Source organism: Puntigrus tetrazona, chromosome 16 (genome assembly GCF_018831695.1).
Source record: "Puntigrus tetrazona isolate hp1 chromosome 16, ASM1883169v1, whole genome shotgun sequence".
Classification (NCBI taxonomy): domain Eukaryota; kingdom Metazoa; phylum Chordata; class Actinopteri; order Cypriniformes; family Cyprinidae; genus Puntigrus; species Puntigrus tetrazona.
In genome coordinates, this window is record NC_056714.1 from 22408404 (window position 1) to 22552582 (window position 144179).

General features: G+C 36.7%; 1 protein-coding gene across 2 annotated transcripts; it reads right to left on the minus strand.

Annotated features, from left to right (window-relative positions):
- Positions 1-11466: 11466 nt before the first annotated feature.
- tsnare1 (T-SNARE Domain Containing 1) lies at positions 11467-115347 on the minus strand. 2 transcript variants are annotated; one of them, XM_043262107.1, is made up of 12 exons: positions 115253-115347; positions 93649-93760; positions 84817-84894; positions 84640-84709; positions 71991-72081; positions 71706-71780; positions 71234-71290; positions 66821-66979; positions 51359-51431; positions 42306-42388; positions 31929-32038; positions 12396-12529 (listed from the first exon to the last, which is right to left on the minus strand). In XM_043262107.1, exons 2-11 carry the CDS (start codon positions 93731-93733, stop codon positions 31943-31945), a joined length of 867 nt encoding a protein of 288 aa, XP_043118042.1. In that variant the 5' UTR covers positions 93734-93760; positions 115253-115347; the 3' UTR covers positions 12396-12529; positions 31929-31942. The 2 variants fall into 2 exon arrangements, with proteins under 2 accessions (XP_043118041.1, XP_043118042.1); XM_043262106.1 differs by lacking the exon at positions 31929-32038 and having other exon boundaries at positions 11467-12529.
- Between the last annotated feature and the right edge of the window lie 28832 nt (positions 115348-144179).

Consider the following 144179-nt stretch of genomic DNA (forward strand, 5'->3'; position numbering starts at 1 on the left):
CTGGTGAATGTTATGACACGAGTTTAGAAAGCTCTGTTTACAAAAGAAGGTTAGAAAAAAAAAAAGGTTAGCAAATAAATGTTACATCATAACATTTATACACACACACTTTTATTGTGCATCGAATAGGATTCAATGATCTATGCTAAGCTATGCTAAAAGTACTATCACCAGACCCAGAGATCGGCTGAATGGATTCCAATACTGTAAAACACAACTTATTAACTGTGGGGGAGTTGGAGAATGAGTTCCTCTGTGGCCCCTTCCCACTATTTCTCCGCAAACAGTCATTATATCATGAACCTATACACCTCAATTTTACTAAGTCGTATTGAGTTTCTGCAGTACCGTACAGGAATATCCAAGCACCTATGATAATGAACAAATTTCAGTGATCTATAATATGACTCTGTGACTATATTGTAGGTTGTACATCATCACAGTAATTATGGAGTCTTATCATGTTATCTGCTATTTCAGCTTATCGTGTTATCAGTTTAAAAAAAGTATTATATAATATTAAAATATATAAAATGAATAGAACAAACATAATTCAGCACTATTGTTCGATCACTAATCTTTTTTTTTTCAAATGAAACAAGGATCATTATCACGTCAGTTCTGTAATTAAAGCAAATGGAAACACTAAGAAACTTTAAAAGAAACGCACAACAGCAGACTTTTGGACCCCAGTTTTTATGGAGTACCTTTAGATCAATATCTGTATATTTGTATCAGCTCTGACATTTTCATTTAATGTGCACTGCTTTCACAAACCTAAGGCAATGCAGAAGCGAAACTTAAGTTGGCCTTACTCGGTGAAAAGCTTATGCAGTCTTGCTCCAGCAAACTCCAAATTATACACCTGGCTAACACATTGTACTATTAATTCTATTTCATTTCTTTTGAACAGACCTGAAATATCAAGCGCATTCAATAGAAATCATATTCGTCCTCAGGGCATAGATTCATAAAAGGGATTTTTTAATAAATTAGAAATGATGTTTTTGTCCTCAAAAGGTCGAATGGCAACATTGATTATGTGCAGTGTATTGGGTTCCATCTACATTATAAAGCCAAGGATTTTGAATCAATAGTAATTAGAGTGTTAACTAATGTAGTGGAGCTTTTAGTGTTATCATATGCTCACTCTAAAGTATTAGGATTTGCCTGTTTGCTTCTTAGTTCATTATAAATCCATCAGTCCTTGGGTAATCATAATAATAAGTGAGTTTAGTTGTTTCATAATCTCCCTGTAATAAGCTTGTTTGGTTACTGTGTTCAAGAGATGATGAAACTCCAAATTTACGCAAAAATAACATTTAGAAAAGAATTCACTAAACACTTCACATTTTCTATTCATAATGGAAGCAGTTATTCATAAAATGATGATCCAATGATGGGGAAAAAACAGCCATAAATCTAGTCAAGGTGTAATCTGAAAAAGTCAGGTTTCTGTGTAAAGCAAGCAAATAAATAGCACTTTAAGGGAAAATACATTATTTAAAAAAAAAAAGCTAAAGCAAAATACAATATTATGACAATACGATCTCAGACTAGCTATAATGACATATTCACTTATATTAATATTCACTAAGCATTTTCACTGAACTACACAAGTGGGCCGAATGAATCCCGCTCTTTCTGGGTTCTGCACGATCTTCATTAGATCATTCTTTGTTGTCTGACTTTGTCTCGCCTCCATTTCAGCTGTGTTCATTATGCAAACAGAAGGGCTATTCCCGAAATGAACTAAGTGCCGTGTTTCAAAAAGGTTGATTAGAACATTAATTGTTCATATGGTGCTTTCACATTTTAAAAAACCCAATTTTTTTGCAGTTAATTATGTGCAGTTGTATAACAGACTGTTTTAATAAACCGGGCCTCTAGTTTGGAAATAAGGTCTGTGTTGCAGCGTAATTAGAGGGAGAGAGAAAAAAAAAAAGTCTGGCTGCTCATTCGTATGGAAATGATCACCCTTCGCCCTGCAGGAATGTATACGACAAATGATCTGATAGGGTTTAGCTTAATAAGAGGGTGGAATGTGATTAAAGTTTACACGTAATCTTCACATATCATGAATCCAATGAGGCTTCAAATTCGTACACGCAAGGACGTTCAGACTTTGTCTCTGCTCAGCGTTGATGTCCACAGTTTGGTCCAGAATTTTAAACACTTAACCTTTTGTCTCCATAATAGGATTATACGTTCAGAATTTTTGTCCTGCGCTCTAAAAATAATGCCTATTATGTTTTATTCTATTGATTTAAGCCTTATTTTCAAATAAGGTTTTCGAAACCCAGAGAAGTCAAGAGAACGTCGTTTGATTTTCATTCCCAAGGTTCAGTGAGCTAAGCGCTTAAAAGAAGTTTAGGGGAAACGCAAAAGTGCTCCGTCTTCACAGGGAGCACCTGCGCTTAATAGCACCATTCTTTGAGTCGATGGATTTTTTTTGAACAGTCGAGAGCAAAACTGTCAGTACAAAAAGTGCAGGCAGGTAAAATCTGAAGGGAGAAACTCCGAGCGAAAATGCCTGGCACACACGGTCACAAACACAATTTCAGAGTGGACAAACTGAGCAGAACTCTTGGTGTTTCTGAGCACATTCCTGGCATGTTGTGTCGTAATGAAATATGACAAGAGATTTATTCCCGGCACTAATTATTTGTTTGGAGGTAATTTGTTATGATGAGAATGCAGAGACACTGTCTTTGTTTTGTAATTGAATAACACACGAATAATGAATTGGTCAGATCCTCTGCAGCAGCTGTTTTGGTCTTTGTAATGTAACTCATCTAAATGAAACAACTTCACTCATTTAGAGTGACAAACACACTCACTCACTCTCACTCACACACACACACACACACGTACGCAGCAAGAGAGCAAGATTTATTTTAATACTGCTGTATTTTCAAGAGAACATTGTTGAAATGTTGAAAGGCGATTGTAGGTTATTCCTTTCTTTCTTGTAGTTCTACGTAATTGGTTACTATTGGTTAGAAATAATTATATACAATAACAAATCAGACGATGATACAGAAGTAAATAAATATAACTTTATGCACTTGCCCGATGCTTCTTTTGTTCCAAACACGTTTTAAACAACAACATTTAAAGCTCTACATTAATTAACTACATTGTTTAATTAAGTCAAGATTGAGTGTATGGGAATTCATTTCCCTTGTGTTTTAAAAAGATAAACTAATTTATTTTGCATTTAGTGCATGACGAAATATTTCAATTATCGTTAGTAATGTAAGCTTGTAATGACATACCTTTATTAGCTGTCAAGTGTTTTCTTTATTTTGCATTAATTATAGTGGGGCTCAGAAGTATTTTTAGGATTTGAGTTACATTTATTTAGATTCAGATAATTTTTTGATAGAAATTAATAATATTATTCAATATATCAAATACTGTGAAAAGTGTCAGTTAATATATAACATTCTATTTCAGATAAATGCTGTCCTTTTTTTTAAGAATCGTAAAAACGTAAATTGTAAAAGCAATTATTTTAAACTGTAACAATATTTTGATAAAATAAACAATAAAATAAATGCACGCGCGTGTGTTAGAACCTTTAATTGTCTAATTTCAGTCAGATTGGCAAAGCCTCTGCATCCTATTTCTGCAATGATGTTGTGGGTATTCAAAGAAATTATTGCATCTTATCTCTAGACACATTATGTGCATTATGGTAATGGTTTATGGTATTAGTTTTCAGCGAGCCTGGTTGCATGTGCTGGCTGAATTGATGTAAAGCTCTATTAAAATAGATGGCAATATTTTTCAGGGGTGCGAGGGTCACTCTGTCTCACAGGACAGGCTCAGTTATTCCCAGCGGCTGTTGACTTATGCTTGGCTGTCTGGTAATTAGGCCAGGTAATAGCCTGCTCTGATGAGGACTGTGTGCTGGAACCACAAGAGAAAGAGCTTATAATTGAGTGGTCAGGCTGGGACTACCATCAGCTAACAGTAATGAAGTGTGCTGATCAACAAAAAACGTGCTGTAGCATTAGTAAAAGTAAAGTAAAACTGATGTTGAAGAGATATTCTAGTTATAGTGTAGCACTCTAAGGTTGAACTAGAATAACTCTTTAATAACGCTTTTGAAGTATTTGATACACTCTTATTTTTCTAGTTATTTATATGTAATGTTTACCTTTAACAGTTACATTCGGTATATGCACTGAAACATATATATGAGTCCCTGGACCGTTATTCATGAATGTCAATTTGTTCAAAATTGGGATTAATACATCACCTGAAAGCTGAATAAATAAGCTTTCCATTGATGTATGGTTTGTTATGATAGGGCATTTGGCCCGAGATACAGCTATTTGAAAATCTGGAATCTGAGGGTGCAATAAAATGTTAAATACTGAGAAAATCAGCTTTAAAATTGTCCAAATGAAGTTCTAAGCAATGCATTATTACTAATATAAAAGTTTTAATACATTTTTGGAAATTCACAAAATATCTTCATGGAACATGATCTTTTTGGTTAAAAAGAAAATTTGATAATTTTAACCCATACAATCTATTTTTGGCTATTTCTACAAATATACCCCAGTGACTTAAGACTGGTTTTGTGGTCCGGATGCATGGCTTTTCCAACTTGGTAAGATTGCTCAGTAGCTCACCTGATACAGCATTAAATCCTTAGATATGAAACACAGTTTGACAAAAGAGCTCAAAGCTTTATAATGACCATGTAAAAAGGCAGCAAATGCAGATTTCTCTCTCTTTTTTTATTCCCAGTTGACTGGGTTTAGGGTGAGGTTAAAAGCCCTAAAGCATAACAGAGAACCTGAAAATGCCTTTTAGTGTCACAAACTAGACATTTCACTTCGGAAGTGTTGCAAAATGTGCAAGAACTTAATTGCTAAATTGTCAATAGAGGCACATATTTTTCATGAGCTTGGGTTACCATTTTCAAATTTCTAAAGTAGTTTGTATTTAAATTTCACAACTTAATTGCTGTTAATATGTTAATAAATACATTTCAGTGTCAATATATGCAATCATATAGGTGCTAAAATAACACTTTATGTACAAATGATTGAAAATGTGATCAAGTTGGTTTTTCATGTATGCAGTCTCGCCCAACAAAATTATGGATATTTGAAGAGACAACAACAAATGGAAGATGATCAAAAAACCAGCCCTTCTAGTTATCCAAAGAAAAAAAGCAACATCCCTGCCTTGCAGAGACTGATTGGGGCCAGATTGAAATTCCAGTCATATATAAACGGTGTACGAACTCTAATAAGTAGTATCTGTGACAGTGTCTGACTTTTAATTGCTTAATGAGGGCCAAGGATCACGATAACTGAACTCTCATTTCGTGTCGACTGGAAAGTGTTTGCTAATACTGGCACTGTCTTCATTAGTCTTGGCTCTGAAGCTAAAAGGGGCCAACTTCTGACCTCTTGAGAATTGGACGTTATCAGACACAAATTGATGTTTGGTTCAACATCTGTTTTCAGCCTCTAGCTCAGCTTTAGTTCTTTGATCATTTTTCAAAGCAACACACTGCAAAAAAAAAGCTTTATATCTCTGCCTTTTACAGAGAGGGATGTTTTCAGAGATGAGCCCTATTCATGTTGTCTTGTTAAGCACCCTAATGAATACACCACTAGTGAGTGTCTATATGTGAGGCCATCGGTTCAGTTATTGTAGCACAACCAGAGGAAAAAAGCAAAAAACGTTTTTTACTCTTCCTCATGTTGTTCCAATACCGTATGACTTTAAATGTCTTGTTGGGGTATTTGTCCTTACAGTCAAAGTCACTAAGACCAAAACCAGACTTCCAGTCTATGGACAAATAAAATAAGAAGGAAGGTCTTATAGATTTAGAACATCATGAGGGTAAATAAATAATTAAAAGGTTACTTCACCTCAAAATGAACATTTTGTCATTAATCACTTACCCCCATGCCGTTCCAAACCCGTAAAAGTGCTGTTTGTCATTGAATGAAAGCTGGGAGGCTTTTGACTCTCCAATTGACTGCCAAATAAATTACACTGTCAAGGTCCTAAAAAGTATTAAAGACATCGTCAGAACGTTATTTTTGTTCAAATCAAAGTAGAAATAGACAAAGAATCATATCACTGTGTCGTAGCTGACGCAGAACAGCAGACACTAATTGTGTGCAGCGACACACAGTGTTGAATTTGTTGAAGTTGTCATTTCATCGATTTAACATTGACATTAGACTTTTGAATTTACGTAGATATTTTTGTTCACCTGACGTCACTACCAAAATGTAACAAAATATCAAATACACGTGCCTGCTGGGATGTCTTTTCTGAACTCTGACAGCATTGATTACTTGGCAGTTTTTATCCAAAATACCTTAAATTGTGTTCTGATGACAAATAGGGTTTTTATGGGTTTTGAAAAATCAAGGGAGTAAATGATTAATGACAAAATTTTGATTTTGGGGTGTAGTAACCCTTAAAAACAGTGGCACTCAAACATGTCTCCCCAATCACCGTACATTTTGTTTGTCTCCTTTATAAGCCACACCCACTTCCAGTCTTGCAGACTGTACTAATGCTGAATCAGGTGCACTGGGAGAAACATACAAAATATGAAGTGGTGGAGGATCCCCAGAACAGGTTTGAGAACCACAAGACAGAATTAAAATTTTTGGGTGAATTTTCCCTGACCACATAAACTGTAGGTATTAAAACTAATAAACGTTCAAACCCCCCAAACATAGTTCTTGATTCTCTTTCATTTCTTTCAGTTGTTTTACAATGAAATTCGCAATGAAATTCACATTCTGCCAAAGAAATACCATTCTTTGAGAAGCGAGTGATGTTTCTCATTGTTTAAATATTCTTAGTAAATTATCTCTTCGAGTTTATGTCCATGGCAGTCTGGCAACGGCTCTGATTTGGATGGAAAAATGATAGGGAGCAACTGTCTCTTGTTTTGTTCCAGTTTATAACTAATAAACAGAAAAAAAATATATAGTGCTGCAGGCGGATGTCAAAACCTGGAAGACTAATTTGCCACGTTTTCTTTTGATTTTATATTTTTTTTATTCATCAGTAAGGTCTCTGGTAAATGTAAATTTAAGGATCCATAGCAACATCAATGCCCATATTCTGGAATTTAACTTCCTGTCGATATGATCTACAGCCAAGTTTTTATTTTTGAAAATGATTACACTTGAAACGCTCTTCGCGATCAAATGCACTTACACAATAACTAGACAGAATAGCTGAGACCTATGAAAAAAAGCGGCTGCAAGCCAACTAAGAGATTTAAAGTCCAGCAAAGGCAGGAAGCTTCAGAAGTATGCCTGGCTATTGTCAGAAAGTAATTCCATTTCATGAATAAGCGCTTGACTGCATACAGTGACAGCCTAGTCTTCAGCCTGTCTCTCTTGGCATCTCTGCCCGCGCCAAACACTGACAGAATGTCATTTTAATGTTTGCAAATTCCAGGGTGAGAGCGATGCATTCTTCTCAGCCTTTTTTCAACTTGCGCCACACCGAAGGATGTTCAAAATAAACGTAAACAGAAAAAAAAGGGAAACTGACTGACATCCTCCCTCTTATCTAATTGAATGTCTTCTACATAAAAGCACTGCAAGTTTGAGTAAGGGCCCCTATTTTGATGCAAAGAAAAAGAAAAGGGGCTGAACTGGTACAGACTACCCTGATGGAAGATCTCAAGCATGTTGGTCAAGGTGGTCTTAACTTAGTTCAGCCAATTAAGTGATTACAGTAATTTAATTAATTATTATTATTATTATTATTATTATTATTATAATAATTTTATGCAATGCATTTTTTCATTTAAAAGATTTTGTTATTTTGTGATATTTACAAATTTCTATACAATTTCTATACCTATATTATTACTTTCTATATTAATAACAATAATAATATAATAATATAATATAATATAATAATATAATATAATATAATATAATATATTTAAATTTTTCTTCCTCTTTCAAGCTGTGCACTTTAGTTCTCTACTTGTTGGAAACAACTCTGTAATTGAAAGCATATACAAGGATCTCTCTGAAGATCTGCCTTGAAATAGCATGGATTTTTTGGAGCAGACATGCCGTTATTGCCTCTAACACAGGACACTTTAACCACTTAAATAATACATGCGGTTACACTGCCGGCACTGTTGTGATTGTGCACAGATTATGCAAAAACAATTATTAGGACTAGTTTACTCAACATCTGTGATTTTTTTCTTCTCACATTTAATGCCAATTTCTACTGCAGTAGATTTAGCAAAACGTAAATAAATAAAAAGAGTAATTGTGGATTATTAAGCACTGTGTTCTTTAAGTGTGAAACAAGTCGCGGCTTGCAAATGAGACCAAAAGATCAAAACCGACGTGTTAATGCACAGGTCGGACAGAAGCATATGTCTAGTGGGACGTCGGTGCAATCTTCTTCCAGCCGGGTCTAACTGAGCCTGACAGTTTTCCTTTTCGAAACATGCACGAAGAGATGCATTATGCATGAGAGGCCTGTGTACCGTATGCCCACCTCTTTACCGACTGGCCCCTTTAAAAAGAGCTGCCTGGAACAGTCACACCTGTCAACAAAAACACACCTAACCATGTATTACCTCGACATTTGTCCGAGAGATCGTGTTTGCATTCATGTAAAGTTTAAATCAACCTCTTTAAAATCCCACACAACCTATAGGAGATGTGTAATGCGCAACATTAACAGACATTCGCAGTTCTATAAAGACCAATTTAACTCAACCCTTGCCGCCGTTCCAGCTATGATCCACTTCAGACTTCAGATCTTACACTTCTTCAACATCTAATCTTCGATATTGTCACTAAAATTATCGGAAGTGTGACATAAAATAAAAATGTGAGGATTTAAAATCCAGTTGAACAAGAATGTTTCCAGGTTCGCAAACAAATGATTCTTTTAATGAATAGTTCCCAAAACTCACACGGTGCTTTTAGACTGACATGGTGAACGAATCTTACAAAGCTTTTTTGCACATAAATATGTCATATGTCTCATAAATATGTCTCATTCGAAATGAATCAAGTTTGTTACTATGATGTTACATGATGCTACTATTTACAAAAATTATTTAAATATTTTACAAAATATTCACTTATTAACATTAAATACAACAAAACATTATTAATTTATTTTTTTATTTTACATTTAAATATTCTAAACCATGTGAATTATTTCATAAATACAATCAGGAAAGCATTCATGCTTTACTCCACCCAAAGGTAGGTTACCGTATTTCAGAAAAATAAATAAATAAGACAGAAATGACAGATTGCATTTAATTTTGACAGCGATATTTCAGAGTGATGCCAAAGATGTCATTCCATGTTAACATAATAATACACTATGAACTCTCGATTGCTAGTTGTCCAAATGCATAATGCTTGCTTTTCTGCTGACATCCTCAAGATGTGATTATGAAAACACCTCTTCCCTGAGAGGCCTATTTTCAGAGTTATCAAATAACATGTTTGCAGTTTCTTCAAATATCTATAAAAAGCTTCTCAAATATGCAGAGTTCTCAGGTGTGTCCCTTTCAGAAAGCCGTGTGCGATTGCGGATAATTGCCAGACTCCATTTGTCCTCCACATCTACATATCAATGGCGCCCAAACTATGTGGACATTTGATGTGGTGCAGTATTTTCAGTGCCTTTTAATGGTGACTCAATAAAAACAGGCATCTTTTTATGAGCGAGAACATCAAGTCTACATCCTGAAGCAATTACGACCGCCCCAAACCTCAAAATATGACTAGCTATATCGCCTCTAATTTAAGCTTGAACGTTATTATACATGCAAAAGTCAATCAACGTCGAATCTACAACATAAATTAGAAATACGCGCTCCAAAACAATCTGCACGCCATAACCTTATATAGATTGGGATTCCTGACATTTTGCTGCTCTTTAAAAAGCAGCGGAGAGCGAGCAGGCTGGTCGGCGAGAAGTTATGAAGTGGTGGAAGACATTTATCCATATGTCAGTGATAAGAGGCAACCTGTCAAAGGCTTGATGCCAAACTGCACCACCCGATGCGTAAACACTCTCACACGGACAGTTCTTTTGTGCGATCAATGCCAGCTAGAGGCATTTTAGAAATCATCGATAACAAACACACCTCCGTTCTCTTTCTTATTCCATCCTGTATCTGTCAAGAGCAAATTTGTCCATTGCCTAAGCAGTAGAAACAGCGTTGCATTATTGACCACGCTGTCTGCATTTATGTGTGTGTAAGTGACTGCCGTAATGATGGAAGCGTTGATGGAAACACAGGGCTGTGACAAATGTTCCCCATTGACATGTTTACTAAATGTCCTTTTATGCGGCTGTAGCTATTAAATGCACACTTTGGAAAGATAAATGAGTCAGTCGGAGATTGCGTAATCATGTTTATGTGTTCAGCGGGATTCTGCTCTGTCGTATTAGTCTGGGAGACCAACTAGATCGGCTTGAACCATCTAAGACTGCATTTTTTTTTCCAGCATGGTTCCTGATAAAGTTAGCAAATTGCCTATGGCAGATTGTTTTCTAATATTTGTGTTGTCTCCGATGACTTGTTTTGCAAAATTTGATCAAGCCTTGGTAGCTATTGTGATTGCAAACACGGCAATATGTTGCAGTAGCTCGGCCTATTAGAAAGACTTTAATTCTCACTATAGAGAGCTTGCTGATTCATGAGGCCTAGAGGAGCAATAACTCAGAGATTTATCCCCCGCTAACAGAGTTGCAAATGGGACAGCCAAGAGAAGCTAATGATGTACTGTTGCTGCCAGTTAGCCAACATTTTAGCACCCAAACAAAGATGGATTTAGGAAGAATAGTGAGCATGTTAGCATCCACATTTCTTCTAGCCTGTCAGAGGGGATTTTTGAGATTTAGTCTTCTTATAGAGAAGATAAATATGGGCATGTGCTACAAAAACTGAACAAACATTTAATATTACAAAATGTTTTCCATTTTTTTCAATTCGGATGCGCATACATACTGTTCAAAAGTCCGGGCACAGTAAGACCTTAAGAAATACTTTTATTAAAATACTTGTGTACTTTGGAACTATGCATTCCTTTAACCAGCTTCTACATCAATCTATAATAACAGCAGCTGAAACTGCTATGACAGAAAAAGCTTTAACTATTCCCCATTCAAATTCTACGTTGACTTTCTCAGCTCACTACAGAGATCATCTGACAGTTAAAATAATCACTCAGCGGGGAAAGCGTAGTGAGCTTGTTGCTGTCTCTGAATGAATAGGGTGCCATGAAGTTCCTGTCTCATATTGATTAGCAGGTGAATGACTGAGCCAGTACAAACCTATTATTTCTATTATTTGTATGTCAGTTCTCTTCCCATCACAATCTGCTGAAGTTTTACAAGCTCTGAAAGTGTGCGCGCGTGAGGCAGTAAAAGAAATGGAGAGACAAGTTTTTTTTTTTTTTTTTTTTTTTACGTTGTACTATTTAATAAAAGCCAGCAAATGAACCATTAGAAACCATCTTAAATAATGGATATTAAGAGCAGTGCAATACAAGACGATACTGAATCTTTGAAATATTACGTCATTAAAAAAAATTATAATTTTATGGTTATGCAAATGATAACAATAAGTCAGTTTTCTCTCTCAACAGGTGTTCTATAATGGTAGCCTGCCTGCTGCATTCAAATGTCTGTTTATAATAGTCAGTTTTTGGTAAACACAGACAGTAGGTTACAATATTTAAAGATAACTATACACAGGTTATGTTTCTTTGTAACAAATAAATTGCCTTACAAAGAATGTTCCTAAAAGAATGTCACTGTTACACTTGTCACAGATTATATATTTGCACCTTAAAAAAATAAATATGCACATTTTGAACACAGTGTAATAGCAAAAGATTGATATGAGCTGATATGAGAACTAGCATAAGACTGATTCTTGAGCCATGAGACAAAACACAGAAAATAAAATCAACATTTAGACTTGGAAATAAATTCGATGATCTTTACATAAATGTAAAATTTCATTTATTGTGCTTATATTTTTCTCATAATCTCAATATGTTAGAAATAATTAGTTTGAAACTATCTTTCTAATATCCAAATTGAATTACAGACAAGCAAAATCACAGCCAGTTTTGTCTCTGTACTCAAGAATCAGCTATAAATGACGGAGAAAGATATTTTAAAGTCTATAGCAACATTGAGTCTATTTGGATTTTGTTCTTTGATTTGAGTCCACTTTGAAGAGGTAAGGAGCAATTAATTGCACATTACAGTACAAAGCACTGATTAAAAATAGATTCTTTTAATGCACAGTCACACACACACACACACACACACACACACACACACACACACACACACATTTTCATACAAGCATACACAAAACACAATCTGACAGAAGTACAGACAGAGATAAGAAGAAAGGGAGTGAGCGCATGTGGACCTTTACGTACAGACTTTTATTTTGCTGGGAAGTTGAGGAGTGATCACAGCAGAGTCGAAACAGAGATCTCTGAAAGAATAAAAGACAAAGGTCAAAGGTCACAAAGATAAGAGATTTGTGCTGTATTTATACATATGTAGTTAATTAACATGTATTGGTGAATGTGCTGGTAAACTGCTTCTTCCTCGGCATCCTCTCTCAATCCAGACTGTACATCTCATTCTACAATTGTCCTGAGGTTTGGGTGATGTGAATTATGATTTGTGGTCAACCTTAAAGTTTTAATTAAGAGCAAGCCTAAGTTTGGAAGTGAAGTGGTTCATTAATCACCCAACTAGACAATCCATAAAAGGCCATAGCTCATCACTTTCATCTGAAATTATCCTTATTCAGAGCACAAACAAGAAACCTTTAAGTAAATGAGAGTTAGGGAGGCATTACTCCTTGTCACTAGATGTGGGGTAGTATTCAGTGCTTGTTATCCAATATCAAACTCACATTTTCATACCAGTGTAGTCTAAACTACACTAATGTGTGTATATATATATATATATATATATATATATATATATATATATATATATATATACACACAGTAAAGCATTAGTATTGAACACTGGCTAGTTTTAGTGTCATTTTTAACCAAAATAAGTTATGGACTGCAGCTTTAATTCATTTGGTAAGGACGCATTGGATTGGCCAAAAGTGTCAGTAAAAACATATAAAATGCTGCAAAATTTAAAAATAAATAAATAAAATAATCCTTAAAAATTTGTACGTTCATAGAAACATATTGCGCAACAAAAACCTTTCAGAAGTCAATAATAAAAAGAGTTAATAAGTTATTAACAACAAATATATTAATGTGAGATGAAAATTCAGCTTTGCCATCACAGGGATGAGTTACATTTTAAAATCAAATCAAATAAAAAAGAGTTATTTTAAAATGTAATAATATTGTTTTTACTGTATGTGTGATCAAATATGCCTTTATTTTACAAACAATAAACAAACAAACAGATAGGGGTACGTGTTTTTTAATCATTAGGCAGATTGTTCCATGCATAAGGTTAATGCTTCAGAAATGTCAAGGAGATAAACAAATTTCTTTTTATATTTATTTTATGTTCCAACAGATATTCAGTACAACAGCACTCTTGCTTGTGTGATATTCTTTAAATATGTGACTTGTCCCCATCAGCAGTTGCAGTCCATCTGTGCAATAAAATGTGAACAATTCTGTAAGCAACTGCCCAAAACGAATGAATCAGCTTTTACGTAACTTGGTAGGAAACCAGCCAGTCGCTCTATTTGAAAATGTCGCTAAGCACTTCCTACTGTCCGCACAATTACCTGGATTTACACCCCACATCTTTGAAAGCGGTCCATTTCACCCACCTTCCTCTCTGTCTTTCTTTTCCCTCAGACTCATTTCACCCACCGTGCCTAAGGCTTCCAGGTCACGTCACCAGGGTCTGAACAGTAAGTTTGATCTCAAATGACCTGTCTCTGCCCGTCTGGGTCTGCAGGGCTGATCTGAGGCCAGCGCTGACACACGGAGAACTCAGAACAGTCCAATAAAATAAGAGTGAAGGGCACTGCAGCCGTTTGATCTGCATCTTTACCTGCTTTAACCTCCCCACCCATGTGGAGTAGCTTCTCATCCACGAGCACACGTAGGAAAAACATAATAACAGAACAATAGAAAATCCATGAGGATTGGGACAAGAAGAGATTATGAATATTAAGCCAATAAAAGGTAAAACAAAAATAGATATACAGTAAGTGGGATGCAACAAAACTGTTATACAGAAACATTCTGCATACTTAAATGAAAATTAAATAAATAAATGAACAGTGTTTTAATGCATTAATTGAAAAATATTTTATGCTATCCAAGGCTGCAATTATTGTTAAAAAATACAGCAAAAAAGAGTAATACTGGGAAATGTTATTACAATTTAAAATATCTATTTTACATTTTAATTTATTTTTAAAATCAATTTATTCCATTTTTTCTAATTTATTGTTGGAAATATATAAATCTGTTATATATAAATCTGTTATACTATATATTTTTTGTACTAGTTAAGATAGTTAAGACATTTTAGGATCAATGATGAGCAATATATATATATTTTTATAATATATATATATATATATATATATATCATTGCTCAATAATAAATCAAATCAAATAAAATGGTATAATTTTAAAGTTATATTTTTGAGATACACAAACATTTTTACCATGGAAAACTTTTCTATTCAGTCCAATTTCCTTTACAATACAAGCTATTTAATGTCACATAAATGTTTGTATTGGCATAAAAGTAATTGTCATACTCTGTGATTTGCAATATTGTTTCAAAAACATCCAGATACGTGTGACATCTCATACGACTTCTCTTTAATATCAAGAACAACAACAAAGTAAATGTCAAATGATGATTCTCACAAAATGGAGAGGAGGAGGTTTTTAGTGTGTGTGTATGTGTGTGTGTGTTTGAATCTTGAAAAAATAACGAGTGGGAGAGGCAGAGAGAGAAATGACAGATGAGCATTATGTGAACGTCTGACAAAAAGGTCTCAGAAACGTCCATCAGTTGTGAAGTCATTGTCGCCACTGTGTGGGAATCTTGGCTGAGCCGATGAGAGAGAGCAGGCAGTAAGTGAGGGGAATGGTAAAGGGAGTAAAAGGATGAAAGGATGGGGAACTGAGAAAGAAGGAACACCTGCTTTGAAGTGACAGAGATCAGAGGGCAACCTCCACCCAGGCTGTCTCTCTGGCCAAGAAGCTCGCTCTGCTGGCTACGTCCACATCAAAGACTGCTTCACAGCCACCGCGGGGAGGATCTCCCCCAGCCACCGAGCTCACAAGTCTCGCTCTTCCTGCGTGCCAACTGTGCCACTATAGCCATTATACCAGAGTGGAAATGACATGAGAGGGGAGCTAGAGAGCCTCCAAAACAACTCGCAGGCTTATGAGACAGAGTTGAAGTGATGAGGAATCTCCTCAGCATAAGCACATAAACTGGCAAACCAGAGCTATCGCTCAAGACAAGGGTGCAAAGGGGCCAAAGCTCCTGAGGTAAAAGGGCCCGTCTGTCGCTATGCATTGCAAATCTGTCCTAATTCATTAGGTCATTGTGTGCAGTGAGCAAAAGACTGAATCTGAGGTAATTTGAGCTCAAATTTAATACATGAAACGTTGCATATGCACTCTGTGCACTTAAATATATATATTGCAAGAAATATGGAATAAATCTCTGCAGTGAATGGGTGATATCAAAGTGAGAGTATAAACAGATGATAAAAAAATCACAATAACCCACTGATCTGTGCATTCCGTATTCATCTTTTGATTGAGGTGAATGTACTTGAGAATGCAAAAATGTGGATAGACTTGGACTTGGAATCTTTATTATACTCTATGGATTACTAATGGATTATTGCAATGCTTTGATTAGCTTTTTAAACTAGAAGATCTGTTAGTGTAACATAAACAAGTGTAATATAGCAAATCTAATTCAATGGTAATTTTTTTCAAATCTGTTCCAATTCAGAAGAAGAACAAAATCTTGGATGGCCATGAAAAAAATTCCACAAATATTAATTTGTTTTAAAGTGATTTCTTTTATCATATTGTTCCAAACCTGCATACTATAACTACCTATAAAAAAGAATAATACAAAGTAAACTAACCACTGTTAGACTGACAAAGGAAAATGCAGAATGCCTTAAAGGTTCTTTACAGCGATGACACAGAAGAACCATTTTTGGTTCCACGAGTCAAAGTCAAAAGTTCTAAAAAAGAAACATCTCTGAAGATCCGAAGAAACCTTTTACCATAAAGTACCTTTTGTGAAGTTTCTTCAGATGTTAAAAATTCTTTATGGAACCCTTTAGACTAAAAAAAGGTTCTTCTATGGCATTGTAAAACACCTTTATTTCTAAGGGTGTAACTGGAAGATAATATATTCACTTGTAGTTGTATTTATTTATTTATTTTTTTTATTGGTACCCACTGACTCCAATAACAATTGAGATTAATTTGTGAAATATGCCTGCACTACAATTTTAGCTCCAAGATGCAGGCACTGCACTAAACCCAGAATACCACAGAAATTCTTACATAAATACTCAGTTATGAGGATATGAAATCTCAAAAGTGATTAAGAAGAGATAAAATTGGCTTAACATTTGCTGATGTGTTATTTCGAAAAAAGTGTGCACTTAAATGTGAAGAAATATCTCGCTTATTGAAGTATTTGCTTATGAAGACACGTTTATTCTTATCAATAACAAAACAGTTGTGTATCTATCTATCTATCTATCTATCTATCTATCTATCTATCTATCTATCTATCTATCTATCTATCTATCTATCTATCTATCTATCTATCTATCTTTCAGAGAAGATTCAAGTGGCTATTTCGGAAAAGTTACAATATACCAGAGCAGCATACTCATGGAATAAATGGAAGGATACCATGAAATGTTGCATGCCATTCACAATCGTTTTATCTCCGTAAGCATGACAGTTCAATGCACCAGAACATATGCGCAACTGTCCATGGCTCTAACGCGAAGTTAGGCAATCAACAGATGAAAAAAGCTGTTAGGAATGTCAAAAGCCTCATATGACAGATTTAACTCTAGACCAGGATAAAAAAGGTTTTCTGCTCTATTTTTCCCAATCCAAGACCTCTAAGATTTAGCAGTTAGGCGCTATTCGGGGCAAATCAATGTGGACAGATGGGCCCCTGCACTCCAAAAGCATCCGTCTCGCCCCATTTCCAGTCCACATCCAGATGCCTTTTCCCGATAGCTCATATCAATCAAAGCCAAGCACTCTTCACAGCCAAAGTATTGATTGTCAGAGAGGGAATTAAATGGTACCTCCACACCTCCACAGACGCAGAGCGAGTGCTCTGTATGAGTTGAAGGCAGAAAGCTGTTTGAAACTTCACATTCTAGTCCAGCTGCCCGCATACAAGGTAAAAACATTTTTGGACACACCAGAATGGAGTCTACTCACTAAGTGCATAAGCTTTTACACCTCCAACAGTGAATAGACAAGCTATCTAAGTGCCATACGAACATCTTCCTGTCAACCTGCCCACTTGCCCTGTTCAAAAACCTTTCATTGCTGAAAGCGCACACAGGGCTTGAGTCATTGTTGTAAATAGGTCAAGCAAAAGACTGTCAATTTAGATACAGAAAACAAAATGCTTATTCTTCTTTAAATAATAATTAATGAGATTATTCAATGATTCTCTGAAAAGGATAAAAAGTAATATAATACGATTCTTATTGGAATTGAAACAAACTAATAATATATTTAAAAATGTCATTTATTCTGATTAGTATTTTGCGGACATTATGATATCGTCGCCTTGGTATTTAATCAAAATGGAGTTCACATATTCTTATTCTTTGACTTATTTACATTATCATTTACATTACGTTTCTTTTGTAAGCAGCACATGTGGGTTCCACAAAGGTTGTTTATGGCATACGAGTGTATCTACAGTCTATGGAACTAAAAAACTTGGACGCTCAATATCTCAAAACTGCTCAGAGTGCAGATAGACATTCAAAGATTTGGATTAAATACGATAAGGTAAGCAGGTGATAAATGAATCAATAATTAAATCAATAAATGAAATAACTGTAATGCTCAATACTTGCTTTTATTCAGCAAAAAGACAATAAGTTGACCAAAAGTGATGGTAAAGATATTTATAATGTTATAGGTAATTTATATTTAAATTAAAGCTGTTCTTTTGAAATTAGTTTTCATGAAAGAATTTTGAAAAAAATGTTTCATGGCTTCCACAAAAAAATAAAGCATCAAAATAATTGTCATCACTGATACCAAAAAAAAAAACATTATTATTGCTTAAGCAGCAAAAATAAATAACTGATAATAATCAAGCACCATATCAATATTCTGTAGTAATTGCTCAGAAAATTAAATTTTGTACTATTATGCTGTTTTTAAATTATTATTATTTTTATCAATTAAATGCAGCCTTAGTAAGAATAAACTATTTTTTTTCTGAAAAATTCAAGAACCTAAATTATTCCAACATAATCGTACGTGTGCATGTACCGTATTCTGGTTTGTGCTTTTCCTCTAATATTATATCGCATGGTGCATGTTACATTCATATCTAAATATGCGACAACTTCAGCACGCATCATTCGAAAGGGAATGACAGCTGTATCAAATTCTTGTCTAATCTTTCCCTGCGGTCCCTGAGGATTCGTCGACTCTGCATTGATCTTTCAACTATTATGACACTTTTAAGTCCTCAGTCTTTTTAATGGTGGCGTCTGGCACATTAAGTTGACCAATCAGCTTTAAGTAATCTCAGCTCTTCCTGGAGACGCCAGCCGAAGCCGGGAGGGTGCCGTCTCATTGTGACGCTTCGAGAAGCATATCCAAAAAAAAAAAAAAGACAAGTGTGATTTCTGTCATCCTCCGTTTCAGAGAGATGTCCTCTCTATCTCTCTGTTTCCGCCTGTAAGCTACTAACATTTAGGTTTGGGACTCTGCAAACTTATAATACCTCCGCCGCACATCTGTTTCTCACAGCTCCTGTCTCTCACCCGGAGAGTTTGTTGGTAATCCCCACGAGTAAAGTTCAGAGCGAGCTGACAGGACTAAAAAATAGATAAATAAGGATTTTCATTTTTCACTCTGTAATGGAAAATTGCACATAACATTTCTCACTCAGCATTTATCCTTAATAGCAGCTGCAAATCCATATCCCCTAATTTCACAAAATCACTTCATTGCAGAGAAAAGAGCATTTTGTGCAGGTAGGAAACACAGTTTGTTAAAGCTTTTCTTACTCCTTTCTGTCTCCTTTCGCCGCTCATGACAGAGAAATCGATATAAAACATTTTAAATGCACTTTAAATAACAGCTTCTATCAAATTGCATTTTTTTTCCCAAGATAATCACTGTCATATTTCATTCAGCTCTGGCTGATTTTAAAGAAACACATAGAGGCAACAAAAGGTGGAAAGTACAGCAAAAATAAGCCAACGGAGCTTCAGTGAACCTCATCGCAAGTGAACTCAGAAACTTCTATCAGTCAGTAGAGAAAGTGAGTAATGTCTTGCATTAAGTTTGTTGTTTATACTTGGCCGGAAGCAGTGAAATAACCCTATTAAATCAAGTAGTCGCCCTGCCATTAATCTCAATGCAGCTGACTAGTTCCTCAAAGCTAATGGGGTTTAGAATTTGCATCAGGCAAGTTTACCCACAAAGCTTTGCCTAAGAGGATTTTAGTCCATACAGAAGGCTTATTGTCACACTTGTTCATGGACGTGGATTAAATATACTAGGACTAGCGCAGTGTGCTAACTCCAAACTGCCTCCCATTTCTGATGGATGCTACTGGCTAGTAGTAAGTAGAAAATGACCTTCACAAATGTGCTGGTAGTTGTGGGGCGGTTAAAGATCAGGGGACGGTCGCACCAAAGCCCTTAAGCTGAGAAAACCTTATTATCACTAAAGGTTTTCTTAACCTAAGGAGTTTGTTGCAACTGACTGCAAGCTAATCGTTTTCTATTGCCATTCTGCCCTTGAGAGAAGCATTTAACCCCAGGCTATTCGGATGAGAACTATTTCTCCGGTAAGTGTACTATAAATTGCTTTAGATTAAAAAAAAAAAATCAAATCAAAACAGCATTGACTACTCGAATAGTGGAAAAAAACACTATTAAAATACTATTAAAATACATAAAACTCTGTGCTGTCAATCGATTACAAATTTTAAAACGCATTAATCACAGTCATGGAATTTAAAGGAACACTCCACTTTTTTTTGCTCACTCTCCAACTGAGTTTTACTTTTTTTTTTAATCCATTCAGCCGATCTCTGGGTCTGACGATAGCATTTTTAGCATAATTTAGCATAGATCATTGAATACAATTTGACATCATGTTCAAAAATGACCAAATGACCAAAAACGACCAAATTGCGACTTTTAATTTCTCAACCATCTTAGTAAATAATATAACAAAAAAATGGTCAAGTTTTAAATAGGAAAATATTAAACTCTTAGCCATTTTTGAACGTGATGCTACTGGTCTAATTGGATTCAGTGATCTATGCTAAGCTATGCTAAATGCGCTATAGCCAATATTAAAAAAATATTAATGCGTTAAATGTTTTCAATTAATCGCACGCGTTAACGCGTTAACATTGACAGCCCTAATAAAAATACATAAAATAAATTTCAATTAATTCAATATGTTACTAGCCATTGCTTTATAATTATTTGAGAAATATACTTTATAATTATTTGAGAAATATACTTGAAAATTAAAATGTATTCATTTATTTTAAAAAGTTATTTATTTTTAAATACAAGTAACAACAATAGTAGTAGTAATAATAATAATAATAATAATAATAATTAAATTAAATAATGCCAATCAGCATTGTGATTTCAAATTAAATTTACATACAATAATAGCACAATTTACTGGCGTGAATTTATTAACACCTTTCATGTAATTAAACTAACATTAAATGAATTAATGATGACAGAACAACATGCATTAAATCAGATGTTCAGTGCTAGGTCTGATGTTTAGCACTCTTAAATATTCTCTCACTCTCTCTGTGCCTCTGTCGGATTTCTTTCTTTTCATCTTTGCAGTGTCTCATCATGGTGAATACCAGCTCAGTGTTGTCAACTTAGCTTTTTCATTTGAATAAGCCTCTTTCTGCAGGAACCTGTCTGCTCTGTTTCACTGAGGCTAAATCAGCTTTAGCAGCTAAATATAAAAATGTTTCCTGAGCATTAATTCTTTAATATTTATCAGCGAAAAAAGGTGCTTGAAATTCAACTTCAGCCCTGCTAGCAGTTTAGAGAGAGAACTACAAGCCGCACATAAGCTTCGATGCCTCAGTTGATCCTGAAAACTCAACCAGAGTTGGATGTGTGTACATGACTCGTGCTGGAAGACTTTACTAATAATATTTAAAAGAAAAATTCAGGCTCTCCTGAAGACATGACGAGTGAAAAGACGAATAAGAATAAAGAAAAAGGAAGCTGAGAGCAACGTGTTTAATGTTGAGATAAAAACACTGAACATTAGGTTTGAATTACCTAACACAGAGTGCTTGTGATTGGCTCTGCTAGGGATCCGCTAAAGTTTACTGAAAGTTAAACTAATACATGTATTTTTTTCCATAACTGAATTAAACTTTAAGTGAATTAATATAAAATATAAATTAAATATAAATTAATGAAAATTATATATATATATATATATATATATATTTTATTATTTTTGGCAAAAAAATAAAATAAGTTAAATTGCACTAAAATAAAAATATTAAGCCTAAATAATAATATAATAATACTAATAATAATGATATAATCATTCTTAAAATAATACAACTAAATTAAAGATGACAAAAGAAAATATGAAAATAACCTAATTCAAAACCATTTTTATTGTGATGTTTTTTACAGGTTTTTGGACTCTATTGGTCAGAAAGTGATGTTCTGATGAACAAAAAGTGATTTTTAAGTGCATTTTTACTTTGAGAGCAAAGTTTTAAAATAAATAAATAATTAAATGATAAATAAAAAAATTGTTGTCATGAATAGAGCTGAAATTAATTAATTATCAATAAATAAATTATAAATAAATATGTAATTATAAATAAATATTAATAATATATAAATAATGTAAATAAAATGATATAAAAAGAAAATGCAAAATTTTGTTTTGTCAACTGGGAAAGTTACTAAACCTAAAATGGAAACAAAAAGAACTTGCAGCTCAATATAAATATAAATAAAACTAAAATAAAAAAAGTCAAAAGCACGTTAAAATACTAAAACTAAAATTAAAACTGCCAATACAAATGAAAGCAAATGGAGAATACAGTATTAATAAATGCTATAATATAGGGCTTGTCGAGTCATTTAGCATAAAGCAATAAACAGTTCTTTCAAAAGTTCTGGTAACATCAAATAATAAACAATGAGCCAAGTGATTCGTAAACCACCTCCGAAAGCTTGACTGTCTCTTCCCATAATGCCTTCTTCCTCTGAACCAGTCAACATTTCCAAAGGCATCAAGCTAAGCCAGGAGCAGCAGTGATGGAAGAGAGACATTAAAGGCTTCTAAGGATAAGCAGAGGTAAATTATGCCCTCCTCCCCCTGCCCTTCCCAGCATGCCTGTGGTGGGTGGCTGGGTCTGTTATGTCCCTTCTTTCCGTGACGGTGCCTGGCTGCACGGTTTGACTGCAGCCCACACTGCTGCTTCAGTGGAGGGTATGGTGTCCACCCACACAGGTGCAGGCCGACCCACTAATCCGCCGCTCAGCGGTCATTCTCAGACATGATAAGGGTCAAACTGAGACTTGGCCCGGCCGTGCAGTTCTATGCTGAGGAGAACCCAGGGAAGTGTGCTGGCTCCGCGCCCTTCTGCCACATTCAAATAAAGGCAGCCCACGTGAGGTTGGACTCAGACTGTGGGTTTTATGTGGGCTGTGCATGTGAGTGAACATTCGAAAAATACACACCGATGCACAGATGAATGAAAGAGCCTTGGTAATAGAACTGGGAGTCCTTTTTATGCTATGAAAAATGGCGTATAATAAAAAACCCTTGGAAAAATATCAATTTTTATAACGTTTGAATTCTTGGTTTACACTGTGCATATATATAGCGCTTGTTTGTCAGGGTCTGCAGTTAATCTGCATCATAAACCAAACTGTTCTGTTTCTATGGCAGCAATGAAGTTCCAAGAAGTAATTTCCTCACAGATTTTAGAACATTTCTTAGAAATTCAAAACACGAGGGCTGTAAACAAGTCAGTGAGGGGCTATAGTGAGATGCCCTGTTGTTTGCAAACTGAGGCCTTTGAGGCCAAATATCCATTTCTTATTCAATTCCGGTTCTTTTTTGTGCAGTACTGAATGATTTTCAGGTGTGTCACAACAGATTTACGATCAAAATTCAATCCCCTCATTTTTGTCTGTGCACAAAATATGGCCATGTTTTGTGCCTTTTATAAAAAAGAACACTGTTTCTAAGATTAAAAAGACAAGTCACATTTGTATGGCAAAATATATTTACATTTTTTTTTAAGCTAAAACCGTATGCATAAAGATTTAATGTAATCAATAATAATCATGAAAAACCAAGCTTACAATACAGTGTATAGACTGATGTTTACATTATATACACACACACACACACACACACACACACACACACACACACACAAAGAAGCTAATTTGAGGCCACACAATGGGATTGATCTCTTGTTTTATTTCTAGTCTAGTTAGATTTTGTTCTGCCAAATGTGCCCATAAAGACAGAAAACCCTTTAAAAACCTGCATGGAAGAGCAAAACAGCTTCAAAAATTGACTTAATAGAGCTCTTCAGATTGTAGTCCTATAAAACCAGGAAGAAAGTAAGTAATTTCAGGCTATGCATTTTTTATATAGGTTGATCAGTCAAATAAGGTCTATGTCATTCCTTAAGCATAAATTCTACACTTCAAGCATGAATTCTCTAGTTTCAGCATTTTTTGGAAGTTGCAAAAATCGACACTGTCATTTGAAATTTAGGGTCGGCAAGATTGTTTATTTTGTATTTATTTTTTAAATGTTTTTGACGATGGATAGCCACTGACTACAGACTATGATATTTTGACATACTGTAAAATATCATTTATTAATGTTACGCAAAGCTGAATTTTCCTCATCCATTACTCCAGACTTCAGTGTCATATGATCCATCAGAAATCATCAGTGTTGGAAACAAAAAAATCGATTGTTTAGCAGACCATAATGGATTATATAATAACTAACAAACTGGTAAGATTTCGAAACCTTTTAGTTTATGGTCGCTAGATCATGTCGCTGCATTCTTCAGACCAACGCAGCAGACAGTGCTCCCTGTTTGTTTTCTTTATATTATAACACACAGAATTGTGTTGTTATTATATACATACAAATAAAAGTAGACCCTTTACAGATTCGATTGATGTATTGCTCTTATCTGTACGGTCAAACCTGAATGTGTAATTTCTTATCGGCCTCATCAGGAGAAGATGACTTAAAACGCATATATATGCGTTTGCCCAACCCAGGGGATTAAATCAATATCTTTTATCGCTTAAATTATTTTCTGTGGTAACATTTTGTGTAATACGTGCTTCGCGTCGGGCTGCTGATAAGCCTGTCGGGCTTTATTCTGCGATAACAACCTGCTGGATGTACATTATCCCTTACTTTATGTATATATACCGCAGTATAAGACAAAATACCGTAACTTCGGTTTTGATCAAAAATGAGTTATTGATATTTTTGGGATATTCCAAACATCCTTTATCACGTGCATACGTATCTTGAGTCAATCTGGTTGTTTTTCCGAGAAAATAACGGGTCGTCTTAACCGTAACTTCAAAAGCCCGAAGAAAACAAGGAAGAACACCATGTAACACCAGTTACAACTTTTTTTTTTTACTTTGTTGAAATGATCAAGATGAGTTATGGTGTTCTGCCTTTGTTTTACTATGAGTCAAAATGAAGTTATGGTGCCGACTTGGGGTTATTCGGTGTTCTGCCTTTGTTTCATACATGTATCTAAACATGTACTCTGTATAATAAATCATTGCAAAAAACTAGATACCTTGGCAGCAATACGTAATCGTGAATAACCTTTAAAGACTTTTTACATTGTTGTTATTTCATGCATGCGAGTGGACGCGGTGTCATGACAGCGTGCATGTGTAGCATGATCAGTCATAAAATCAATACTAACAGTTTTAGTTAGAGACTTACGTTCCAGAGACAATTTTTCCTGTTTTATACAACAAAAATAATACCACTTAAATTCCAATTTTATTTTTGCATCTCTGAGCAACATAAGAGTGTTTCTTTTCTGAATGAATCAACCGTTTAAATTATTTGGTTTAATCGCAATGACTCACTTATTTACATTGACTTACTACCACCTCCAATTTCACTTTCACAGTATCTTTTATGATTTAAATAATCTTTATTATCAGTAGGCCTATTCAAAAGATAATGAACAATTTTAGAAAAAATGGCTTTATAAAAGTAAAAACTGATAATGTAAAAAATCTGTTAAAGCTTATTGGAAAAGATACATTTCTGTCAGTGTGAACTGACCACTGCACAGAATTAGTATTGGTGTTAATGTAATGATTTTGTAAATGGTGATCAGCAACTGAATATTTATAGTATGGAAGTTACTGTCTTTTTCCTTGGTATGACTTTTTTCAAGTTTGTGCTACTAAAACATCTAATTACCAAATTTACACTGTCATACTTGTAATTTATTTGTCTATATATGTGTGTTTTTATTTGTGTGTGTATTTTTACTTTTTTGAGGATTCTCTGATGAATAAAAAGTTAGAAAGTACATTTAAAATAAATAAAAAAAAAGATTTAAAACTTTGTATTTCTATACATACTGCACAAGTAAAGTGACAGTTCACTAAACAAACAGAAAAATTTCAGCCATCAAAAATCATGTTGTATCTAGACATTCGCTAACATGAGATAAGAGGTACTTCAGGGATCCAGGTACCACTGGGGTCTGAAAATGTGTGAAGACTCTTCCGTTTCTTGTTAAACCTGCTAACAAACTGGAATTGAAATGCTTCTGCCATATTATAATGCATAATGGTCTCAACATTAAAACGCAGTACTGGTCTGTTTTCATGCGGTTGAGGGTTAATTTTAAGCAATTGGTGACTCAATGAGTTGGGGCCGCTCTCAAATTGCTCTCAATTTCACCAACTCAGAGCAGAAGGATAAGCTAGCTCACACTGCTGACATGCATATTGAAGAATCTCTTTCACCCAAATGAGTCTGTAAACAAGATGTGAGGGCAGCACTAGCAACACAACTCGCAGGAATAAGTGTCAAGCAGCAGTTATTGCGTTATTTAGAGCACCATAAAGCACAGGGCTATTGATTTGAGAGGAAAGCGACTCCCCGGTTAGTTCTGTCATTGCTGAATCGTTAAACTGATATATTATGCACTATGCTCTTCCCTCTGCCACCCTGTCTGTTTCAAACCACATCAGTCCAGCACATTTTCAATAATCCTTTGCTCCTTTTAATCCTTTGCACTTTTGCTTTTGTAAAGGATCTCACTAGTGGCCACCCAAGTTTGTCACATTTTTTACTTTTTCTATCAGGAAGTCCAGGAGCCAGTTACAAAGCAAAGTGTTAAGCCCCAGCTGAACCAGTTTGTAGATGAGCTGTTGTGGGATGATTGTGTTAGATGCTGAACTGAAGACTATGAACAGCATCAGACAGATGAACAGACAGAGTCTTTTTGTCCAATGTGTGAGTGCTGAGTGGCATTGGCATCAACAGTTGAGAGGTTGGACTGATATGCGAATTGAAAGGGTTCCAGAGTGGGGGGGAGGGCAGACTTGATATGATGCATGACTAGCCATTCAAAGCACTTCATGAGAATAGGGGTAAGTGCAACTGGACACTAATCACTGAAACAGGATGTAGATGACTTCTTCGGGACTGAAATGATGGTGACAGCTTTGAGGCATGTGGGGACAACCGCCTGACTAAGCGAGGTGTTGAAAACGTCTGTGAAGACATTGGTGAGTTCCGCTGCACAGTCTCTCAAAACACGCCCAGGAATGTTGTCAGGACCCCGGAGCTTTGTGTGCGTTGACCCTGCTGTAGGTTCTTCTCACGCTGTTTGGGGATAGCATCATAACCTGGCCGTCGAGAGGAGGTGGAGTCTTCTGTGCTGTGGTGCTTTAGACTGCCTCAAAGTGAGCAATGAAGGTGTTCAGCTCATTCAGCAGCGAGATGGAGCTGTCACAGGTCTGCGGTGGGGGCTTGTAGTCTGTTATGGTCTGGATCCCCAGTCACAGGCTTCAAGTATCTCTGCTGTCGCTGAAACAATGGGATAACCTTCTGGAGTACTGTCTCTTAGCCTCTCTGATGCCGCTGGACAGGTTGGCCCAAGCTGTCTTAAGGACCTCCTGATTTCTAGACCTAAAGGCAGCGTTCCAATCATTTAGGAGTCTGTAGACCTCTCCTGACAGCCATGGCATCTGTTTGGTCTGGACAGTGATGGACTTTGTGACTGTTACATCATCGATTCACTTGGTGATGTAGGATGTAACAGTCTCTATGTACTCCTGGAGGTCTGTGGGTGTTGTTTCCCCTTGTTGGAAAGTCTATGTTGGTCTATTTTAGGGAACACACTCTTTAAGTCTGCATTGTTGAAAGCCAAGATTAGTAAAAGCATCTGGGTGGGCTGTCTGCTGCTTACTGATGTTCTGGTACAGATCATTTAGTGCCTCACTTCTGTTGTTGTTGTTTCTAGGAGGAATATACACAGCAACAAGCAGTAAAGCTGTATATTTCTTCTAAAGGTAGAATGGCGGCTACATAAAAATCATGAACTCCACCATAGATGACCAGTGTTTGCAAACCACAACAGCATCGTGGAACCACGTGTTGTTAATGTAAACACAAAGCCCACCACCACAGGTCTTACCTCCCTTGCCGAAAACTCTGTCAGCTCAAAAGCATGTTAGTGAGTCGATCTGAAAGTCACAGTCCGGTATGCTGTGTTTGAGCCATGTTTGCGTGAACACAAAAATCCTCTGTATTGAGCATAGTAGTCTGATATAGTCTGGTTTATTGTCCAAAGAGCGAACATTCGCCAATACGATGGTGGGGATAGCTGGCTTGTGTTGGTTATCCGCTAGGGTTGTCTCGCAGCTCTTCAGCTAATGCAGAGTTTAACTCTAAAATTGTGGTTCTGCCAAAATTCAGTAAAATCTTGCAACTGTATGCATGTTTTAGAGCAGGTAGAAGCAAAGGAATATGAACAAAAACACTGCGACTTACAATATATAAAACACAAAGACACCATTTTGTTGGAAGCGAGAGAAGCCGCAGCACGTGTACGCACCACCATCTTGGAAGGTATCGGAGGTGCTTGTTGTCCCGAACACACACACATTATCATTTACACTAAATTTTATGTTTAAAGTTTTAATTTAGTGTCTAAAATGTTTGAGTGATCGGATGTCAAAATGTTTTGGACTAGCTTACACCTGTATTTAACTGTGTCTGCTTACCTGAACATCTACCTGAAATGGATTTTTCTGTCAGGTTTAAGCAGGGTCTAAGTTACGGTTTGTCACCCAACAATTTTTTAACCCTAATTTTTCATTAAAAGTTGCACTGTGAACAGCTTGGGGTTATAAGGAGACGCAGAAAGAAATAATCACAAACTGTACAGGGCATGAAATAAAAACAAGTCTCACCAGAACCGAATGGCCCGTGTTTACATAGATTCAGAGCTGTTAATTCTCTATAAATCTATGCAGCTTTTGGAGCCAGTCCCTAGCACACAATCTGGCAGGCTCTCCTGAGCTTATAGTCTGTAATGGCACTGAACCAAACAGCACAGCTTAGGGTGGACCCCCCTTCTCCCTACTTCTTTCTCTAAAAACCATAGGGTCTGCAAACATGATTTGGTACACATTGCTACACGGGTCTCTTAAAGCAGTTATCCAGTCAACCTGAAAAATAAAACACATGCTTAACCGGGAATTGAGCGTTGAGCAAAAAAAAAAAAAAAAAAAGAAAAGAAAAAAAAGAAATAACTAAACAGCTCCCCTAATAATGTAACTGACTGACTCTCAAGTCAGGATCACAAAAGAAGATATTTAGAATTTTTGTTACATTTCTGTTTTTTTTCTATACAGTGAAAGTCTGTAGAATCCAACATTGTTTGAGCCCTAGTATTATTTAATGTATTTTTTCTTTTTCTTCTTATTGCAAAAAAAAGCCTGTTTGCACAAAGAATAAAATAAATAAACAAACAAATAAATAAATAAAAATAAGTGTCTACACCAATGCATGACAACGCTCTGTTTATTAGTGTGAACTGCAGTTCTGTCATCTGCTGCTTCCAATGTTAAGGCTCTTGAAAGTCTGATAGATTCTGATTTTCAATGTTTATGTTTTCTAACAACTTCAAAATTCTCAGATAGTGATTTCCCTGATTCTGATTCCCTGATATATATATATATATATATATATATATATATATATATATATATATATATATATATATATATATATATATATAAACAAAACTTATCAAAACTAAAATTAATAAACAAATATATTAGTGTAGTCAAACGATTAATCACGATTAATCACATCTGAAAATAAGAGGTTGATTACAAAATAAAATATGTATGTATATATATTTTATTATATATTTATATATATATATATATATATACACACACACATATACATATAAATACATGTTACAGTTTCCAAATATATACTGTATGTGTGTGCATTTATATATACAGTACATAAATATACATAGTACACACACATATGTAAACATTTTATTCATTCTTAATTGCTTAACAGCACTTATATAGTTACATTATACAGTAGACACACACACACACACACATATATATGAAAATATCAAAATAACAAATGTATGAAAGAACTTTATACAAGTATGTAACAGCATGCCATTTTTTGGGTGAAAGAGGGACCAAGTGATGCAGAAATAAGAACAACCACCTAGAAACCACTTAGAACTTCATAGCAACCACATAACATGGCAGCAGCTTCTGCACAGAAAGCCATCCATTACAGTTTTTTTTTTCTGAAATTAAGCAAAAATCTAGCATTTAATTTAGAAAGGGCATAAATGAGATAGTTGTAGGTCAAAACAGAAGCGACGGAATATTGAAACCTCTACATCAATTAGTACTTAAGAGTTCTCCATTTGTGAACAGTGCATATGGCAATGCGTGTTTGAGTTGAGTGATTTTTTTTTTTGTGACAAAATCTCTCAACTGTTCTTATTTGCTCAAGCGCTTGGTAAAAGACGAGATCTTAGCACCAAAGTTCAAACAACTTATGCTCCCCGTTTCACTCTATTTCACAAATGCGAGTTAAGAGCTACTTAATTAAAGATGCTATCTGCTTTCAGTTTCACACACGCCGCTTAAAAGGAGGTGTGTGCGTGTTGCCAGAGGAAAAGCGGGAGAGCGGAGAGGGTACGGATCGATACGAGAGGGAGTCCAGGCTGTCACTCAGCCTCGTCTCCCCGAGGGAGGCCGCGAGAGATCGAACACATAGATAAACATCTCATGGAAATGGAGTCAGTCCTCACCCAGTTTCCAACACTCTTCCTCCTCACAGATAGATGAACGAGAAAAACCAATGAACTAATGAATGAGTCAATGAACGAATAAAAGTAGATTGAGAGGATAAATGAATAACAGGAGAGTGTAATTGTCAGTTGGCCTTTCAGAGATGAATGAGGAGGTAATCCATCTAACTGATAAAATCCCACTCCCCTCAGAGAGGCTGCCCATGGGTGAAATATTAGTCTGAAGAGCTTTCACGGGATCGGCGTCTTGTGGTGAAAAATATGCCGGCTCGGGTTACACAAATGTCAGGAACTAATTAGGTAAGCAAGATTGTTTTGACACCTTTTTTTTTTCCATGATGATTTTGTCGGAAAGTTTTAAACAAAGCTGGCGACTTGCTCTAGTCTAAATTCATTCTAAATGCACAAGATACTTTTTTTTAATATAATTGTGTTATTAGCACCTCAAATGAGGGGACACGTTTTGAATTGGTATTTTAGGCCAATGTAATGTTTTTCAGTCAATCAATCAATCAATCAATCAATCAATCAATAAAAATGAAGCAAATGTTATTAAAAAAACATCTATATTGAATTACAGTATATTTTTAAATGTTTTATATACAGTATCTACCGGTCAAATATAAATTGTAATAATTAAAGTTATATGTTTTTGCAATACGTCACTTATGCTCACCAAGGCTAAATTAATGTGCTCAAAAATACAGTAAAAACAGTAATAGTATTACAACTTAAAATAACTATTGTCTACAGTGATGTAAATGTAATTTATTCTTGTTATACTAAGCTGAATTTTCAGCATCATTACTCTAGTCTTCAGTTTCACATGATCCTTCAGAATAAATGGATCAAGTAAAAACAGAGAAGTGGACTTCATTAAAACATTAACATAAAACAACATAAAAATCATAATGTTTCCAAGCATTTGACAAGTACAAAATGATACAGTAATTTGGACAAAATTAAGCATATATTATAACATCACAAAATGTTTTATGTATTTTATTGTCTTGGAAAACCTAGTAAAAATGTTTAATTATAATATGAATAACTACAATTATTATTAAAATAAAAAAAAAAAATAAATAACTTTTACACACAGATTTTAACTTGTTCCTTTAACATTTGTTTAATGTTTGTTCTGTTGATTTGTGTTGTCCCTGCAGTATTTTTTCTCATTTTTATTTTTATGTTGTTATTTTTATTACAGCCAGGGCACACCGGACATAGCTCACCTGTGGTCTTGCTCTCATTTTCTGGCTGAGACTGCAATAATAATGATAAGCAAAGTAAGAAGCAGCACTCCAGCGATTAGCAGATAACACTTCCTCCTCCTCAGCTGCCTCTGGAAGACAGAATAAAGAAGAAAAAGTCTGAGATATTACTATGAGATTAGGGATAACGATAGTTCACCCATGTCATTTTCATGTCATTCTAAATTTGATAAACTATTACGAACAAATAAAGGGATGTTTGGCGGAACGTTCATGCTGCTCATATTCAATGCGAATGGTGACCAGCGGTTTTCACACTCAATAAATAAATAAAAACATTTATAAAAGTATTTCACATAACAAAAAGCCATGCATAGATTGCCTGTAAATCTTCCTTTCCACTGAAAATCTCGAATCTCATTTCTATATTTTAATCTGCATATATTCAAATTTGGCATGTTGTGAACTGCAGTGAATACAATTATCATAATCCATCATGTGACTTCAGAAGATTTTTGGAGCTTGACAACCCCCCATTCATTTTCATTGAAGAAACATCTCCAATGTTCTGCTATGTTGTGTTCCACTGAAGAAAGAAATGCATATGAAACAACATGTGGGTGAGTGATTTATACAAAAATAACAAAAAACAATGAGCTACTATCAAGATTCCAAAAATACTAGTTAAAAGCTGAGTAGAGGGTGATAATAACTGAAAATGCATTTAGACAGCATCCAACACCATAATCCTAATAGACTAATAACAAAAGCGAGACTCATGAGTCTAATAGATTTGTACACACAAAAAAAATCTATAAAATAAATTCTTTCTCGGTTGCCCACCAAATCAATAAATCAACAGTCATTATCCGGGTGCAAACGGCCCTTCTAGGTATAAAAGGACCCGCATGGAAAAAAAGAACAAAATTACACCATAATTTTCCAAACAGGTTCCCACAACCGACGCAATACCACAATACGAAATGAAGGTGCCGCCATCAATTGACCTCTATAGGCTCTCTGCTCAATACAGAGACATGCTTTGAAAATGATTTCTCAGACAGAATTGAATTGTGGCCTAGAGTCAAGAGCTGTTGGCCAAGCATGAGAGAGCCGCATTCTCGGGTGCCTTCGAGTTCTGTCTGAACGGCGTCCGCAAAACCCATCTGGCTCTCTGACGCTCTTCGCCTCTGATAAGGCTCCGCGGTGGGAGGAAGCCCTGCTCCGTTTTGAAAAGAATTTTGGAAAACTGCCGAAAGTGTCATTTGGACATTCAACGCCTAAGACCGAAACCCCCCCGCGGATCTTTTGCTTTGTTGTGTTGAGAAATTAAGATCCAGTTTAGAAGCAACGCCACCAACAAGTGTGGGAATAATAAACAACAGTGAATGGAATTTGCTTGCTGAGTGCGTTTCAATACACATTTTTGTGACTCGGCGGGTGGCTCCGACATTTGGAAGCGTAGATTCTACGTTGTTTTGAAATGCCCTTCCTCGCTCACCATCTATTTTTTTAATTTTTTTCTTCACAAAGCCAGAAAGAGCAGCAGTCGTAGACCACAGCTAGGCTGGAGTCTTTAAATCCTGACGTGCTTCAAAGCGCGAAGAGCAATTCATCTTCTTATCTGAGACTGGAAACAGGCTTTCTATGTGGAAGTGTGCGTGTGGGGGGAGGGAGAGAGAAGGAGGCAAAAAAAAAAAAAAAAAAAAAAAACTGCTGTCGAGTAATTTTCCGTTTAAACGTTCCACTCCACAACAATTTGCATAAGCAGCCCTGCGTCTGTGATAAGAAGATTGGTAATTTTCAAAGGCTCTGTAGGGATTGGGAATTAAAAGCCTCTCTCTGCTATCTCCTCTCTTGCAGCTGGTCACCACAGATTCCCTCGCTTCTTTCTTACATTTCTCCAAAACCGCGCCTTATAAACTTTCTCTCTCTCCCTCAGTTTGCTCTATCACTCAGCATACAGTCTCTCGGCGCCGATTTTCACTCTGTGTTATCCCGGGCCTGCTCTGTCATTCAGAGAAAACAGGAAAATAAATCAGGTAAAAAGGGAACAGAAAAAGCTTTAGGTGACAATACAACTGTTGCTCCATTTCGGAGCTCGAATTTTTTCCTGATGCTGCGGTGGGGAAGCGAGGTGGAGATGGAGAGTGCACACGTTCACGGAGCGAGGAAGAGAAAGGGAAAATGACTTAAGGATAAAAAGAAAGCTGATGGAGTGAAGTGCTGGAGAGAGGAGAGAAAAGGAAAAGGAAAATGAATTTTCTCTCTCTCTGTGTACCCAATTTAGTGGAGCTGCTGTAGAAGCACTAAAACTAAAGCACCTTGATATTGAAAAAAAGTTTCGGGGTAGACCTATAAATGATTAAAGTACTGCATGAATATGCACTGATAATTTCATTAGAAGCTTTGATTTAGTTCCTAAAGTTTTTGACTTTGGTTTCAATTGTAGAGAAATGCAAATTATACAATATTACATAATACTGTATTATATACTGCCGCTCAAAAGTTGGGTTGGTCATTTTTTATTGCATTGACTTTTTTTTTTTTGGAAGACTCTCGTGCTCAGGATCGCCAAAAACACATTAAAGTAGTAATGCCACAATTTAATAGTAATGCATTTACACAATTTAAAACTTTATTATTTCAAATCTGAATTTCCAACATCATTACTCCAGTCTTGTTTTTTTTTTTTTTTTACAAGTTTTTCAATTCATAGCCTTAACCCAGCACCTAACCTAACTCCTCGCATATTGCACTAAATTGTACAATTGAGCTACATCTTAAAATACATATACACTGTACATTTCTATTCATCTAACCTAGTGGCTGAATGGGAAAACTACCTCAAAATGAAATTAATTCTTTGTCTTTTTTTCTCAGTTAGTGTGATTCCACGTTAGATTTAACATTTGGAAAACTGTACATTAGTCTGCTTGTAAATGTAACATACTTTCTGTTTCTGCTGGAGACAAACTTGTCATGTGACCACAAATGGATTTCCTGCCATGAGGGAGGGTGGAACATATCTGCTAACCTCTGAACCCAAAACTCAACTAAACTAACCCTCGTATCAGACCCCGAAGAAAGCAGCAAATTTTACTTTGAAGCATTTGAGTCACATAGGTGGACATCAAATTTTCACGAGAAACAGAATGACACTGGTTTTAAAAGAGAGAGAGAGAAAGAGAGAGAGGGGGAGAGAGTCATTTACCTTGTGTGACATGAGAAACGTCTTTATAATGTCATAATAACGCAGCACGATGATTACCCACATAATATTATTCTGCCTTTATCTCATCTGCTCAGAAAATTGAAGGTCCATAAAATAAATAATGTTTGCGCTGCCACTGCCTGGCTTGTAATCGGCTTACGCGCAATTTACATAAAAATTCTGAATCCAAGTCTTCCTGATTATGATGTTTAAAAGACACAAATAAACAGGAACTTGAGGTCCCCACTATGCAGTTTACCCTTTGGCAAACACCAGTCATGCTCTGCCTCAGGCTGATGTACACAAGTGTGTGAAAGCTCTATGGAAGAAAACGTTATACAGATGAACAAGAAAGGTTTGAAAGTTGCACCTTGATCCTGCCACCCTACATAAATCTGAGAGGATCAGCAAATTATTTTATCTCTAGACTGACAAATGTTTGAATTGCAGTTTTTGCAAAGCAGAGATTTCAGCAGCTGCTTTAAAATAATTGTTCTGGGACAGATAATGAAAAGTTTGTTGTTGATCATTTGTTGTTGATCATTTTAACTCTCATTAATAAATCATTAAGAATAATTATATACTACAGATCAGTTAGTAATAAAAAAACAGTGTCAACGTGAATTTTCACCCTAATAAACCCTAATTATTTAAAGGAATAATTAATTTAAAGAATGAAAATGAAAATTTATATTATATTATATTATGTTTAATGCTGTCAAGTGATTAATCACATCCAATAGAAATGTTTTTTTTTACATAATACATGCGTGTGTACTGTTTATATTTATTATGTACATATTAATACACAAACATACATGTTAAAAATGAGTATATTAAATATATTTATATAGAGAGAGATTATATACATATACATAAGAATACCTGCAAATATTTTCAAAATATTATGTATATAACAAAGCAATTTCATTAATCATTTTTGACAGCACTAATTATATTATAACTAACGGCTATCAGTTTTATTTAATATTACATATAATAATACAAATAATTAAATTTGTCATATGTTCTAATACATTCCTATTATTATATTATATTATATTATATTATATTATATTATATTATATTATATTATATTATATTATATTATATTATATTGTATTATTATCAGGGGATTACAGACAGAGAGAGTCTGCTGTGGCCATCACATTTATATAATATATTTTATGTTACATGATATTTATCAGCTATCAGTATCAGTTAACATCCTTAAAAGTACCACAGTATCTCCATGATTTAATCACTGTATCGTTGTACTGTATATTAGCAGCAGCGACTTTGGCAAGTTGGCCAGTTGCCACATTCCAGCTCATGGAGAATAATGCTCCTGTGCTAAACTCTCCACAACATCCCCTCATTCACATACATATTCATTCCACTTCAGCTCCAATATTACAGACAGGCCTATGTGGCAGTCATCACATCAGCTAAACTCCATTCATCACCATTACCTAAATTACACTGCATGATTGATTTGCATTGCTGTGCTTGATCACAGCATGACACAGCACTGATCAGCTGCTTTCTGCATTCATTAAACAAACCTGACAAACTTTCATCGTGAAGAGAATTACTCTTGCAAAGAATAAGTAAACTACACAACACTTTTTTTTATTATTCTTGCACTTAAACAACAAGCAATAAATCAAAACACAAAATTGTACACATTCTGGACGAAAAATGCGAGTGATGCTTCATCATTAAAAAATGTTATCAGGGCATTTTGGTTTTTAGGGTGTTCCAAGTAGTTTTTAAAGGAAACTGATTTAGTATCAAATCACAAGTAAATCCTCTGCACTGAATGGGTGCCATCAGAATAAGAATAGCTGATAAAAATTTTACAATAATCCACAAAAGCTGTGTGTTTGTACCTAAAAATCCTACCAGGTCTAATGGCATAAACATAACTGGGTGCATTTTTCAGCGAGACACGAAATACATACCAACAAGTACATATCATTGCAGTTTCCCCCCTCCTTATCACTTCAGACGTTTGTTGTATTCGTAAGTGTCCTGCGAAATGCACATCACTGGATATTCCACTATACTTCCAGTTTGAAGTATATGTTCCATTCAAAATGCAGTTCAGGCACAGAGCTCACTTCTATGATCTGGTTATCTGAGTATTGCGATAGAGCATGAACGTTTAGTGACAGATCACGGATATTTGAATTCCGAACCAACAGCAATACATACCTATATCAACGTAATAAAAATGTGCCTGTGTTTTTTAAGCGAAAGCCAGCAGACATTTCTCTTTGAAACACGCAGTAAGGCACATAAAAATTGCGTGGCACAAAAAAGTGCACAGAAGTACGTGTCTTTATTCAAGTTGTAACAAAATCCCAAAATATGATGTTTTTCATTTCGGGACTCAAAGTTCAAAAGTCATTTCATCTGATTTAGGGGAGAAATATGCACAAATAAAGAAAAAAACAGTCATATTTTGTCCAGAAGCGACAATTTAGAATAATGCATTAATAATAGATGATTTTTTTGCATTACTTATGGATTATTGTGATGTTTTTAGCAGCTGATTTATACTCTCATTCCTGATGGCACCCATTCACTGCAGGGGATCTAGGTTGTTGCCAAGCCAATATAGGTTATATTAGTCTCCAAATATGACTCAGATCCTTCCTTCACTCAATGAAATATTTTGCTCATTTTATTGTCTACAGGGGAAAAAAAAGTAACAGCAGTAACTCTCCTCAATAAACTGCATGATTTGAGGTATCATCAAGTCCCCAACCCTAAGTATCCACAACAGTACCACTGATACTAATAAAATGAATTTAATTTGTCCCCCTTAGATCACACTTTGGCTCTCTTATGTTTTCATGTGCGTGTGCATGTGTGTGTGGGAAGGAGGGTTATGGAGGGTACGTTGAAGCAGTGAATCTGCTCTGGGCACACACATAAGCCGTCTGGTCTGCATGGATTCAGTGCAATCGGGACAGCATGCGGCTTATGCTGAAGCAGATAGCAAATAATAATCCAACACCCCGCTCACTGTCACACTCTACAGGCCACGAGATCATCCAACTGACATAAATACAACCTAACACAGCCCACACGCACACACACACACTTACACAAGTACATTTTCCACACACCAGATATGAGCAATGTGTAAGCAATAATCTGTGAAATATGCGAATACATTTGTTGCACAACAGTGGTTATGCTATGGGTTTTTAGTAGATTACTACTGTCCTTTCTAATACACATGTTTGCCTGTCTTTTTTCTTTCTTTCTTTCTTTCTTTTCATTATGTCTTATTTCGGCATGGGCAGTGAAGCACAATCTTTTCTTTAAAGTATGCTGTTTACTAATAATATGTTTTCTTGCACTTGTAAAAAAACATTTTTGATAAATTAATATTTTTATTATTATAAATTAATTTAATAAATGTGACTAAAGATATGTAAAATTAATTAATCAAAAACATGTATATTGTATAAAAAAAATGAAGCAGCACAACGGTTATTAAAATTGATAATAATAAATGTTTTTGAGCATATTACCCTCAGGGGTCTGAAGTGATTTTGGGGCCCTTGAGATGTTTTGACATGCCCTTGACATGACATTTGTGCTTATTTCAGCTACTTATAACACACTATTGGTCAACATTTTTTTTGTATTCAGCACAAACTGCTACAGTAATATGTGAAAAAGATGGATGTGTAGAGAAAAAAATATTATGCGTGGTTTGTAAGTTCTGGGGGAAAAACTGAAATAAAGCCATAAAATTCATACTGAATAGTTCTGCATAAGACGTTTCACTAATCAGTCTTACTCCTTCACAGAAAACAATATATTTATTTGAAAATGTTAAAGACATGTTTTTGTGATTGAAAGCCTGTATGGGGGAGTGACAATGGCCATTAATATTCAGTGATTGTCATTTGAGGGACAAAACGGCCCTCCCCTATAATGACAGGTAAGGTAAGAAAGAATGTAAGGAAATTGAAAACTGGCTTAAAAATGTTGCATTTTATTTACAACACAGTATAATTAAAACATACATACTTGAAGGTCAAAGACACATTACTGAGTATACTGATCTAACCACAGGGATTTGAGCTGATTTTAAGTGAAACATGAAACCATACCTGATATTTAAGTGTTTGCTGCTTCTTTCCATGGATTCAAGAAAAATAACCATCATCAGTATTCAGAGAGTTTGTTTTACCAGAGAAAATAAGTGGTTGAATACCTGATGTTGGTATAGCGCTCCTAGAGGTAAATACTCAACTATTATTTCTGAAGGATCAGGTAATACTGAAGACTGCAATAATAGTGCTAATAATAATGCTGTGAATTTATCTGTGCCGTTGTAGAAGTAAATTACATTTTAAAATATATTAAAATACACATTTTAAATGCTATTGATATTTCTACAGTTCTTGGATTAAATCACTGCAGCTTGAGAATAAATAATAATTGATTATTTAATTAATTAAACTTTTAACAGTAATTTGTAATAATATATTTTTTATGTGACATAGTATATATAATCATTATGAGTCGGTTATTAATTCATTTGGAATAATTCAGATTTGCTCATTCATTCGGTAACGGAACGTCCAACTATATTTGTGTCATTGAACCTTTTCTGTAAATGATTTGTACAGCAACAAACGATTAATTCAAGAATGAAACAGCACTGCTATGTGTTCCTCAGAGACACAAAGTTATCCCGTGTCTCAGAAATATTCGCACAACAAATATCGTGTCTAAATTTACGCTAATTATAAACTTTGCTCATTTATGGATGCAGCACTTGCAGAAAAAGGGATTTTGAAGACTAAACACGGACCTTAGACCCGAGCTGAATAAACTTAACTAAGATTCACTTAGTTAAGAGTGCCCAATAAAGCACTTTTCCACATCAAAATGGGCTTGTAATGGAGAGACTGAGAAAATGAGTAATGGTAAATGAAGTCTGGAGACTGTGTATTATGGCGTGAACTCTATTCAGTGTCTGTTCATTTGAGTTTAGAGTTTGGAGCAGCAGCATGGTAATGAACAATCATGTTCCATCGTGCTCCATTGAACTCTGATGGGGCTGATACAACATCATTCTTGTCACTTACAGACCTTCCATGGAAGGAGAGGAACTGCTTTTGGCTTGATGGATTATAGATTCAATTTATTTCCTGCGTTCGGTTAACTGACATTTTGGTCCATGGAAAGAAAATGACTTGCTATTTTTAATTGACTTGTGTGTGTAATGTTCAACAGTGTGGGTTTATGGGAGATGTTCGAGAGGAAACGCGGTAGCGCCCTAAGCCAGGCGTTTCCCTCCTCCCCTCAGGGTGGGCGGCAGCGGGACTGGCGAAGTGCTAAATTGCTCTGCGTGAGTTTGGTCACGGCTGAGCTCTCCTTGAGATAATGAAATGACAATTAATCCAAAAGCTGTTGCTACTCACTCATTTACTCCCTTGCGCTTTTGTAAGTGGAGGAAGGAAGAGGCGAGAAAACTACGGCCAAGAGGGGAATGCTAAAGCACCCGTTTGGGACGTTCATTTGCTTTGCCACACATGAACTCAGATAGACAGGAATCGGTAAACGGGTAGAATTGTGAATCCCAGAGAGGAACTATGTGAAAGATCGCATCTAAACACCAACTGCTCTAATCAGACAGGAATAAAAGAATATTTTTGATATGATGCATGGAAAGCAACACAACTAACACGTTTAAAGCCCAGAAAGGTAGTAAGGACATTGTTAAAATAGTCCATTTGAGATCAGTGGTTCAACCATAATGTTATGAAGCTATGAGAATTATATTTATACACAAAGAAAGTAAAAATAGAGCGCGAGCTACTGCATCAGCAGCACCATGAATGAGTTAAAGACCTGAAAAAGTATTCTTATAGTATAACATAACCACATGGACTATTTTAATTGTGTTTTTGCTATCTTTACTTTATTACTCCACATTTAATAACTTATCATCCTTATCAGATGATATCACACACCCTGTTACAGATGAGTTTGGCACTAGCAATGCCAAGAACATAGGTTTGAAATAAATACAAAGATGACACTCTAGAATGGTGCAAGCTGACTCAAATTGACACAATTACATCATCGTTCATATGGTGCAGCTGATTGGTTTAATTTCACATCATCAGCCAATGAGCTTTCACACTCAACATTTAAAAGTGCTGTATGTAGGATTTTGATCTTACTAAAGCATAAAAATGCCATAGTATGTTTGCTGATATTTAAGAAACATGTTAAGTCAGCATACTTGTTTTATCTTTAAAACAATGCTACAGTCTGTTATTCTGAAAATTTGCGTTCCGGCCCAGAATGTTGGGCTCTGTTTTGAAACCTGCCCAACGTCAGTTTACCCCAGGTTGCCAGTTGGTGGATAACAGAGCGTATTTAATTTCAGTCATGGAAGCTGGCAAATGAAAGGGGCCTGAGCGTGAACCTGTGTGTGGGTCAAGTCCGAGGGGCTGGGTAAAAAATGCTGTCTCCAATATTTTGAAATTGGACTGCAATACATACAGCACCTTTAAACACTTGGCTAGTGTTTGCTGTAGCAGTTGCAGAGCATTTCAGAGCATTTCAATCCTCCACATTCCCCAGCTCCACCTGTATAGATCTGCTACAGGGTAATATTATGCAAGTTATACATAGAGATGATTTCTTATGCAGGATGTCCTATGTGTAGCACCAAGACCAAACACATTAGCATCGCCATGCATATTACCACGCCAAACTCTCCAAGAGTCGTCACGACAGACATATTTTGAATGAAAGTCATTTTTAATTTGAAAAAGTCCACTAACTGTGTCAATTATGAAATGCATGGCATCAGAGTAAACAAATGTGTAATACAGCCATTTTGTTTTTACACACACAATATACTCAAACAGAGCTTGAGAACAATCAATGACAAATTAAAATTTTCAAATGGGTTTATGGTCCACCCGTCAGGTAAGGATGATTACTGAAGTGAGCGGCTAATGAATGACAACATGTTTAAAATCTCACTGTGTGATGTCAGCTGAAACTAATAAACAAACCTGCAACAATAATTGTGTTTATAGACTGCTACTGAAAGACTCTTTTTACCAAACAGTTTTTTGTGTACCTTAATGCTGCTATCAGAGCAAAAGCTTTCCAAGACGTCAATAACATACCTGATAATGACTGGCTTTTGCAAGCTCCTGATTGGCTGATTCCACGTGCGACGACGTGGTCTGAATGTAGTCTTCAATGCTGTCTGTGAAGAGGGAAAACAAGCTGTTGTTGTTATTGTGTTATGATGTACATCATGTTACAATGTGTTTATGAATGTGTTTTTTTAAGATGATTTTCAGCCCATGTACATGAAACCCCAAACTTCATGAAAGAATGTGTGACTCCTTTATCCACACTCATATAAAAGACTGTCCAAGCACACAGTGTACCAGAGCACCTTTATAAACATACCCACTCTCTCATTCATGTTCCCTCTCCCAGGGAGAAAGAGATTAGAGAGCAACGTGCCCAATGTTGATGCTGCCAAGAACTGAAGCTACACTGCATTTTGTGGTTCCCTATACACAATCACCACAAAAGACCATGTTGAAAGAAAGAGTTCGGCCAAAAACAAAATTTCTGTTATTATTTACTCACCCTCATTATGTTACAAGCCTACGTGCTATTATTTTTTTTTCTGTAGCAATGCCATACAACAACATAATTCATAGTGATCAGGGACTGTTAATGGTACAAAAAAAAAAAATCAAATTAAATTAATATTATTATTATTATTAAATAAATACTTTACTAAAATCATTTTAATAATAATAAAAAAAGAGTTGATAACTCTCTTTGGGAATCAGCCCAAATTCAAATTATTATTCACTGAAACCTTGGTTCCCGTTCATGATAATAATAATAATAATGGCATTATTTACTCACTTTCATAATTGTTCCAAACTGGCATGTTATTTATTTATTTAATTTCAGCAGAGATGCCACACAACAACATTCATGAGCTCAAAAAGCTCAAATTAACTATTAATATAGAAATTACAGAATTTATTAAATGATTATCCAATAAAGATTGATTCTGTTACATGATTTTACAAAATTTTAACCGAGTATTAATTATGAAATTAATTATGTGTGTTCATTACCAGTCAAGTGCTGTGCATTTATGTTGAAATATAAAAAAAGGTCTGTCTTTTTGGGGTGCATTGTGATTTTTCAGGGAGCGAATGTCCCAGTGCACTGGAAGGATTTCGCGATTGAGACAGACCTTGAAATGGCCGACTCCCTGATAAGTGCCCTTACTACTGAACAAGGGAACTGATTGAATGTTTTGGTGTCACATGAAGATGAGTAAATAATGGCACACTATTAATTTATATATGAATTATAATCATAAGCTTTTCATTTCAATAATTAACCCTTCACAGGCAGGATGCGCTTGTGCCAAATGAATTATTAAAACTCAATTCTAAACTGTTTTGTGAAGCATTTACTGCATTATTGGTCTGTGAAGTATTTAAATATATATTTTAATGGTTACAGTATGACCATTTGTGTATTAGGAAATATCTAGTACAAAAGCGTAAACAAATAGTTGTGACATCTCTCACGGTCCCAGCAGATTAGCTAATATTCTGTTCAGAAATTCAACACAAAAAGACATTTTCCGCAAAGAATTGTGCTTAGAAACACACATACTGTATGATAATCAGCTAGAAACTCACAAAGACTCTGTTATGTCCTTGCTTCCTTAATTCGCAGGAAAGTCAGCCAATTATTAACTTTGAATAATCCAAATGAGTTGTCTTGTTCCAATGCACATGTACTTATACTAGCAAGTGAGAGCATTGATTCAAATGCAAAGTCAATTCCCTTCCCAATTAAAAACAAATGTGCGGTTCACCACACAGGAGAGCAGAACGAAAGCAGAAGCGGGAGAGTTACAGCGGGGTTAAAGCAGGGCAGGCTCAGCTGAGGGGAACACTGTAGACCTCACCTCCGCCTAGCTGGAGGAACTAATGAGGTTTTGTTTATCTTTCTCTGATTTGATTTGGTCCTGGTCTCCACCGTCACCGTGAGATGTGGAAGGGGAGGGTTTGCAATGGAAAGAACCTGGCAACCTGTGTGGGAACGCGTATTTTTTCATCCATCATTCTGTTAGACGGACTTTTAAAGGATGCTACAACATGCTATCAACTAATTTTTCATCCTACCTTCCTGACTCGGATTCATCTCAACCCCATGTTTCTTTCTGTTTCTGGTAACAGCTAAATGTACCCCATCATACAGCATAAAAAATTAAAAATAAATTCTGGGTTAAATATGGACAGAACCCAGAACTAAGTTGTTTTGACCCAGCAGCTGGTTAAATGTTCAACCCAACCTTCTGGGTTGTAATTCAAAAACTGGCTTTAAAAATCTAAACCAGAACCAATCGCTGATTCTGTTCATATTTTACCCAGCATTTTTTATATTGTAGTTTCCCATTTAGTTCTTGTTATCACAAGCCGTTCTCAGGATGATGGCGCCTGATCAACGAGATTCATTGAGTCACAAAAGTGAAAAATAGCAGGAATATGGTCTCGAACGATGCAGACGACAACAAACAAACCAAAGTTTACACAAAGCAATATCCGAAAGCGTGTGTAGGCCGCATTATATTCAGGAAGCGCTCAGTATCTACTCCAGTGACCAATATAACCCTCCCGGCGTGAACATTTCTTCTATCTCTATGTGAGATTACTGACCTGTCATCTACTACCAATATAGGCACAGAGAATCATGGTGGAAATGAGAAATGGCGCATTTAGAAAGACTGAAGGGAGAAGACACATCATACAGAGACTTATCAATCAATATTTCAATGGCAAAACTGAAAAGAAGGCCCTGTGCTTGATGAATCATCAGCCATGTCTGCTAAACACACCCCGCAGGGCAACCAACCTCTTATTAGTGTCACTTGTGTCAAAAACACATTCTAAATGGATTTTTATCAAAGCTATAGAGCGACGATGTTCTAAAAGTCACCTCACCGTTTACTGTCTACAAAAGCAGCTTTTTTCTGCAGCAGCATCCCAAATGTAATGGAACTTCATAAGAGAATGATTCGAAACGCTTTTCATAGCAACTCTGTAAACTGTCACTCATGTACATGGCACAAATGACTTCTCACACGAAGTGCACAAGAGATTCGGTCGATTTCAATAGAGCTCCATGGTGGCCACCAATTTTTTTCAACAGCACTGGAATTCATTTCCTGCCTTAGAAATTTCTACATATTTAATTTAAAAGGACGTTAGGCCAGGGTAACAGCCAACCAACCTACTCTGAGAGGATAAACATAATATTACAAACTAATATCAGAGAACAGAGACATCAGAAAAAAATTCGAGACTGGATTGCTACTCAACCTAAATGATTGTATATTAAACACTTTACGTATATGTCATTGAGTATAAATTATATAGCCTAATCATAATACATTGTGTGCAAGATATTTTTTTTAAATTACACATTACTGAGAGTTCAGCTTTTTTCTGTGTGTGTGTGTTTTGTTTGAATAATAACAGAAAAATCTCTGGCATTCCTCACTTATCAAAAAAAAAAAAGTAAGTTGCGTTTTTTTATTAAAAGAACCTGATACTTACTATTCAAACGCGAGTTTTGAGCAGTGAAGGGTGGTGCTTAATGTTTGTAATTTCTCCGATCACAGGCATGGTCATGTTTATGCGGAGCAATTCAACGCGGCAAGTAAAAAGACAGTACTAAGTCATTATAATAAGTAATTGTGTCCCCACTGGATGCAACAAATGCCTCATTTGTAATGCGTTCTATTGTTTTTGTGTTATGATAAGTGGAGTAAAATTTCCACCAAACGCTTGCAGTATTTAGACAATCACAACTCACTGGAAAGCTGGCTAATCAGAGCACACTTCACTTTTTTTACAACAATGAGCTTTGTACAATTCGACCCGTTTCTGAAGGCGGGGCTTAGAGAAAAGAATAATAATGTACAATATGTGGAATACATTTTTTTATTTTTTTTTTTTTTTTTTAGAATTTTATAATATATTTATAATTATTATTATAAATATGATAATGGATTTGAAGTATGCAATAAATGTAATTTTTTGATTTGTCTTGAACAGTTTATGCATTATTGTCGAAAACCAATGTAGATATAATGACTGCTGCAAAATTTAGTATCTGACGTTACCAAAACCTAGCTTAAGATTTGATACAAAAAAAATGCAAAAAATAGTCCATAAATGTTTTGTGTATAATCAGTTTAAGATTAGATATTAGTAGCAAATAAAATGTTTCAGTTCCAAATAAAATGTAGACATTTTCATAGACTCCATAGGTTTTAGTCAGCTACACCTTTCTAAAACTTTCTTCTCGCAGCTCGTTCTGGGGTTGTCTTATTATTAAAGTTTATGTTATCCTACACTCCAACATAATTTCGCTACATACTGTTTCCTCACCTCAGGATAAAGCTCAAAAACATTGCCTAGCTGAGCAGGTTTTGCCAAGTAAGCTAGTTTTTGGAACAAAACTATTGTTTGGTTTCATTTTTAATTCACTAACTAAACAAAATGTGTTAAACAATAGATAAAAGATGTACCATTAACCACAATGCATATCAAACAGATGACTGCAGATGAAGTGCGTATCACCGGGGTCCAAAAAGGCCAGTACTGTTTGTGCTTTAAACCAGCTGAATCACACCGGCTCTTGTTTCTCTTTTAATTCAGCTTTTTATATGCGGAGTCCTGCTCTGTGTAATATAACCTTATCGACTGCCAGACATGGGCAAACAGTCTCCGTAAACACAATTCAACTGTTGCTTTTTAATTTCCATCAACCTCAATTCATTTAAGAATTACAGGGACATACTTTATAATGACTCTAAATGAACAGGCTTGACGAGCTCTTATCTAGAGACTCCTCAGTTGGTCACTACTGACTCGAACACACACACGTGCGCGCGGTGAATACTCCTGAAAACATTAGGCTGGAAATAATTAAAGAATCAACCAATTAGGGAGGCACAAAGCTGAGCCGTAAAACAAACACCCAATTAGCCTGAAACATAATTTAGCATTCATAGCCACAGAATCACATCACCTCTTTACAGAATTAATAGACACACTATGTACACAGATAACCTTAAGCATTGCTAAAGCAGAGTAAATGGCACGCAATAAAAGGATCAAATGGAAGAAACACGCACAGGACTGCATCGGGTGGACTCATTTTTATGTTTAAAATAACATGAATAAACTTAAAGGAATAACTCAACCAAAAAAGAAAATTCTGTCATCATTTACTCTCGCTCGAGTAGTTCCAAACCTGCATGAATTTCTTTGTTCTTGTAAGCGAACCTTAAAAATGTTTTACAAAATATCTTCTTTTCCTTTGGCGGAACAAAGAAATTCACCAAACATGCATAGAGATTGAGCTTCTATTGAGCTTCTTTCCTGGCATACAAGAGAGAGATAAATATTACTGCGGTCAAATGAATAATTGTGATTAATCGCAACCAAAATATATGTTTTTGTTAACATAATATATGCGTGTGCACTGTGTTTATTTTTTATCTATGTATTTATACACACACACACACACACACACACACACACACACACACATATATATATATATATATATATATATATATATATATATATTTATTGAAACATTTACATGGATTCAATTATATTCATATAATTTATATGTAAATTACATTTATTATATAAACAACACATTTTTCTCAAATATATACATGTATGTGTGTGTATTTATATATACACAGTACACACATACACATATATATGTAAACAAAAAAATTCTTGAAGTGAATAATCATGATTACCCATTTGACAGCACTAATATTTCTATTTTTATATAGTAAACTAAATATTAGTTTATTAAACAAATATCTTAGTCGTAATAATAATAATAATACAATTTGAATCTGTCTAGATCAGTATTTCAATGCATTTGAATATGGCCAATGAAAACTATTCATGTAATCCGTAATGCATTTATTAAATATACTTTACAAATTTAATATGATTGACTTTAATAAATGAAATTTGTAGTATAATTTAATATAATATTAAAAAATTACTTGTAATTGTAATTGGATAACTAGAATAGCACAAGCCATTTCATTCAGGTACGTGTCACAACTTTATTCACATCCACCTCCTAATAAACACACCGGGTACAAAGGCAAAGAGCAATTCAACCATATCTGTTTCTGAGCAAAACAGTAATGTGTCACACAGATTTTAGTTCTGGCCTTACTTCCCTTCCTGATCTGAAGAAGACCTCCTGAAAACATCACACCTGGATGTTGTTTTCTTAATGCCAATATTGTTTTCCAATAGGCATTCATGAAATGATTGCATGTTGCATGCGCATATGTATTTGTTTATCATGTTATAATCAAGTTGTAAGAGAGTGACTCTGCAGGAGTATCCAGAAACATATCACGACCATGTGAAGAATAGCATCTTTCATTTCATTCTTAAGCTGTGGCTTTAAAAGGAAAAATACAATGTTTGGTAAATAAAGGATGACAGTTGGAGGGGCACACATGTCTTAAATCCCCCTATTGCATTTGCTCAGTGTGTTCAAAAAGAGAAAGAAGCATGAGCTGAGTGGCTTTATTTCCATGAAAAAATTGTTTTGAAACGTAACTGTTGACTGAAGTGGAAACTCATAATCAGTTATTCTAATATAGCTTTTGTTAATATTTTGAATTAGATTTTGTTTTAATATTTTCTGCTTTTATTTTAATTTATTAGAAGCACTATTTTGTTGTTCTTTTTTTGTCATTTTCATTAAAAAAAAAATTAAAAAAAAAAAAAAAAAAAAATATATATATATATATATATATATATATATATATATATATATATATATATATATATATATATATATATATATATTAGCACTTTAATTTAAACAGAGAAATGTTGCCTGAAATTTTGGAAATAAAATAAATAATATGTAAAATAAATAGATTTTATTTTATTTTGCTTTTTATTTCAAGTAATTCTTTGTAGTTTAAATTTTACTTAATGATAATAACCCTGCTCATAACAGCCTGAAATTAAGCACTCTACATGTATACCAATATCACTCATTTTACTAATTTCACAGTTATTTGTAATATGAAAAATACCATTTCTAATAGCATTTTTAATTGTATGAAGCTTCCTGTTATTTTCAGTAAAATAAGAATAGGAATATAAAATAAATCTAATAAAATACAAACGAATATTGTCCTTTGTTAGCTCTGTCATAACTAAGTGATCAAGAGTGATCAAGATGGCTTCATTTTGTGAAAAAGTATCAGACATAGTAGACTAGATAGGCCTGGACAAATGGATCATCTTTTAAACAAAGCTTACAGGCGAAGAGAAACCAGAAGGTGCTAAAATAAATAAAATATGAAAATTACAATGCATGAAGCATAATGAGAAGGACCGAAAAGATGAAAACAAAGCAAAACATAGTCCACCTATATCCTCAAGTGTCCTTCTAAAGGGCAAAACAGCGTTATTGGGTGGTTTATTGTATACTGTGTGTCCCGATAGATTCTAGTTATTTCGCTAGTCATAACTTGTGATAACCTTCAACGTGTCTGACATCATTTTCCTGTGTAAATGTTAAGTGTCCGTGCGAGGGAGGAAGTTGGTGACAAGAAAAGTTTCAATCTCCCTTTTCTCTCGTCAACTCCTTCCTCATTGTGTTACACCTTCATGTTCTCTCTTTTTCCCTTGAGCTGCTGTTGTATCGTGACCGTGAGGGTGTTAAATTAGGATGAAGAATGTGCAAAGCACATCCTTAACCTCTCCTGAAGGAACGGTATCTTTACTCATCTGACCTGTTGAATGTACAGTACACACAGGATTAATTAAAACGGCCGGACGAAAGGACACTGCGTTGGATGGGTACCAATTAGAACAGGAATGGGCATTTTCCGACAGAGAGGCCACGGCTAAGGGTCTCTCATCTTATGCAGCCATATTCAGCTCTATAAAATCTTTAATATTTCACGTTTTCAATCACATGCCATCCGTTAACTGAAGTAAATTAAATTCTAATGCACACTCACGCACAGCCATCTGTATTCAACAATACGTAAGGGAGCGCAAGAATGACATAAATGTGCAATAAACGTCAAATTTGAAAAAGTCTTAAAGTAATAGACCTAGTAATTCATTTACTCACCCTCATATCTTTTGAAAGCCATATGACTTTTTTAGAGTTTCGTTTATCTTTCGGCACAGAAAAGGCAAAAATAAATATTTCAAAATTAGTGCTGTCAAATAAATAAATAAATAAATAAACAAAATCGCAATTAATCTCATCTAAAATAAAAGATTGGTTTTTCTTATATTTTGTATTATATATACATGTATGCAATATAAAAGCATAACCCATTTTTCTTATATAATGTGTGTGTTTGTATATAAAAAAAATATACACATCACACACACATATATATTATGTAAACAAGTTTTTTCGAATGCAATTAATCATGATTAATCATTTGACGGCACAAATAAAAATAAAAATTCAGCATGTAAATATATAGCATTTTCATTTACAAATTATGGTTATTATAGAAAGGTCAGTGCTTATTGTGATATCGACATTAAAACCAATTTGTATTATTTGTATTTTATACTAGTATTTGAAAATAAATTCAAAATAAAACACTAAAAACTAAAATCAAGTGAACAGAAACATCTTAACATAATAATGTTCAGTACTGAAAATGTCAAAGGTTTAGGCAAAAAATTTTCCAAACAAGCAAGCAACAACACTATTATCCCTGCTTTCTGCATGTAACCGGTGACTCAGCTCCTAAATCATGCTTCCAGTTTAATATCGGTCTGTCTTTCTCTGCCTGTTAACAATAAATTGAATCTTTGAGGATCTTCTCTGATCTCAGTCTCCTCCAGAGACCTGTAGAGACTAACTCTCTGTCTGTCATGTATTGAGCTGGTGAAGGTGATGTCTTGTTCTCTCCTCTGAAACTTCACCTTAGCACAGCGGGGGATTATGGGATAGATATGGGGGGGAGAAGTGATTATCAATAAAAGGCCAGACAAACAAGGATGAGTCAATAGACTCTTAACTGGAAACACAGAGCCACGAACACATACACACACGCGCACAAATAAGACCTCACCTATGGTGTCTCCTTGTTCATGCACCATGCTGGCCAAGTCCTTCATAATCTGATTGACGTCCAGCATGTCTCTCTGCAAAAACAAAACAGAGGCAAACGTCAGAGTGCTCTGAAATGGACTTCTCATGCATCTTAAGTTACTTTAAATAAATGAAACGACAACAAATAAAATAGAGACATCGAAAGGAAATAGATCGTAATGACGACCGATTACACCTTAACACACATAAACAGAAGCTTATAAGCTTATAATTGGGTGTAGATGAGCTACAAAACATTACAGAGAAAAAAGAGAAAGCTTTAATACATTTTCATGACTCCCAAAGAAATCACAATGAAATAAAAAAAGGCATAAAAAATGTTATATATCATAACATTTCAAAGAAATGTTTAACACCATTTAACATATTAACTTGGATAGCCCTACTAAAACTCTAACACTAAAAACTTAATAAAACTCGACAATAGAGTGGAACTTAAAAAGAAAACGAACTGAAAATCATTTTTAAAAATTCTGATTCATAATAACCCTGAAATTTGCCCGATATTCATATTTTATCATTTAAATTTATATTTTAAAGATATCAGTAATATTATCATTAATATTTGTATTATTTGTATATATTTTAAAGTTTAAAAACGTATTTATTAATTACATACAATATCAAGTATTCTGAAATACTGGTATAGTTACGGACAACTCTAAAATACTGAAACTACAGTAAAACTAAATAAACTCAAAACTCTGAAAGACTAAAACTTAATGATAGTGAAAATGAACAAATTAAAAATTAAAATTTTATTTAAATAGAATAAAACATTTATGAGAAATAGCCTGTTTTTGTTTTGTTAATTCTTATTATTAGGCTATGCATTATCATTCTAGATTTTAAATTAGTATATATTTTAAAGTTTAAAAGATGCTTTTTTATTTAGTAAACAGAAAATCTAAATTGGTATGACAAATTATGAAATACTGTTATTTCATATTATTGACGACTTAAATTATCCTACTGTGACAACACATCATAATATACTGTGTGGTCACAACATAAGAGACCAAACATTTTAAAAGCAAAGCTCTTCTTCTGGTGCTGTTACGTGTCAAAATTCCCTCTACACAGGCCTGAAGCAACATGGTGTCTTCTAAAGCCCGAGTCTATCTCCTGCTCACAGGCCTTTTTGTCTCCATACACAACCCTATGCAACTGCAGCTGGGTCAGTGGAGCTCAAACCATTGAGCCATTCATCACAGGTGTCTGCAATTGTTTGGGAAACTGGCAGCCATCCTGGCTCTTGGCACGAACCGTTTGGCCAGAGCCAAAATGGCCCCTAGCAAATCACACATTACTAAAGAGTTTCTGCATTTTCTCTCTCTGACCGTCGGCACCATCACAGAGCAACATATTTATTTTTCCCACCAAGGCATTCGCGCAATTTAAATTCAGTGCGTAGAAACGACAGGATATGGAGTGTCATTACGCTTGATTGGATGGGAGAAATTTAAAGGATGGCGAAGAAAAAATACACATGTAGTTAGAGCAATCAAAAGTTCATTTACTGTAATGTTTAGAATGGCTGCTTTAGTAAACACTTCTCCGTGGAGCCGCAACCCCTTTGAGAATTGGGTTTGTAGCTAACAGGCACTTAATTCAGAATAAATCAAAGCACAAGTCATACCCGGCAAACACTACTCAACACACTGAAGGAAGGCTGGGGACAAAAAGTCTGACGAAATATGAAGAAATTACTTAAATGACCTAAACAAACTTTACAGTTTGAATAAACTTTTAGACAAATAATTTGCTGTATTATCTATCAAACATAAAGTAATGACACCTGCCTGGTGAGACATGCGCTAAAGTGAGTATTATGAAAATATTTCATGTAGCGGCCAAAGTATCTTTATATAAATATATATATTTTGTATGCAAAATAACACATTGGGTTTGGATTTTGTTGTTGCTTTTGATTTTTTAATGCTGTCTAAGGTTGTGTGTATTTGACAAAAAAACTATAAATATCGTTATAAAAAAAAAAAAGATTCAGAAATAATTCTAATATGCTGATTTGGTGCTCAAGAAGCTTTTCTTTCATATTATTATCAATCAAAAAAAAAAAGAAAAGAAAAAAAAACAGTTATGCTGCTTACTATTTTTTAGAAACCATTCTTTTCAAAAGAACATTAATGACTTTTCCATACCATAACTTTTACTCAATCATTTCTGAATTAAAAAACACGGAAAACATTACTGACTAAAAACATTTAAGTGTCTGTTAATTTGAGACCCACCGAAAGCAATAAACAAATAGGCAAAACGTTAAATAAACCTTGAATTCATTCAGTACGTTAACATGAGTATGTTTGAGTCTTTATATACTGTATAAAGAGTCAGAAAGTGATGTATTGATTTTGAGAGCACTTTGTGTCCTTCTGCCCAGGGGGAGTCTGGGTAGCCCTGGGGGCTGAGGTGTGCCTCTTTACATCATTTATAAAGGTTATAATAAGCACACGAGTTCCTTTATGACCCAATACCCACCGCTCGTCTTTATGTTACTCTTTCATGAAGACCCATGGTCTTGCAATCTCCTGAGACTGCGTGCAGTGGAGAAAGCTTCAGACGGGTCACTTTGAGCGGTTGAGTGCTTTGGGTAACATGAACCAATGAAACAGTTGGAAGTTCTACAGCTGTAACTTTCCTGTCTGGATCATTCATAGAGATAGATCAGAAGAATACCAAAACTGTGACAATTATGACAAGTGAGAATTTTTGTCTGCAGACAATTCTTTCCCTTTCTTCGTCTTCTTTGTGTACTTTAAAGAAATAAATTATATTGTAATCATTTATTCACCCTCAAATTGTTCTAAATCTGTACTAGTATCTTTCTTTTGTTGAACATGAAATAATATATATTTTGAAAAAAAATGTTGGCAACTTTGACTTTGATAGTATGTTGTTTTTCTCTCCACTCTATGGAAATCGTAATAATAATAATAATAATAATAATAATAATAATAATAATGGATAATTGTTTGGTCACTAAATAAAAAAAGAAAGTCTAAAAATATTTCTTTAATATCTAAAGTTATTTTAAAGGAATTAAATTATATGATCCTGCACACAATACTGAATTATATCACAACTGCAAAAAAAAAGGTGTGGTGTTGATATTTTTATGTTTTAATATTATGTTTTTATTAATATTAATATTTTATTATTATTATTATTATTATTATTAACCATGTTAAAAACATACATGCAGCTTAATATTCAATATACTTTTTAATACAAATTTAATTACATATTAATTTTTTTTTTTTTGAAGATTCAAAAGAACATTTATTTTACATTTATTTTATATGATCATAACTGTCATTTCTAATTCATTTAATGTGACCTTGCTGAATTTGATTCCTGAAAACACACACAACTTTTATATATAATATATTTTTTTATTATATGTGTATGTATTATGTATGTACCGTATATGTATGTACTATATTTACCATGTTCAAAACATAAACTAGATTTCATCAGTACTGAATAATTCCATTATTATATTCTGATGAACAAGAAATATGCCTGAGTTTCCATTCCTAAACCTAACCCTAATGTTGAACAGAAAACGACAGTCCAAGTGTCATGTGGATCGAATCGATGCTCCTTCTCCTAGCACTGCGATTAAGTCGCTCATGTCAAACATCATTCTGTTTTTATTTAGAAAAAGAAAGATAGAGGACAAGATATAGGGGGAAAGCGTACAAACACGGGTCCGATAGGATTCAAAGGGTCTGCCATTGTTTCATTAGATATAAAATGTCAGACATCTGTTGCATCTGACACACGGGTCTGCGCTGCACCAAAAACACACACATACTGTTTCCTGACAGCAACCGCCGCAGACACGCAATTAAATGTGTGGACTGATAAGGCTGTGGATGTCATGGAAAAAATACACTCTCCCAAACAGTAGATGACTGACACTTCTGTGAACGCAACGAGCCAAGAGGTTTCGCAGGAGCACAGACTGATAGGAGCGAATGGGGAGCGACTGCAAGCCGTCAGACGGCCTACCTGAGACAAAAAAAAACACTGAGGAAAGCTCAGAGAGAGTTTTGTGTGAGAAAAAAGGCAGATAGGAGGGTTGTAGTTATTGATTATATACTGTAGGGCTGCTGAGGTTTCCCAGTGAATTGAGAAATTATTTGTGGTCCGTGTTCACTTTAAAATAGACAGGTGATGAATGGATGTGTGAATAATCTAACAAAGTACAAAACTATTATGAATCGTTTTCAGGAATTAAATTAAATCTGAAATAAAATAAAACAAAAATATGAAAAACATAACGTGTGCAATTTTCTTTTCCCTGAAAATGCTGGCTAATGTTATCACTTTGGACTAAAACTGAGCGTTGTCCTCACATAGGGCAAAATTATTTCCCAAAAAATGTATAATTTGTGAAATTTGTGGCCTTGCTTTTCCCCACCTTGTAACACTTGTGCTGTTCCTGATAGAAAAAAACTTATATGTAAGTATATTTGTACCTTAGTATATGTATTTATTTTTTGTAACCTATTTGATTTCAACATTTTTGAGTAAAAAAAAAAACATTTTAAGATTTGCCGATAATTTACAACCGGTTACTACTAAAAGACTGGCAATTTTTCTCTGACTGTGCAGATTTTCTGCACAGCACAAATGTTAAATGTAAAATAGAAAGAAAGAAACTAAAGAATACATGTCAACTTGGCAACTAGGGCAGTTTAAAATAGTACTAATCTTTAAACAATATTAAACACTATAGTAGTATATGAATCATACTACAATAACACTGAATACTGTGACAGTGCATACACTGTAAGGGGGAAAAAAGTATCATGTTTTTTTCTACTTTTAGTTTCCTCTATTTATTAAGCTTGGACAAAGTGCTAGCAAAAATAAGGAGAAAATATCTCGACAGCGAAACAAAGTGACACGCATTACCTTTAAAATATAAAACTGGGCTTCAGTGGTTAAAGCTCAGAGCTGGTAATCAAAAGGCAAGGCACTTAACCCCAGGTTGCTCCAGGGGGATTGTCCAATAATAAGTGTATTTTTAGTATTTTTGGATAAGCACATCAGCTAAATGACTCCTTAAATTGAAACTACACTATTACTGCTTAAGCTAACACAATGAGGCAGCTCTGAACAAAATGAATGTCTCTTAATAAAGAATATGCTGGCTTCGGTCCGAGTTTTTGTACACCCTGTGCAATCCTGGCAGTGTCATTGATAAAAGGTGATGATCTAAAGTGAAAGGCCCAACAAAATGACTGGGCACAGGTTCAAAATGGCTATTAGGATCTGAAGTCTTGAAACAAACCAGTGGTTCTCCACACTTAATAGTATATATCGTAATGTAAATACTACTACTATTAATAAATGGAAATTTAAAGACACACACACACACACACACACACACACACACACATATATATATATATATATATGTATGTATATATGTGTGTGTGTGTGTGTGTGTGTATACAGTATATGTATGTATTACACACATTTGTATTCTTCCTTAAAGAATAACCTTTTTTCTTGCAATCTATATTTCTGAATGGTTTACTGATTTCAAGGAAATAAGAATGAACCACATTCCGTAAGTCTGAAAAAAAGGACAACACTTGAAATAAAATAGCTTGAGGTGAAATCAGGGTTCCTTATATAGAGGTGATAACCTCACTGCAGTAAATATCACAATACACGGAGCTTGGTCAAGCAACAATGCAGCATTTTTATGCATTTATAAGAGCTGAAATGTGCCCTGGATGAAGCTGACGTGTTACGCTAGGTGAAGATAATATGATATGACTACCCTCTGTGTTTCTGATTTCAAGTCCTGAACTAAACGCAGCATGTATCAAAGCTCCCCTGGGGCTAACAACCTGAAATCTCCATATTTAGAAGCTGCCAGCTGGGCGTGTGTAACTCCAAGAGAGGGTTAGAAAGTATAGCGTGAACTGCGTATGATAGAATGAGAAAAAAAGAAACCTCGAACAGTCAGTTGGTGGCTGATAGCTTCATAATAGCTTGCGAAAAAGAGCGTTCGCTCACACTGCTAGACAATCAGCTCTGAGAGCTCTGACCATCAGAAATAAGTGAGTGAGAGCACCTGTAGTGAAAAAAGGATAAAAACAGTTTCAAAGGACAACATACTCTAAAAAGGCAACTTTCACTCTGCACCTCCGAAACATCACAGCCGTATTGAAATATATACATTTATGCACACACATAGTATGATTATTTATGTACAGACTGGTCCCACACAGTCTCTATTTAGACTCTATCTAGTTTAAATTACTATCTAACCAAGTACTACCTGGCAATAGCGGATGGATAGATAGATAGATAGATAGATAGATAGATAGATAGATAGATAGATAGATAGATAGATAGATAGATAGATAGATAGATAGATAGATAGATAGATAGATAGATAAAAAAGGAAAAAAGCGGTAAAGGGTAAAAATGACTTTTCTTATGAGTTTGGCCTATAAGGGAAGCTCATGCGTGGGTGATACACATAAATGAGGTGAAGCAGTGGAATATCAGATTATAGCTGTATCATAAATCATCACAGGTACTGTCATATCTACAACACAGCATATAAAAAGACAACATGCCCTGTAAGACAGACAATTCTTCATGGTGACTGCATTCTCTATCTCATACAGGAGGAAAATTGACCAGTCTATTATGCTGGACACAGTATGTGTGCCATAAGTGAAGAGTTGAACAACTCACAAAACCCAAAAAATCTTTTATTTTAATCAAAATCTGTTGTAACACATATGTAAACTATTTAGTGAATGAGAAGCATTTGAATTTTAGTTTTCATTTTATAGCTTTGGAAACTTTGTAATGTAGAATTAAATATTTTATAACTAAATAAAAATTGCTCCGAAAAGGAGATGTGTGAAAAAAAAAAGTTTTTAATCGAGTTTCAGACTCGGGCTTCAATGCACAAAGCACAATCCTGCAAAACATTGGAAATATAAACCTTTGCTTTTTAAATAGAAACACGAAGATACGCTGGAGCTTCTGAAAGCTTTCAGAAGGTACCGAATTGAGTCGGTGCTACTGGCACGGCAAAAAGACCCCCCGCAGAAAGAAATGCCACTGTATTACAAAGAATTACCAAAAATAACATCTACCAGTTTTCACCGTAACTTTAACAGTAGACAGCCGGGGAAGAGAACATTTCTTTACACAGCAGAGCAACGGTCTGGTAATTCAAATAAATGTAGCTATCATTCAAACTAAATAACTTCGAAATTCTAAGCAATGCTATTTGCTCCGTGACTACTTTGTGTCGTTTTATTGTATGATACAGGCTTTGCTGTGTTGAATGGCTTTCTCAAGTGCACCGCTTACTTCACTGTCACATCAATGCACTATTTAAATTCTATATGAAATGCATATGCTGCAAGTGTGTTAGTCATCATTTGCTTGAAGCACTTGTCGTTACTCTAGTCATCCATCCATCCACCCCTGCTGTACGTCTCCTCAGAAGCCCGCCACCCAAACGGAGCCTACAGCTGTTCTACCTTTCCAAAATGCCAGTCTATCTCTCACTCAAAGTCTGAGACCAACCCCGTGTGAATGCCACAGTGGCTGCATCACCATTTACTGCCATGCTGCTCTCTTTTTTCCTGAATTTTGCTCTAGACTAAACTGTCGAAATGGGGAACCTGGTTTATAAATCAAATAAAATTAAGTAAAATAAAATGAAATAAATTATTACAGACTGCATTTATTTTTGGCGTAGAGTAAAACAGCAATAAAACTGCAATATTGTCAATATACTACAACGATATATTACAGCAATTCAAAATATCTGCTTTCTATTTCTGCTATTTCTTTCTATATTTCTGCTTTTTTTTTATATGTTTTAAAATGTAATTTATTCCTATTGTGATAATGCTAATTTTCAGCAGCCATTTAAACCTAATCATTTATATACAGTAAATGAAAATCAAATCTACAGTACTTTTTACAGTCTCTAATATTCAAAAAGCCAAGACAGATAAACCATGTCATTAACGTTTCTCCTCAATACAAGGCAGTTGGATAAACGGGCCTTTCATCAGCCTCTGATCAGAAAACAGAGGTATTAGCAGAACTATACTCAGACAGATTGAAACGTCAGTCAAACTCAAGCTTGTGCTCAGTGTCAAGTTGCTAAAATGTCCTTTTTTTGTGTGTGTGTGTGTGTGACCCATAAGTGCCCTAAATTTCACTCTTAAGTAACACTACACACTTCACTGAAGCTATGAAATACAAGTGCAGTGTGAATAGTGTAACTTTTGCCCTTTAAAGCACAGTACATGCTCTAAGCACGCCGAAATCTTACATAATATGGAAAAATTATTTTAAAAAAAAGTTACTGCTACCTGACCTTTTCGTAAATGACAGTCCGCCCCAAAATTAAAATCCAGTCCCATCATTATTTATACTATTCTCCCTCATATTCATATCCAAATATGCTGTTATGTTATTATATGGTATGTGGACTTTAGTTTTGTGTTTTAAGCTTGAGAGTTTCTTTGAGAGTATCTTAAAAGCTATATGCAGTTGTGCTCATTAGTTTACGCACTCCTTATAAAATGTGAATAACTGAAAAAAATATATAAGGGATAATGTTTTTTCTTACATTCCCCAGCTGAATGCATTGTCTGGACTTTTCGAGCACCAGAATTTTTTTTTTATTATTTGTCTTCAGTGTGAAATTATTGATTTTAAAATTAACCAGTCACTTTTTGAAAGGGTTCACATTTGCAGAAGATGCTGGAAAACCTCTGAAGAACATCAGGAACTGCTCAGGAGAAACAATGGGCTTATGAACAACTATCATTGTCCAGGAAAATAATACATAGTGATACATAGTATTAATAAACTTTTGAACTAAAAAAATGGGGTCATTAATAAAAACTTTTGGGGTCATTTTTATAAAAAAAAAAAAAGTATTATCATTGTATTATTATTTTGTCTTGTCGAGTAAGCTTCTGTTATGTGAAATTGCTTATTTTTGGACAGTACTAAATAAAAATAACATGCAATTTTATTTCAATTATTGACATTTTAATATATATATATATATATATATATATATATATATATATATATATATATATATATATATATATATATATATATATATATATGTATGTGTGTGTGTGTGTGTGTGATACTACTCTTTTATAATAATACAAATACAAATAATTACAACAACAAGAGTAATAAGAATACGCATATTAAAAAAATGTATACTGCTTTACTACAGCTTCTACTACTTCTATTGTAATAATACATTAAAATACATATTATAGTAGCTATTATGCTATTATTTTAACCCTGTTGAGATTGAAAGCTTGTCTTTTTATCACAAAAGCTGTGTAATAATCTTTTAAAAACAATTTTTTTTTGACTGAAACAAAACAACAGAGGTTTGAAAGGACACGAGAATGAAAAAATAATGACAGAATTTTAATTTCTGGGTGAGCTATCGCTCCGAGTGATAGTCTTATCTTTGTATTGCGCACCTCTTCTTTCTTCGTTTAAATGTTTTTCAGCCTTCTTGAGTGGCCTGCGTGGTCCTGAGGGGCATAATTAGACTTACGTAAGGCCGCTTTCACCAAGAAAGCAGAATCATAAAGCAATCTCCAGAACGATGCCAAGGGACTGCGCATAAAATGGCTGATTTCTGCAAACAAGAAAATAAAAGAGCATATTGTGTTTGCGATAGCTGTACTGATGCCCGTCATCTCAGCTCTGACAGTGGTGGAGAAGAGTGCGCCAGCTAAGCTAGTGCCTGGGGAGATGCTGGCTAATTATGCTCGGTGTGTAGGTTTTGTTTTAGGGAGGGGAGGTGCTCGGCTCTATGCTGTATTTGCTGTGCTAACACAGAAGGCTTTGATCTTTGCCAGTCTAACAGCCTCAGTGCATTCAAATTGGCAGCTTATTTATTGCTTGATTGCCGCAGCTCAAAGGATTCAAGGAACAGGTGGGGCTTGCGCAGTTGGACCACAAAAAGTGGTCTTAAATGACAATGCTCCGGCAGAAGGCCTCTAAAAATCCAGATGTCTGTGAAAACAATCAGTGCGAGTCTTAGTTTAAAATGATTTGGGCTTAACGGAAAAAAAAAAAAAAACTATCCAGACACGGCTATTCTAGATTTTGTGCTTCAGTGTCAGGGTTTTCTGCCTGGAAGTCCGTGAAGATTCTGCGTGGAGGTCTGTCATCTGATACACAACTCCTGTTTAAACAAAAGAATCTTTTTCTATGTATTTTAAAATGGAGTAATGCAAAATAATAATTAACTTGTAGATAATGTTTTAATGTCGCAAAGTATTTTTGTTGTTATTATTTTTTTATGTAGTATGAAAATAACATGTATAGCAATAAAGCTATAGTAAGTATTTTACTACTAACATTTTAGATTAGGGAACACACATTCTCATTAACATACTGAGATCACCTTTTTTTCCCTAATAAAAGTTAGTTTAGGTCAGGTTATATGCTCATGCAGAATAAGGCATTAATATATGCCTAATAATACTAAAAATTGCTAGTAATATGCACGCTAATAAGCAACTAGTTAAAAGTTCTTTTCCGGTTCTTTAAAAAATAGGTATCACCACTACTAAAACTATTAATAAATAAATGTTACTATAATAATAATAAAAAGACTATTATTACTATTATTATTATTATTATGTATATGTTTTTATTTATATTTTATTATATTTTACCACTAAAACATTTAAATATTTTACTTTATTTACTTTATATAATATAATACTTTATTTAGATAAAATAGTGTAGTTTACAAATAGTGTTAATGATTTACACACACACTTACTAAAAAACTCTCTCTTTCTCACACACAAATAACGGGTAAAATTTCAACTAGTTTCCTACGAATACACTGAAGTGCTGCCTTGAATATCCTGTTTCATATAAACCCATATTTAATACAACTTGTAATCTCATTAAATGCAACAACAACAAAAAAAAGCTTTCAGTGGGGTGTCAAGTTGGCTTTAAATGTTCGGTTAATCACTAAAGAATGGTAATATTTGATTATTTTACAAAGGGTTTCCGAGAAAATCTATCTTTTCTACTGGAGGTCACCGGGTTGGCGGAGAGTGTGGTTGGAGGATCTCTAGGCCTGTAAAGGTTAAAAACCTCTGCAGTACTGAACTGTGGAAGACTTTGCTTTTTCACTCCTAATGCTGTCTTCCATCCTCCTCCCAGAATCCTAGCCACCACCCTTCTCCCCTGCCTCTCTTTTCTCTCTGTCTCTCTATTTCTCTCACTCTCCTAGATAAATGTGTTTAACGCTGATATGAGATTCTCCCCACATCACCCCCACCCCACACGCACCCCCCCCAGCCCAAAGGCAACGGGCAACAGGACGCGGTGTCAGTGCCACAGCAGAAAAACTGTTAAGCAGATTTACGCGCACGCTTACAGCCCCAAAAAAATGATGACATTTCCGTGCGCAGCCTGCTGAGGGCTTAAGCGTGAAACGTCTCTTTTTTGCCCTTGCTGAATAAACGGTTTATAATGTAAAATCAAATGTTTCCTTTCCGTCACAGCCCAAGGACCTCAAAACTCAAAGCGCACAGTCTTAGGGCACAAAGTGTGCGTGTGTGCATCTTATCCACAGAGGGGAAAAAAAGGAGATGGTCGGGGGAGTGTTGTGTATGTCATGCTTTAGATGAGGACTGGAATATGAGTTGCTCAACGGCACTTGCTATTGATTGTGACACAAAAACAACAACAAAAAATAATCAGAGGCGTAGCACAGGGATGCACAATAAAGCCAATGGCAAACACTAAAGAAAGCAAGACAGATATTAATGTTTAAAATAGGATAGAAATTACTTTCAGAAAAACAAATCAATACAGCAAATGTAAAACCAGAAAGAGCCTCTTAGTTTGGTCGTAAAAGCTTTTTAGTGTGTGACGACTGAAAAAAAAAATCTATCCTTTACATTTACTCTCATTTTGTCATCTATCATTCATTTTAGTCCATTTGCTCGAACTAAAATGACATTAAAGTAACATTTTAGCATAATGTAGAACTGTATTATAGAAAATGAGCATACTTTGAACTAAAGTGTTATCGCTTCCCAGATATTACAAATTTAAAAATTGTTTCATAAATTAAAAAAGTATCAGTGTCACGAAACCAGAGCTCCTGAAATAACGGCACATTATCAGCATACTCAAGTATACTCAAGTAAGTAAAATGCTGTTTAGAAGTTACTATGCAGTGAAATATCCTTGCTTTACAGAGTATTTGTAAATGATTTTCCATGTTTTAGACTGATTAGGCAATTTGCATTATGTATGTTGTTTCGGCAGTCGGACATGACCAAATTAATGACTAGCAGTTCAGTAAGCGAGTCTGATTGATTCAGTAACAGCTCTAACAGTTTTTGATTCTCTGAAAAGAAAAGAGACATTTGTTTGGGACTCAAATTAGTTTTTTTTTTTTGCTGGTTTACCTGTTCTTAATGTGGAAATGCGCTGTAAGGGTTTCGGTCAGCTATGTGTTAACAGACAAGCAAGAGGGGGAAAGAGAGCAAGAAAGAACAAGAATGAGAGGGAGAGAGCACCCCCACAGAGCCGTTGTTCTCTCAAGGGTCAGGTTGTTTGTTAAGAATAACAACGTCTTTGCCTTGATGCATCAAAGTAGATAAGCATGCAATGTACTGGCCACCATAATAACAACTTCCGTGTACAAGGCACAAAAACAAAGTACAGCAACACATGATAAAATGATGTGCTCATACATACTGTGGATACAGTTACATGACCAGACACTTAGATACAATGCATTGTGCTCATAAAGAAAACATATGGTGCTTTTACCCGTTTTAAAAAGCATAATAAAAGAATTTGGTTTGGTTACAAATGAATTTGGAATTATGACCACAATCTTATATACATGTGATTTTCTATTCTAATACTGGTATAAATACTTTAGGTTGGAAATCCAAATATTTAACTACATTTGTGAAGTATATTAGAATTTTATTAGAACATTAGATTAAAACTTAAAATTGTTCATATAAAGTAGTATTAGAAACAGCACTGCTTGAAAAAAAAAACTGCAAGAGCAAAACGCCTCCAAGAGAAATGAACAGCACCTCACTAAAGTCAAAAACAAAACCTCCGCTGTCCCTTTGGAAACTCTAAAAAACACACATTTGGGGGAAAAAAAGAGATTATAAAGGCGTTTTCTGAGAGGAAACATCAGAGAAGCAGGAGACTTTGCACTCAATTCAATCTCATTGCTGTGTGGGAGAAACAACTTAAAAAACTCTCTTTTCTGCAATAAAGATTTGGTCCCTAGTAAAATGCACAAGGAATTTTATAAGTAGACGCTTTTCCATCTAAAGTTAAGCGTTTTACTAGACTAGAGATTCACGAGCAGATTACAGCAGTGCTTGTCTGCCATTTACATCATTTACTGTAGCTCCACTAACTTCCATTTCTCACTGAAGGGCAAAAGGGATGCACTGGACACATTTGCAGGGGAGACACGTGTCTGTATTTTTTCTCCTTTATGGGCCAGGTGTTGCATTCAGATTCCCCTTGAAAGTTGTCCTTTGTCGTGCCCTATGTTTTCCTTTTTTTTTTTTACGAATTCATTTTGATGAAATGATGGTCGGTGCCAAAGTGTCAGCGAGGTACGTCTGGGGTTGATGTCATAAACGGTGGAGGGCGGAGCCTGGCTCCTCCCTTCAAATGTGTCCGTCGCTTCGCTGTAATATAGGGTGAATCCAAATCTAATTAGTCATCCCAGAGGTACAGTTCATTACCCTTGTGGGTCGCTTCATAGAAAATCAAGATGGAGAATCCATAACGGCATGTGGAATAACACCCCCCCACACACACACACACATCCTCTATCGGCCTTGTGTGTGCGTGCGTGTCCGTCCCTTTGCACGGTTCTCCAAAGAAGGGTTCGCCTGAACGCACAAGCCGCCAGAGTAAATGTGAACTACTCAGGAGGACAGATCAGCTTTTGGAGAGAGAGCGAGAGAATGAGGGGGGGCCTGATTGTACTTTACACGGATAACAGACATTCCATCTTCTCCATTTCCCTCGGGAACCCATCTAACAGTGAACGGGAGAGAGAGAGATGGATGAAAGAGAGAGAGAGTAGGGTTGCAAATGCTGGTGATTCACTTGAGCAGAGTTGCGTGAGGAGGCGGTGTGGGGCAGGCTGGAGGTTTGGGGGGCTGGGAAGGCGGCAAGATGCTACACAGGAAAAGCACATTGTCAGATATGATCAGCTCGGTTGGGCTCGAGGCCAGAGACATCTCCAGAACCTGCGTCAGAGCTCTCAGAGCAACGACTCATCCTCATCAACCTTCTGATCACCTGAAAAAACCTCCATTTTCTCTGTGACTAAACTAAGCTGTCGGTTTTGTTTGAGCCTTTCAGGTTTTGTCCGTGTGATGAATGGGAATTTATTAAGAGGGCTTCTAGACGTGGGATTGTTTGATGCCTGTCTGTTAGCCAGATGCGGTAGTTGGGTTAGCAAGTGAGTGTCTATGAACTTCAGACAGGTCTTCAGGAGGGAGAAGCCATATGTCTTCATTTCAAGGCTTTCTCGAGGTTGTCATCGGTCATTAGGACGTGCGGCCCCTCTCGTTTCTCAACTCCATGCTTTTCAAACAAGAAAGAGCCATTTGTTTGATGCGCCATCTGCGCGATTCGCTTTCCCTCTAGCCTTGTCGATAATCACGACGGGCTGACATTTATTTCATTTTAATATTTGTCTTTGAACACCCTGCATCAAAGACAACCAGCACACGGTGCACGTCCAAAACAAACGGCTTTGAAATTGGCCCAAACGGATGTCAAAGAACAACAGAACGACCCCATCATCGCAAGTTCACATCTGTGCAAATGCACATCTGGAGGAAAACAGCTGTTTTGCTACAGTCGAGACATACTTCAGTGGAGAAATGTGATGCTGTTTTTCAGTGGCGTATGAAAAGCCTTCTGCTTGTGTGCTTGTGACTAGACAGCAGAATAAACCGAACTATTGAGTCTCAGGAAAATTGCCCCGAAAGCTTTGGTAAAGCAGACAGTTGCTAAAGATGATGGCGAGTACAGAAAGAATGCAGACCTGAGGGTTCTATTTGTATGGAAATGTAAGTGATGCAACGGTGTTCTTTCCAACGATAATGTTTGTTCTTTTCAAGTGTGTGTAAAATCTGGAATGAAAGGACAGTGCAGGGCACTGATGATTGTATGGATATATGACAAAAATCTAAACGTTTTAGTTCTTTTAAATTATAAAAAAATATCTCAAAACATTACAGTTTATATGGTATTTTGCATGTTAATGCAGCTAGCTCTTCAGTGGGTGTGGCTAAAGAGCTCCTACCTCAATCTGCAGTAGTGCCTCTTCTCTCTGCCTCAGGATCTCCACATCTTCTTCACTGATCTCTGATAGGAATGCTTGACCGTCACCCTCAATGCTCTGCTCCTCTGCTCCGAACAACGGCCCCTCTTCAACCAGTTCACTGAAAGGAGTCTGTAGGCTCTATCCGCAAACACACAAATATAAATAATTTTCTTCAACCCTTTAAGAGTACACAAAGTGCTCATAATAATCAACAGACAAGATGCGCACACATGCACGTACACGTAAAGCTGCTTTAATAGCTTTGGCAAATATAAAAAAAACTGTCAATTCCACTTTCAATATCAACTTCTAATAATTTCTTCTATAAAGCAGCTCTCGGTCGTGTTTGTGTTTTTACATGCAGATGTCTGAAATTTTCAAATGGTAAAGGTGTTTACCAGCTGAAGCAAACTTTTCTGGAAAGATCAGTCGACCTTCGTACGTTTATCTACTTCATTAAAAATGATTTCTTGCAGTTATGATAACATTCATTTTAAAGTGTACCATAGTGGTATTTAATCAAAGGATGATTCCATTTCGTATGCCCTGAATACTCACTGACCCCAGAACCGCCTCTGCTCAGATCATCAGACGATCAGAGCATTGCGGATGCTTACAGACGTAGGACCTGACTTTGGCGAAACTTCTATATTAGAAGTGACACAACTTTCCTTGCGAACCATTTGTAAACATCTTATATAATAACAAAGCACTGACATTTCACGGCTGTGGAGAATATAATACAATGATAATGACTCGCCACCTCATGCTGCAGCAAAAGAATCGCAAAGTAAGCTCCTGCCGCCTTTGTTAGTCATTTAGGTTGAACTCTCTGTCAGCCTGAAGGTTGAAGAGGTGGGAGTTGGTCACTTAGAGAGAGCCACATTGATCTGCTAATTTCTTAACTTGCATATGCATGACATCGATAAAGGCCCGAGGCGTGCTATTATTTTTTTGCAATGTGTCGAATGACTCATTGTATTCTTCCCTCTCAGAATTAGCACATCCAATACATCTCGACCCAGCACAATGCCACTCTGAGAACATCATCTTCTTTGCGCGGTTGTTGTCATCCCACTCACCGAGGATATCATTGTCTATTAGGTCACAGAGTGGCTTGTAGTTGGAGTTTTCTCATCTACTGACAAGATGTACAACATAAATTATCCTTTAATCTCTGTCTGTATCTCAGATGCATAATTTGCCCTGAAATTCAGTCTAAAGTTTCTTATATTCTAAATTTAACTGAATTTGAATGAATTATGCCTCATTAAAAATAAGCCCATTATCATTAAATTCTTTCAAAAAATTATGCATATTTAAAAAAATATGCTTATTCAAACCTTATTTTATATTTAGACATGCAGTAAAGTAAACCAATAAAATTAGCTTCGAATTTCCTCACAATATTTGAGTTACAAGATGTGTTCAACACAATAGAGAGGGGTCTCTTATGTAGTCAAAAGATCCAAGTAAAAAGGATCAGCATGACTCATTCAAGATGGGATATTCCCACTTTAAGACGTTTATTCAGAAATGCCTCAGTAATCTAAATTCTCTGGAGGATAAGTGCTATTATGTAATATACCTCTGATTTGAAGACTTGCACTTATATCGCTTTAATACATTTTTTACAAAGTTTGTTTAAATAGATGTCGGCAGTTGTTGAAGCTGAGCGATGGTTTAATTATAGCAAAGAGCAAGTTATTTACATCAGTGGAGCCATTTTCTCCGCCAATCAATCCAAAGACAGAGCATCCTGATTTTTCTCTTCTCTTAAAATGATAGATCTCGGGAGCATTTTTTTCTTTTGTCAGGAGAACAAAAGGTTAAACAAGTGAGAAAGACAGTTACATTTCTTTGCTAATAGCATATGGTTTGCTGCTGCAGAAGTGGCGACTCTCACGGTAACAATTTCAGACTTAAATTAGTGCTAAACTGGTGTTAAATACTTAAATACATACCAATACTGAGGGATGCCACGAAGCCTGAACAATTAAAAAGTTAATATCTAACTGACACATTTATACAGAGCATTAATTTTGTAAACAACAAAAACGGTACACTTGTAAATAACGCATCTGTACATTCATTTAAACAACTAAATGTGCTAGATTTCTAATTCTGTATACGCATTCATTTTCGTTTTTTCTTATATTAGTGCTATAGTTCATCTCTGCTGTGTAATTCTATGTATGTCTGCATCGTACATGTTTGCACCATTTGAAAAAATTATTTAAAAAAAACGGTCAAATGGCTGGCTGCTAAAGAAAAACTGAAAATTACAATAAAACATCTATATGTATATAAATAGTGCGCAAAAACCAATTATTTTACAGAAATAAATATTACAGATTTTTCTTTGTTTTAATTACAATATTTTACTTCAATTTTACAGTTTTTGTTTGGCAGTCATACTTTTTTTCTGCCAGACGTTTGTAGACAGCAGATGCTTTCCAGATCAAGAGATCTTTAACAGACGTACGTGTGCTATGTGGGCAAGAAAGAAAGATAACATCATAACCAATAAATTCATAAATGAATCACTTATTTTATAGAAACAGACTCTCATAACAATCAGCGTATTGTTATTTTTATTCAACCCAATGGGAAGCGAGCCTATAAGAAATTACACCTCATGTTGAGAAATTCATTTAAACATATGATTTTCACGAGTGCTTTAATAAAAGTCTATACCGCTGTGATTTTTTCCATTTATAATAGTGAGTCACATTCATGAATCATCTTACAGATTGGCAGTGCTGATAACAAACCCTGTTCTCTTCTGAACTTAGGCAGAAAAAAAATAGACTCTGGCAGAACCCGGCGATCAAACAACTCCTTAATAACATCTTACTCTTGACTAACAACTCAACATGTTGTTTGTTTTGGATGTGTTCTTGGCGTTCATATTAGAACTACACATCCTGTTTGATTGCTCTAGTCGGGTGTTTCCAGGGGGATTGTGGAAGGAGACGGAAGATCAGAGACACCGCTGCAGGTGACAGAGTCTCACATAAAAGCAGCATCTCTAGAGAGCGACAGGAGGGAAGGGAATAGAATAAGAGAGGATTTTAACAGACCTGAGACTATAAGACAGGAGCGAGTATGTATGTGCTAGAGTCACCTAACAGCTGAGCCAATCTGAGCTGCTGTTGTACCGCAGGTAATATTGAACACAATTCCTATCATTCAGTCAGCACTTTCAATTTTCAGCACATCCTTGAGCCAACTCAGATGAACTGAAAATTGGAGTTTGATGGAATCTGAAAAAAAGGTGTGGTGATGGAGATGTCAGCTTTAGTGTGTTTCATCAACTGAAACTCCTCCATTGAGAGTGAACATCACTAGGACTGTCATCTGTGGTCGTTTTCAAGCCGTCTTGTTTTTTCATGAGATGTTTTCTTTTTGTTCTCGCACTGAAACGCAATTTAGGATATCACTTGCTCTGGGGAAATCTGGGGTTAAAGCAATAGTTTACTTAAAAATTACTGTCATAATTTTACCACTTTCACATCACTACAGACCTGTATGACTTACTTCATTCTGGAACAAGAAAAGAAAACCAAACAAATTCACTTACTTCACTTCTTCCATATATAAGTGAATGGAATCCAAAGCACCATAAAAGTATTGTTAAAAGATTGTGTACTTTATTAAACAAGTCAAATGAGAAATGTGTGATTGTATTCATTTAAACATGTCAGATTAAGTGTCACAGTGTCAATGTGAGATTGTCAATCCTCACTGACGTTAATCTTGACATGACACATCTAATGGCACCATATTAAATTGAAGAAAAATGGCTTCAGAAGACTTGGATTACTCTACATAAATCATAAGGACCACTTTTAACTCTTTCCGCGCAAATGTATTATTTGTAAGTTTCCAATCACTGTCAGCAACTTTGTTTCATTGCTGAACAGTTTCCTATCACTTTCATTAGATGAAAACATCTGAAAGGATATTCTTTAATACTTCTAAGAAGGAAGAAAGTTCTTTGGAAAGAAATTCATTGTTTTTCTTTTAAGTGTCTTGCATGACGATTATCTATCTCCTCTTGTGGATCTATATTTCTTACAGCCCTGATCTCTGACCACCTTCTGTCTCCCTGGGCTGCAGGTTCTGCACATCAAGCGTAGCGGTTCCAATCAAACTCCATATGAGGACTGATGTTTTATAAGTGTCACAAAATTCTGACAGTCAATATCTGACCTGATACAAAATTAAGTTGTGAGAAAAGACTAGCATCAAAGAGCTTTCAATCCACACGCAATGACACAACCAGTCACACTCTTTATCTTACTGTCAAAGGAATGTCGAAAGAGCTCATGAAAGAACAAAGAGAAAGAAGTGGACTTTCCCTGGACTGAGATATTGAAGCCCACTCACCTGTTTCCTGTCCTTTTGTGCAGGAGGAAGCAAGGCCCTTGAACGATCTGCAATTTTCTGTCAGAGAACAGGAAAAAATTACATTAATATGCAAATATAGCCAGACGTGTGACAGCAGCTGAGCTAAAGAGAATTTCAGTGGATTCTTTTCTCACTGGTTTACATTATTGCTGCATGAATGGGCTGCACACATATAGCCGAGGAGACTGGGGACTATTTTAAAGCAAAATTTCTTACAACACGCAGCTGCACAGCACATAATCAATAGGGTTATTTCCCTGGCAGGAAATAATAATATTTTTTTATAATAAGTTTCACAAACATTACCAAAGCAAGGGCAATGTTAACCATTCAATAAGACTTAGTATTTTCTTTTATGCTTACAATAGAATTAACTGCCATTATTTTAATAGCTATTTCTCATATCAAGATTGACAATTGTATAAGGGAAAACAATAGAAGGTCAGTGTACCTTCTGCAGGTCTCCATAACGCTGCACAGAATCTGATAGCTCTGTCTTGAGTCTTGTCAGACGAAGCCTGTCTTGCTGTGAGGAAACAAAATAGCATGATTTTAAAATGAACGTTGGCTCCGTTTAACATCACATACAGTGACTTTACAAGATTTTATTTTTGTCAGTACAAATGCCAGTGGAAACGCTTCATGATATAAACCGCAATCACTGGCAATACTCATATAAGGATGATTGTTCCAGCAAAGAAAGAAAAATGAGAGATGCAGAGAAGATTTATTTTACCCGTGAAGACCCGCTGATGATGTCAGTGAGTTGTTTAACAAGTTGGCTCGTGCTTGTTATGACTTTATTGGTTTGCTGCTGTGTGGAATGTCTGAAAGAGAGGGGGGAGAACGAGAGGGGTGAAAAGACAGGTAATCATGCTTTACAAACCACAGAAGACGATTCAAAACGATTCATCAACTATCCCAAGGTGCAATGCTCTCCAAGCTGGGCTAGGTTTACAGCACTATTGGTTGGATTAGGCTCAACCAATTAAGTAAATCAATATTAATGACTGTGCGACAGAGGAACAGCATTGTGCAGTGAGGAACTGTGTGTCATGACTGCAGAGCTCAGATGATGTCAGGAAGGTTTTAGGCTCCAGGCAGGAGTCAATCTGCCGCCCCAGAGGAAAAGGGAAGGATTAGACGTTGTGTACAGAGACGGCAAATCAAATGGAGGAAAGGTAGCACAGTGATGAGAGGTTTGCTGTACTGAATGCATCATCTAGATGAAATCAAGATTGCATAAACTGGGTTTATATAGGGCAATATTTATGATTGCATAAAGGAAAGGGAAGAAAGAGACCAGTCCACAAGCATTTGCATAAGGCTCCAGACCAACAGGGGGCCCTAAGAGGGTTACAGAATCAGATCATATTGGCTAGATTTTCAGGGTTGTTGTTTAGATATTAATTGCGAACCACATAGCAAATGGGATGCAGAATTGCAGTTCACAGTAGACATAAATTACCTGAAATGTAAAGTAATTTATAACTGGACGAGAAAAGATTTTCACATTTCGTCATTGATCATTGATCACCTCCATGTCATTTCAAACCAGTAAAAGCTTTGTTCATCCTCCGAACACCATTTAAGAGATTTTGGATGAAAATTTGTGAGACTTGTGACTATCACAAGCTTTTTGCGTTCAGCGGCTACTATCCAAAATGGCACTACGTTGATGCGGAGAGACAGAGATGAGATGAATTTTTGAATAAATGTTGTAATTTTAGTTTTCTTTGCATACAAAAAGTATTCTTGTCGCTTCATAAAATACAGATTGAACCACTGATGGCAGATGGACTATTTTGACAATGTCTTTCATGCTTTTTTGGACCTTGACAGTGTAATTTAGTTGGGAGCTTCTGGGTTTATATCCAATTGTTTGACAGCATTTACATTTTGGGGGGGGATTAACCCTTTAAAATATGCCAAAATGTTATGCCATATAGCACAGTAAAGTCAAGTTGCAAAAATGTGACATGTTGCACCATTAATGTCTATTTTAAACCACTGACCAATCAAAGCAATCTAAGGAGTGAACTAAACGTTGCATGGGATTTCATGCACCCATAAACGCGCCTTTGGTTCACTTGTATTCCTCCATCTAGCCGTTTTTAACGCTAGAATGCTTCCTATGTGAAGAGCCCCTGAGACATCCATGCCCTGGGTGCGTCAATGTCATAATCCATCTCTGGAATGGGGGTGAAAAAGGAGGAAACATGGCCTGAAAAAGACCAGAAAGGAGGCAAAAGTGAGAGAATGAAAGACGTTGAAAACTTGAGCCTGACTGTACATTATTTGCAGTTCTGAGCTGGATGGAAGATAGACGGTAAAAAGGGGCCAACGGGTCAGAAGCTGGTGAACAAATATAATCTCCTGATAGAAATTCTGCTTTCTCCTCATGCGGAGCGAGGGGTTTGGATAAGGCCATTGATTTAGTGTCTGTGCCCTGCTCCGTCTGATCCCTTCCTTTAAAACCCAAACCAAGACCACCGGCCAGAGTGCCTCCTGCTCCCCAGAGATATGTGGCGGCGAACGTGGGGCCCACCTCCCACTCAAATATTGATTTAAAAAGCGAGGAAGGAAACGAGGAGAGAGGCGTCAGGCAGAAACATCTCTCGTGCATTCGTTATGGGTGGGGGCATGTCACTGTCGTTCTCAGTCCACGAGAGAGAAACGAGACCAGTCGAGCGGAAAAGCACCTGTAACAATAGCGGCAGCAGCAGTCGTGCTGTGTGAACAAAAAAGCCAGAGGTCCACAGTGAACGTTCTAATCACACGCCAGAGAATAGGGGAACGTGGCTGAGCAGTTCATCCATAAAGCTTGACTTTGGGCACTTTTTTAAACCTGATCGGGCCATTTCAAGGCTGAACACGAGCAATGACTCACTCCTCTACAGTTCTGCATGCATGGACTTAATATTGCTGGCTGAGATTTTTTGGGAGAGCATGGTTTCTCCTGCCTAGACATGTGCTCCGATGATGGCTAAAACGTAAAAAATCAAAAACATTTTCCTCCCCTCGAGTACTTTTATTTGAAGACCCCTCCTGGCATTGCTATATAGGTTGGTGTCAGGTTTTAGGGCACGGTTGATAGTGCCTAGTTAGGTCATTGCCAGGAATGGTGAATTAATAGCTTATATCTGTCTCTGACAGGTCATCATTTCTCTATAAACTCAGCAGACAGTGCACTCGAAATAAAAATTTATATTCTCACCTCATATCATTCCAAACCTGTAAAACATACTAAATGGGAAATTCTGAATACTGCACAGGTTTTATGCAATTACAATGAATTGCAAGACTTAAAGCATACATTTGTAATTTTTCTTCTTCACTTAAATTGTTAAACTTATCAGTGCAATTATATGGGGGGGGGGAAAGCATGTGAAAATGGAAAACAATTCTGTTCAAATCTGGAATAACAAGGTGAGTCAATAATGACAGATTTTGGTGAACTATACCTTTAAGAATTTTGAATTTGAAAATCACAAGAATTGCATGCACCAACACTGTCTGAGGCATAGACAAGAGGTCAACGTGGAATCATTTGCATACATGTTATGCCATTGCCAATGTCACATTAGCTGTAGTTAACCTGGTGCCCGAGATAACAGAACATAAATGTCCTCAGTGAAATGCAGTTGACTGTAAGAACTGAAGTATATTCAACAAAGAAACAGGCAGAAAAGACAAGGGGAAAATAAAGAAGAAAAAAAGGACAAGGCCAGGCCACAGAAGACTTAGTTTATTCTATTTAAAACCAGTCGGAGGAGGGAAGAAAGTCACATTAGGACAAAAAACAGGAAATGAACCTGTGGTGAGAGACATTTTTTGCTGTCTGTAATAAATAAAAATGTAACTGCTATAAATCGTTTTATAACTCAACAATAATGCCTTGGTTTAGTCACGGCAGTTGTACAAATAAAGCCCTTTGAAACATCCATGACTCAACCTCATTATATTGCATACTGTGATCCACTGAACACCTTCAATACGCCCTCAATTACAGCTTCCTGTGTTCCCTCAACGGTAACATGTGAAACTCAATATGGCCTACACAATCTCAAGGGTCGCCACGCAGCAGTGGAAAAGTTCTGTTATTACTCATCCCACATATTCAAAACCCAGCAGTTTATTTCCCCAAACGCTGTTTAGTCATGGTCCGCATTTAGCATGTTTCGTGTCTGTCGAGTCGGCGGAGGAGAATCTGAATCTTCCTCTGCTATGACTGGCCATCTTCAATCTGAAGCTCTGGAGAACTGAACGCATAGATTAGGCCACTTCTACAGCTGAGGTGGAGATCGTTGAGTGATATGAGAAAATGGAAAATGAGGAGGCCATGACCAAAAAGACAGCGAAAGAGATTGTAATGGCACCAAATATTTTTCAAAGCAATGCTAAAAAAACTAAAAATTCAGGTTCTCCAAAAAAAAATCAATTAATAGTTTTTCTTAATGTGAATTTTTGCATTAATGCCAGTGAAGAACCCTATAAAGAATTTGTTCAACCAAAAATTCAAATTATCCTGTGTTTTACTCACCGTTAAAGCATCCTAGGTGTATGTGATGTTTTTATTATTTATTATAAATTGTCCTTACCCCTCCAAGCATTTCAACAGGGATCAGCACATCCTGGTTTTGTTGAGCTTGACGAGTTCCTACATATTTTTTTGTTCCGGAACAATATTTTAGTCTTGACCATATCTCTACACCCAAACCTAACCTTACCCATGAGTAATACCTAAAATCAGAGGAAGAATGACACTGCTTTACAAGCACCAAACACAGATTGTAAGACTAATCTTTACAAAAACTATAAAATGGTTCTTCAAATCTGAGCTGGCTAATCACTATGTCGTTTCAGGGTCAACAAAGGTGTAAAATGAAGGCTCCCTGTAGCAAATGGATGCATTTCGGTAGGATAAATATCCATATTTCAATATTTTTTTCTAATTTCCACTGACTGTGGTAAGTGAAAGATGATCATCTGGATGTCACAGTATGTATGCGTCGTGCATACATGGAAAATGTATGAGCAAAGGTAACAAATCCTTGGTATGTACTTTCACTTAATGATTACTGTTTTGTTTTGTTCTCTCTCTGAGCTTGTCACTAATCACGCAGCGCATACATCTTATGTTATCCACAGTCAGAGAAAGTGAGAAAAACAGGGTTTATTACTTTGAAATGTGTATGGATGGATTAGCTACAGGAGGCCTTTATTCAGCCCTCAAAGCTGTTTTTTTACAGATAAGATCACTTTATTTAATGTCTTCTGTATACAGCAAACGCCCATGGAAAGGCTAGGAGGGGGCTGGAACATTTTTTTTATATAACTCAGAACGGTTTCATGTTAAAGAATAAAGTCACAAACACCTAGGATGCTTTGAACCTGAGTAAAGGATCACACAAAGTTCTCAGACAGGCGTATGGCAAAGTTCACACAAACACACCTGTGTTTGATTTAGAGATAAACGTCTAGTAGGGGCAAGTTGTCACATGTTTTTTTTTTTTCATTTCTATAAAATAGAAACGTTTGCCACACCAATCACTTCATGAACTGAATATTTAAATATTTGCATATAATAGCCCCGCTTTAGGGCATATAGTCACATGAGCTTAACATAAATGTAATAATAATTCAAGACTAAGGTATTTATGCGAGAAAAAAAATTCATTTCTAATCTGACAAAAGCAAAAAGTGTGACAACTTGCCCCAGTTTTCCCTTCTGTGCAGTTCTGCAATACCTCGCACAACTTAATAGGCGAAACCACGCTGCCTTGCATAACCTGAAAGATACAGATCTAATTTCAAATCGTGACTGGATACCTGGAGGTCAGAATGTAATACAAAGATACTTGTGAAAGTAACTCAAATGCTACTTCCCTCGCTCAGATGTGTGATGTACTGAGGTCATGCTGTGTGAAGTCTAGAGGGTATTTACTTTTGTGAGTTTTTATTTAGTTTTAGACAGCTGTGCAAGGAACACAGTGTTTTTCTTTCTTAAGGTGTTTCATTGCATTTCTCACATCACTTCCTTCCTGTACTGCTCAGCTTGTTTCTCAGCCATACAGCATATACTGTACAACCTTGTTTTATTGTCTTATTACTTTAAAAGCCTCTTATTATTTGACCATTGCAGGACAAAAAAGAATGCTCAAACACACACACACGCACATATGGTTTAAATGAGAACGTTGTTGCACATGCACATTACTGCACTTCATTATATTGGATGCTGGTAGCGCTGCAATGAAAAATTATGAGAACACATTTATGATGACTACTCTGTTAGTAAAAAGGTCGGTCCAGGTCATAGCCCAAGATCAAGTGAACCAAGAATTCTTTCATCATGCTGCACTTTATATGAATCATACTGCACCATGAAGGCATTCATAATCTAATAAACACTGTTCTATTTTTTGTCTTCTATAAACCCAGCTCTCTTTGTGTGATTTTAACAAGTCTAGGGATATAAACATAACACCTATAATCTCCAACAGATGCAATATAACCACAGAGAACAGACCTGTGAATACTTCATTTTTTTAATATTTAATCCATCTTGCCTTTCGAGGATGGAGAGTTGTCAGCTAGTACTGTACGCAAGAAAGTGCACTGTATGGTCTGTATTTCTTTATGCACTGCGTCACACTTAAACTTTTTGTTGTCATGACAATCAGCATGCATTTTTTTTTCCATCAGCTGTGCATGACAATCAACAATCTGTTTTAAAGTGCACGGTACATAATTTCCAGCAATTGTGATTACTCTGAAAGTATACATTTATGCTGCCTCTGTGCATTAAAAAGTCTGAGTAAAAGCACTCTGCAAACACTAAATGTGAGGAAAGAAGCAATTTAGACTACACATTCACAAAAATCATCACACTCTCCTGATGGCCTTAATTACATGCACTGCAAAGGAAAATCTGCACATAGTTCTGAGATTGCCAGAACTTTACCACGAATCATACAACATGTTATACACTGAAACTTAAATTTACAGTAAAAGAAAAGTAATAATAATTAATTCAGTTATATACTGATACAATATCAGTATACCAATGTACTCTGATTTATAGTATTGTATAATATTATATTTAATATTTATTATTTATTATACTATTAACATTTATATACAGTATATTTTATGGTTTATAGTTATAATATACTGACAAGCACTTTAAACAAAGGTGGTAATGAGAATCAAAAATGAGAATCAAATTTCATTGAAAGCAAGCTAAAGCTTTTTCAGCTGTTGAGGTATAATGAAGACAACTGAACACACAAAATAAAAAAACAAGAAACATAATCTGTGCTTTTATGATGACACATGACACGTGAAACTAAAATAAAATAAAGTTTAGTTTTTTTCAAGATACGATGTAGCATATAACGCTACAAATGTAAGCACAAATAATTCTGGAAAAGTAATTCAAATTTTCACTTTGAATTAAGATTATATTATTTTCCACTTCCGAAACATTACATAAATTATCCTGTACATTGTCCTAGACAATAAAACTAACTGAAATTACTAGATATCAATAACCAGATTTTTATCACAAAAATATTTGACCATTAAAATCAGTCGGCAGGGACTGACCGGCTGACTGTAAATTATCACCAAAAAACAAACAAACACATAAACATTAATATTATTATTTTATAATTGTGTAGTAACAGAATTACAGTGCGATCAGTGTAACGTTTATTTAATTGTACACATTCTGGCTTCTTTCTCTCATTCTCATAAAAAGATTTGGGTTCCACCATTTAAGCACATGGCAAATAAAACTAAACATATCTAATCATGTGTTGCTGCCCCCACCAGCTGTTCTAAAGGTCTCGACTTCAGTGGATCATTGTTGAATATTCTGGTGTACTCATCCCGTGCTCTTCATCAAACCGGAGTACTGAGCGTCCGCAAGTTGACTTGCCCGCTGAGCCAAGGAAATGTAGGACTAATGAGCAGAAAACAATTATCCCATCGTAACGTGCCATTAAGCAGCGATCCCGACCCGGGGTAATGACGCATGCCGGATCAGTCATGTTGACGGACACCATCCTGACATTGTCAGGTGAGGCAAAATTTGTGCAGCGATGCTATACATAATCAAAATTACGGAGATTACATATCTCACGATGACTCACGAATGATACTCGCTAAAAGGGCTGCAGAAAATCTTGATGAGTTATTTGTGTGTGGAGAGTGAACGTTCACAACAGGTTCATTCAGAACTCGCTTAATTTAGCTAATGGTCTTTATGGTGCATTTTTCATTAGGCATATTTGGCATGTTGGTTTTATGAATAATATATTTCACACTACATTGATTAAGTGGGTATTTTAATAGAAGTGAAATTAGCTAGATGAGTTTGCAAGTAAATTGCACTTGTTTTGCTTTGAAAGCTTGAGGTGATGTAGAAGTCGCTTTTAATCATCTGTTCATTTTCTGATTGCTCTGATAATGCATAGTTAACTTTGCATTTGCTTAAGAGATCTGACGATTAATAATACACACGCTTGGTCCTCCGCCGAGATTGCATTACTGAATCATAATATTACTGTCATGTCTGATATAGTGTATGTTTTTCTGCAGAAATGCAATATTGTAATATATATGATTGCCTGTTTGGTAATTACTAATACGTAATAATGAATATAATATCTGATTTGCGGCAGTGGCAAACTATGGTACCTGCTATGACATCCTGGTCTTTATCCTCAGCATCATAAAATGAACAGTCAGTGCTGGGTAGATTGCTTAATGTGAATTGTAGTCAGTAACGTAATCTATTGGATTACACATATTAGGTAATGTATTATAACTACTTTTTGATTACTTTTAGATTACTTTTGACCCAACTCATAAGATAATATTCTCCAGTCTTTGTTATCAACTTCATGGTGTGCATTAAAGAGTTAGTTGACCGAAAAATGAAAATGTCGTTCCAAACCCGCAAGACCTTTGTTCATCTTCAGAACACAAATTAAGAAATTTTTGATGATTTCTGAGAGCTCCCTGACCTTTCCTCAGACAGATCTTAACACGAAAAAGGCTCAGAAACGTAGCAAGGACATTGGGAAAATAATCCATACGACATTAACGTTTCAACTGTAATTTTACAAAGCTACAAGAATGCTTCTTGTACACAAAGGATAATGACTTCATTCAACAGTTCGTCTCCTCTGCATCACCATTTTGGAGATTATGGCATACGTAAACAATGTATGCAACGTATGTACGCGGATATGTTGTTGACATGCAAATTAGTACATTATAAATATTTTACAGCCATTGTGTCAACAATATGTAACCCAGAGATGAAAATTATTGTCATCATTTACTCATCCTCATGTTGTCTGTATGACGTTCTTTCTCTGAATACAAAAGAGCTAGTTTTTGAATGGTGCTGCTCTTTTTCCATACAATGAAAGTCTATGAATAAAGGCTGTCAAGGTCCAGAAACTACAAAAAGCACCCCAAAACACTCTTGCATCCAAGTCTTCTGAAGTCTTACGATAGCTTTGTGAGAGAAAGAACACAGAAACTCAAGTAATTTCTCATTGAAAAGTTTCTCATCTGCTGCCGCGCTTGTGTGAAATGTTGTGTTTGCATATAAATTAATAAAATGTGACACCTTACATCTCCGTTTGTGGTATGCAAAAAGAGGAAAGTCACAGAGGGCAAATAATGCCATGATTTTCACTTTTTGGGCAAACATTCAAAGCACCTTTTCGATACGACCATTTATTTGAGTGTAATTTTTTTCCTTTTAGGCTCCTCAGCATAAGGCTCACCTTCTGTCTACTGAATCCTCAGCAGAGATGAGGACGGACGGTGCAGAGCGTCCTCCACTCCAAAGACGAAGAGCGTCTCTCAGAAGCCCTGTACGCAGCAGAGCGGAATGTGTAATGCTCTAACGAGCACAATGACAAACAAAGGGTGTGAACGATTAATCCACTTAGTTTTGCTGCGTGTGTGTTTCTATGATTACAAAGATGGGTCGAATTTAATTAGGCAAGTGATTTTTCACTGGAATACGATGCACCGCACGTTTACAAATACTTAGAGTTGTAAGTTGTCAAGCTTACACTCGAGAGCAGGGCTATAACTAGTTATTTATTTTTTAAATAATAATTTAATATATTTTCATTGTTCTAAAATGCTTTATGATGGTCAATTCAGTACTCATTTTATTGCTACTTTTATTATGTATTTATGCTTTTGTTTCTTAATTACTGTTTATGCCAAATTCTCACCTTTGAACAATGTTCAACAATGTACACTACACTACAAAGAAAAGAAAAGAATGCTTTTGAAGTGCTTAGCAAAACTGCATTTATTTAATCAGTTACAGTAGAAACCATAATATTGTGGAAATATTAAACATTTTATTTTTATCGATGCCGAACAAAGTTGTTTTTGTGGTGAATTTATATGCACACATAAATAATAAATAAATAAATAAATAAATAAATAATTTAATTTTTCATTTCAATAAATAGCCTGAAACTAATGTTGATGCAAAACCTATTGCTATTTAAAGATATTAAAAACCTAAATTTGATGTGTGATAATGACTGCACTCTCTTTCTATTGTGCTCTGTATGATTGATGGGCACCTTTTTTTTGTATTAGTGGTTGGATTTTCACTTGATAATCCAAGATGACATTCCTTTTCTACAGGTTATTAAAAATAATTTGTAAAAATTTAAGTTGTGCAAAAAAATACCCACAAATCGCAAAAAACAGTGGCCATGTGCTTCATCTGTCTCTTTCATTGCCAGTCTCTGAAGTCCACTCAGTCAGTGCATTTTTAGCACACTGGCAGTCCATATCTGGTTTCCCTGTGACATTGTAGAGCATGTGAATGTTTGTGTGTGTATGTGTGTGCGTGCGCGTGTGAGGAAGTTTGGGGGGGGGGTTCAGTCTGCCAGGGCCTTTGGGCGACATATCGCCATCTGGGAGGTATGACCCTGGAACTGCGAGGTTTCCGTGGAAACTGGCTGTAATAGAATCATGGCTGGGGTGCAGCAGAGGGCAGAAAGAGTAAGAAAATGGGTAGAGTCAGAGAGCGAGCGACAGAGAGAGCGAAAGAGGGGGTTGCTGTCAAGTGCCCTGTTCGGAGCAGCAGGATTAAGCCTGGCACGGAGGAAGCATATTCAAGGTCAAAGAAACAGCAAAAAATAAATAAATAATAAAAACAGTTAAATTTGAGAAGTATGAGCTACAGTGAGCTTGGTATTTTAAACAAATATTCATTCACTGTAGCTGGTTTGCTTGTGTTGATATTTATGGACTTCCGTTGACTTATACGCTGTTTCTTTTTAATGAATTACTCAAAAAGACTCTAATCAGACTCAAACTCTTGAGTTGTCAGTGTGAATCAGTCTAGTGACTCAACGACTGATTCAGAGTTAACTGTTATGAATTGTGTATCATCTTTAACACATCGCTCAAGACAGGACAAACAGATCACCCAAAAATTCTGGCATTATTTACTGTCATAAACATGTCAAATACGGTTAGAACGGAAGCCAAGATTTACAGTGAATAATGATTGCTTTATATGGCTTCAGAATAGTATGCCTCATACAGACTACTTTTATTAGACTTTCATGGTGCTTTTGGATCTGTTTAAAGTGTATTATGGGTAATGAAAGGTTCATATTTTGATTTTGGGAGTCCCCAACAAAACTTAAACAAAAAAAATGTCTTGTAATACACGTATTTTTACCTTTCTTGCTCAAGGAATCCCAAATCCAATTTTTTGCCACTCCAAAAGTGGCACCTATTGGCAAAAATTTGATTTGCATTTTCATTCAGACCAACAAATGGGTGGTCAATGTGCTAATGTCTCATGTTAATGTCAATGTCAACATGAAACGGCTTGGGATTCGTTTTAAAAAAACGACTCATTTCAATGATTCAGTGTCGACTCTTTCTTTTGAGAGACAATAACTTTATACACGGTGCACTTTCAGATTTAAAACTTTGCAGGATGTTTTCATTCACTTGATGTGAACACACCGCATAAAAGGTAATTTCAAAAATCCATTATAGGGGCACTTTAAAGCTTGAAAGTCTTGCTTTTCGCTCTTTGTAGCAGCAAGGAAATAAGCTACCAGCACAAATCTTTAAAACCTTCCTTTTGTGTTCTACAGAAAAAAGAAGAACCTTTTTTTTCTGTTTGTTTAGTTTTCTTTCTCTAAACAGAGTTTTGTCATGAGGTAATTTAAAAAATAAAATAAATGAAATATGTCACCAGAATGTAGGCCTACGTTTACATACATATACATATACATATACACACATATATATATATATATATATATATATATATATATATATATAGCTACATCCAATTATTCTTCAATTACTGTAAGAATCATTAACAAAATCATTAAGGAACTGCAGTGAATTTGTAACAGTCATCCCTAAAGGAGAGTTCAAAAGACCGAAAAAGCGAGCGATGCAAAGAAAAAGCTAGAAAAGCAGGTGCAGCTTTGTTGAATATACATGCAGACGCTAATGAAGTGGATACAAAAAAATATATCACACATATTTTGCACACTAGACTTTTCACATCAGCTAATGACTCAGGTGTGCTTGAGACTAGCCGTCTGCAATAAAGCTACACTTGATATAATTCCCTACAAGACAAGACTGCAGCAGCACACAAGGGAAATGTTACACGCTAATGCGGTTTGTGATATAATTTTAGCTCGTAATTCTTTATTGTCTAGCGTGCAATCACTCCACAAGAACAGCAGAGGGTGTAGCAGCAGAAAGACATCGCTGCTTATCTCATTTGGTTTTAGGCAGCCAATCTGCCCAAAGGCTTTATAGCTAACAATAGATGTCATGTTGCGCCTTAGGGATGGTGATTCTTCAAGGGAAATAAAAACAACCGCACACACACACACACACGCACTAGACAGCGTTATGTTTTCAGTGCTTTCATTAACAAAAAATGGCTGATATAATTGATGATTCGCCACCGGACACAGATTGTGTAATGCATTTCAAACAAGAGCAATTTCAGACCAGCTACTTTGTCATCGGAAAGAAATTTAGTAATTGCGGGCATCCTGACTACAGAAGTCAGATGAGTAATCAATACATGCTGGGTGGTAGGTGATGAAACAGTGAGAGCGAGCACTCAGATGTTGCTCGGATTTAAAGCACTCTATATAAAACCACTGAAGGCCTGGGAGGGGATATTATGACATCAAAAAGTAGCACAAATCTGCTTTTCTCTACTGCAGTAAAAGGTCTTGGGAGTTTATTTATATAAATATCAGATTATCCAAAATTATATATGCACACAACTTGCATGGATTGTTATCGTTCCAAGGTTTGAGTTTACTTACAAACTCTGGCGTAGCTCTGCTGTGTCTCTGGATGTTCCCAGCGACTGAAGGTTTTTCTCTAGTGTTACCACTAAAGAGAAGACAGACAGAAGTTTCTTTGTTTTTCATTTAGTCACTTTTAAGCTCACAGCTTAAAACTCATGCTCTCAATCAAGTCCAGGAGGCTTTTGAACTCACCGTTAGCATTGATCTGGAAGATGTTAGAGGAGGTTTCCTGGAAAACGTCTTGCAGCTCGGAGGGACTGACTTGCGTAGCTGTAGAGGGAAAAGAAGTATTGATAGCTGAAGTTATATTTAAATGTCACATCGCTTGCAAACTGCCTAAAGTTAACCTAAAACTAATAACATAAATACTTTGCGATAAAAAAAGTTCATTCAGACTATTAATAGATTTGATTAATTATTTAGAAATTGCATTTACTTCTTTTGAACTTTGCAATTGATTGATTGATTGATTTTTGTTTGTATCTTGATTTCTTTTTTTTAAACGAAACTCTTACCTATGGTAAAAATCACTATTATTACACAGTACTTTGACTGTGACTATGATTATAGTTTCTCTTTATTTAGCTGGCACATCCTACTCATGAGGGTCTCCATATTTCTGCTAAGCAAGCCAAACAAAGCAGAATCAAAAACATACCAGGTTTCTGGGCAGCAGTTAGGTCTAAACAGACTGAGTCGTGAGCCACCCAAATGGGCGTGTGGGCACAGTCATTTTCTTCATCAAAAGCATGTATCATGCTCACCCTGATAAGAACAGGTAATCATCAAGAGCTCTTAATCAAAATCCACTGCACAACCTCTGTATCAAAGTACAACCCACTGGCCCTGCGCACATGCACACAAATATGTCGTCTCTCGGCTTTTGTCTACCTCTGTCCTCAAAATGACTGTAATTGACGTGCTGTTTTTCACAACTCTTCATCTGGGCTCTAATGCACTTGCTTTTGAGAGGGGAAAATCGCAGGCAATCTTTTGCACAGACGCATATTCAACTCTAAGAGAGGGTTTGGACTTGGTACAGAGGATGCAGGTAAAGACAGGAAATATCCCTGTCTGTGATTTTTGTTGGTCCACTGAAGCATGAATGCGGCACCCAAAATAACCTCTCAGTATTTTTTTTTTTTCTTAACAAATAAGGGAGAGACACTTCAGGAAGAACAAAAAAAAAAAATCATGGATGCTGCTCAGGAGGATGCTAGAGGAAGCCAAAACCCTCATTTATCTCCACAATCATGCTTCAATTATCATTAAAGCAGAATGCGTTGACAGTTTCATGGCGTCAAACCGAGATTCAAAAGTATTAGGAAAAAACTGCTTTGAATTTAGCACCATATCACTCGCTCCGCAGTGAATGGGTGCCATCAGAACAGGAGTTCAATCTGCTAATAAAAACATCAAAATTATCAAGTCAGTTAGTTAATGTCTTGTGAAACGGAAAAAAAGTGTTTGTAATAAACAAATCCAACACTGAATTGTTTTAACCTTAAACAATTAATTCTGGCCAAAGTAAAGTTCACAGTCCATAATAATGCTTCCTACAGTAAAAATGTCCATTTACTGTTGTCTCATCACATCAAAATCTACCAACACATTTTTTCAACTCTGTTTTGAGATGTTTTAATGGGCTTTAAGTGGTGCTTGATCTGTGCATATTTCTCCTGATTACAATACTTTTTCACTGGAGAATGTTAGAATTTTTGTTGGAGGCAGCAGTTAAGGATTAAAAATGTAATGATGGATTTGTCTTTTAACAAACACACTGCTTTTTGCTACACAAGATGTTAATTGATGCACTGGAGTCGTGCGGATCATTGTAATTTTTTCAGCAACTGTTTGAACTCTCATTTTGACAGCATCCATTTACTGCAGAGATTCTACTGGTGAGCAAGTGATATAATTCAAACATTCCAAATTAGTCCCAGACCTGTTCCAATGAAGAAACTGTTCTACATTATCTGCGGCCTGAAGGTGAGTCATCTTTCAGCAAATTCAACTCTTCTTTTTAAGAGCATTTCATAGCAAACCAAAGCCCCGTTACATGACATAATGATGACTGTATACGAGCTGACTTGTAGGCAACATCAATAAACATTGATCATCACTGAAATGTTCTCAGTGCTAAAACATGATGAATTATGTTATTAACCAGTTCAAGTACAAGAAAATGGGGATCCATGACTAATATCTCACACCAAATATATATATATATATATATATATATATATATATATATATATATATATATATATTTGGTGTGAATTTTACATGACAGCAAGAAGCGTGTTACATTATCTATTTGACTGCTTCCAGTCAGATGCTTGTGTTTATGTGTGTGTGCATGCAGTACAAAGGTGATAAGCCATTCTCAGTGGATCATTTTTCAGGGAAACAACCTTTTGTGCCCTTACTGTTATCTCCACTGGCCTCCAGCTATGCGCACACCTCTCATACTCTCTCCTCCATCACTGTGATAGATGGACGTTCCATATTCATTTCACTCTGCATTGAGCGGTATCCCTTCACATACAGTAGGTGTGGGCTAAGAAGTGGGAACTACTTCCTGCGCGCATTTGAGAAGACCCAGCAGGATTCTCTGTCAACCTTTCATGAGACCTAAACCCCCGTTAAACAAACACACACACTTATTGAGTTGGGAATCTCTGACATTTTGTCTACCACTATTTGTTGTTTTTTTCTGTTTGTTATTTGTTTTGCGTCTGTGCCACAGTCGAAGATCATTTCTCCATCTAATCTGAAATTATAGAACACCGCAAAATTTAAATACAGAAAAAACTAATATTTTAATGTTAGAGAATGTTATATATTATGAGAACAAAAAAGGGATTTTTTTTAACACTTTAATATAAAATCAAACAATAAACAATTAAATATTAGTATTCTAAAAATATAAGGAATGAATAATAATAAGACACTGTCTTTTGGTTGACTGTAATAGAAAGCTATTTAATAAGAGCTTCACTATCAGCTGTCTGATGAAATGAATTGAAATATGAATTGTTATACTGTTTTTGTTCTTTCTGTAATGTATTCAGTTCGTATTATCAAACTACGGACTCACATTTACATTCAAATAGTTAAAGGCGCTGTGAGTGGCTATTTATGCTGACACTGGTTTAAAATATTTCAGATAATATATATATATATATATATATATATATATATATATATATATATATATATATATATATATATATATATATATATATACATACACACACACACACACACACACATATATATATATATATATATTGAAACTACACACTGAACCCAAACACCAGTGAATTCAGGACATGTGCTATTTAAAGGTTTTAATTTTATTTTAACTTTATGCTATAGAATATAGAATATAGAATAAATCCTAAAACTATAGGCTAAACCTTTGAAGCTGATAATTATTTCTGTACATGGAAATGTACTTATCTACAATATCTATACATTTCAATACTTTTAATAAATAATCTAGTATAATAAAAACATGTGGAAGTTGAGTAAAAATCAGACGGGGCAAAGCATAAGGGAAGTTATGGAAATTAGGAGAGCTTTAGGAAATTAGAGAGGAAAGTACATTTTAGGGTTTGAAAGTTGGAGCTTCTGGAAATAAACAGAGGCAAAACGTGTTGTAGGAAAAACAAAAGCACTTTTCTCTTGTCAGGGGTGAGAAAATTGATCTTAAATATCTGGGACACAGGACAAATTAACTTCTGCCCTTTCTGAATTGTTCGACGAGGCTGCAAATGCAGATTTTGCAGGGTGTTCAATTATACTCTCAAATCAGGAAATGACTTAATCAAAAGCTTTCTCCTTGTTATGCATGAGGTCAGCATGTGGCTCTCTCTCACATACACACACACACGCGCGCGCGCACACACACCCTCTCTATTGAAAAAATGCAAACTCAAACACTAGAATGTAATCCCATGTATTGCCTGAGAGCTGTGACAGAGGGTTTAAAAAAATAAAAAGCTGAGATGAGCCGAGGGAGAGAGGGGTTTACAGGCCAGAGATGGCTGTCAGACGATATGTGTGATACAGTGTGAGACGGGTCCTTATCCCCGCAGTGCAAGCACCAGGCCTGTCGCACAATGACTCACTAAGGAATGCAATGCATGTGTGAGTGCTTCAAGCACTGACGTGATAGTCTATGCTGAAATCATAATTCAGTTTTTATCTGTCTATTATTATAAAGCATCATGGAGTAGGCGTTTGCTTTACACACAAATATTTGTACAGATATTAATGTATCATATTTGTATTATGTTAATGGAAAAGTTCTACATTTCTTTTTATTCTTTAAGCTTACTGACCCCAAACCTTTGACACACATGAATGTAAATAAACACATATTTACACACACACACACACACACATATATGTGTGTGTGTGTGTGTGTGTGTGTTTTCTGAAAATAAATCTTAAAATTATGAATGAAGACGACAAAAAACATTGATTAAGAATTTTTCTTTTTCCCCAGAGTAAAAAGGCTTCACGCACACTTCAGAATGTTTTGTTACTTCTAAATATGCTCATTTGATTGCTTTTTCAAAATACTTAGAACTCCAGCCTGAAGTGCATTGCTTACTGCATGCATGTTATTTGCTGTCATCAACACCAGAAGTCACTGTGTGTTTTAGGTTGCGTGCACAGTATGAGCAGCTCCAGTGAGTACATTAGTAGGTTCTGGCAGAGCTTTGCACGCTCTTTTGAGTCTTCTTCTGCAAATAGACACACACTTGTACACCCTGCACATATAGAATTTTTAGCTGTGGGGATTTCGGGACAAGGCAACTACTCTAATCTGTGAAGATAACTTTGGGGTTCTCTCTGGAAAGCGAAACTCATATTTAAAGCTTGGTTCTTCAAGAGATAACTACAAGTGCTTTGAAGTTTCAGTCATAGAAGGACACAGAAAGAAGGTTATTGAGTTAAGGAAATGTAGAATATGCGCAAATACTTCAGTCAATCAATTCTCTCCAAGAGAAAATAAGTGCATGTAAGATAATATTAAAATTTGTTTAGGTCTATGCTACAAAGGCGCCATTATGTACCTATATTGACTGCTATTCAAGTATCTGTGTACTATATACAAAGACATTTTTCATTAAAATTAATGTCAATGTTCTTTCCAAGCATTTGAGACCTTTTTGGTGCAGACAAATCCATAATGCATCCAATTAGATTTGGTTTATTCAGCTTGGACACCAACCCAAGGACAGACATTTTGCTCATTTTACAACAGAAAGTGCAAAAAAACAAGGCTCAAGTATGTTAATGGATATTTAACACATAATGTTTGACATTTCCAGTCTTTCTCAGCATTTAACTTGTCGCTAAACGTTGTAAAATTTGCTCTCATTACACTGATGTAATCTCACAATCCATACCGAAAAGTACTAAAAGACCCCCACCTCCCCAAACCCACCAATTACAACGCAATCAAGACATTGACGCACAACGTGGCCTTTCTAGGTAATCACAGAATGCTTGATTACTTCTGTGAGAGAAAGGACCTTTATTCCTTAGTCAATTTGCTTTTCACATTTTGTCTCGGTAACATGCAATATGGTTACAGACAATAATACTGGTTTACACAAAATTGCACTTGGAGAAGTCAAGGAGGGTTGCAATTCTGAGAATGAGACAAAAGTGCAGTAATTGGACTTATATGTAAAACCCAGACTCACAATGCCAAAGACCTCTGAAAAATGGATATAACAAACACACCCACTGCATGGTAAAGAACAGGCAGACAATCAGGCCGTGTTTTGTAGCTGTATGTGTGTGTGTGTGGTGTCATGCTGTTTGTTCCACTTCTCCCTCTGAACGAGGCATGACACCTGAGCTCATTTCTTCCTTCTGTTTGGATCGTTGCAGCGTGGATGGAGAGCACGGCCCGGGTTTGGCCGCTCATGACGGCTGCGCGGTACCTGCTGGTGTTTCAGTGTCCCTTCATTAGTCTCTCCACACAGACAGACCCACCCCGCAAACCTCCCTAATGAACACAGCAGAGGCTGAAGCCTCATCCAGACGCCGACTAACCACATGCGATGGGCTCTGCTCAGATGCTCGTCTCATGACAAGAGCTTTTCCTGTGTGCTGCGAGGGAGGAGGGAGACAAGGGTGCAGTTAACCATTACTGAAAAAGGAAAGAAAAAAAAAGAAAAAAAAATCACATGGAGAGGACCATGACAGGAGCAGATATGGTCAGGCTGTGCTGTGACAGCGCCTGCAGGTAGGCAAGAATGATTGAAGGAAGGGAGGAAAATAAAAAGAAAGTGAGACTGGGATGGCCCAAAGGAAGAAACGGTGATGGCAGAGGAAAAAAAATGAAGAAAAAAAAAATGAAGAAAGGAAGAATAGGAAAGAAAGAGAGACAGAGAGAGAGAGAGAGAGGAAAGAGTAATGGCAGAAAAAAGAAAACGTGGAAGAGAAGAAAAAACGAGGGAATAAAGAAAAGAAAGGAAATGATGGCAGAGGAAAGAAATGAAGAAAGGAAAAGAAAGAAAGAAAATCAGGAGTGATGGCCGAGGAAAGGAAGGAAATAGGGAATGAAGAAAGAAAGAAAGAAAGAAAGAAAGAAAGAAAGAAAGAAAGAAAGAAAGAAAGAAAGAAAGAAAGAAAGAAAGAATGGCAACGGAAGGGAGGAAGAAAGAATGGAATTACTAAGAAAGAAACTAAGAAAATGTGATTGCAGAAGACCAGATGAAATGAAGGAAAGGGAAAAATAAATTGAGGGACAAAGGAATTGATGGGAGAAAGAAGGAAAATGAAATAAGCAAAGAAAAACAGAAGAGAGAAAGAAAGAGAGAGGGGGAGAAAAGGAAAAAAATAACCTACTAAACAAACAACAGATGAAGAAGCTGGAAGAGACTGAAGATGGACAGGAGGAGGAAGGAGAACGACAGCGGTAAACGGAGTGACGGAGAAAGAACGAGCGATAGAGGAAGAGAGAGAACAGCAGAGAAATGCATATGCTGCTGGAGGGGAGTTAAAAGGTTTGGCAGGGGAGAGGTGGGGAAAGATTAGCTCGACTGACAACTCCATTAGAGACTTAACCTCGGCTTTGATCATCGCCTGAGCCCCCCTTCAGCCGGCCTGATGCAGGAGCCCAAACACAGCAAAGCTGACAGCCTCCTGAACGCAGGTCTGCCTGTGATCAAAGCCCTGTCTCTTACAGCTCAAGCTGCCTCGCTCTCTCGCTGTTGTCCTGTGGGAGCGCTCAGACTGAGAGAGACATCTCACAATGTGTGATTTACCCGGGTCATGCTGCGTGAAAAAAAAGCCGCTATTTGTTTTTGGATGTTTTGATTGTGAGAGGTTCTCTGCGAGGAAGACGTTGTTTTCTTTTCTTTAGGTGTTCTCTTACATTTGTCACATCCCTTTCTCCTGCGCGGCTCTGATAAAAACATAAACTCTACTTAACAAAAACACAGCCAGCAAAAGGCGCATGCTGTTAGACTGACATTTCAGCGGCTCACTTTCGTACCAACGTGCTCCTGTAAAACATATTGTATTCATGCAAATGAATTCATGTGAACTGAATGTGTCGCTTAAATTCACACTTATGACACGGCCCGTGATGCATGCCATTATCTGTATTACACAACAACCACAGGAAGGCACAGCGTGAAACTGTTTTTCTTGCATATGAGTCGCTACATTGGTTAGGATCTATCTATCTATCTATCTATCTATCTATCTATCTATCTATCTATCTATCTATCTATCTATCTATCTATCTATCTGTCTGTCTGTCTTTATTTCACAAGACATTGATCAATTGGAGTTGTCTGGATTACTTGTGGATTATTGTGGTGTTTTTAATCATCTGTTTGGATTCTTATTCTGACGGCACCCATTCACTGCAGAGGATCCATTGGTGAGCAAGTTATGATCTCGGACCGCTTGACGGCGAGTACATTTTCTTTTTTTAAGTCACAATATCACATAGTTGCATTGTGACTTTTAAAAATGAAAATAATTCATTATTCACATTGCGCAGCCAATGAGCTCACTGCTTAAAATTTTTATACAGCAGCTGCAGCACACTTCAGAAAGCCTTCACCTTCCCCAGCTCCACCTGTATAGTCCTGCTATGAGGTCATTTAAAAATCAACATATTAAGTGGAAGAAAAAAAATATTTTGGTTTTAGGACAACCTTGATGGAAGGTTTTGATCCACTTCAAATTCTGACTGGTATATGCATACAAAAACAGATCAAACACCGCCGTGCCAAACTCTCTGAGTTATCATGACAGACATGTTTTTGGTTATAATGGAAATGATTCTTGTTTTGTTCCACAGAAGTATGTGGAAAGCATTCGAAATGACATAAGCACCAGCAGATGACTTGCTAGTCACATTAGTTCTGGAAAGTGAGTAAAAGTAAACACCTTCTCGTTATGCTTAATTCTGAAGTGCTTCAATAAAAAGGTCAACCCAGATTAACTAAAAATAAAACAATAAACCGATATGTACTTGGTTATGCTGCTCTGATATAAGTCAGCTAAGGTCATTTGTATGTATTAAAACCTGGCATTCACTAACTCTTGAGGTTTTACTAAGTGTTTTATGCATTGCTTTTGGGAATGTATTTTCAGCTGTAGATTTTTTGTTGTTGTAGTTAATCTAACATTTAATTGGCAAAATGCTCAAACATTTTGAAACATTCTAACAAGTTCTTCTGCTACCATAACATTGTATTACAACTATCGAAGACATTGTTTAATATAAGATGTGTATTACTTGTTAATAAACACATCAGAACTCAGACGAGGCAGAACGGTACTAAATTAGCCATATGGCTTATTAAACCCATGATGATTTATGGAGAGGGAATAAATGCACAATGCCATGTTTTAGTAAATGAGGAGGTACCAAAATGTTTGTTGTATGATTTATAATACTTTTTTTGAAGAATGCCTCGTGATTAATAGAGAGAACTCCTGACTGTGAGTGTAAAAAGAAAAATGGGTCTTTACCTACTGGCTGGTATCCCTGCCTTGTGGGTCCACCAAATGGATTTCTGCTTCCAAACGATCCCGCGTCAATGGATCCGTAAGACATTTTGGGTCCTCCAATAATGGGTCTAGTCTGCACAGAAAAAAAATCATATAGTTATAACCAAAATTATAGAAGAGGAAGGAAAAATTAATAGGAGTCTTAAATCAATCAATCAAAATATTTGTTTATTATTATTATTATTATTATTATTATTATTATTATTTATTGTTTTTGGCCACACACCTATAGACCTGCTACAATTTGATACATTTAAATGCACAAATAAGAATATTAGATTTTAATTTGACTTAATTCTTTTTTTTTTTTTTACTTTTTGCAGCATATCAATGGACCAATTTTGTCCAATGTTTGATGCATATTGTAAATAAATAAATTATAATAATTATTATTATTATACTAATTATAATTATAGTAATTAATACTACACTATAATACTAATAATACTAATTAATACAATTATTACAATTAATAAATTAAATTTCAGGAGTAATGTTATAATGTACAAACAGCGCATGCTTTAATACACACCACTGAGGTCAAAAGGATGCAATAAAATGAAACCCACGTGTCTGATAGATCTACTTGAATGAAGTCAGTCCTGACCCATCTAAACTATGACCCATCAAACTCATGGGGTCTGGTGCGCAATTAACAGAGGCTCATGTGCTACTTCATCAGCGCACTGGGACTGTGTGTCAGTTACATTCATTAGCAAAGTGCTGAAGGTGTGAACTAATATGGGGCATCTGTGGCACGATTTCACCCCACAGTGACATGTACTTTGCGTGTGTGAGTGCGAGCATGAATTAAACCTCTCGTGACACAGTTACACTACTCATGGCATGAATCAGTCTTCGCGAACCACTCTGCACTGGTCACTGACATTCATCATAATATTGTGAGGGGTGTGTAGAACGGTTAAAAGGTTAAAGGATGCACTGGGAAAGCGTGTGTGGACCCTCTCACCCTCAACACAGTGCGAACGGCGAGATAGCAGAATCACCTGCAGTACAGTCATGTTACGAATACAGCATCAAATGTCATCATCTACATCATGCACGAGGACTACAGAAATCAATCTTCACTTGTTACAATAAAAAAAGAAGAAGGGATAGTTCATTAATAAATGAAAACGACTCTCATGTAGATGAATCAACTAAATGTAACCATTTTTGAAGTGTTATTTAAACTAATTAAAACTAATTAATAGTTTTTGCAGCATCACATAAAATTAATTAAGCAAAGCCAATAAACTAAACTAAACTAAACTAAACTAAAAAAATAAGATATGGTACCGTTTAAATTATGATATCATACAATGCCCAATACAATCAAATTTTATTAAATTAAGTTAAAATAAAAAATAGACAAACATGGTATAAATATAAATTTTATTTTAAATGAGTATGTATTTATTATTAATATAAATTATATGAATACATACATATAATTATGTGAATACATACAAATAAATATATACATTTAAATGCACATATAGGAATAATAGGATTTTAATTTAATTTAAAATTATTTATCTTAATTTAATTCAGTTTTATCATTTTATTTAATTTAAATAAACTGTAAAAATGCTAAAACTTTTATTTTGTATGCGATTGTGATTAATAGTTGATAAACAGCACTAGTAATATTAATAATAATAGTCAATTCTTATGCCTTCAAAATATGACTCATATGGACCACATTTACAGTATGATAATTTTTAAGTGCTTTTTTGACATTTTGGCAGCCACAAAACATATTCACTTTTATTAGGCTGAAAATAGAAGACAAGATATTCTTCAAAAATCCACCTTTTCTTTTCCACAGAAGAAAGTAAGCTATCCGGTATGCAACGACACGGGGGTGAATAAATGACTATTTCCATTCTAAAGTGAACTACGCCTTTAAGCGAAAAAAACTAGCAAAGTTTTAAACATTTCATATGATTAAAAAGTTTATTATTAGGCCTTTCTGTAGATCCAGGCAGGATATGTAAGCTAAACTCTAAAAGTGTGAGGACCTGTGGAGATAATGACAGATGTCTCCGCTGAAAAAGATTGCGTCGCTTCAGAAGCAGAGACTGAAGGTGGGCGAGGTGGCCAAGCCTGCGGGAGGAATGAGATGGAAGATGAAATTTGCCGGGCCACGTGGCCAAATAATCCGATTAATTTCCATAGAGCGGGAAGATTAATTACTTTTGGCAGCAATAAAACATTTCTGTGCTTCTTGATTTTGAGCCCAGACAATGTTTTGCTGCTTCTTGCTCATGCTCACTCAGATGCTAGGAGATATTTGCTTTGACTATTTTTGTTTTGACTATATTTGCCTACATTTTTCAATTAAAAAATATCCCTTTCCGCTTCTTTGCTTTGCACAGTTCACAAAAAAAAAAAAAAAAAAAAAACACACTCCAGTTTTTAGTGCTGCTGGTTATATCTTATTTCATTCAACTTGGAAACATTATTTTTCTTTCACACCAAACAAGGCTGTAAAGTGGGTCATCACAAAACCTGTAAGTTAGCAGGGTCGGCTTGTTATCAGATTGGCCGGGACGTGTGTATCTGAATTCTTAGACGGTAATTAAGCAACAGCTTATTTCTGTTAAACCTTTCCAGCCTGGGGTTTTGCTGTCACAAAGGCTTCCATCATCACTGGATGGACTGCCAGAGCTCTGACTGACAGGTCACTCATATAAGAAACCAAGCGGTTGATTAACTCAGGTTGATCAGTCTGTCACTCACAATTAGACAGCTGTCTGTTCCTCTGCTAATCATGTGACCGGACAGGAAGGGGCAAGAGGACACGACTGTATTAATAAAATGTACTCGATCCCAATGTTTCAGAATGTAATAAATATTTGAAGCAACTACTATTAGAACCGAAACCTACTACATTATTTTATCCAATGGATAGCGTATGCAAAAATCCTGCTGTTAAGCAGTAACTGCGTTTAGTTTAAATATAAAATACTTTTATTTTACCGGTCGTTTCACAAACAACATAAAAATGTATTCAGTGCAATGCATTTCATTTAATTTAGGACATACTGTACATTTGATGTTAAGGTTTAATGGCACGCCGGCTTAAAAGAGCATAGTTTGCACGAGCTGGAGCGCTGGACCCTTGATAGTTTTGCTAATGGACAAGGGATAAATCTGAGGTCAATTACGGATCAAACATCGCCCTAATGTAACATGGGTAATAAAGAAAATTCACCATAAAAATAAGCTCCGAAAATACACTAGTTAACTAAAAGGGACAATTTTTGGAACATGTTGTGCTAGTTTAAGCAAATGAATGAACATAAAAGACTAAAATAAAAAAAAAACGTCTTCCAAAAGGACTGGCCACGGTTTGGCGCTTGCTCAGACATGTTGGCTAAAAGAGTTGGCTAAAACAGCAATTAATAGAAAAAGCCAACAATAATAATAATATAGCAAATGTATTATTATTATTATTATTAAACTCTATGTACATTATTATATATTATTGCTATTTATAATTACCATTACTACTTTATTTTAGCCAAAGTGATATGGATGGGGGGTTTGGGGAGGATATAAATAGTAAGGTTAGTAAATAGTAATAAAAATTGCCCGCCGAAGTAAACGGCCACAAACAATGACAGCAATTGTAAAATCCTGCCAATTATGAGCCAAATTTACTAACAGCTTGCGCCAGCGAAAACCGGATTTACTTAAGATGCACAGTAAAGAATTAGCACTGAAATGGCGTGGACACGGTTATTTTTGCACCTGAACATACGGAATATGCGATTTTAGTAGTTTCCTGTTCAGACACAAAATTTATGGCAGGAAAGTATTAAAGTAAATCTCATTTTCGCCCGTTCTATTAATTGTATGCGCTCCATTATTTAAAAACATGTCTTAATGCAGGTGGTAATTTGCGCCGCTCTCTGTATTTTCCCGTCTCACTGGCACTTTTATGGAATTGCGCTCTAATGCTAATTTGACCTGTTTAGTAAATCTGGCCCTAAATGTTTTATGGACCACCTTGCGAGCAGTTATTGAATAAATAAACATCTTATTGAAAAAACAAAATAAATCATCCAGGGGCTCACTTATTCAGACCTTGAAAGAAACACTGAGAGGTGATTTAAGGTGAAAAACAAAAAGCAAGAAGCAGGGACAGGAAGGAGAGAGGGGGCATATGTGTCATCCCACAGCTGCCATTGAGGTGTCTTCTGTCTCTTTTGTGTGTGTGTATGTGTGTGTGTGTGTGTGGTGAGCAAGTGTGGGAGAGCGAGTTTGTCAATGCGTGTTATCAGAGAGGCGGTGGAAGTGGGCCGGCAATAAATACAGCCATCAGAGGCCGTGCAGGATTGTGGGCCGACAGGGGGCCGACAGAATGCTTCATCACTTCCTCTCATTCTGAATTTGTCCCCTCACTCCGCTCCCCGTCTCCCATTATCACCACAGAGAGGCTTAGCACAGCACGAGAGCACACAGTCACAAAGCGGAACACTCAGGACACACAGCCACTGCTGTCACATGGCCTGCTTATTTCTCTCTCTCTCTCTCACACACACACACACACACACACATACACAGCAACAGTGTGCCCACCTGAGGTTTTTATGTGAGTGTGTGTGTACCATATCACTCACAGAGTCCGTAAACACCAGCAGTGCACAGTCTCAAAGCCTGTAATCCATATTTTTATGGAGTGATTTACAGGCATTAAGGATGTCAGACCAGTCACTCTCAATCTGCCCCAATATTCTATGGCTACATTCAGCCAGTGTTTGGGATTGACCGCATTTTCTAACAGGTTTGACTGCTACATTTTTCAGTAGAGAGCCCAGCTGTTGTACAAATAGCTTTGCTTTTAAGGATACAAGCTATTTTTCCTAAATACTATACTAGTCGTGTGGCACAGTGGTGATTGCTTTAAAATATCATGAGCATGATTAGTCAAAACACGACATTCCCTAAAATGTTACCAGTGATGTTTACCTATTTAAAAATATATATTAATATATGTTACTTATTGGCAATTTAATATTGCAAAGAATAAATTGGAAAATGTCAGCTAAATGTGATATACTTTAAATGTGCATTAAATGAGCTACCATTTTAAAAAAAATGATGTTAAATTTTTTTTTAAATATCTTTTACGGTCACTACAGCTGCATTTATTTAATCCAAAATACTGTTACACACACACACACACATATATATATATATATATATATATATATATATATATATATATATATATATATATATATATAGTATACATTCTATAAATCTCAAACAAACTGCAGTTGGGTTATTTTGAATAACAAACAAAATACTAGCTGTATACATACAAATATACATATAAAATATAAATAGTTGTGTTTTGGCAAATAAACGCTTATATATGTATATACAGTATGTATATGTATATATATATATTACAAAACAGCTCGTTATACTTTTTCTCCATTGTCATATTTACAGTCAAACTGATTTGAATCGCAAAAAGTACTACTGTTTACTGCACTTTTTTGTTTTTCTAGTTACCTATAGCAACAAAGCACAAGTCTTTCACACTTACAGAAAATAGCCCACTTCCTTATTGCTAAATAAAGTGGCTAAGCCCCATGTGTTTATAAAATATCATTACCAGCAATGCTTGTAGGAAATCAATAAAACAGCAGACATTTAACACATGTTGTAGACAATTATATCCTAATGCATCTCTTGTAGGGAGGTATTTTAATTCAAAAAAACATTCTTGTGTATATGCATGATGTGACTCCCTCAACAACCGGCCCTTGAAATCTAAAGAATTCTGTGAAATGGATTTAGAGACGGTTAAATGGAAGCAAAGGCCGCACTTTCCACAACAAACAGCAGATGTAATCAGAGGGATTGTTAGAACTGTGTGACAGTGATCTAAATCCAACATCATTCTTCAAAATCTGAAAGGGTTGTTTGTTGGGGAAGTAGCATTATTGGCTTAAAGAGTAAGGGGAAAACAATTATTCCATAACATATTTACATATTTGTCTAACATGTGCAATTTTATCTAATGTGTTATCAGATGAAATAAACAGAAACAGTCGCTAATTTAGTTGTCATAGCACAACATGTATAGCCTCTTCATTGTAACAAGACGCTGTAGCTAAAATTAATACGCCAAAATATAAAGTGTGCGGGATGACTTTGTGAATGATGGCTGTTCCAGTTCTGTGTATTTCTGCAGAGTTCTGTGGGCGCAGATTGTATGTGGGCCTACTCATCGCCTACTGTTAAATATAACAATGCAGTAAAGGGAACCGTAGCTTGACATGGTGCCATGCATGTGCGTCAAAGCACATTAGGGTGTCATTTTTTTGACGCAGGAAAAAATAAGGAAAACCCAGTGAAAAAAAAACCCAATCATTAAAGCTATTGTTCATTCAAACCATTCAAATTGATCTAATATTAGTGATTTATGTTGTTAAACGCTTGCATGCTGATTTAAAGCCCTCATTTAGGCTTTCAATCCTATTAACAAAAAGTAAGCTAACAAAGGGATCATAAAGAGGAAGCACACACACAACTCCAAATTTAAAATTATTATCTATTTTGCCTAATGTCGATCCAAACCTCTAGACTCTACGAGGAAAAAATGAGGGTAAAAGCTACCCCAAATGCATATTAGCACCTAAAAGCTATTAGTACCTAATGTATATTTTCTTTACTACACAAATTCATAATTCTATTAAATCTAATATCAGATCAGGTCAGAAGTCAAACAAAATAGCACACTTTGTTTATGAATAATTATTAAATTAAATTACAACCAGAGGCCATTCTGAAGAAGTCTCCGATTATACACATAAATATACAGCATGTATACATCACCCCGCCCCCAGGACAGTTCGTTTTTGTTTTTTCATGCCCCATGTGCTCTGTGTGCCCTAGTTTCTGTCTCTTGTTATTTGTTAATTTGGTTCAGGTGTGTCTCGTTAATTATCCTCATTAGTTACCCTTTATAAGTTCTCCTCAGTTCACTATGTGTCTTCCGGTCTACTTGATTTTACGTTTATGTGTTTGTTGCAACCCTCCCTCTTTTTGTGGATTAACTAAAAGACTATTTTGTACTTTTTCCTAAACTCTTATGTTACGGTTACAAAGTGTAAATTAACAAGAACCGTGCAATGCATGTGTTTACACTTAATTTAGTTACGTACGTCCCTTATTTTTTTCCAGCCTAACAAACACGGTTACAATTAAGGTTCCCTTTAATCATCATTTTGTGAAGCAAAACCTATTTTTAACCGTCATGTCATACTTTTTTATAGAAAGTACAGCTTTGACACTGAACCGTATCTTCTTTCACTATAAGGGGGAAAAAAACGGTAACAGTTTATTTTGTAGTTTATTTATACCTATTAGTTGCTTCTTAGCATGCTATTTATTATTGGTTATTCAGCACATATTAATCCCTTATTCTACAGGACCTTATTCTACATCCCTAATCCTTACCAATACCTAAATTTAACAGCTACCTTACTAAGAATTTATTGATGGGAAAGTCCTAGTTAATAGTTAACAGGTGTTACTTTTTCCTTTTTTAAATGAAACTAATCACTTTAACGCAGAGAGAAGTTATCACTTTTTGAGTTCGGAGCCTTGCTTTTAAGCAACACGGTGTGAGGAGGAATAGATTTTCTTCCACTTTGATTGGTCTCTTTCTTTCTGTATTCTTGTCAGCTTGTAAACAGTGAGATTGCTCGTTAGATTTTAAAAGCTTCAATCTCTAAAGCAGCCCCTTCAAAAGTCTTTGCTCAAATGGTGTTGACTTTCAGTTCCAAAAGCAGAGAGTGAAGGACACATGCACTCACCCCCACACACACCCACCCAAATTTAGACAGTACAATTGCCCTGTCACAAATAAGAAAAACTCATTATTGAGATAAATTGCCAAGTTTTTGCCCAAAAATAACCTCCATCCAGGCTGCCCTATCAGATGCAGCGGTCATCGTCAATGCGGGCGCCGGGTAGCAAACTAAGTCATGTTAGCTAGTGTGAGTGATTCACCCTTTTTACGCCACATCAGCCACTTCGCAGCACTCGCACATTTACCACATGCCACGAGCGTCATTTAGACATCAAGCCATCCACCAGAAAGGAAGTAGAGGGATGTCAATTTTGTTTCACTGGTGGGTGCTTTTATACGTTCTTTCAAGTCTTAACAAGCTCCCTTTAGATAAAAAAAAAAAAAGGAAGCAGTGGCTAAGCTGATGACTCACCGTTCCACAATTATTCACGGAGCACACCGGGTCGTCTTTTCATTCATGATTTGTCTCCAAACCAGCCACCAAAATGAGCTGGCGCGCAAACAAGTTTGGAATTCCATCATTAAAACACCCTGTCTAACAAGCTTGTTAATGAAGAGGGGAAGGATGTGAGTTAAACGTAATCTCTCCCACTATCTCACGCTCGTAGCTCGCTGAGAATTCCCTAACAGGATTGTGCCGAGAGATCCAAGGATAGCGCAACGCAATTTTCCAAGTAATCAGCCATTAACAAGAGGTCTGGGAAATACGTGGCTTTAAAAATAGTACAATGGGAAAATTATTAGCCTTTGTCTGATTTTTTTATATATTTTTTTTGTTTTAACGTCAGAGGTGCTTATCTTAATAGCAGCATTGTTTGGCACACAAAGCAAAGTAAAAAGCACTTATGATTCTTGGCAATAATCTGTCTGCATTTGGTCTCAGATTTCATTTGTCATAAATATGCATGAACTTACATGAAGAGTATCACATAAAAACAGAAAGATTGTCTCTTAGTTTGCATTTACAGATGGACTAAAGATAAAAGACTTTGGGGAAACACTTAATGTTAAAAATTCAAGTATTGACAATTTCACCCTGGCAACTATAGAATTTCAGTCAGTTATGTTAAGGTCCAAATATCGCTGTTAATAAACCATTAAGCCTCAATAAACCCCTAATTTGTTGCTATATAATATTTAGTAAGGCTCAGTTGTTTTGTTTAGGTATTGTAGGATTAGGAATGTAGAATATGGAGAAATTGGAATATGTGTGCTTTATAAGAACTAACAAACAGCCAATGTTAATAATAGGCATGCTAATAAGCAACAACTTAATAGTGACAATTTGTCCTTTTATGCTAAAGTGTTACGAACTTTTCATTTTATTGATTGATTGATTGATTGATTGATTGATGCAGTTGAAAGCATGCCTGGAACATGACTTTAACTATTAAAAATTCTTAGATTACAATTTCTAAAATAATTTAATTTAATTTAATTTTAACAGAGAAAAACCTTCTGACCCAGAGAAAAAACATAACATGACTGAAATCAAAAAATTGAAACAATAAAAGGAATGAAAGTGTACATCTTCTGCAAAGCAACTGAGATACTTAACTTATTATAGATACATCTGCAGGTTTACTGATGATTATTTAAACGCACACAAAGACATTTAAAAGCAAGTATACAGATATAGTTTGGGCATGAATTATTCTAATTACCAGCCTGTGCTCTCTCTTTTAGATTAATCTGGATTCATCACCATCAGAATGAGGGGAAGAACAAATTTATGTGCTTAAGCACCTGTTGATCATATTCGCAAAAAATGTTTCTGCTGTTTCTGGCAACATGCATGTAATAAGAGGTCTGTGAACTACGAAATCTGAATCTGTGGCCTGCAGCACCTAGTTCGTGATGATGGAGAGGAGTTTTTTTCTTTTTTTTTTTTACAGCTGGTTCCATATAAGACCAGCTGCTCTATTTATAAAAGATAGGCTGGCTTGTTTTTGATGATACTGTCACATTTATAAGATATGAAGACAGCTGGGCCAGGTAAGTATCAATAACACTTAAAACACAGCCTGTCCACATGCCGAGAGAAGAATTCAGTAACCTTCAGTTAGAACGGGAGGGGAGAACGGAGACTTTAATGGTTTCATTTTGTTAGAGAGCTCTAAGAGGACTGGTCACACTTTTTTTTTTTTTTTTTTTTCTAAAACCCTCTATGCATTTGGATGAGTTATAAGGCCAGTCTGGCTCTGCTGTTTATGTGCCATTTGGCTTTATCAACATATTCTGCCTCATAATTTATTTAAAATGAGTCACCTGGGATCCAAAGGCAGTTTTTCCACTGTGAATGGAAGACAGACAAAGCCATCCTGGCTGGAAAGTTTTCAAATTCGAGATAGACCAATTTGCTCTCATCTGAGCGCAACCCACGAGCAACAATCCATTTGCATATGGTCGCCGCATAAATTACCCACAAACCCCTTTGTATCACTCGGTTAGGCTTTTGTAGCCGTTTTTATACATGACTTTTGGTGTGATATTCTATGAAGATTAATTGCTTCTACTATAACCTCAAAACCATAGGGAAAACTCTGAACACATAATGTGAAATTTGAAAACACATAAAAATGGTTCATGACCATTTCTGGATTTATAATGGCACAGCGGCGCAAATGATGCAGGTACAGAACTTTGTTATGCAGATGCACTTAGCTGCAAATTATGCCTTTACAATCTTTCCTTTTAGGTGTTTTGCTTCACTCAGCAGATAAGCGGAGCACACGTGGCTTGTGTATGCTGAGATAATGCATCCACGCTCACTTCAGCCTGCTTTCAATATCCATCTATGCATCTAAACACAAACAATACATGCTCATGAAAACTGTCACTGGCTCACGCTGTTTCCACTTTAACAAATAATTAAATACAATATGAAATCATGTTATGATGAGTTAATTATATAATTACATTAAAGCCCGTTGAAAAAAGCATGAGAAACTGGCAAATCATATGGCATGCAAGGTCACAGTTATGAGACAAAAATAATTGTCATAATTCTGACAGTCAACTGACATCAAAATCATGATTATTACTATCATAATTATGAGATAAAAAGTTGAAATTATGAAACAAGTGAAATTAAGTCTTAATGTGTCAAACTATGAGTCAAAATTGACAAATCTTAATTACCACTAAAAGTCCAAATTATGACTCATTAAAGATCATTTTATAAGAGTTTTTAGAATTTAGGAGATGAAAAGTCATATTACAAGATTTAAAGTCTGTCACCAAGCCAGCAGAGGGAGCTCTTACCTCTGGGTGATCTGCGATCACTCCCTCTGCTGCTACTTCCTGTCAGAGGACTATAAATACTGCAGCAAGCCACTCAACTGCAGGTTGCATTGTTTCGCCTGTTTCGTTGTTAGATCGCCCGTGGATTATTGTCTCTGGTTTATCTGGTTTTGACCCTGCCTGTCTTCTGATTCCGTGATTGTTTGCTGCCTGACCTGACCACCGCCTGTCTCTGGATTTTGCTATTGTCTTGCCTCTGATATTCCTGTTCGCCCTGTTTGACGCCTGCCTGTTTTGACCATGCCTTCATTTAATAAAAGCCTGCACATGGATCCGCACGCCTCAGACCGTTCATACGTGACAGAATGCAACCTCCCACCAGGATCCAGCGGCTTTTCACCCGAACCATGGCCAGGTATGCACCTTGCAATGTCTTTGCTAACCCTCAAGCAGGGCACCCGATCACTTGAGGATTATACTCAGGAATTTCTGGACCTGGCTTACTTCTCTGATTTACCGGACTGTTTGCTAATTGAATTTTTTCACGAGGGAATAAATCAGCCACTCAAAACACAACTTGTTCGAGAGGGTCCACGTGAATCACTGGCACACTTTATTGAGTTTGGTTTAGTGACTGTGGGGTCAGCTCTCACGTTGGGTATTATGGAGGAAGAAGACACTGCATTTATTCCCAAGATGGCCGCCTTCCCAGAGCCGCTTCCCAAGATGGATGCCACCTGCCCAGAGCCGCTTCCCAAGATGGCTGCCGCCTGCCCAGAGCCGCTTCCCAAGATGGCTGCCGCCTGCCCAGAGCCGCTTCCCAAGATGGCTGCCGCCTGCCCAGAGCCGCTTCCCAAGATGGCTGCCGCCTGCCCAGAGCCGCTTCCCAAGATGGTCGCCGCCTGCCCAGAGCCGCTTCCCAAGATGGTCGCCGCCTGCCCAGAGCCGCTTCCCAAGATGGTCGCCGCCTGCCCAGAGCCGCTTCCCAAGATGGTCGCCGCCTGCCCAGAGCCGCTTCCCAAGATGGTCGCCGTCTGCCCAGAGCCGCTTCCCAAGATGGTCGCCGTCTGCCCAGAGCCGCTTTCCAACATGGCCGCCTGCCCAGAGCCGCTTTCCAACATGGCCGCCTGCCCTGCGCCGCTTTCCAACATGGCCGCCTGCCCTGCGCCGCTTTCCAACATGGCCGCCTGCCGTGCAAAGCCTCCAGTGCCCGTGCCTCGTGCCAAGCCTCCAGTGCCCGTGCCTCGTGCCAAGCCTCCAGTGCCCGTGCCTCGTGCCAAGCCTCCAGTGCCCGTGCCTCGTGCCAAGCCTCCAGTGCCCGCGCCTGCGTGCCAAGCCTCCAGTGCCCGCGCCTGCGTGCTAAGCCTCCAGTGCCCGCGCCTCGTGCCAAGCCTCCAGTGCCCGCGCCTCGTGCCAAGCCTCCAGTGCCCGCGCCTCGTGCCAAGCCTCCAGTGCCCGCGCCTGCGTGCCAAGCCTCCAGTGCCCGCGCCTGCGTGCCAAGCCTCCAGTGCCCGCGCCTGCGTGCCAAGCCTCCAGTGCCCGCGCCTGCGTGCTGCCTCCAGTGCCCGCGCCTCGTGCCAAGCCTCCAGTGCCCGCGCCCCAGTGTCCAGTGCCCGCGCCTCGTGCGCCCGTCCAGTGCCGGCGCCTGCGTGCCCTGTCCCAGTGCCCGCGCGCTCGTGCGCCTCCTCAAGTTAACCCACCCTCCCACCCTTACCACACGTCGACGATGGATCCCAGCAGCCCCTGCACTCATCCTCTGCCCTCCACCTGGAGCTCGCCACGGGTCTGCCAGTCTCCATTGCCGCCGTGGGTGAAGGATCCCTCGCTTCATCGTCCCGCCTCCGAGCCCCGGACTCCAGCTCGGCTTGTAGACCCGTCGGCTTCCCTTAGGCTCCTAGCTCCCTCCTCTCCACCGTGCTCCGTCAATCCACCAGCTTCACCAGGCTCCATCATCTCTCCGGCTACGCCCTGGTCGGTCGTCGACCATCCGTCGCCTCAGGATTCCTCTCCTCCAGCTTCGCCTCGTCCCTCCGTCCCTCCAGCTCTGTCAGGCTCCTCCCTTCCCCCGGCTCTACCTCAGTCCTCTGTTGCTCTAGCTCCGCCGCGTCCTTCTCGTCCCCCGTCTCCGCATCAGTCGCCAAAGCCTGCGGTGTCGCCTGAGACCTCCAGCGCCTCTGCATCACCCTGGCTCTTCTGCTCTCCGCCTTCGCCTCAGTCTCCTCGACCACCTGCTCCACCGCCGTCGGTCGGCTCCATGGGGTTGATGACCGTTCCCTCTCTATGGCTCCTCCCTCCGTCGGCTCCACCACTGACCATCATGGCTGGGCTCGCATCGCCTCCCGCTCCTTACTCCTCCCGTCTTCTCCCTGGCTCCTCCCACCATCTCTTCCTCCCTGGTCTCAGCTTGCTGACTCCCTCCCGGAACCCCCTCCCAAGCTCCCAGTTATGTTTTGTTTTGTTTGTTTTGTGGAGCGCCAGGAGTCGCTCCTAGGAGGGGGCTATGTCACAAGCCAGCAGAGGGCTCTTACCTCTGGGTGATCTGCGATCACTCCTCTGCTGCTACTTCCTGTCAGAGGACTATAAATACTGCAGCAAGCCACTCAACTGCAGGTTGCATTGTTTCGCCTGTTTCGTTGTTAGATCGCCCGTGGATTATTGTCTCTGGTTTATCTGGTTTTGACCCTGCCTGTCTTCTGATTCCGTGATTGTTTGCTGCCTGACCTGACCACCGCCTGTCTCTGGATTTTGCTATTGTCTTGCCTCTGATATTCCTGTTCGCCCTGTTTGACGCCTGCCTGTTTTGACCATGCCTTCATTTAATAAAAGCCTGCACATGGATCCGCACGCCTCAGACCGTTCATACGTGACAAAGTCACAATTTTGATAACTCAAGTAGCAAATTTTATATATAAAGTCAGAACTATGACATATAAAGTCATACTGTGAGATACAGTATAAATACAGTATGAAAGCGTAAGATTAAGTCTTTTCAAAATGTTAAGTTTTTTTTGTTTGTTTTTATTAATAAGCCTGTTTAGGCTTCCATAAATGCTGCAAAAAAGTGATGAAGCTAAAGGAAACTTGCAATTACAACGAATGAAACAACAACATTGCACGCTTCATCTACAGCCTTATTGTGAGCAGTAGCTCGTGGAGAGGTCAATCAGAGGAGATGTGGTAGGACTCCACTGATGTGATGCTTAAGGGCTAAACACAGCCTTACTCATTTCAATTCAATTTCAGAATGTGGGGATGAAACCTAAGACCATCTCAACAAGTCAGCATGTGTACCAACAACGTACGAGGACAAGTTACCACATGAAAAGAGCTAGTAAAAGAGCTATAAAAAGAAATGGAGGAGAGAGAGAGTTTTGAACGGTGAGTCTGGATGTCTGGACAAATGCTAGCCTGAAGCACATACAATGATGCAAAGCTGGGTGACAAATGCAAGAGTGTTTGGCATATTCCAACACAGCAGGCTATTTACAACCAGTGGCAGTCCATCAGATAAAGGGAAACTGCTGAATCTCCTCAAAAGTCCATTCAAAAAGAACGCAACAAGTGACAAAAATATTGTTTAATAACATTTGCTCAAGTGCATAGCATAGATCCAATGTCAAAGGATTTTTAATTCATTCAAAAGGCAGGCGTTTTTTATATTTTCTTTTTCCAAAGTTGCTATCAAACAGTAGGTTTGGCAAAAAGCTATAAGAAAACAAATCTTCCCTTCCTTTAGGCCATCCAGTTTGTAGATGGTAGTTTATTTCTTCATTGGAACAGATAAATTGCTACATTTAAAATGACTTCCTCGATAATGGATCCTTTACATTGATGTACAGTGCATTATATATAACTACAATGTAAAAAATCAAAAGTTGACTTAACTTCAAATTTCAAGGCAACATGCTTTTTTGAGTGTACTCAACTTTGAAGTTGTTCATTTAATAAAGTCACTTTATTATCTTTAGTTTTGACGGAAGTATTATTTATTAGATTTGTTTCTGTTTCTAGCAAATGACAAATATTAATGGATAAGTTGATTTAATAAGTAGACAGCATTGTCTTTGTTTGTAAGTCAACTTAAGACCTATAACAGTAGTTACGAAGCCGTAACATTTAATATTTTTTCAAATATGAAATTCTTTGTTCAAACAACTGTATGTCAAATTTGGGACAACATTTGGGATAATTTTGTTGGTCTGACCAATGTTTTTATGTACTTTCAAGAAAAATATTTTTTTTTTATAGAGACTCGAAAGGTTTCAGAAACACAGAAAATGTGCATTTGCAGTTTTTAACCATATGTGTTTCTCTCTATTTCTAAGTCCATCCACTGTTATGAAAATTGATAGAAATATTGGTTTGGGCTGTTTTGTACTGTTTTAGTAGATGGTGCTTGGTGCATTATATGATTGATACAGTATATGTATATTTCTCACCTGATTCAGATGAGGCCATTTTTTTTACTGAAAAAAGCAATATTATAGAATATTTAAACTTTAGAATATTTAAAGCAATGACATTAAGTTATGACAAACATGCAGGTTTCACATCAAAAGACATTAGTCGATGGACTGGAGTCATGGGAATTACATGAAAATTAAATTACATGAAAATGTGAAACATTTTATATATGTATCTGAATGTAATTTGTTCAGTTCATCTAGGATTAAAAATGTGTTGGGTTGCACTTTGGACTATAATAAATACTGAATTATTAATGATATTTTTGAGATATAAATAAAAATTTGTGTACGTTATAAAATTTCTCTCTCTCTCTTTATATATATGTAATGAATGAAACCCATTGCTATCTTTCATTTATTTGATCATTATTGATTTACAGTGATTGATTTACATTTACATTTATAATTTCCCTCACTGACTGTCTCCGTACACAACCACAGACAAAACTTTGGTCTCAACATTGTGTTAAGCGTACATAATGCTCGCTCTGTGGAAAACATATTAGTAATGCAAGGGTGTTTCTATTTGCGGAAGCACATATGTCAAGGTAAATCTTGAGGCAACGTTTTGGCATACTTAAAGATTCCTGCACTGTGTGAGTGTGGAGTTCATCAGAACGTAGCGAATTGTGTCCAAAATGAGCTTCTGGAGTAAATCGTCTTGAGTTTTCTCCTAATGGCAGCTATTCCGCCATTTAACGAGATGATGGCATGTGATGTATGTAGACATTTACACAGGACCCAAGGCTGTTTTGGCTGCCAGTGCTGTATGCCACTGCTGGACATGGTTATGACCCTCCCTTTGGGATTACAAGCTGTTTTAGGGTTGGATTTTAGGAGAGCTGATCTCACTATGAGCTCCAAGGGCTCCCTGGCTCATGAAGGGGAGGGAAACAGATGGTACACTGGACCTCCAAGTTCTAGCCTTCTGGTTCTCTCCTCACACCACATATGTTTCCCCCTACAGCTACAGTACATCCTGGTGATGGGTTTCCCACAATCCAACATAATCATGGCATAGCCAGCCCAAATGAGATAAGGAAGGACACACAGGACGTCTCCTTGGCAGGGTCCAGCAATATGTCATCATAGTGGAATAAAAAGGTTGATAACAGTGAATGGAATAAATTCATACTGAATAAATATATCTTCCATTGAACTTACCATTGTACAGTGATGGTATCAAATGGTAATATGCAGAGTTGCAAAAGAATGGATATAACAGCATTATGTATTCATAACTCAAAAAGGAAGCTGAATAACAGTATTCAACCCAATTACATTTTCAGGTGCCCTTAATTATAAAGTTATCTATGTCAGATACAATTTGGTTAAAAAAAAAAACCTTTTTTTAAATACATCCCCTATACTTTCTACAAAATAAAGCAGATATGAATTCATGTCAGTCAAATGAGAAACAGTTTCTGTATGTGCAGTGCTACTCAATAAGCACTTATTTCAATTATGGCCAATTCATGAACAAACGACTCATGTGAGCAACTTATTTTTTTCGTGAGTCAAAAACAAATGCCGCAACTAGTGAAGTCTAATTTACAAGCAAATGGACTCTTATTTAAAGGTATCTTTTCACCAAATCAAAAACATATAACTAATCTGTAATGCAATTTATGAGCAAGTGATTCTTACGAACAGAATCTCTAAATGAATTGTTTGAAAAGACTCACAAACCTTCACTGAATGAACTCTGCTTGGGTTTATTGAAAGAACATCTGACTAAATTATTAAACAGTTATCATCTTTTTGCACTCAAAATGCATTATTCATTACGTTTAAGAGAGAAAATGTTGTATTCAGCCAATAAAAAAAAAAAAGAAAAACAAAAAAAACTCCACTCTGCTCTGGTAATACAGTTTGTTAGTGTACTAACAAAGCCACAATGATTTAATAAATAAATAAATAAATCATTAGTACATGCCATGGTTTTTAAGCATGTATGTGTTGGTGAGTCTCTCTGACATAATGCGACAGATGGTAAAATCTGCCATCGATGAGTCACATTATTTGCCCATTTTCCATAACCTGTCAAAGTGTGTGTCATTTCCATGCACCATCTGATAATGTGCAGAAACTATTTTGGGCTTTGGCTCTCGTTATATTATTGTACACTTCAAGCATTACCAGATAACAAAGTTGTCCTCTGTGAATCGCTTTGCGAAAGTAATAACCAGTGATGTATACCGGATAAACAGTGAAACACAGTGTGCCGTAGCTCTATCTATAGAACAGATAGTCACGCTGTGCAGGTATTGAATCTCAGATCTCCCATAATCTCATCTATAATCAAAGCCAGAAAATGTCTTTTTGAGATCATATCATATCCAGCTTCATATGCATACTCAAAAGTGTGGACTGCTAAAGTGCTATCGCACTGTATTTAAAAAGTCATATTTATTGTAGTTTACATAAGCCCACATTCATCAAGGTGACAAAGAATGTGGTTAAACAGGAAAGAAATCAATTCACAGAAAAGTAAACTTCAGCATCTGGATGCCCTTGTCAATGCCTCCTGGAACAAATAAAGTTACGGAGCAGAACCAGGAACTAATCTCATTAATGGCTGCCATTTGTGAGTGATTAAGGGCTGTCCTCATGCAATGGCACACTGGACATAAAGTTCTTAGAGGTTAATAACCAGTTACAATCAATTACTCAGCTAATATGATACAATCAATGGGTCCCTCTAATCATATGAGGCGACAAAAATGAAGCTGACGACAATCAAATCTCTCGGATATTTGAGGCATGTTGCAGGCCAAGGAGAGTGCAGCTAGAAATTTTAAAGTGATTTGTCCAAACATCGAGCTGATGGAACAACAAGAACTTACTTTTTTTTTTTTTTTTTTTTATCTCATACTATGTGTGTGTGTGTCTGAATGTAAGGAATGAAACTCGAATTTATGGAATAAAATAATAATAATAATAAATAAACACACTATATGTGAATTCAAAAGGAAAAGAAAAAGAAATTGTCCAGAGGATCTCAGAAACTTTTTAGCTTTTGTTTTCAACTCATTTCAACTTTCTTGAGCAGAAATATGGCCATAAATAACATTTTAAATTCTAAAAAAAATATAGTATTTTAAAATGTAATAGTATTATTCAGAAATTTTATCTTTACTGTATTTTAATAATGTAAATTCGTTTTTTGTAAGCATACATAGCTTCTTAAAAAATAAAATATGTGTCTCATACCTTATCTTCGAGCACTTTTTATTACAACAATTATTAGATGAGTTATGCCTAACAGTTGTCCACTCACTACTCGCACATCTCCAAAACACATGGCTTGTTATCTTGTTTGGTGAAACCTCTTGTCTGCAGGGGTACACATATTAAATCTCAGCCTGGCTCTTTCCCAACTGGCTGCATAATGCAGTCCAATTACGCAGATTTCGAGTTACTTACTTATGCAATCAAGTAATTACAACCCAATCTCACCAGAGTCACAAGCACAACATAATCTTTAGATTGGCAGGGAAATTATGTCCAACGATGCACCATTTTTCGAGATGTGACAATTGCCTTCTTAATTATGATGCCATTGTGTCAACTTGCTTTCTCAACCTAATCAAAAGCGAGTGTAATCATGAAAGTGGTCCTGAGATGTGGACCGCGATGTTGTAATTGCATTTTAATCACACTGGTGTAGGGAACATGGGTTCTTGCTATCTCATCAGTTTCTTAAAATTGAAGTCAGAGAGAAATGTCTGGCAACTTCGGGAACTAAAAAGGGCCTCGAGGTTTGCTTTAAAACCCAAGTAGGACTTTGTGAACTGTCTTGCCCCGACAGCAAGGCCAGAGCAGTTTTGTTTGATAAGGTGAAGTGGAGAAAGAAAGCAACGTGACAGGAATAAGTATTAGTTTCGCTTCCCAGAATGCACTGCACTTTTATAGTCTTCTATCTTTCGCTAGAACCATAAAGGTTTAATTAATGACATTGTACGATGTAATCCATCGTACTTGAACAAATGTGATCTATACTGAGGTAAACGGACTTATTTTGAAATTAGTCTTATCAGCCAGATAAAAAAAAAGGTGGGGGGACATTTTAGAAATCTCATTAGGTCTTTCATGACATGGTTTTTAATGTCTAGCTACAATAAATGCACACATGTTATATACATTTGAAATACTAAAGACTAAACTTTTACTAGATACTAGATTGTGACTTAGCTGCACTCTACTCCAGCATAGAGGTAACAATTAGCAGACCACAGTCCAGAGCATTGTGAGATAAACTGATAGTAGAGACCAGTGGTGAAAATAGATCTCCAATATACTTTTGGGATTTTTGGGAAACATAGCCTGATCCTGAATTGGTTCCATTTAGATCATGAATCATTTCTCATTTAGCGTATCTGTAAATAAATCAGAAAACAAGAAATTTATTTACTGTCATCAGTCAACAGAGTTACATGAACTTACTGAAAAGCATTATATGTGAGGACTGTTTAGTAGGAAATGAATTTGTTTATCCGTAATGCAGATACTAACACTGTGGTGAACCGCTTTGTTTCTCAACATTAGACCATGCAATTGAATATAAGTGAACTTCTGTTGGCCATAAAGTAGGTACAGAATTATTCGTCCATTAGAAAATGCTCCTTTGGGCTACAAGTTTATGGTTATGATTGTCCATTATGACTTTTTAAATTATCTTTACTGAGAAGTTTCTTCGTGATGGACAATCATAACTTTCATATGAAATCTGTTGTTCATATCGTCTCTCCTCATTAAGTTTACTGGTCCCACTTGTGTTTTTACCAATGTCCTGTTACACATTTGTACTCACACATACCATTCAATGGATTGTTACATATGTGCAGTCACACAAATATTGGAGCTGTAGCTACTACAATATGTACCATATGTGTACTTATATGGTTGTTACATAATACACATATAATTACTATATTAGTACACAGGTATTACTTCCAGTTAGTGGCAATTCCATTATGTGAAATTCAGCCTACATAATTTGGCGGAAGGCTGATTTTGGTAGATGTAGGCAAGCAAAACTAATTTCACAAAATGTGGAAAACCGCCATTTCGGTGTGCAATAAATACATATGCGATAGAATCAAGGGCTGTGATTTAATTTTACAAACCGTTAAGTAATTATAGAACTAAAAAGCTGTTGTGCTAAAGAGGCAGAGCTCATATTACAATAATTACGGCTTTCTTCTTAACCATACGTATGAGTTTCCCTTTTGACCTCAATAGAGAGATATCATTAGCAATAAAAAAGTGGATGAGAAGAGACAATACTAAATTCAAAACAGACATAAGTAAAGCCTATAAACCTTTAAACATCATGCATTGTAAAGCTTTGTCAAGCCAATGATCGACAACGATATTCTGGTTAAAAACTGAGAATTACATGAGGTTACATCAATTTCTTTGAACTTAGAATTTTAACATTTGGGACTTTCTGACATTCAGATACTTCATTTTGAATTCCACTCAAAATCATTTATTTCTGAGTTGCCATAGTTTAGCATTATGTGCATGCTCACAACAGACATTGTGAAAACACAAGGCTCGATTCACTTGACCAACGATGCAAAACAAAAGACTTATTATGGCCAATCTAATTAAACAAGTGGTCGGCAGAACGGTAAACAGTAAATGACAGCAGAAGAAGACAAGACACAAACAAAAGCTCACCAAAAACCCAGGGCCCTTACGTAGCCACCATAAACCAAATCACAAAGCTCAGGATTAACACAGAAATTCATAAACACAGTCTTCGGCCCACATAACAGATGGGACATTATGTTTGAATGTATTACATCACATGCAATTATCCAAACATACACTGCTCTTTCTGAATGCCACGGTAACAAGAGAGCATCCTCTCAGGCCTACCCTCCCCCTTCCCCCTTACCTCCTCTCCATCCTTAAACACTGACCTCCACCTGACATATTCTCAGCCGAAAAGAACAATCCATTTAACCAGAGTCACAAATGAACAAAGATAATTTTCATACATTACCCTTTTTCTTGAGAGGGAGAGCACTTAGCACTCACATCAGACGCAAGAGAACCTCTCAGATTCAACCCCGGCTCACAACATCACATGACTCTGTACCATCTGCTCCTTGCTTATAATCATGTGACCTGAATGAAAAAGTGGGATTATGGGATGTGTAGTTTGATCTGGAGAAGCAATTGAAAGTGTTAATGCTGAGCTAGATTTTTATACATGTATGTGTGTGTGGGTGTGTGTGCGTGTGTGGAAATATTGTTAAATATTAGTTAAATGTTATGTTAAACTGAAATGCAGGAAATATTTAAAATAATTATTATAGAAGATGAAATTTGAAAAATTGAAGCATTTTTAAAACCCTTGTACCACATTTGAATGCTATAAATGAAAATCTTAATTTTTCTTCCACTTTGCACTTTAGAATCTAAAACATTAAAATTAATTTTTAATATGGGCTCACTGGAAATAAATAAAAGACGAGGATTAAGTGGAAGAAAAGACTGAACTGAAAAATGACCTTTCTGGATCGGGCAGAGAAAGTGGCCCTTAATATTACATTAGCCCGTGTCTGTGTGCATGCGTGGGTGGGTGGATCAGCAAACACTTCTGGGTTAAAGGAGGCTACAGACCTGACAGACGGCCCACCGTCTTCTCACTCCCTTCTGCACACACACACACACACACACACACACACACACGCACACTTCTCCTAGTAAGTGGACGGAATTGTTAAATAAAGAGCATCTGAGAGGGGCGGTACGTAGTGAAACTGAATTAAGTGAAACAGGATGTCACTTTTGCCACCCCTCGACCTTCACACACTCGCACCGTCTGCATATGAAATGCATGTCAACCTCGGGCCCGGATCTAGGCCGCTGCCAGGACCACCGGCCAAATACGACACTCTGAATTCATGATCAACCGCACAGGACCGGCATTAATTCATGATGTACTGCCAGGGAAGAGACAACTCCTCTACTTTTTTGTGATTAGCTGCATGCCCTGTCAATCAAAGCCATGTCCTCAACTGAATGAATTCAATTTGTGGAAACTGGTGGAAATGGACAGACCAATGGCACAGTAAATAACTCACTTAGACATTATCACATACAAATAGAAGTGTAGCTGACATTATAATATGTGATAGAGCTGCTTTTTAATGACCACTCAACTCAATGCACATAATGCCTATATAGTCAAAAGTTTTTGAACTGCCCACCAAGCTTACATTTATTTGATCAAAAATATAGCATCATCAGTAATATTGTGTGAAATATTTTCACTAATTTAACTGCTATCCATTTGAATATATTTTAAAATGTAATTTATTTCTGTCATCAAAGCTATAATTTCACCATTTTTATTCATATTTATATTTAGCATTTAAATTAATTAAATTGAAAGACATTTGTAATGTTACAAAATATTTCTATTTAGGAAAAATGCTGTTTACCTGAAGTTTGCATTCTTTAAAAAAAACCTAAAAAAAGAGCAGTAATGCTAAAAATTCAGCTTTAAAATCACAGAAATAAATTACATTTTACACATAACACAAAGATATTGAAATAGAAAAGTCATTTTGAATAGTAAAAATATTTCAAAATATTATTGTCTTTGCTGTACTTTAGAGCAAATAAATGCAGGTTTGTTGAGCAGAACTGTATGTAGTTTGTGTGTGTGTGTGTGTGTGTGTGTGTGTTATATAAATATAATCATATTAATAATAATATAAATATCACATATATTTTAATGCTATTTTAAATATTGCTATTTAAATATTTTAAAATATTTGTGCTATTATTATTATTATTATTATTATTATTATTATTATTATTATTATTATTAAATGTTTTAAACAAACATTAAAGTATTAATATATTAGAATGAATGAATGAAACATGAATTTACTGAATTTTAAAAATAATTTCTTATTTCTGAAGCCCACTACATTGCTCTCTATTGTTTTTCATTTAGTTTTTATGTGTGACAGCTGGGCGTGTGTATGATACAGATTCAGGGGTCACTGTTAAAGAAGTAGATGTGGCCTTTGTGTTTCCTTACACTGACTGTGAGAGAGCTGTGGTGATAGGACATGAAATGAAGCAGCATGCAACAGTCTCCAGACTGAATTATAGATGCCGCCCATCTGCTGACAGGAGAGCAGTCTGTCAGGCCTCCTCAGTGTCACCACTCTGGGGGTCTCAGAGATCCTGGCCCGTTCATTCTCACCTCCTGCTCAAATAAGAGAATCACCTCTTGACCCGATCTCCCTTGACCTGTTTTGTTTTTTTTTCAGTAGTGAGAATGAGAGGAATAATAATATAATTAGCAACTAATACTGACTTTTCAGATGATTGTCATTGTATTTAGATTTATTGTAAACAGCTGTTCACAGATTTATGTTCAATAAACATTCAAATAAAAAATAAGTGGTTTTTTTGTTTTGCAGTTTTTTTTATAGGTATGCATATATCTGCATGATCATTTTGTCATCTTGACCGAGGAACAAATTTTGCTTCCAGGTAAAAAGCTTTCTAATTATATTATTATTGCATTTGTACTCCAAGCCGTTGCCGAGATCATTTAGATGTTGGCTGGAACTTTCATTTTGCTTTTAGTACATAAAACTTAGAATGTGTTTCTGGGTCAAGTGACTGTGCAAATGATGCAAAATTGATTGCAATTTCAACTGCAATATAAAAAACATTTAGCATCTTGTTATTTCACTCCTTAGATATAAAAAACTGAGAGATCAAAATCCTTGCAGTAAAAGTTTTCATAAAATATATTTTATTGTTTATTATCACATTAAAAAAACAAAATATGTGAAACGATAACAGTTTTTACAGTAACACTTTACAATAATGTTCATTAGTTTACATTAAATAACAGCATTTGTTAACATGAATTACTATTTAAATGAATATGCAGAAATTTATGAGGGGAAATTTTAAGATTGTATTAGTCAAAAGCCTGCTATTAAAAACCTTTGTGTGTGTATGTATCTGAAACCATGATTGTTTTTTTTTTTTTCCCAGGTGAATTTTATATACCCCTCAATTTGCAAACTCCTCTCAAACTATAATTAGAATTTCCACAATCAATAGCGGTTTGGACTCCTCCTTGACCATTCATTTATGAATAACTCACATAGTGCTGTCCATAACTAAAACGATTAAAACGCAGCTGAGTCAATGTGCTTTGGCCAAAATCATTGGGAATCAAAAGACTAACAAGGCAGTGATAGAGGAAACTGTATTATGACAAACAGCAAAGTGCAAAGTAGCATTATCATGCAGGGTTTAATTTCCACTCTGCTACTAGGGTGTTTGTGAAATACCATAAATGTGAATAATATTTACTTTTATCTTTTATCAGTAATTTTCTCTTGCCATTGTGTGTAGCCCTTAGCACCTTGCCAGACCTGTAAACCCCAGAACTAAGTCAAATCCGGCTATGGAGAACTGCATAAATAATTTTTTTAAGTAAAAATGAGCACTTTCGTATGTGTCACATCTCTGGACTCTTTGTTTGTTTTTGTCCCGTGCCATGTGCTCCCTGTGCCCTGCCTTCCCTCCGTGTTAATTATGTTATTGTCATCAGCTGTGTCTCGTCAATTACCCTGTGTATTTAAGTCCTGTGTTTTGAGTTCTGTTTGTCCGAGCGTCAAGGTCCCTATCCGATGTCTACACCCGTGTTTATCCTGCCTGCCTGTTCGACCTGCCTGTCTGTATATCTTTTATTTTACCATTTTGGAATTAAACCCCTTTATTTTCATTGCATCTCGTTGTGTGCTCTCGTGCTTACCACACAACCGTGACAGAACGCTCGGACCATATAAAGAAGTAAATAGCGGCGTATTTTCCCCCTTATTTTTTTTTTGTTTTTGTTTGCCATGTTTGCCCAGTTTAAAGACCCAAACTTCCTCATCCGCCTGCTGGAGCAGGGGGATTGCTCTCTCGAGGACTATACAGAACTATTCCTCGAACTGGCCAACGACTCTCGCTACCCGGACTGCTCTCTGCTCGAACTCTATTTCCGCGGACTTAACACCTCCAGCCAAGCGCAGCTGTCCGGGAGCGGTCCTCGAGAGAGCCTCGCCGCATACGTCGAGTGGGTGCTGGTGTCCTGCAAATCAACCATGATGGTTGCGCCTGAGGACAACGACACCAGCCCCACTCCAGATCCAGAGCCCAACTCATCCCTTCACCGCATGGTCGAGCCCCAGCCTGAGCCCACTGCTGACACGGGGGCGGAGTCGAGCGTGACCACGGACCCATCGTCACAGAGAGCGACAGAGCCGTGGAGCGTAACAGGACCCGAGCCGTATACGTCAGACCAGGTGCGCGAGCCAGCAACGGAGCTCCCCGCGGTGGAGACAGCCGACTGCGAGGAGAGCGCGGAGTGGAGCTCCGCCCACTACACATCGGCTGAGGATGAGCTGATCATCCACCTGGGGCTGCTGGATCTGCAAAGGGAGCTGGATGATGTAGACTTGGACTTGGACTTAGACTGGGCACCTCCCCTGTATCCTGAGTTCCTGTTCCCGTTCAGCTACCCAGAAAGCCCGCTGGTTCCGCCCAGCCGTCCCGTTAGCCCGCTGGTTCCGCCCAGCCGTCCCGTTAGCCCGCTGGTTCCGCCCAGCCGTCCCGTTAGCCCGCTGGTTCCGCCCAGCCGTCCCGTTAGCCCGCTGGTTCCGCCCAGCCGTCCCGTTAGCCCGCTGGTTCCGCCCAGCCGTCCCGTTAGCCCGCTGGTTCCGCCCAGCCGCCCCGTTAGCCCGCTGGTTCCGCCCAGCCTTCCCGTTAGCCCGCTGGTTCCGCCCAGCCGTCCCGTTAGCTCGCTGGTTCCGCCCAGCCGTCCCGTTAGCTCGCTGGTTCCGCCCAGCCGTCCCGTTAGCTCGCTGGTTCCGCCCAGCCGTCCCGTTAGCTCGCTGGTTCCGCCCAGCCGTCCCGTTAGCTCGCTGGTTCCGCCCAGCCGTCCCGTTAGCTCGCTGGTTCCGCCCAGCCGTCCCGTTCCAGTGCCCGCGCCACGTGCGCTCCGTCCCGTTCCAGTGCCCGCGCCACGTGCGCTCCGTCCCGTTCCAGTGCCCGCGCCACGTGCGCTCCGTCCCGTTCCAGTGCCCGCGCCACGTGCGCTCCGTCCCGTTCCAGTGCCCGCGCCACGTGCGCTCCGTCCCGTTCCAGTGCCCGCGCCACGTGCGCTCCGTCCCGTTCCAGTGCCCGCGCCACGTGCGCTCCCTCCAGTGCCGCCTCAAGTTTTCCCACCACCTCCCCACCCATGCCACACCACGTCGATGGATCCCAGCAGCCCCTGCGCTCATCCTCAGCAAACCATCTGGAGCTCGCCACGGGTCTGCCGGTCTCCATCGCCATCGAGGTTGGAGGATCCTCGCCTCACCGTCCTGCCTCCTCCGAGACCCAGACTCCTCCTCGGCTCGTGACCCGTCGGCTCCCCTGGGCTCCTAGCTCCCTCTCTCTACACGTGGTCCGTCAGTCCACCAGCTCCACCAGGCTCCATCGTCCCTCCGGCTCCGCCTTGGTCTGTCGTCGACCATCCGTCGCCTCGGGATTCCTCTCCTCCGGCTTTGCCTCGTCCCTCCATCCCACCGGCTCTGTCAGGCTCCTCCTTCCCTCCGGCTTCACCTCAGTCCTCAGTCGCTCTGGCTCCGCCGCGTCCTTCCCGTCCCCCGTCTCCGTGTCAGTCGCCGAAGCCTGCGGCGTCGCCTTGGACCTCCAGCGCCTCGACGTCACCCTGGCTCTTCGGCTCTCCGTCTCCACCTCGGTCTCCTCCTCCACCTGCTCCGCCACCGTCGGTCGGCCCCATGGAGTCGATGGCTGCTCCTCCTCCATGGCTCCTCCCTCCGTCGGCTCCACCTTGGACCACCATAGCTGGGCTCTGGATCTCCTCCTGCTCCGGACTCCTCCTGTCTCCTTCCTGGCTCCTTCCTCCGTCGGCCCCACCGTGGACCACCATAGCTGGGCTCTGGATCTCCTCCTGCTCCGGACTCCTCCTGTCTCCTTCCTGGCTCCTCCCTCCGTCGGCCCCACCGTGGACCACCATAGCTGGGCTCTGGATCTCCTCCTGCTCCGGACTCCTCCTGTCTCCTCCCTGGCTCCTCCCTCCGTCTACACCTCCTTGGACCCTTCTGCCTTCTGCCTGCCCACTCCTGGGGATCCGTCCTCCACCACAACCTCCTCCCAAGACCCGGTATCCCCAAATCTTAGTCATTTTTGGTTTTTGTTTGTTTTTGTTTGTTACCCTTTAGGTGCGAGGACGCACCTTCCGGGAGGGGGGGGTAATGTCACATCTCTGGACTCTTTGTTTGTTTTTGTCCCGTGCCATGTGCTCCCTGTGCCCTGCCTTCCCTCCGTGTTAATTATGTTATTGTCATCAGCTGTGTCTCGTCAATTACCCTGTGTATTTAAGTCCTGTGTTTTGAGTTCTGTTTGTCCGAGCGTCAAGGTCCCTATCCGATGTCTACACCCGTGTTTATCCTGCCTGCCTGTTCGACCTGCCTGTCTGTATATCTTTTATTTTACCATTTTGGAATTAAACCCCTTTATTTTCATTGCATCTCGTTGTGTGCTCTCGTGCTTACCACACAACCGTGACAGTATGCACATGTTGGTGAGCCATTCACAAGTAGGTGCAAAACCCTCCAACATTATTTTGCTGAATGAGTGTCCATTATCGCACGCCAGACAGAATGTTCCCATTTCAATGCTCAAAACTGTCTGGTCGCTATGGAGTACAACAAACACATTTAGTTTTGCTTGAGCTCAAAGTGTGTTTTGGTCTTTACATATATGCTAGACCATGCATACGTTGTGTTTACGAATTCCAACATAGTATGCAAACACATACAGACAGCCCAATTTTAACCATGCATATATGCACATGCAGGTTGGGCCATTCGCAGATAAAAGGAAACGGAGGAGACTGATAGCGTTGTCAGTCAGGCTACTTTTATGCTGTTGGTTTAGTCCACGGCCGGAAACAAAAAAACTCATAGGAAGGTGAACTTGAACAGATTTTCATAGCTAATTTTAAGTTTTGAGTACCAATTGGTTTGAATTTTGTTAGACTGAACTGACAGCTGAAGGTATGGCAGCTTTCATTGGCCAAGGCAAAACCTATGTTTTCTCGTAGTGTGGCAAAACAGAAGTTAAGCCACTGATATCACATGGACTGTTATACTGATGTATTTACTATGTTTCTGGACCTGGAAACATTTCAGTTGTGTTGCTGTCTATGGGGGGGCCGGATAGATTAGTTAGATTCATTTGTGTTCTGAAGATGAACAAAGATCAGTGTGGGTGAACTAACCCCTTGAAGATTCTACGCCGCAAACTTGATTCTATAAGCACTCATAGTCACAGATGTAAATGGGACTGCTTTCTTATTTCATGAGGGGGTTTTGTGCCACAGCATCTTTGTTTCCAGATGAAACGTTAAAGAACGCGACGCAAACATTTCTCGTAAATCCTCTATAATTCAACAACTCTGACGATGAGCTCCAGTTTCCACTTTTGTGCGCCATATGCATCAGACGTTTAGTCAGCTTTTCATGGGCTTGATGTTTGAGACTACACAGACCTGGCAACCCAAAAAGGGACAACAACAATAAACGGATAACTGTACTGACAAGTGTTTGTGCGAGGAGATAAAACAATACCTGCGACTCAGACAATGTACAAGGATGAATAATTTCAGTGCGCTTGTGTGGTGCTTGTATGAACATAAGGTAAACACACTCGGAGCAATTTAATATTTTCCCTCAAAACCCTAACAACACTTTTAGTCTCTCAAGATGATGGACCCTGACACTAGCTGCCATTAGGAGAATTTAGAAATTACATTTCATTTCACAAATACAGTGCCAAGTTCTCGCCAGCAATTACCTTTTAACAGTGTGCTTCTCTGCCAGCCCAGACAAGCCAACTCACACTAAACTGTGTTTTAATTCGTAACAGAGACGTGGTCTCTCAGGTAGGAGGGGAGGGTGGGAGTAGGTTGTACAGCTGGATTCATTTTATTACCCGTGCACAGTTATCTGGCCCTGATAATAATACATAATAAAGTGCAGGCAATGAAATGTAATGATGTATAGTTTGCGCTGAAAAATGAGCGGAACAAACCAGAACCGATTATCACTCACCCCTGACAACGGGTACCTGGGTTTAGACCTGTAAATCTGCCAAGAAGTCTGGCAGAATGTCATGCATATTGAATCCACACATACACACTTAAGCCCAAATCAGAAAAAAAGAGAGCTGTATTTATCCTGTTTGTATAGGAGCATGATTCTAGGTGAGAAAATATAATGCGACTCATTTTGAGCTTTTTCATACAGTATGGGTTCATGGGTGAATTAAGGTTGAATCCTATACCATATATTTACTACACGAGCAAAGTAAAAGGCCACTATTTTTTATGACAATCATTGTTTAAATCATTTTATCTTGGCAACATATTGGAACAAAAGCAAATGTATTAACTAGTGCTGTCAATCACAAACAAAATTATTAATTAATCACAGGTAATTGCATCCAAAAGTTTTTGTTTACATAATAAATGTGTACTGTGTGTATTTATTACTTATATATAAATACAAACGCATGCATGTATTTAAGAAAAATATCTGATGTGAATATATAATATACAAGAATAAAAATATATATACTGTATGTGTGTTTATTTATATATACACATATTAAATATACACAACACACATACATATACTTTTGTTAACAAAAACTTTTGGATGCGATAAATCATTTGGCAGAACTAATATTAACATAAAATCGAAAGATCTCTACACAAAACTGAGCTTGCAGGTCATTCACATACATACATTTACATATAAATACTTGGGTTGTTTTAATCAAAATATGACATAGGGTTCACAAATGAAGTAGTTCTTTTTTAATGAATTGGATGAACTAGTTTTCCAAATCGAACTGAACCATCTGAAACATTTCTCAGCTTGAGTCAGCACAGATCTACAAGATACTTCATCAAAACTCATTTTCAGAAGTGCCTGACAGTCACTCCTAGAAATAAGCCAAATATTTCAGTATATGCTCCTATGATGCTGGATTTTTCCACCTCATTTTAAGCAGCGCTCCAGTTACTCCAATAGCTGAGAACAGACATATCCAATACGCGAAATGCCTGCGATCTGCGAATATGAGAATGGTCAGCATCCCATATTATAGTGAAATATAATCTTGCAATCAACTATGAATACCCCCTAAACGCATTTCACACACTTGTATAGTATTAGCGAGAAATTAGTTCAAGCTTACTTTTATTCGACGTCCACCTCAAAGCGTTCTTTGGCTACAACTCAGGAAATCAGAAATCATTGTAGGCAACGTCTGCACAGATAAAAACAAAGATAGAGACTAATCTTAATGAGTTTTAGCCGTGAGACTCGGGGAGCTTTTGTTCCAGAGGTATAACATCTTAAACATAGTTAGGAGAGTTTTAAAGCGGCTTTTATGGTCAAATCACCTCTGGCGACACATAACGTTCATTTTAACTGCACCCAATGGACAATGTCTCCTCACTGGGTTTAAAGTTTCAATAAGCAGCCAGGTCAGACGCTCCCACTGGCTGCTATTACACACTGTGATTTCCTTCAAAGAATGCTGACACAATTAAGAAGTGGGGGAAGGAATTAGATGACATTAATTAAAAGGACTGAAATGGAATCGGCACCAGTCTATTCTGTGAGCTGCCAACAGTGGTACGGTGATTTACATGAATTGTGGACTTAAGCGTTTCTGTAAAGAGCCGGCTGAAAGGTTAATGCAGAGGTCCCAGTCTTCCACTCACATCCTGGGGAGAGAAGCATGTCTGCCGCTCGGCAGTCTGGGATATTGTTTCTGTGGGTGAAAGATAATGGATTAGGTCCAGCGAAGGGCCAAGAGGGAATTTTGCGAAGAGATGAATGAGGTGACACGAAGCAGTTCGGGGTGGCGGTAAAAATATTTTCGGACTCAGCGCGAGGTGGTGGAGTTGCGCGCAGATTGTTTTTCTATTTGACTTCGCTTTTAAACGGCAGGCTTTGTCATGGTTAAGATTTAATAATATTGTTCTTAGTCTCCAACTTCCGTTAAGTGAATGAAAATGAAAACTTAATGAATCCAGCGTGCTCTCTGAGAGCTCTAATAATAAAAGAGCGATACGCCTTGCCTGAGCTTTTATTCCCTTTGATGCCGCACTGAAACTGCTAAAATCACACGCCACACATCGTATTATCATTTCTCACCAAGACGTAGATGCATAGAAAACCTCTTACGGAGCACATTTTCTCCAACCTCTTCAGCAGATATGCAGACGAAACTATAAGAAGATGCTCAGCACATTACTAAAACGTTTTTTTAAGGCCATCTTTTCCCATTTACGCTGTAACAACATTCGCATCCGAGTCAGCACTCTGAGCACTTTTGCGTCAAGTTCTACACGGTCGCATCTTAAAATTAGGGGTGCTTATATCATTTAAGCGCCTCCAGCATGTATTTTTGCATTCCACATATACACTCGCGCTCATCTGGCTACAAACATGTTCATATCAAAACAAGGGCATGGAGAAAGTGGAGACAGATTTGAGTTGGAATTGCAAATGTGAACAGCAGGAGCTTGGTGTAATCCAAAGGACTTTATTCATTGGGAACGCCGGCTGGGTATTGGCACTCGCACACTCTGTTTGTAATTTTCAGCTTTTCGGCGTCAACTACATCCAGTCCTCGCTCAGCGTGAGTGCTCAAAGCGACAATGAAAAGTTAAATTACCTCTGGATGAATTTAAAGTTTGAAATAATGGACTGCATGCTTGGAGGTCCACCTGGACGTGATGGATGTCCCGCCGTCCATCTTCAGTCTCTCTTGTGTTCACACTTTATCATTATGGTGCTTCACGTTTCACACATCGCACGTGACACATCCATCACACTCCTGGCAAAGCATTTAAGATTGGCTAAAATGTGGAGGAAAAAATAATAAACACAGACGCAATGCAATCTGGCAGGATACTGTGCAACTAAACTGAAAGGTTGGAGCTGCAGGGGTTGGTTTTTAAAACCTATAAGATTTCATTATGTGAAGATAACTTTTAAACTACTATCATGTCTGAGTCATTTTGGACTAACTTTTTTGGATAGATTTGACTGTTTTATTCTTGTCCTAGACAAAGAAAATCCATCATATGAAATATTAACAATGATAAACAAAGAGTGAAAGATTCACAGGGCATTTCCATTTTTATTGTGTAAAAATGATTTACAGTATATACATTTTTTAAGCTGTCTCACAGTTCTGGTGTCATTGTCAACTGCAAAGTTTTTTTTTGTTTGTTTGGGTTTTTAAGTTAATGTTTTTGTTTACCATCAGCAGAATTCCTGAAGAGCAGCTTAAGATGGAATATAATAAATATAATTTATTGTGCGTGAGTTCATAATTCAAACTGTGAATTGCCAAAAGTGTGAAAAAAGCCATTGTGTGTATTATATAGCATTTAATATCATTGTGTACATTAAATGCTATATAATTAGCCTAGTAAGTTAAATGATTCAAAGTTCAATTTATTTGTTTTCTTTTTTTAAAACACTCCAATAGAGCCCTCAGCATGATACTGTGGGATTTTTCATTACTTTCAGAGAATAAAAAATAATTATTCTCTGGTATATAGCCTACAATGCTGGACGTTGTTAGTGGATGAAGTAAATAAACTATTAAGAGTGTGAAAACTGTGTTTTAGCAAAGTTTACTTTCTTAAAGTCAATAGGACCAAAAGTCGTCATATTGAAGAAACAGGTAGAAACCTAATTTTCTTCTCTACCGATATAAACTTGGAAAACAGAATAGCACGATATTAGCATTCTATGCTAGAGGGCTAATGAGTGAGGGAAAGCATCAATACAACTTTTATCAGTAGAATCAGTATTGAAGTGAAGGGTCCTGCTCTAATGAAACCCAGCGTTGGTCCCCGAGAGGAGAATAAATCTATATGCCACTGGATTCCAGGTCACTTCAATCATGTTAAAAAACTATGAGTAAAGTCATCTGTCTCATTAGCTTATAAGTCTTTGAGCTTTTTCAGGTTTGCTGTGGAAGTTTCTAGGAGCCATTTCTCACACTAGATCCTCTCAAGGTTGAGGCTAATTTGTTATAAGGCAATTGGCGTTGTGATTTAGTTACAACCTTGTAGTCCCATCAGTGCAGGTTCAATTATCAAGCTTATTTATTACTTTCAATAAAAGCTTGACACTTGACATTAAGAACAGTTCTACAATTACTCTCTTTAGTTAGAAATCAACAAGCCAGGGCATGTGTTGGTGCTTAAGCTTGTGTAATGAATGTGATCATAATGGACATGCAGCACTTTGGCGGAGAGGTTCTTTACTGCCCGAGCGACCTCTCCCTTAAAGTCCCCCAATGTTTTAAATGCCACTTGCAAATGCTTTCCAGGCCAACTTAAAAATCCATTTCCCACTTCACTTCCCCATTCAAAGCCCATTCGTCTTGCTGGTATTCCTGTGTTTTGCGTATCGATTTGCTGCTTTGATCTCATGTGGTGAGCTACAGGCTGAAGGGGACCTTCAGAGGAGCGGGACTGTATTGGAAATCTCTCTGCCCTGTAATGTATTACGTTTACAGATTTCCAAAACTGCCACCCTCAGACAGGAAGTAGCCACATTACACGTTCATATTTTAAGGGAACATGTTTAACAAAATGCAGAGCAAAGTGAATAAAAATGTCTATTTAATAGTTTTATATATAAATATTATAATAACACTTTACATTAAGGGTTTTATTTGTTAACATCAGTTAATGTATTAACTAACATGAATAAACAATTAACAATCCATTTATTACACTATGAATTTTTGTTAATGTTAGTTAATGAAAATGCAGTTGTTCATTGTTTATTCATATCAGTTCATAGTGCATTAACTAATGTTAACAAACACAACTTGTGATTGTAAATTGTAAATACAGAAATTATTGCTGTGGAAGTATTGTTCATTGTTACTTCATGTTAACCAATGGAGTTAGCTAATGTTATCTAATGAACATTATATATATATATATATATATATATATATATATATATATATATATATATATATATATATATATATATATATATATATTTACAATTATACAACAAATTATTAAAATGTATTAGCTAAAATGTTTTTAGCTAAATATATTTATATAAATATATGTTTTATTTTTGGCTTTTTGTATATTTTTAAAAACATAACAAAATTTAAAAACATACAAAAATATATACCAAAAAATAGAACATATTTGTTCCATATATATATATATATATATATTTCAATCCAAGAAAATACTTTTCTTTGCTGTTAGACGGTTAATATTCAATATTTTAACCTTTAAATGTAATTGTTGATGCTTCTTTATAGCCTCCACAAAGTCACATTCTACTACACAAAGAAATCAAAGAATATCACATTATTACTGTTAACTGAGAAGTGGCTTAGCAATTTTTAAAAAGCTGAGCATGAAACTACTAACATCCAGACATGCTGACCTATGTATCACACCTCATACTGCGAAGACATACTTTTACAGACGTCTATCATATCCTTACTGAAATGCTGATGCCTTGTCAGGCTCTGTATTCTTGAATCGTTCAGCATATGATCAGATGACAGAGCTGACAACATCTATATCAGTGCCTCAGCAGGGGCTGGGGAAGGACCGTACAGTGAACACACAGTGAATAAGAGTGACTGGGCAAAGGGTGACACGTCAACCACACAAAGAAAGAAAGCACTCTGACAGGTGCCAGGAGCCCAAAGGATCGATATATCTATGCTCGGCTAACAAGCAGTTATATTTAGCCTCCAGACAAGTGTCAAAGCGTGGCTGCGTGGGCTCCCACCTGCAGAGAAACTTCAATTTCTTCTTCTCTGTCATCTCCTTCTCACCTAGCAGGAGTGGGGATAGACCTGTCGGGGTGTGGAGCGTTTGGTACAGAGAACAACCAGGGAATGACACTTCCACTTTGTGAAACAGTCACACTCGATTTCATGGCAATTTGATTATAGTGTAAAGACACAGAACATAATAACATTCTTGCTGTTTACGACACCTATATAATTAACCATATTAAAAATAAACACTGCAAAATGGGGGATTTGCAGCAATGCAATAGAACATAGGTTTTTAACCCTGCTCCCGGAGACCCATTATCCTACTAAAAGTGAAGTTCCTGCGACTACACACCTGCCTGCTGTTTTAATATCATCCTGAAGACTCTCGCTGTGGAAAAAAAATACTTCCCTGCTATATTGCATGTGCTTAACGGTATGTCAAAGGAGTAATATGTATGAAATCATACTATACGAAAAACATACTTTTTCAGTGGTCGCAGAGTAAATTCTAATTAAAATCTGTGGACCTACTTATTATGCAATTTTCAGACACACCGCTTGATTACCTGGTTCACATTTCAGCTAATTTATTTTATTTAATTTTTCTTAGTGTAAAAATATATATATAATTTTAAGAGTGAGCAACATTTTGACTTATCTCCAGGTTTTCCATTTTCACTCTGAGAAGATGTTTTTCTTAAGCTTTCTACACACTGCACGATCTTATAAGATGCAGTGTTTTCGCGTGCTGAAATAAGCAGAAGCAGCAAAAGAGGAAGGAATAAGAGTTTGGTTATGCAGTTTTAAGTTTTAGCGCCATGTGGCGTTGATTTAATGGAATATTTTCATTGGCTGGTCAGTAAACGTAGGTTGTAGCAGCAAATGCACTGTGATAATCATACAAACGTAGGTTATCTCTGGTCACAAGAACATGACACGGCCGTCTTTGAAGCTTTCTCACTATATGACACAGAATCACTGATTAGGGCCACGATCACAGAAATCGAAAATCGTATAAAAATGTCTCTGGCTTTAAAACTCACTTTGCAGCAAAATAAGTCTTAAACTTGGAACTTTTGAAACTTTCAGACCCATTGTCACAGAGTTTTGGTTAAATGCCTGAAATAAGTTTTTGATTAACACAAACTCGATAGCTTGTCAGTCTCTTTATGTCATCCTCGTGACCAGGGGTGTGTTTCCTAAAAGCAACTATAATCACAAGTTCCATTGTTAACAACGTAGTTCAACTCAACTAACAACCAGTAAGTAAACAATGCTTTTAAGAAATGCACCCCCAGGAAAACGTGTCTACTCACTAGTCCACTTTTACACAGTTGTTCTTGCAACGATTCTAACTTAAACTTTTCAACACATAGATTAATAAAAACGTTCAACTTAGTGATTGTGATATTGAAATCCTGTTACTTAGGTGTAGTTTCATTACAGACTAACTTCAAAATTCATAATTCATAAAAGCTTCATGAAGAATAGCTTTCTTTGTGAAGAATATCATGATGAACAAATCATGTAAGAGCTATTTGAGTGTATATATAAAGGCCAATAGACATCACACAAACACATTTTTGTAGGATCAATTGGCGTCTGTAGCCATTGGTTGGAGTTTGTTTTAACCCGACTGGACTGAACATGTTCAATCAGCATTTGTTGGAGCAGTGTGAACATGACAATTAGTTTTCATACAATTTTAAATCCAACGGTCTACTTGTTTTTGGTGTCTGTTGGCATTTGTCGGTGCAGTGTAAATTGGCCTTAAGAAACATTTGAAGGTGACAAAGCTTATTTTCTGCAGTAATCCAAAAGCAAGTGGAAAAATCCTATTGGCTTGTTGTCAGGGGAACCAGGGTCTACAAAAATACATCATCCCTGCAGTAGCCTATTAGATGATCACTCCAATTTTTTTTTAAATCTATGCAAGGTTGAACACAATATGTCTTTGTAACAGTTGCAAGAAGTCAAAGGAGTAGTTAAAAAAAAATCAAGGAACAAAGAAACCAAACTCAAAACACAAGAGAAAACACTGGAACAACTTAACACAAAATAAGAGTTAATGGGAAAAAGTAATATGATCTAATCATAGACTAATGATGTAAAGTTATGTAAAATTGTATTTAAAAAGTTGTGAAGCAAGGGAAGCATTTTTTGTCAGTCACAATTAACTAAAACTAAAAAGTACTTTTTTAAAAATGTAATTGCATTTTTTTATAGCTTTGCTTGGCTCTATCATTCTTCTGTGTTCGCTGTTATTGTTTTGTACTTTTTTTGTGCTTTTTGTGCTCTTTTACTGTCCAATAATAATAATAACTATAATTATTATAAGAATTCAAAAATGATTAGCAGAAATCACACAAAATTACCAAATTTTGCGCTGCCCCCAATCTGCACCTCTCACATACCCTGATGTGTGCATCTGCCACAGGTGTGTGCATTTGCGGAGGACCTTTTTTGTTTTGTGCTCATGTATATGTCTGTACTGTAAGTTCAGGTGCATTAGCCTGATCGGTACGGTAATCATCCCATTTGCACAAAGAGAAGTGAATAATTACACAGATATCTCTTATTCTCTCATCAGAGGGGCTGATGCTCAGCCTGCCAGTTCGTTCAAAGCATTCTTCTTTATTAGAGAGGGAGAATTCAGCATAATTATCCTGTATTAAGTAGTGAAAGATTTCAGGCTACAAGCAAAGAGGCTTTACTGACACGGTACATTAATTAGGCTGTGTGGATTTTTTTCCTGCTTCTGTTCTGGCAAACCAGGTGCAATCGGTAACAAGAGGCCGTGCACATAAAACATGGTCAGCAAGTGAGGCTATTGTGTGCACAACAAAAAAATCCATTCATGATAAATCCATATAATTGATACATCCGTACCTCAGCTGTATTGCATGTTAATGATAATGCTGTGTCGTATTCAGTAACAGTCTCCCTGTCTATGTAGTTGAGAGAGGGACAATATGTGTGTGTGTGTGTGTGTGTGTGTTTGTATGAAAATAAGCGTATATAATCATTTGGTACTGCTCCAGCTCTTGTGTGCCAGAGGCAGTACTGGCGTGGTGGTGTGTGACTAACCGGTAGGGGGGTTGGCAAAGGGACGGGGGAAATGTATGTCATCTGGGCTGTTTTCTGTTTCCTGTTCGGCATTGAATACGCCCGGCCGGGGGTATAGTCTTGAGTTAAAGAAGATGACTTCATGATTCAGCCTAGGCATTATATGTTACTTATTTTATATTATTCATAATACTTTGTCTAAAACTATTTATAATATTTATTTATAATCATTTTGTTAGTAATCTTGTCTGATTTGTCTAATTTAAGGCCTGAGACGCAAGAAAATGTTTTGACTCTCAGCTTCAAATATAAATAGAATAAAAAAAAAATACATATACAAATACAATAGAATAAAATAATATAATTCAAGTGTTTTTGAACAAATGTTTTCTGAATGACTTAATGCCTTGCTCAGGTTTCGTTCCTGAATGAATCAGTTGATTGTGTTCCTACATGAATGCGCTAACAAATTTGAACGAATTGGTTGAGTGAATGACTCGTTACTTACTTCATTCTGTAATAAATCATTGTGTTCAAAAGAACTGGTTTAGTAATTTAGTGACTCATTCGCTAATTCATAAATACAATAACTTGCCGATTCCTATTAGCGTGATGATGAAATCTGCAGAAACAGTCATTGAATTCCACAAACAATCTACACTTTCTCATTATTATAATTCCTATGTAAAAAACGAATTAGCTCTATCCAATGATTAATCATGATCAATCACATTCAAAATAAAAAATTTTGTTTACATATGTGCACTGTTTATATTTATTATGTATAAATAAGTACACACACCTGCATGTATATATTTAAGAAAAATATGTATATGTGTATATATTATGTGTTACATACCTATATATTTTCAAATATATATTCTTAATGAATGTGTGTTTAGATGTGCATAATAAATATACACAGTACATATATTATGTAAACAAAAACTTTACAATATATATTCAACTTATTGCATCTAATACGTAGGTTGGATGTGACTTATCACAATTAATCGTTTGACAGCGCTAATTAAAATACAATTATGTCTCTGTGAGACATCAAAGAGTTCATCCAAAAAACTGCCAATATGACTTTAATTAATCTTTAAGCATATTTATAATGAAACCTGAGAGGTTTCTGTTTCTTCATTGAAGTCCAGGTAACCAGAACTTAGTCATGGTAAAATAAATCTATACAAAGAGCGCTGTGAAAATATACAAGTGCTTTACATAATGAACACATAAAACTTCACATATTAAAGTCTGTAAATGACATGAGGGTGAGAAATGATTACAAAAGCTTCACTTTTGGTCGAAATGTATATTTGCTTGTGATTAAATATCATTAGACAGGCAAATTTAACCATAATATAATTGGCCAACATCACCACAGAGGCTGCAGGAGTGTGCAAGACAAGATTTTGAGTTCTTCCTTATAATTGAATCAGTTTAATGTGCATCCTTGACCAGATTGTGTGTGCGTGCGTGATTGTCTAGAAACGGCTTATATGTATGTCTTCCTTGTGACAGTGAGGAGATTTTATGTGGGTTTCTGTGTAAATATATGTGCGCAGTAGTGTGAAGGTGTCACTGTGTTGCCGTGCTTCACTGAGAAACAATTGGATTGCCCCATGAACCTGGCTGTCAAGGTATGGACCACCTCAGCTCTTCCACGGCCTTGATGATAAATAAAAAAGGAGCTTTTTTTTTCACCGAATCAGCATGGCTGTAATTGCATGCGACAGAAATGGATTTCCTGTCACTCCTTGGCTTTATGAAGAGGCTTTAAGAATCCTGTCCAGGTTTTATTTTTTTCTTCACATCACAGCATGTGTCCATACACCGCCATTCGTCCCTATGGGCGGCCTGCTCAGACGTTCCATGCATCTGATCAATCTGGATGGGCCTTTATTATTATCGCTAAACAAAGCACAACACACCCATCTAATCATTCACGAGTCACAGTCCCGAACACGCGCACTCACACACTTGAAAGTGAACTCAGAGGCTGCCTTATACAAAAAGCGTCCAATAAAAACAATAGTTTTTCAATAGTTATTCAATAATAATTCTGTTAGTTCTTGTGTGCAGAACGCACCATGTCTGCCAATAATTTTTTCCTTTGAGCAGATTGTAATGTAATAAGTTGCTAAATTAATGCACGCCTCACCTCTCTTGGATCGGAGCGTTGATGAGCACAGCAATTATTAAGACACATTAAAACATTATTGAAGCGACCAAGCAAGACGATGAGCACAAGCGAACATATCACTATGCAACGATTTTTATTCCAAAACCATATAGCTAGAAGAAAATCACAGTGTTGTTTGGATGCTTGGATAGTCGGTTAGGATCAGTACTAACCAACAAACAGGTGGATCTCGAATGATCTCTCTCATGAGATATTTTTGATAATAAATTTGTGTTTAAATAAACCACGTTTTAGAATACACTATGTAGTAACCGAAAATAACAATTCTGTCAGTAATTATTTGCCCTAAATGTTGTATCAAACTCATAAAAAATAGTTCTTCCAAACTCAAATTAAGATATTTTTGATGAAATTCAAGAGCATTCTGCTTATTGGTTCTACCATTTTATAAAGCTACGAGAATACTTTTTGTGTGCAAAGAAAACTAAAATAACTTTATTCAACAATTCTTTTCTAAGGCAAAGAATTTCTCCAGATTCTCTATCTTCTTTGTTTATACCACCACAACCTAAAACGTAACTACATCAGTGCTCCTGTTACCTCAAGATTTCCCTGTGCCAACCTCTCATGCTGTAACACTATGAAGAAATCATCCTTTTCAATTATATTTTTGGAACATTCTTGTTGGAAGTGTTTACTGAATCATGTCTATATAATTACAGTGCCTGTGATGCAGCAAAAGTGGCTTGCTGTGGAATTGCACAGGTGGATGATTTCATTAGAGTGAGGATCATTAGTGGGGGGCTCTGATTGGCGTGTCAGGAAAGGGGAGGGGGTAGAGCTGCAGGCGAGGCGTGTCTGATTGGTAGCTTATAAACATGGTCTGCTGAGCTGTCTGATTGGTTTGATGATGCCCAGGGCCACAAAACAGAATCATATACATCTATAAATGAGACTCACTGCAGAGGTTTCGATTGGCTATTAGGATTATACACTGTCTGTTTCTCATAAAACATCCATTTGATTCTAGCAGCAAGGATGATGCTAAAAAGATATTGGTTCGTTTGTTTTACTTCGTTTTCAGTTTTTTATTTATCTGTCTGTTTTGCTGTGTTTCTAAAATTATGATCCTCCAACTATATATACGCATATACAAAATTCTCCCGCTTTAATTATGCTTTAATCATAATTATTTCTTATCAAATTTCCTATGTGAACTATTTTAAGCAAAAATGTTGAAGAAGTATCTCATAAGCATCGACGGAACAACATTTAAGTGTTAAAATGGACTTCTGAGTCTGTTCATACTAGGTTATCTGTGTTCCAAATCTAAGTGTACACTTTTCTTTTGACGTCACTACTTTTTGTTTGCCTCCACAAAGACTCTATAAACATTAATCTTTTATCAGTTTAGAGCATCTTGTGGTGAATTATGCAATGTGCAGTCCAATTCTCCCCAGGCGGCTTCACCTTGCCTGAATGGATGACATCTCAAACTGGCCCCACTTGTCATCTACTGAGAAGTAGAAAGTATTTTGTGTGTGTGTGTGTGTGTGTGTGTGTGTGTGTAGATATTTATCTCGGATCACAGACCACTTTAATGATATTGAAAAAGCAGCAGTTCTAATCGTGACAAATGAATTAATCAGTGCTAAGCTTATTTAAGTTCACCTTGACAATATAATGGTCTGTGTTTATTTCATATAAATCAAATTGTATTATTTTAAAATAAAATGTAAAAAAAAAATTCTAATATTACCAAATCAATATTTAAATATTAATTTTATCATTTTTAAGCTGGTCGATGTGAGTTTTTCTTCACCAAAACAGATTTAGAGAAATTCCTCTGCAGTGAATGGGTGCCGTCAGAATCAGAGTTCAGACAGCTCAAACTGGCACAATACATCAGGATAGAAATATACACAGTTCAAGCATTGTTTATGTGGGAAAACGCACAAAAGCTAATATGTTAATGTATTTTGATGTGAAAAGACAACAGAGGATGGGTTTATGGATTTGTAATGTTTTAAAGTTCAGAAGACATTGATGCAGTGGAGTCGTGTGGGATGCTTGTGAAACATTGAGATGTTTTTATCAGCTGTTTGAATTTTCATTCTGTCGGCACCCATTCACTGCAGAGAATCTCTGGTGAGCAAGTGATGTAATGCTAAATTTCTCTAAATCTGTTCCAATGAAGAAACTTATAAATCAATTTTAACATTACGGATTAAATATTACTTTAGGTTTTATTTGAATTGATAATTAATTATTCATTTATGTAAAACCAATACATTTTTAAACAGCGGATATCTTTTGGAGACCTGTTTTTAGTAATTGTTTTGTGTTGCAATCCCATAGGTATCTTAACCAACTCATGCTGCTGGTTCACTGGACTCACCGGAGAGAGCGGCAGAGATACATCTGTACCTTTAACATCTGATTTACCCTTCCACAGTGTTGTAAGAAACCCTCCTGGAGATTTTTCCACCTGCTGCTATCAGACAACATTGCTTCCTTGTCTTCTTCCTCATCCTGCTGTGCGCAACTGCTCGTAACCTCTGACTGTTGTCCTCATCAGGAGTGACTTGAATGCATTTGTTTCTCACTCATGAACCCAGTTAACCTGAGTCAACAAAAACACAAAGTTCCAAAGTTTGGGTTTAGTAAGTTTGTTTATATATATATATATATATATATATATATATATATATATATATATATATATATATATATATATATATATATTTTGAAAGAAGTATCTTATGTTCAGCAACTATGTAGCATATATTTGATAAAAATGACAATAAACAATAATATTTTGAAATATTATTACAATTTTACAATGGAATACATTCCTATGATGACAAAAGGCTTTACTCCAGGCTTCGTGTCACATGATTCTTCAGAAATCTTTATTATTATTTTTATTTATTTATTTTTTAAATATATTATTTAAAAAAGCAACATTTACTTAAAATACCTAATTTAAAATATTTTACACTATAAATGTAAATATACTTCATTATAAATATTTACTGACAACCTTACTGCTTACTGTTCATGCTGAATATTTTTTTTCTAAATCGCATTTAAATAATATATAAAAATAGACTGTTAATTTATTTATATGATTAATTTTAAGAAAACTGCTGAAAAATTGTGAAATGTGACCCAACTTTCAAATTATGACTATATACCGTCAAACAAATAAGTTTCATCATGTGGCTTCAGACATACAAGTGATAAACATTTATTTTCGTTGTACAGCAGCAGGAACATTCCTTAAAATACCTCTTTTTGTGTTCCATGAAAGGACAGGTCTGAATCAACACTATATATATATATATATATATATATATATATATATATATATATATATATATATATATATATATATATATATATATATATATATATATATATATATATATATATATATATATATATATATATATATATATATATATGTGTGTGTGTGTGTGTGTGTATGTATAATATATTTTAATTTCTTTGCTTCTGGACAACAGTCTAGTTAATTTCCCTTGGACTGCTGCCTTAACGCAGGACGAATCTGATATCACCTACACAATTTCACCGAACCCAGATTCTCTCAATGAACAGACCAATTTCCATTAAGCACTTTAAGACTAGCTTCTCATTATATAAAACATCTATAGCCTTAAACCAAAAGCGCAGGTCACAGTCAAATAACCTTACACAGAGACACCAGAAATGATGAAATTTAGAAAAGCATGAAAAGTTCTCTTTCCTCCTGCGTGTCTGTGAGATTGAAGCGGATGTGAAAATGTGAGAGGTGCTAAAGCTTGCGATTTGAAGCTTTGAATAAGGAATTGCACCGCAGCAAAATGGCAGTGTCCTGTGAATTAGCTTTGGCCGACTGATCCTGTTTAAGATCTGTTGTTAATTAAAGGTGTGGAAGGGTTCCGTACCAGCCTCTCACTGCATCCATCACTCACCCAGCTCTAAGAATAGGAAAGAACAGGGTGAGAAAATCCCCGCTGAAGAGCTACAGAGAGACCGAAGAGATTTTTAAAAGACTCTCCTTGTTCTCACATTTATCGAGCTGTTTTATAGTGAAATGAAACGGCACTACTCTTCTCCGTAAAAAAGTGACATCGGTAATTATATATTTTAAACGTTTCATATAAATGACAGCGAGATAAATGGTGACTTATTTAAAGAAACAGTTAAGCCAAAATTGAAAATTCTGTCATTGTGTACTCATGCTGTTCCAAGCTTTTGTCTGGTAGAACGCAATAACAGAAGTTTAGCAAAAAAATGTTAATGCTGCATTAATTTTTGCCATATAATTAAAGCGAGCAGGTGCTGTTTAAAATGACAAAGCTCTAAAGCTCTAAAAATGACAAAAAAAGTTTTAATATCACAGTCTTAATGTCTCTTTCATTAAGCGCCATTAAGTGTGTTAATATTTACTTTTATGCAAAGATGCATAAAACTGCTTAAGTGTCAGTGAAGACCTTTCTATTTCCAAATATTAAACATTTTTCTTTTGAACTTTACATTTATCAAAGAATCGTAAAAAAACAATACTTTGCAACATTTATAGAAACAAGAAATGATGCATGATCTGTTAATGCCATCGCTACTATTGCATCTGCACTTTAATAACATCATTTGTACATTTGCATACATAGCCACTTACCTGTTTACAGTGTACATTTTTACATTTTATTTTATTGTCATTATATATTGTTATTTTGATGTATTTTTTTTTTGTTGTTGTATTTATTTTACATTCTACATTTAATAAATTTTCTTCTTTCTCTTTGCACAGTCCTGGAATGTACCAGAATAACATTTCACTACAAGTTGTACTTGTACAAACTGTACGTGACAAATAAAATCTTGAATGATCGCTAGCGTATTAGAATGATTTCCGAAGTAACTGATGATTGGCGTAACGGCTGCTGAAATGCCAGCTTTTCCAGATGAATTTATTGCCTTTTACAATATATTAAAAATATAAAACAGTTGTTCTCAGCGGCTTCCACATTGTTTTAATTAAAAATGCAGAAATAAGTCAAATAGCTAAACAGTATTTCCGTTCCGTTTTCCGAGGCAAGTCAAAAAGGGTTAAAAATAAACTCCAATTCTCCCGCTACCATCATGAAAGGCCAAAAGGTACGCAAATGAGGAAAAAGTCAATGAAGCAGATTAGAGATTCGAAATGAAAGGAGATGAAGTGAGCAAAGAGAGGAAACAATTATTAACATACCACATCAAACACTGTTCCTCCCATCAGAACTGAACGGTAGATGTGTCTACTTTCTGAATTTAGTGCCACCATATGGTTGCCGTTTCAAGTCTGCAAGTTCATCTCATCTGGATTATTCTCATATTCAAAGCTATCAGATTGTTTCATGTGGAACTGATTCGTTGAGTCTGTTGAAATTGCAGGATGTCTTTCATGTGAAATATGCTAGCTTTTGAAGTTTTCTTGTGCGTTGGGAATAGCAGATCAGCAAGATTAATAATATCCATCCATAAAATGGACGTCCGGTGGGTTTAACCCTGAGAACCGTCCATATGCGTGGTGTGAAAGTGTTTGTTATTTTCAGCTGTGACAGCATATGGCCCGGCTGTTTGTTTATATCTATGTGTGTGTATATATGCAGGTTCTCCCTGAGAGAACGAGGATTGTAGTGACCTCCAGGCTTTCACAATCGCACATGAAATGCTTACTCTGTTTCCACATCCATGACCTTTCTAGCCTGAGGTCAAACTGTCTGACACTCATCCGAACAAGGAGATTCTCTTCTCTCGCTCTCTTTGGAGGGAAAACAGTCAGAAAGAGATGCTGAAGCAAATAGAGCAGAGCGAGCATTCAGCTGAATGACTAGCACAGCACATTTCAGCGCAGGAACAGAGCTACACCCTGCCAAGTTGCATCTGACCCTTCCATAGAATGCTGGACTCAGAAAGAAGATTTTTTTTCCTCTTTCGAGATTATTTTTCTCTTCTTGTTGCATCAGATCAGGGCTGCAGTTAAAATTTTTTGGGCCCAGGACAAAACCGTCATCGCTGCCCCCACCTAAATCGTGCCCTTTAGGTTGAACGAATCAGTTTGTTCAGTCCAATTGCTCAATCACTTTCTGAACCATGTAAACCGGTTCAGTGAGTCAGAGACTTGAACTTGGACTCTTGAACAAATCCATCCGTTCTACTGAATTGTTCGATCCAATTTGTCAACTCAATCAATGATTCAGTGAGTCGGTGAGATGCTTTCTGATTCTTGAACAAATCAGATCATTCAGTTGAGCTGTTCTATCCCAGTTCAATGAATCAATAAACTGAAGTAATTTTTTTAACAACTCAGTCCATTTAACAGTTTAATCATTTTTTTACAAATGAGTCACTGAATCAATGTATTAAAATTGTATTCTTTTACTAATCTTGATCTAATTTGTAAAACAAATTTACTGATTCCTTGAACCAATGAGCTAAATTCTGATTCTTGAACAAATCAGTCAGTTCAGTGAATCTTTTCAACAAAATTTTAATTTCCAAAATTCATTAGATGGTGAACTGAAATCTACATCTAATCAGTCAGTTAAACTGAATCATTCAATCCCGTTTGCGAACCAAATCAACCGGTTCATTCAGCCAGTAAGCTGAATTCTGATTCTTGAACAAATCAGTCAGTTCAATCAAGCTGTTCAACCCAATTTACAATTCAAACTAACCAGTTGATTAGATAGTGAACTGAAATTGAAATCTACATCAAATCAGTCAGTTAATCACTCAATCCCATTTGTGTACCATATTAACAAATTCACTAGCCATTAAGCTAAATTTTGATTCTTGAACACATTCAATTGAAAAGCACAATACAATATCATCATCTCATCTGATTCAAATCATCTGAATTCATTCAATCATCTGATTCATTCAGTCGAGAATTTGAACTCTAATTCCTGAACAAATCAGTCTATTCAAACTGACTGGTCAATCAAATCAAACCAAATCAACAGTTTTTTTTTGTTTGTTAGTTTTTTTGTTTTTTTTATTTTGTATCAGTGAGATAAACTTAGATCTCTTAAACAAATCAGCGCCTTAAACTGAATAGTTTAATCTGAATCTCTAACCAAATCAAATGGTTTATTGAATTACCAAATTAAACTTTGACTCTTGAACAAATCAGTCAGTCCAATCAAATTTGTCCAATCCAATTAGTGAACAGGATCGACTGGTTTATTTCAAATAACGATTCACAAGAATGATTCGTTAACTGGCTTAACAATCTGACGGTGTTTATAAGTACCAATACTATTTTGATAAAACTATTACGTGGCTTCGAGACTTTGGTGGACTTTGCGCCTTTTTGTAGAAGAAAAAAACAGCTTCTTTTAACTGCTTCTATAACAAGGTGTTTATATGTGTGTTTGTGCATCTGACGGTCCATATACGAGATGTGCATGCAAACATTCACAGGCAGAGGCAGATGGTTGCATTACTCATCTGAGACTCTAAAACTGACACATATTTTCATCCCCCTCTCCTTCTTCCTTTCTCAGCAGAAAAGCAGCCCACAGTGCTATGCGTTCACACGTCCAAACCTCCCCCGTATTCCAGCAAGACGAGACGCTTAGATAGAGCAGGGACTGCTGTCCTAAAGCCTCACCATCTTTGCAACAGCCACGCCAGTGAAAAAAACAAACACCTTGGGTATAAGACAAACAAACAAACATGTCAGCAAACCAACAAAGCCACTTGCCTTCATAAATAAGGCATTATTAAAACACTTTTTTGATGAATACAAAGCCATGTTGTACTCATGAAGGTCGCGGTATGAACATTTATACTGATGGCAACAGATAACAGACAGCATATTGTGCTGCTGTTGTATTTCGCATTTGTTTATCCCCCAGTTTTTATGCTCCCTAATCTGAATCCAAATGATTGAAAAACCTCAGGGTATGGCTGAGGGATTTTTACGCAAGTGTGCCAGCAGATGTGCCTTTAATGTCAATAATGGGATTTCTAAAAGGAATGCGAAAAAGACAAGTTAGATGGTATTAACACAGATAAGACATAATTCAAAACTGATGCCCTTTCTACATTCCTGACTCATCCAGGCCTTAGTTATCGCTCTACTAGATTATTGCAGCTCACTCGTTTCTGTCCGGTCTGCATCTGTCATTTTCCCCCTTGAGCACAACCGAAACACTGCCTGCTGCCCGACTTGTATTCAATCTGCAGACATTTTCACACGCTATGCTTTTGTGGCAAGAATAAGACTCAAGACAGCTTTTCTGGCCTCCAGTGTTGCAGTCTCTTGTTGCCTGTGAGCTGTGATTCACTGAAAGTTGCTTTTCAATGTGAGAATGACCTCCCAAAAAACTATCAACCACCAACTCACTGGCAAAAGGTCTGGGATATCCTTTCAAAGCATAATGTTGAAAATAACAGCTAAAATAGTATTAAAGAGATACTATTTTGGGTAATGAACTGTATATATTTTGGTTTTGGGTGTTCAGTTTCATTGTCTTCTATGCATTTATTTTTTTTACCGTACCCGGTCAATGACTCCCAAATGGTTCACTTAACATTTATTTTTTCCAAACAATTTATGCTTTCAATTTTCATTTTATCATGCCTGTAATGCCCGATAAAGTTTATGAGTGCAGCGCTGGGCAAACTGATATTTTTACCGGGATCTAGTGGCAAAGAATGAATTTGCATTTCCATTCAGACCAACGCGAAAAAACCAACAAGTGGGCTGGCAATATGCTAATGTTTCTTTTTGACGTCAGCATGAAACGGCTTGGGATTCGTTTGAAAAATGACTTGTTTTAATGATTCAGAGTCGACTCTTTCTTTTGAGAGACAATAACTTTATACACTTTCAGATTTAAAAACTTTGCTGGATGGTTTTTGTGCACTTAGTTCCACTTACACACTGAATGAAACATTTTTTTTAAATCCATATTAGAGGCACTTTATAATATAGCAGCACATAGACAGACAGATAGATAGATAGATAGATAGATAGATAGATAGATAGATAGATAGATAGATAGATAGATAGATAGATAGATAGATAGATAGATAGATACTTCTCATCCAACATTTACAGGCACATCTAAGGTGCAACCCTGCCAAAGTGTATGTCTTTCACAGTACACTTCCATTTTTAGCTCAGACTAAATAAGGAGCCACACAATAACTATCTGAAAGTGTTGACATGAAGCCGGGGATCAGCAGCACCTTTCACTTTAAGCTATTTTAGGCATCGCTCATTGATGTGGACATTATTTTTCTTTCTTTCTACAAATCAGAATGCGAATATGAAAGAGTAAGACCCTGGCATAAGATGCTGTGTTTTATCTGCTTGGTTAAATATTTTAACAAAGACAAATATGGCAATAGCGTGAATAAATCATACCTTATATAGGTTGATAATGCAGACGCTGTGAGCTGAAAGTGTATATAGATTTGTGTGTGGGTTGGTTCAGGGAATTGAAGTTGACATTACAAATGCATGCATTTCAGTGTATTTGTCTATTTTATGTGAGAAAAGATCTAGAAATCTTTATTCATGAACATTTTTATCTTTCACTTTCACATCAGAGGGTTTTCCCAGCTGTGATGTCCAAGCCAAGGGTGAAACTAAAATAAATAATAAAGGTATTTGAACATAAAGGCGATACATTTGTACCTGACATCTGAACGCATGGTGATAAAAAGATAGCACTGTTATAGATCTACATCTGAAAGGTAAAGCACATCAAAGAATCTCAAAAGGGAAATCTGAGGGAAT

Excerpts from the sequence above, each read along its gene's own strand:
- tsnare1 (XM_043262106.1), bottom strand. The coding sequence starts at position 93,733 with ATGTCTTACGGATCCATTGACGCGGGATCGTTTGGAAGCAGAAATCCA. Across the intron at positions 84,895-93,648 it reads GCAGGGATACCAGCCAGTAG|CTACGCAAGTCAGTCCCTCC; the intron begins GTAAAGACCCAT and ends TTCCCTCTACAG. Across the intron at positions 71,291-71,705 it reads GTTATGGAGACCTGCAGAAG|AAAATTGCAGATCGTTCAAG; the intron begins GTACACTGACCT and ends GTTCTCTGACAG.